Source organism: Pseudorca crassidens, chromosome 13, assembly GCF_039906515.1.
Source record: "Pseudorca crassidens isolate mPseCra1 chromosome 13, mPseCra1.hap1, whole genome shotgun sequence".
In the NCBI taxonomy this organism is placed as follows: Eukaryota; Metazoa; Chordata; class Mammalia; order Artiodactyla; family Delphinidae; genus Pseudorca; species Pseudorca crassidens.
The window spans coordinates 78,758,229-78,862,013 of record NC_090308.1 but is presented as its reverse complement, the minus strand read 5'-3'; the positions used below and the strand labels follow the sequence as shown (position 1 = coordinate 78,862,013).

Below are 103,785 nucleotides of genomic sequence, written 5' to 3'. Positions count from 1 at the left end.
CCCGATTTATTGGCCTGTCTTGTGGGGAGCAGAGCGAGCTTGGACTCAGTAACATTTGTATAACTTACTTAAAAATAAGTATTATGGGGCTTCCCCGGTGGCGCAGTGGTTGGGGGTCCGCCTGCCGATGCAGGGGACACGGGTTCGTGCCCTGGTCCGGGAAGATCCCACACGCCGCGGAGCGGCTGGGCCCGTGAGCCATGGCCGCTGGGCCTGCGCGTCCGGAGCCTGTGCTCCGCGGCGGGAGAGGCCACGGCAGTGAGAGGCCCGCGTACCGCAAAAAAAAAAAGTATTATGTATGTTTAACATATACTACTGCAGCTTCCCTGATTATTTCTGTAAAGAAAATGTCCAGAAAAAAATTAAGGCTCCAAATAAAACCTTTCAGGGAGAAAAGTAAATCGCTAAAAAATAGGGCAGGAACAGCTGAGAGTGACTTGCAGACACAGGAGCGGGTACGCTTGCAGACTAGGAAGCCCTTCTGGAGAAATGATCTGGGGCAGCATAGTAAGGAGATGTATGAATGTTGCTGGGTGTGGGATTTTTAGTTGCGGCATGTGGGATCTAGTTCCCTGACCAGGGACCCAACCCGGGCCGCCTGCATTGAGAGCGCAGAGTCTTAGCCACGACTTAGTTTTTAAATTTTATGTCAGGCAAGATTCCACCATCATTCAGACACTCATAATTTTATGTGTCTGTATGTGTAAGGAGGGGCACCGCCCATTCAGTGCATTACCTTTAGTTGTTATTTGTAAGGAGTTTTCATTAGATTCAAAAAGATTGAAGAATAAAAGGAAATTAAATAATTCTTAAAGAAATCCTCTAAGGATATAAAACATGTTCTGAGGAAGATTAACTAGGGACTGTGTGTTTGTCACAAATAGCCACACACTGCCCTCTGATGGTCACATGAGAAATGGCAGGAGTGCTCAGGGTTTCCTGGTTCTGTGGCAAAAGAAGCCACATCTAAACTCAGACATCTTCACAGGATTGCAGGTAGATAAAACCAAATTTGTAAGATTCAGTGTTTTCGGGGGATCTTCTAGTGGAAGCAATTGTCTTGTTATTTCACACTATGGAAAAATAGGCTTCTTCCCAAGTGCAGTATATCAGGGAGCATTTAGAGAGCCCCTGAGTCAGGCAGTGGGCTCCAGGACAGAAAGTCAATGCCTCTCAGGACCCACAGCGGGTGGGGTTGGAGTGTTGGTAATACCTGGTCTGCATCACAGCTCTGTGTGTCTGGTTGAAAGAAAACAGAATAGCAAACCAAAGTATATTTATGGAATCCTTCCGATTATATTAACACTAAACCATTTTTTAAAATTTGAAAACTGTCACTCAACATATCTATACTTTCATCTAAACTAGATGGGATCATCCTATATTCCTGGTTCCTTTTTCACTTTATATTAGTACTTATCCATGTCATTAAAACTTTTTGAAAATATGATTTTATTTTATTTTATTTTATTTTATTTTTTTTGCGGTACGCTGGCCTCTCACTGCTGTGGCCTCTCCCATTGCAGAGCACAGGCTCCGGATGCACAGGCTCAGCGGCCATGGCTCACGGGCCTAGCTGCTCCGCGGCATGTGGGATCTTCCCAGACCAGGGCACGAACCCGTGTACCCTGCATCGGCAGGCAGACTCTCAACCACTGCGCCACCAGGGAAGCCCTGAAAATATGATTTTAATAGCTGCATAGTATTCCTTAATATCTTATACATAAATGACATGTTTCAGTCTCACCATAGAAATATAGTGCCAAAAAAAGTTTTAAATTTTAACCTAAAGCGTGCCTTTTAAATTTATTTTAATGAGAATTCCTCTGGAGAGCTAACATTCTTATGAAAAGTAAGTTATTTGGAGTCCTTGTTCCTTTCATCTGTTATGCCTTATTACCATTTACTTCTAAGGACTTTCACTTTCTTGATATTTTTGCATTTAACTGTAATTTTTCACTGAGACAACATTTTACATTTGGATTTTAAGAATGTCAAGAAGGACCCTGATGTACATGGATGCAAAAACCCTCAACAGAATATTAGCAAACCAAATTCAAGCATACATTAAAAGAATCATACACCATGATCAAGTGGAATTTATTCTAGGGATGCAAGAATGATTTAATATCTGCAAATCAATCAATGTGATACACCACATGAACAAAATGAAGGATAAAAATCATATGATCATCTCCATAGATGCAGAAAAAACTTTTGACAAAATGCAACATCTATTTATGAAGTCAACTCTCAACAAAGTGGTTATACATGGAATATACTAAAGGCCATATAAGACAAGCCCACAGCTAATATCATACTCAGTGGTGAAAAGCTGAAAGTTCTTCCTGAACAATCAGGACTAAGACAAGGATGCCCACTCTCACCAATTTTATTCAACATAGTATTGGAAGTCCTACCCAGAGTAGTTAGGCAAGAAAAGGAAATAAAAGGCAACCAAATTGGAACAGAAATAAGTAAAACTGTCACTGATTATGACACGATATTATATGAAACCCTAAAAACTCCCCCTCAAAATAACTATTAGAACTAATAAACAAATTCAACAAGGTTGCAGGATATGAACTCAGTATACAAAAATCTGTCACAATTCTCTACACTAATAATAAGCCATTAGAAAGAGAAACAAAGAAAATAATCCCATTTACGACTGCATGAAAAATAATAAAATACCTTGAAATAAATTTAACCGAGGAGCTGAAAGACCTGTGCACTGAGTCATGGAGTCTGAGACATGGATTCCGGGGCCACACAGCCTGGGCTCAGATGCCAGCTCACTCACTGACCTGCTGAGTGACCCTGGGCAAATCACATAATGGCCCTGAGCCTCATCTTTCTTAACTGGAAAATGGGCACAAAACCAGTATCTCCTCACAGGGTTGTGAGGCTCCAAGGAAAGACTTATTTAGACCAGGGGGTGGGAGGGCCTCCAATAGCCTCTCCTGGTGTAAAACTGTCCTGGAACTGGGTCCTGCTGACCCTGTGGGCAGGGGTCAAGGGTGGAGCCTGGGAGCCAGATGAGGCTGGACGAGAAGCAGGGCAGAAAAGCCAGGGGGCTGGACCAAGTGCTCGCTATTGGTTGTGGGTCAGGGAGGGGAAGCCACCTCCTTTCTAGACCTCAGAGTGGGGCCTGTGCCAAGGGCCCAGGGGGATGCATGATCAGAAGCCATAACTCCAAACCCCCATAGCAGGGATGGAGGCTTCCTGGCGAGAACGTGTCTCTCTGGTCCAGGCTCAAGTGTGATGGGGTGCTTCTCTGAGAGCTCTCCATCTCCCTACAAGGCAAGGAGCTGGCAGGAGTGAGGGGGGGGAGTCTGCTAAACCACAGATGCCTTATTGTCAAAATGACACAAGGACTAACACAACATTGAAAATCAACTATATTCAAAAAAATAAAAATAAAGACACAAGGAGAGACAAAGCAGCGAGCACCTCTCAGGCCTTTAGGAAAAATGTGTCCGAAGTGTCTCCACACCAGCTCAGTAGAGCCCACAGGAGGGAAATGAATGGAAAAGCAGACGATGGGGTCTAATCTCTCCACTGCTGGCCCCAGAGACCCAGGTCCCAATCCACCATCCCTATGGTGCACAGCCAGACACCAAGAGGAAGAAACGCAGACCCTGCCTTAGGAAGTCCCAGCCAGACTCCATGTTGGGGTCGCTCAGCACGGTCACATGGTCATTATGGACTGAGCCCCTCGTCCATGCTCACATCCCCTGTCCTCACAGAAGCATCCATGGGCTTTCTGGGGCACTTGTGCCTACCAGGAATTGCAACAGTAAAAAGAGGGGAGAGGGCTTCCCTGGTGGCGCAGTGGTTGAGGGTCCCCCTGCCGATGCAGGGTACACGGGTTCGTGCCCCAGTCCGGGAAGATCCCACATGCCACGGAGCGGCTGGGCCCGTGATCCATGACCGCTGGGCCTGCGCGTCCGGAGCCTGTGCTCCGCAACGGAAGAGGCCACAACAGTGAGAAGCCCGTGTACCGCAAAAAAAAAAAAGAGGGGAGAAGACACAGACAGGAAGCATGACTTCAAGTGCTCTACAAATTACCAAAGACCTGAGGTCCTTAATACTTAGGATTTTTAAAAAGGCTTCTTCATATGTAAATGGAGAAAGGAGGCCCACTTAGCAAATGGTGCCGGGACAATTTGGTATCCATGTGGGAAACACCACCAAGCCAATTACAGACACATTAAGAATCTACGTTTGAAACGGAAAACTTTACAACTTTCAGAACAATTTTCAATGACAGACTATCTTTTTTCTTAAATTGAGGTAGAGTTGATTTACAATGTTGTGTTAGTTTCAGGTGTATAGCAAAGTGATTCAGTGAATCAGTATCCCAGGTGCTTCCTCAGACTAAATTCACTCCCTTTGCGAGGCCCCTGGGCGATGCCCAGTACTCAGAACAGCTAACAGTCCTGAGAACCCACAGCAGCGCGGGGGTGGCGCTCAGTGGATGTTTGTTGACTGAATAAACGACTGTAATCAGACACTAAAAGCCAGCCGTGAGCCTGGGAGGGGTCCCCCATCCTGTCTTCAGAGAGGAGGTCTTGCTCCTTTTTGGTGTGGGTGGGTGAAACGGGGCTTGGGAAGTGAAGAGGTGGGTCCTGAGTTCTTTTGTAAACAGAGGGCGATGCGGTTGTGGGAAGAGGATGTGAGAAGGCACATCCCAAGAAACGAGGCACAGAGGACGCAGCGGCTGGACCCTCACGCCTGCTCTCCGCGACGGTGACCCGCTCACGAGTTTCCTGGAGAGGATGGTCCCATGACTTCCACATGGCCAATCAGCATGTTCCATCCTCCCTGGACACCGTTATTGGCTCAGGGCTGGGCTAGTAGCCAATCAGGACCGAGGGTGGGGCCTCCTGCTGAAATCCTGGGGAAGAGAAGCTCTCAGTTGGGAGTGGAGGGGAAGTGACCTCAGCCTGTGGCCGTTGGTGGCCGCCTTGCTCCCATCAGGGCAGGGCTACCTGCGTGAGGAGGACGCCAGTAAGCGGAGCCCAGAGGTCGGGAGAGATGGACCCTGCTGACGTCCCTGAGCTCCAGGTGCAGCCCTGCCGGAAGCCCGCTGCCTGTGGACTTAGGTACGTAAGTCATTCTCTCCCGTCTTGTTTGTTAGCCTGTTTGAGCCACTTTGGGTTTTCTGTCCAGCTGGCTAAGTGGAGACCCTGGAACTACAACTGTGTGGGTTTTGGCTAGCTTCAGGGAAGAAATTCCAGATAACACCGCGAGACTCTTGTTTAATCTGGAGATCCAAATGGGTTCAAGCGGTATCTCTTAGGGCCAGCTGTTAATTCTGGGATTACCCAAATCAGTCCTCACGGAATTAGTCCTATTAAGGTAGCAATCGATGTCCCCATTTTAGAGGATAAGACTGCGGCTCAGAGAAGGGAGGTGACTGAGCTACGGTGAGGAAGTGTGGAGCCAGACAGAACCCCCAGATCCTGCTGCTTGAACTCTGGGAAGCCACAGGTGTGGCCTGTTCTTGTGACAGGGCTGAAGCACCCAGCACTGCTTGGGCCAAAGTGACTCCACAGGCGTTTTGATGGCTGGAGGCTTCTGGCCATGGTGGGGTGGGGTGAGGTCCCTGAGGCTCTGGAAGCCCACTGTGTGCAGGCTCAGGGTGCACAGAGAAGAGAAGGCAGAGGCCTGCCCCGGAGGCGTTCACAGACCACATATGGGTGGGCCAGACAGGCAGACAGGGCACCTTAGCGCCTGAGCTACTTTCGCGGGTGAAGGGTGTGGGGACAGAGGCAGAGACCCAAGTCTGCTGGGGAACTGGCTAAGGACAGAGAATTTTCAACTGAGACTTGAAGGCTGTATCGGTTAGTTGTGTGTTTGGCTGAAGTGACAGAAATCCCTACCGAGAGTGACTTAAACTACATAGGCGTCTAACATTTAATGTTTAAATACAGTGTGAGAGATGGGACGTCCAGAGATGGGTCTGGTGGCCCAACAGTGTCATCAGATGCCACTCACCCTTCTACTCCACCATCACTGGAATGTTGGCATCATCCCTCGTGGATGCAGCGTGGCTGCCTCCACTCCAGCCATCACCTCTGCATAGTTAACCCTCCACCCACAAGCAAGGGGCACCTTCTTCCCTGCCCATCTCTTTCTTTTCAGGAAGGAAAATCTCTCCCAGAAGCCCCTGTAGACTTCCTCTAGGATCTCACTGGCCAGAACTGGGCCATGAGCCCTTGTCCTGACCAATCACTAGCCGGGAAGTGGTTGCCATTGACAGAGTTGGACCAACCGTGATTCCTCCACACTGAGCATCCACAGGAAGAGGGCTGGGTGGGCTGGGCAAAGGCCCCTGGATGAGCAACCAACGTCGTCCTGCCATAAAGGAGAAATGGACAAGGGAGCTGAGGGCTGAAAGACAGGAAAAGGGGACAGGAGAGCAGAGGAGCAGTACAGCCAGAGGTGCAGGGCACGACCTGGGGGCTCAGATCCCCGGGGGTTCATTGGTGCAGGAACACAGCACAGGTGGGGAGGGTGGGCAGGGCCTCATATGACCTTTTACACCTGGAGCAGGGCAGGCCGTGGGCAACGGAGAGCTGCTGAGAGGCGCTGAGCACGAGAGCGAAGACAGGAACACATGGGAAATCGCGGTGTGTGGAGGCCCCTGTGCTTAGGAGCTGAGCAGAGCCATTCTGTGACGGGCAGTGATGTCGCTAACAGACTCCAGAGGCCTCTGTTCAAACAGACGATTGTAACTGACAAGAGAGTAAACGTGGCCTTAATGAATGGGTTTGTGAGTGGCAGCTGCCTGTTTCTGGATGTCAGAGCACACACACTCAGCCGGTTCTTAGACAGCTCTGTTGTCACACCTGCTGCACCCACACCTCTCCTCTCCTCTCTTCTCCCACCTGCCCCCTGCCCGGCCTCGGGGCCCCTACACCCCAGGACGCCTGAAATACACAGGGTGCCCCCATGTCTGAGGACGAGGGTGACTGGGTTCTGGTTTACAGAGGAGAAAACCGAGGCTAGACGTGAGGGGCTCGCCGGTGAGTTGGGGGGGTGCGTGGGATCCCAACCCATCATCCCCTTTATAACTTCAGAGGGGGGCGCCTCCCCCCGTCCCCCGCCAGGATGCCTGCCAGGAGCCCGAGGGACGGGGATGGAGGGGGACCGGCAGGGCTCTTCTCTACACATGCAATGCTCATCCCTGCAGAGGGTACACAGGTGACCCCACAGACGTGTCATTCCTTCCTTATGACCTGAGCCTCCAGTGCCTGGCATCAGGAGTGCCCTGACCCCTAGGGACCACAGTCCATGGGCGCACATGTGTACAGATGCGCCCATGACTGAGAGGACAGCAGGCCCAGGTAAGGCCCCCCAGTGCCCAGACGATCACGTCCCGGAATCGAGGGGGGCCCAGGGGTCAGGTGGCCAATTCTGGCCTTAAAGGGCAAATTGTTATCATCCAGGGCACTGATTTTTTTTTTTTTTTTTATTAAATTACACATTTGCAATGCAATGGAAAGCACCTTTCTCAGCAGCCTTGTAGCCCTCAGCCTGTCAGCTTTTATTTCTCTCTGGCACCAAGCTCTTAGCTTCACGTTGAGTCCCATTATGGACATAAATAGTGTCTCAGGTTGTGTACCTTCCCCCAGTCCTGCAGAGTCAGTTGGTTGCTGAGATCTTCACTGGCTGCTGAGGTTCATGTACCGTCTGTGGGAGTGTGTGGGGCACCATCTTCGGGGCATTGTTGCTTTGGGGGTGTATATGGTGGTTGCTATGAGCCTCCACCGTTTTCTTTGTTCTTAGCTCTCCCAGACAATCCAGCCATACCCAGAAGCCCCTGCAGACTAACCCTAGGATCTCACTGGCCAGAACTGGGCCACGAGCCCTTGTCCTGACCAGTCACTAGCCAGGAAGTGGTTGCCATGACAGAGCCATACTGACGTCTTCAATGTTGCGGATGCGACGAGATAAGCAGAGCTTTCAGGCATTGCCCCAGAGGGCTGGGCAGCAAGACCCTCCCCTGTTCTCTCTTTATCCTGTGGGAGAAATCGTGGGCTGGGGGATCTCTCTTCATTCTGAGTTTTGTCAGCCTGGGAGAGGGGTGATGACACTGCGTTTTCTACCCTTACAGTATGGCTGATCTTGCATTTTGTGGTCCACTGGGGTGCTCGAACCTCTCAGCTGGACTTCAGAGCCCTCACACAGGTATTTTTGTCTGTAGATGGTTGTCAGACCATCAGTGTTTCTGCGGGGGAATGAGGGCCGGACCCACCTATTCTGCCATCTTACGGTATCACTCCCCCTCTCCACGCACTCTTGTAACACTCAGCCCTTAGAACAAAACCCAAACTTCACTCACAGCCCAGGAGGCCTGAGGGGTCTGGCCCTGCTCACCTCTTCAGCCTCCTCAGCTTCCAGCTTCCTCTGGTATCCTGCTCCAGCCACACACCTTCATTACTTCCCTCTCACAGCCAAGCTCCCCCATCCCAGCATCATGGTAGTTCCTGTTCCCTTTGCCTGCAAAGTCTTTGCTTGGCTGTTCAGTTGGCTGGCTCTGTCTCAACTTTTGGATTTCATTTTAAATGCCAGCTCCTAGAACATGCTTTCCCTGTTTCCCCATCTAAGTAACCTCCCCAACCCACCCATGGTTCTCTATCACATTACCCCTTCTTCCTTCTGTGTACTTGTCACATTTGTCCACTTGCTTATTGTCTGCCTTCCACCATAGAATGTCAACTCCAAGAGGGCAGACACTGGGTCTGTCTTGTTTATCACTATATTCCTTGCCTATTCCCTATAGATTACTTTTAAAACAATATTTCAAGTGGTAACATAACAGTCAATGTGGGTAAGGTGCCATACTTGACTTCATTCTTTTCTGTTTGTGCATATGCAATAGTTTCTGATTATAAATAATACTGCAGTGAACATCTCCGTGCATAACATCCTTTGTCCCTGCCTCTGGTGATTTTGTTCAGTAATGTCTCAGAAGTAGAAATATTGGCTCTATGATAGAGCATGAGTATGTTTAAGGCTTCTTCATAAACACGGCCACATTGCACTCCAGAAAGTGACTGAAGACCTAACATAAGTCCCACCACCCCTGACTGTGAGGGCTATGAGACAAGAGGTGAGACTTTAGATGAGCAGTGCACATGAATCATCTGGGGATCTGATTATAATTCAGATTCTGATACGGGAGGTCTGGAGTGGGGCCTGAGTTGCTGCATTCCTAACAAGCTCCCTGGAGGACTCCCCCAGAGCACCTCATCCTGCCTGCTCTTTCCCCTCGGTGTCTGGGCCCCGTACTGACCCAGCCCCTGGGCACCTGTGTCTCTGGCCAGACCTCAGCCTCCCAGGCAGCATCCCCAGTAGCACAGCCTGGGCTTGTTTCCGCTCTGCTTGTCTCCGGCCCTGTCTCCATCTGGCTGTCAACTCCAGGCTCTGTAACTCCTGATGCATGTGTGGCTCTTGGGGTTTCTGAGTTGGGTTTTCCACTAGGTGTGGGGTGAACTCATCCCTTCAGACCCCAGGATGCTCCACTGCCCTGCATGGGGTAGTGGGTATCTGTGACTACATTTCCTGCCAGCTCTATCTCTCCTCATCGTATGGCAATAGTACCTCCTTTTTCCGTGAAGACCCCCCACCACCACCACCAGCCTTTCCTGGTCCATGTGGTTTGGGGAAGTTAACTCTCTATAATACCAAAATCAAAAGGTGAGCATATAACCTAAATCTGGCCAATCAACAGATTTCATCTCCTTTGTTTCAGTAATCTGTTTGAGGGTGGGCATATGACCTGGTCCCAGGAAACCTGTGCCAGGACTTACCACAGAACTATTGTGAATGAGAAGCTCTCTCCCCTCTGGGGGGCTGCCAGGGCCACTACATGTTGCTAACAGGCCAGAGAGTAAGGCCAGCATGGAAACCAGAGATAAGGTAACTCCTGATGTCATAATTTGATGCCTTGGGTCAAGCTGGACCTGAAGCTGACTTGATTTTGATGGGGGTGGGCCACAGTGGAGCTGGGACCAAAGCCATCACGGCAAGGCACCAGCTTGGGCAGCGAGGCTTATGTGTGTGTCCGTGTGTTCAGCACAAACTAAGGAGGGCAGAGGGCTCCAGAAAGAGAAACCCCAAGAGTGTGCCTGCCCACCCCGGCACACATGCACTCACGGGCACGTGGGCACACACAGTCCAGGCCAGAATAGTGGGGATCATGATGGGGATGGGGGGACTGCAGCCAACAGAGAGGAGGGCTGCTGCCATCAGATGGGAGGTTTTCCCATGTTACTGGTATCTTTGCATGATACACAATGAGCTTTGAAACAAAAATAAGAGACACATTGGGCGGGTAAGAAGTAGCTTAATGCGAGTGTGAGTCACAGCAGCATTTAAATCTGGTATAGCCTCTAGACAGCCTCATGCCTTTCATCTCTCCCTGGAGAGGAAGTCCTCAGTGCTGTCGCTGTCTTGTTCTTACACATGTACAGGGCCTTCAAATGCCCCATCGTTGGGCAGGGTTGGGGGCGGGGGAAAGGCAAGAGAGGAGAGGTGGCCAGGTCAAGGTCATACAGCCCATTGTGTCCAATGCACCATCTGAGGGAGACGTTCCGAGTCAAGGTCACACAGTCTACTGGGGCAGAGCAGACACGCGGGCAGTTTTCTTACCAAATCCCTGGGTTTGACTCATCACCAGAGGCAGGTTTCCTGGGAAGCTGTGGAGGCTGAAACCACAGGGTCCTCACTTGTTCAGCCCCTTCTTTGATCCCAACGTAATTCTGGGTTCTTTCTCTTAAAAAACATCGCTCAAAACTGTATAGTTCTACGTTTTAGGCCCCCCAAGGTGTGGATCAGCCCCAAACCCCAGCTGACCCAAGGCTGTTTCCCACTTCCTTCCCCATCACCTTTCAAGAACCCCAAACTCAAGGGCATTGTCATAAACCTGAAATACGTGCTGAAAGGCCTTTGCTTCTGGGGTACCTCTGCTTGTCCTCAAGTGTAGTTATTTTCCCTAGTTTTGATGATTTAGGCCCTTGTTATGCAAACGACATCTACAGAGGTCCATCCTGTGAAATGCCTACACGCCTCTTTCAATGTCTTCTAATTCATCTTAAACATAAAACCAAATCTTCTCGCTTCTCCCTGGGCCAGTGCTCAGGGGTCTCAGCCTGCAGAAGGGGAGAAGCCAGTGAGAAGCTCCCTGGCCATCCACCCAGTGACTCATGAGAGCAACTGCCACCCCCTGGCCAGTCAGTGCCAGTCAGCTGAGAGTGGACTGTGTTTCATGGGTAAAATAGCTCCACGTCGTCACATGTGCTCCTGTCTGTCGGTGCCCGTCCCTTCACAGGAAGCATCTGCAAAGCCCAGCTTGGTGCGTGGTCCTGGGATGGATGCTGACGAAACTCAGCAGGGAGCCACCTGCTCAGGGCTGGGTGTGCTCGAGGCTCCCGGAGGGGACACAGGTGCAGGCAAATGTCCCAGAGCAAAGGGTCGGGGGGCAACGAGAGGCTTCTGGGAGGAGACCTGGGGGCAGCCACCTCCTGGAGGAGAGCATGAAACGTGTCTGCGCTCGTCCAGAGCCTGTGGAGGGATGCAGGCCCCACCCTACATTAGCTCACGTGCAGGATGCACTTTACAGAAGCAGTGTCTGCAGGTAGGACATATCCTTCCTGTCCAAATCACATTTTGCAAAAAATAAAATGTTTGACACTTTCTTCCCCCTTTCCCCAGCCGAGTCCTCCAAGGACAGTGGGGACCCAGCCTCCAGCCTGCTGACCACTGGTGGACAGGGCTGGGTCTGGGACAACTGACAGTAGTTTTGCTTTTCTATAAAACTTTAGATCTCTCCAGCAAATCTGAAGGAGAGCCTTGCTGGGTAGAGTAAATTTGGTTATAGGATTTTCCCTTTTATCACTTTAAACATACCATGCCATTCCTTCTGGCCTGCAGAGTTTATCCTGAAAAGCCAGGTGATAACCTTATGCAAGCTCCCACGTATGCAACTGACTGCTTTTCCTTTGTGCCTACGAGTCTCGGTGTGGTCCTCTTTGGGTTGATCCTGTTTGGGGCTTACTGTGTTTACTGGACTTGGATGTCTGTTTTCTGAGCTGATGTTTTCAGCTTTTATGCCTTTAAGTATGTTCTCTGCCCCTTTCTCTTTCCCTTTTCCTTCTGGGACCACAAATGTTAGTACGCTTGATGTTGTTTCAGACAAACTGTCCTCATTTCTTTTTATCCTGTTTTTTCTGTTCATCTTCAGTGATTTCCAGTACTCTGTCCTCCAGGTTTCTGATTTGTTCCTCTTATCATTTCATCTGCAGTTGTTTCCTTTTAGTGTATTTTTCACTTCAGTTACTGTATTCCTCATCTCTGTTTGGTTGTCCTTTAAGATCACCTTTTTTATAAATTTATTTACTTTTGGCTGCGTTGCTGCGTGCCGGCTTTCTCTAGTTGCAGCAAGCGGGGCCTACTCTTTGTTGCAGTGCGTGGGCTTCTCATTGTGGTGGCTTCTCTTGCTGCCAAGCATGGGCTCTAGGCGTGCGGGCTTCAGTAGTTGTGGCACACAGGCTCAGTAGTTGTGGCTCGTGGGCTCTAGAGTGCAGGCTCAGTAGTTGTGGCACACGGGCTTAGTTGCTCCGAGGCATGCAGGATCTTCCCGGACCAGGGCTTGAACCCATGTCCCCTGCATTGGCAGGCGGATTCTTTTCATTCATTCATTTATGGCCGCGTTGGGTCTTTGTTGCTGCGTGGGCTTTCTCTAGTTGCGGCGAGCGGGATCTACTCTTCGCTGCGGTGTGCCAGCTTCTCATTGCGGTGGCTTCTCTTGTTGCAGAGCACGGGCTCTAGGCGTGCGGGCTTCAGTAGTTGTGGCACGCAGGCTTCAGTTGTGGCTCATGGGCTCTAGAGCGCAGGCGCAGTAGTTGTGGCGCAATGGGCTTAGTTGTTCCGTGGCATTTGGGATCTTCCCGGGCCAGGGCTCGAACCCGTGTCACCTGCAGCATTGGCAGGTGGATTCTTAACCACTGTACCACCAGGGAAGTCCCGGCAGGCAGATTCTTAACCACTGTGGCACCAGGGAAGCCCCTAGATCACCTTTTTAAAAAACTTCTAAGGGACTTCCCTCATGGTCCAGTGGTTAAGACTTTGCCTTCCAATGCAGGGGGTGCGCATTCAATCCCTGGTCAGGGAGCTAAGATCCCACATGCCTCACGGCCAAAAAACCAAAACACAAAATAGAAGCCATATTGTACCAAATTCAATAAAAGACTTAAAAACCCCACAAACTTCTCACGTCTTGCTCTGGTCGTCCATTTTTCTCCTGAGTTCTCTGATTATCTTTACAGTCATGACCTTGAACTCTTTCTTGAATAGATTGGCTATTTCCACTTCATTTAGATTTTCTTCTTCTGGGTTATGTTGTTCCTTCATTTGGACAGGGTTTCTCTGTCACCTCCTTTTTCTTAACTGTTTTTATTGCTGTGTATCTGGTAGGTTAGTTACATTTCCTGACCTTGGAGAAGTGGCCTTTTGTAGGAGATGTCCTGTGTGTCCCAGCTGCCCACTCTCCCCTGGTCACTAGAACTACGTGCTCTAGGTGTACCCCCTATGTGGGCTGCCTGGGCTCTTCTGCTGCGGCGGGCTGACTACTGTAGGTGGTCTAGTAGGCTTGGCTGCCCCCAGTCTGCTTGTTTGCCAGGCTCTGCCTTGCTTGGAGGCTGTCAGTGCTGCTTGATGGGAGAGAATAATGAGGCAGCTGGCTGGACAACCGTGGGTGACATCGAGACTAGCACTGGCTCGCTTGTGGGTGAAGTTGGGGTCCAGGAGATGCCAGGGCTGGTGCCCAACCACTGGCGTGTAAAGCCAAGTCCCGGGGCTCTCCTGGCCCACAGGCAGGCAGAGCCAGGTCCTGGGTTCTGCTTGCAGGGACCAGGGGAACCAGAGCTGGTATCACACCACTGTTCTGGGCACAGCTGGCTGCGGGGTCCTGGGTGTCCCGAATCTTGTGCCGGCATCCTGATGTGCAGGGTCAGGACCCAGCCGAGTCCATAGTTCGTCCTTGCCTGCTGGTGTTTGGGCTGGGTCCTTGGACTGCTGGGCTGTGCTAGTCCTCGGACTGCTGTCTGTCCACTGGTGGGTGAGGCTGGTGTGCAGCTCGAGCAGGCTCAGTGGTGGTTAGCTCCAGGGCCCAGCCAGTCTTAGGACTTGTTCTGGCCTTCTAGCGAGTGGGCGGGTTCCACAGGCTGTTAGACAGCGGTGTACCTGGGACTGGTGTCTGCCTCTTGGTCTGTGAGGCTGGTCCCAAGGCTAGAGCAGGTTTGCTGTTGAGTAGGGCCAAGCTCCAGCCCATCCCTGGGTGGTGACCACATGCCAATGGGTGAGTCTGTTCCCGAGGCTGGAGCGGTCTCACTTGTGCGAGAGGCCAGGGATTCTGGGGCTGGGGCCTGCCCACTGGTGGGTGGAGCTGGGAACCAGGGTCTCTGGCTGGAGGGTCCTGGGGGCCGTGGATCTAGTTCCTGTGCACTGGTGTGTGGAGCCTGGTCCTGGGGCTTCTGGTGGTTGGGAGCCAAGTCCAGGCGCAGCTGTGGGCTTAGAGGGTCTGAAGGCAGCTGATGTCCGATGGATGGGGCTGTGTCCCTGCTCAGCTTCGTGCTTGGCCTGCGGCATTCTAGTACTTGGACTAAGGGTACCTCTGGGTAGATTTCTAAGGGTGACCCCTCACACAACCCTGAGCCCACCATGCGATTTCCACCAAGCCAGCAGCATCTACCCTAGGCGACGACAAGGCCGCACCTATTCCAGGAGGAACTCAGCCCCTAGGGAATTAGGCCCAGGGAATCTGCACTTCTGGAAGTTGTTACCTGAAACCTTCACGCAGCTCACTGGTGGCAGGTGTGCTATGCCTAATATGCCTATAGAGAATAAAACATAAGTTTCAGGAAATTGGATTAGGTATTCAGTAATATGTTCAATACACCAAAAAGTTAATAACAGATTATACGTTTTAAATGTGATATGATTTGTTCTCATTGTTAAAATGTATAATTCTGGCCAAAGTGGTTAGTTGACACTTGAACACATAATATATTGTAGCAAATTCTGGATTAATAAGATAGCATCTTTTATATATATATATATAAATTTATTATTTTTGTCTGTGTTGGGCCTTCGTTGCTGCGTGCAGGCTTCCTCCAGTTGTGGCGAGCAGGGGCTGCTCTTCATTGCAGTGTGTGGGCTTCTCGTTGCAGTGGCTTCTCTTGTTGTGGAGCACGGGTTCTAGGCGTGCGGGCTTCAGTAGTTGTGGCACAGGGGCTCAGTAGTTGTGGCTCGTGGGCTCTAGAGTGCAGGCTCAGTAGTTGTGGTGCATGGGCTTAGTTGCTCCGCGGCATGTGGGATCTTCCCGGGCCAGGACTTGAACCCATGTCCCCTGCATTACCAGGCGGATTCTTAATCACTGCGCCACCAGGGAAGTTCCCTACCATCTTTTTTTGTATTACCTTTTAAATATATTGAATAAATCTCTCTTATACAACTTTTGAGATTGGGGCATTTTCACTAACCATATTATAATGCCTGATTTATTATTAGCTTAAACTTTTCTAAAAACATTCTGTTGAAAGATGGAACATTCTGCTAAACTAAATAAAAATTTTACTGAAAAAGCATTAGAGGGCGTTTCCTGGCAATCCAGTGGTTAGGATTCAGGGATTTCACTGCTGGGCCCAAGGTTCGGTCCCTGGTCAGGGAATTAAGAGCCCTTAAGCTGCATGGAGAGGCAAAAAAAAAAAAAAAAAGGCATTAGAAATTTATAGAGCGGTCCAACAAAACAATTTTTTTCCATCATCATACCTGACATTTTATTTTATTATTTTTTATACAGCAGATTCTTGTTATCTATTTTATACATATTAGTATATACATGTCAATCCCAATCTCCCAGTTCATCCCACCACCCACCCACCCCGCCTTGGAGTCCATACGTTTGTTCTCTACATCTGTGTCTCTATTTCTGCCCTGCAAACCGGTTCATCTGTACCATTTTTCTAGATTCCACATATATGTGTTAATATACAATATTTGTTTTTCTCTTTCTGACTTACTTCACTCTGTATGACACTCTCTAGATCCATCCACATCTCTACAAATGACCCAATTTTGTTTCTTTTTATGGCTGAGTAACTTTCCACTGTATATCTGTACCACATCTTGTTTATCCATTTGTCTGTTGATGGGCATTTAGGTTGCTTCCATGACCTGGCTATTGTAAATAGTGCTGCAATGAACATTGGGGTGCATGTATCTTTTTGAATTATGGTTTTCTCTCGGTATATGCCCAGTAGAGGACATTGCTGGGTCATATGGTAATTCTATTTTTAGTATTTTAAGGAACCTCCATCCTGTTCTCCATAGTGGCTGTATCAATTTACATTCCCATCAACAGTGCAAGGGGGTCCCCTATCTCCACACCCTCTCCAGCATTTGGTGTTGGTAGATTTTCTGATGATGCCCATTCTAACTGGTGTGAGGTGATACCTCATTGTAGTCTTGATGTGCATTTCTCTAATAATTAGTGATGTTGAGCATCTTTTCATGGGCCTCTTGGCCATCTGTATGTCTTTCTTGGAGAAATGTCTACTTAGGTCTTCTGCCCATGTTTTGATTGGGTTGTTTTTTTATTATTGAGCTGCATGAGCTGTTTATATATTCTGGAGATTAATCCTTTGTCTGTTGAGTTGTTTGCAAATATTTTCTCCCACTCTGAGGGTTGTCTTTTCGTCTTGTTTGTGGTTTCCTTTGCTGTGCAAAAGCTTTCAAGTTTTCATTAGGTCCCATTTGTTTATTTTTGTTTTTATTTCCATTACTCTACAAGGTGGGTCAAAAAAGATCTTGCTGTGATTTATGTCAGAGTGTTCTTCCTATGTTTTCCTCTACAAGTTTTATAGTGTCCGGTCTTACATTTAGGTCTTTAATCCATTTGGAGTTTATTTTTGTGTATGGTATTAGGGAGTGTTCTAATTTCATTCTTTTACATGTAGCTGTCCAGTTTCCCAGCACCACTCACTGAAAAGACTGTCTTTTCTCCATTGTATATTCTTGCCTCCTTTGTCATAGATTAGTTGACCGTAGGTGCTTGGTTTTATCTCTGGGCTTTCTATCCTGTTCCATTGATCTGTATTTCCGTTTTTGTGCCAGTACCATATTGTCTTAATTACTGTAGCCTTGTAGCACAGTCTGAAGTCAGGGAGTCTGATTCCTCTACCTCCCTTTTTTTCTCCTCAAGATTGCTTTGGCTATTCAGGGTCTTTTGTGTCTCTATACAAATTTTAAGATTTTTTGTTCTACTTCTGTAAAAAATGCCGTTGGTAATTTGATAGGGATTGCATTGAATTTGTAGATTGCTCTGGGTAGTATAGTCATTTTCCCAATACTTATTCTCCCTATCCAACAACGTGGTATATCTCTCCAGCTGTTTGTGTCATCTTTGATTTCTTTCATCAGTGTCTTATAGTTTTCTGAGTACAAGTCTTTTACCTCCTTAGGTAAGTTTATTCCTAGGTATTTTATTCTTTTTGTTGCCATGGTGAATGGGATTGTTTCCTTAATTTCTCTTTCTGATCTTTCCTTGTTAGTGTACAGGAATGCAAGAGATTTCTGTGCATTAATTTTTTTTGTTGTGTGTGTTATGTGGGCCTCTCACTGTTGTGGCCTCTCCCGTTGCGGGGCACAGGCTCCAGACACGCAGGCTCAGCGGCCATGGCTCATGGGCCTAGCTGCTCCGCGGCATGTGGGATCTTCCCGGACCGGGGCACGAACCCGCGTCCCCTGCATCGGCAGGCGGACTCTCAACCACTGTGCCACCAGGGAAGCCCTGTGCATTAATTTTGTATCCTGCAAATTTACCAAATTCATTGATTAGCTGTAGTAGTTTTCTGGTGGCATCTTTAGGATTCTCTATGCATAGTGTCATGTCATCTGCAAACAGTGACATTTTTACTTCTTCTTTTCCAATTTGTATTCCTTTTATTTCTTTTTCTTCTCTGATTGCTGTGGCTAGGAAACTATGCTGAATATGTTGAATATGCAACTATGGTGAATAATAGTGGTGAGAGTGGACATCCTTGTCTTCTTCTTGATCTTAGAGGAAATGCTTTCAGTTTTTCACCATTGAGAATAATGTTTGCTGTGGGTTTGTCATATATGGCCTTTATTATGTTGAGGTAGGTTCCCTCTGTGCCCACTCTCTGGACAGTGTTAATCACAAATGGGTGTTGAATTTTTTCAAAAGCTTTTTCTGGATCTACTGAGATGATCATATGGTTTTTCTTCTTCAATTTCTTAATATGGTGTATCACATTGATTGATTTGCATATATTGCAGAATCCTTGCATCCTTGGGATAAATCCCACTTGATCATGGAGTATGATCCTTTTAATGTCTTGCTGGATTCTGTTTGCTAGTATTTTGTTGAGGATTTTTTGTTTTTAAATATTTATTTATTTTTGGCTGGGTTGGGTCTTCGTTTCTGTGCGAGGGCTTTCTCTAGTTGCAGCGAGCAGGGGCCACTCTTCATCGCGGTGCGCGGGCCTCTCACTGTTGTGGCCTCTCTTGTTGCAGAGCACAGGCTCCAGACGCGCAGGCTCAGTAGCTGTGGCTCACGGGCCTAGTTGCTCCGCGGCATGTGGGATCTTCCCAGACCAGGGCTCGAACCCATGTCCCGTGCATTGGCAGGCAGATTCTCAACCACTCCGCGACCAGGGAAACCCCTGTTGAGGATTTTTGCATCTATATTCATCAGTGATATTGGTCTGTAATTTTCTTTTTTTGTAGTATCTTTGTCTGGTTTTGGTATCAGGGTGATGGTAGCCTCATAGAATGAGTTTGGGAGTGTTCCTTCCTCTGCAATTTTTGGGAAGAGTTTGAGAAGGATGGGTGTTAGCTCTTCTCTAAATGTTTGATAGAATTCACCTGTGAAGCCATCTGATCCTGGACTTCTGTTTGTTGGAAGATTTTTAATCACAGTGTCAATTTCATTACTTGTGATTGGTCTGTTCATATTTTCTATTTCTTCCTAGTTCAGTCTTGGAAGCTTATACCTTTCTAAGGATTTGTCCATTTCTTCCAGGTTGTCCATTTTATTGGCATAGAGTTGCTTGTAGTAGTCTCTTAGGATGCTTTGTATTTCTGCAGTGTCTGTTGTAACTTCTCCTTTTTCATTACTATGGAGGTTCCCTAAAAAACTAAAAATAGAACTACCATTTGACCCAGCAATCCCAATACTGGGCATATACCCTGAAAAAACCATAATTTAAAAAGAGTCATGTAACACAATGTTCATTGCAGCTCTATACACAATTGCCAGGACATGGAAGCCACCTAAGTGCACATAGACAGATGAATGGATAAAGATGTAGCACATATATACAATGGAATATTACTCAGCCATAAAAAGAAACGAAATTTTTATTGTAGTGAGGTGGATGGACCTAGAGTCTGTCATACAGAGTGAAGTAAGTCAGAAAGAGAAAAAGAATACCGTATGCTAACACATATATATGGAATCTTAAAAAAAAAAAAAGGTTCTGAAGAACCTAGGGGCAGAACACGAATAAAGATGCAGACATAGAGAATGGCTTGAGGACATGGGGAGGCAGAAGTGTAAGGTGGGACAAAGTGAGAGAGTAGCATGGACATATATACACTACCAAATGTAAAATAGACAGCTAGTGGGAAGCAGCTGCATGGCACAGGGAGATCAGCTCAGTGCTTTGTGTCCACCTAGAGGGGTGGGATAGGGAGGGTGGGAGGCAGACACAAGAGGGAGGAGATATGGGGACATATGTATACGTATAGCTGATTCACTTTGTTATACAGCAGAAACTAACACAACATTGTAAAGCAATTATACTCCAATAAAGATGTTAAAAAAATTTTTTTAATGTAGAATTCAATATTTTATACTTTCATAAAATCAAATATAACCTTGAGTTGAAAATTTTGTATGGATCTTAAGGACTGTAGCATTAAAATTTCACTTTTTACTATCTTTATTTAAAGAAATAAAAATAAATTTTGTCTCCTACAATGTTGCTATATTAAGGTCAGTCTTTAAAGCATTTAAAGCTTGTTCAGATGTTGTCATAGTAGTGAAAAAGATGCTGTTAACACAGTAAATTTGTTTCTATGATAAAAGACAAGCTGATGTGTCTTTCTCAGTAGCCCTTTAAGTTTGTGGTTATCAAATAGTTTTTTACTTGGTACTTTTAAAAATATTTATCTATTTATTTATTTTTGGCTGCATTGGGTCTCAGTTGCGGCCCACGCGATCTTCGTTGCGGCATGCAGGCTCTTGTGGTGAGCAGGCTCTTGTTGTGAGCAGGGTCTTTGTTGTGGTGCACGGGCCTCTCTCTAGTTATGGCGTGGGCTCCAGAGCACGAGGGGTCTTCGTTGCAGTGCGTGGGCTCCAGAGCGCATGGGCTCTGTAGTTTGTGGCATACAGGCTCTCTAGTTGAGGCCCACAGGCTCAGTAGTTGCGGCGTACAGGCTTAGTTGCCCTGTATATGGGACCCCAGTTCCCCAACCAGGGATTGAAGCCGCATCCTGTGCATTGGAAGGCAGATTCTTAACCACCGAACTACCAGGGAAGTCCCTTGTACTTTTCTTATACTTAACCTACTTTGAAATGAAACAGTAAAAGGAATTCATGGGACAAAAATACACGACAGCTGTTTCTTACATTTTAGCGTAGCGCTCCATGCTAAAATAAATCCTAGGTAAACTGATTTCCATGAAAGCTTCTTTGACTAATCATGCTCCCCTACCTCCCCTTATAGTTTTGTGTACAGTTTTCTGTTCCCTATATGATAATTACTCATATTAACATTTATTATTTATATTTGTGTATAATTAGTTATAATTATCACCTAATCCTACGTTATTCATTTATGCACTAATAATTTCCTGGTGTTACTGATAGGAAGACTGATAGGAGAAAAGGAAGGAAGAAAGGTAAAACCAGAAATTAACAATTAGAAAATACAGTGTTCAATGAAAACCAACAGCTGATTCTTTAGTAAGAACACTGTAATGTCAAATATGAATTCACAAGTGTGACTATATTTTCCTAAATTAGTAAAATTAACTCAGGTAGTTAAGCTGAATAGATAAAACAGAAGAAACAGGAAAAGTAATCAAGGGCTTTCAAGAGGGTAAATCTGGCATACCCTCTGGAAATAAAAGATGAAAAGTTGAAAAACTCTTCAACTCATAAAGCTAAGATAACTGATACCAAAACTGAAAAACAGCATTAAATCAAGCCAACCACTGAGCTCCAATAAAAACTGTGAACACTGCAGCTTAGGTGAGCTTCCCTGGTCGGCAGTATTCCATGTGTATTGTTATACATTGATGCCAAGAGATAAAACGTATCCATGGCTCCCCAGGGAAAAAAGAATAGAACGCCTGTGTTTGGTACCCTCATGGACTATGCTTTATGTGCTTTTTCCCTTAGCTAATTTTAACCTATAGCCTTACCCTGTAATAAACTGTAACCATGAGTATACTGGTTTCAGTTGAGTTCTTTCTAGTGAATTATCAAACCTGAGAATGATTTGGAGAATCTCCTGAAACTGCAACTGATGTCAGAAGTGAGAGTAGTCTTGTGGGTAGTGTTTTCCCCCAACTATACAGTTGTTTACACTGACATAACACTCTTAAGTGATTCCCCTCCCCTTGAGCATGGGGGGGACCAATCACTTGCTTCCAACCAACTATATGGTAAAGGTTATGGAATGTACATGATCATGTGTATGTAATTATGTTAAATAAGACTGTTGCACCCTCTTGCTGGAGTCTCTCCCTCTCCCCCAGCTTTGAAGTGCTGCCATGTTATGGGCTGCCAATGCTGGGAGTTCACATGGCAGGGAACTGAAAGCAGTTTCTAGCAGCTGAGGGCAATCTCTGGCCAACAGTAACCGAAGTTCTCAGTCTTAAAACTGTAAGAAACTGAATACTGCCAATAAAAGTGGATCTTTCTCCAGTCAAGCCTCAGATAAGACTGCAGCCCCAACTGACACCTTGACTGAAGCCCTGTGAGACCCTGTGCAGAACCATGCCCGGAATCCTGATCCACAGAAACTGTGAGATAATAAGTGTGTACTGTTTTAAGCCACGAAGTTTGTGGTGAGTTGTTATACAGCAGTAGGAAACGAATATAGTCCAACCCCCTCTACCACCGTCACTCACAAGCACTCAGGCCCTATCCTCTCCATGTAACTATTCATAATCCTGATAAGGTTAATAGTCAATAGTTATAATATTACTTTGAATTCACAAATACTTACAGTTGAGTAATATTCTCAAATTAGACTATGATTAGTTTTCTTGCACACATTCATTTTTTCCTGGAGTTAAAAGTAGCTTGGATTTTTTTGTTTGCCTAAGTTTCTATTTATTTATCATACACTGTCCCCAAAACTCTCCTCCAAATGTCCAACTTTTAGTACGTTCAAACACATTAGCTTGTTGAAGATAACAAAAAATGCACAAGCATAAAGAAGACTGATACATTCAATATTTTAATTTTAAAACCTTTCGCACTAGAAGACACAAAAATTGGTGTAGACAGTCTACACAGAAGTTATTCATGATATGAGAATGACAACAAAATGACAATGAGAAAACAATAAAAAAAAAGCCAGTAAGAAAATGTGCAAAATATCTGAATAGGAAAAAGTTAACAGACAGCAACTGCCTCAAGTTGAATGCTGCCTAAGTGCAGAGGAGAGAGGATGGCATTTTATACCATACCCTTTTCTTTGAGTTTTGTACCATGTGTGTATTGCCTTTTCAGAAATACATATAAAAGTATTACTTAAAAGAAAGTAAGTTATGTTTTATATTTAGCCATGTGTAGAAAAGTATCCTATATTTTTCTATGAAAGATTAAGAATTTCCCAGGACACACAGAACCTATTTTTTCATTTCCTTCTTACCTATCCTAACACATAGGACAGGACATGGCTTCCAAACATATTTGTATGTTAAACAAAACCTACCAGTTCGTGGAGGCAATGACCTTGCCTCCTTCCACACATCTGTGCTAGGTGAGAGGTGGTGTTCAGTCAGTGCTTGATGACTTTAATTGAGGTGATATGTATTTTGTCCTTCTTTTCATGACACTCTGGTAAAGCTTTTATATTTTAAATACTCCTTTGCTTCTTATTCCTTGAATAATCTGTTTCCTAGGATAATCCATCCTTTTATATTGATTAGAGTTTATGAAGAGAAACGGAGAGCTGAATAATCATTTTAGTCAATCATTGCTGTGATGCATTTCAATGATTATAAAGTCACTCTAATTCTTGATTCTTTTTAAAAATATAATTTCAAAATTCACCAAAAACTGGAAATCCATTGTTTCTTTCATATTCAATTTGCTTTGACAGAAATTCTTTACTTAGCTTGTCAATATGGTCTCGAGAGAAGAGATTGACTTCAGGAATGAAATAATGCTCAAGTTGTTCTGTCTTGAGGCACTGAAGAAAGTATGTCACACAGTTATCAAAGCAGAGCTCCAAATCCTTGGAGTGCCACTGACTGTCATCTGGGTCCTGGGTACAGATGTGAAAGAAGGCAGTTTTCACATGATAAGAACAGAACTTATCCAGTTCCTTTCGGTTTCCAAACTTTTTTTTCAGTTGTTCTAAAAGATATTTCATTAGTTTTAAACACTCTTTCCTGTTGAATAAAAAAGAAAACCATTTATTTTTACTTCTTTACAACCTGTTTCATTCCACAAAGAACTTTAGGTATCTTACAAGAAAAACATAAGAGATATAGCAAACAATACAGATATTATAATACATATAGATACAGAAAACAATAAAGATGTTGGGTTGGCCAAAAAGTTCCTTTGGTTTTTAAGTAAAAGACACATTTTTCGTTTTCACCAAGAACTTTATTGAACAACGTATTCACTGTTTTGCTCCACTACCTTCTGCCATTTTTCAGGCAACTTCGTAATTCCATCTTCCCAAAACTTCTTATCTTTTTGAGCAGAGAACTGTTCCAGGTCCCAGAACTGTCACAGTCTTCCAGGGAATCGAAATTTTTTCCATTAAGAGAATTTTGTAAAGACCGAAATAAATGGAAATCCGCAGGTGCAATGTCTGCTGAATACGGCGGATGAATCAGAACTTCCCAGCCAAGCCGTAACAGTTTTCGCCTCAAAGAAATATGAGGTCTTGGGCTTCCCTGGTGGCGCAGTGGTTGAGAGTCCGCCTGCTGATGCAGGGGACACAGGTTCGTGCCCCGGTCCGGGAGGATCCCACGTGCCGCGGAGCAGCTGGGCCCGTGGGCCATGGCCGCTGAGCCTGTGCGTCTGGAGCCTGTGCTCCGCAGCGGGAGAGGCCACAACAGTGAGAGGCCCGCGTACCGCAAAAAAAAAAAAAAAAAAAAAAAGAAAAATGAGGTCTTGCATTATCCTGATGGAAGATTATGCATTTTCTGTTGACTAATTCTGGACGCTTTTCGTCAGTGCTGCTTTCAGTTGGTGTAATTGGGAGCTGTACTGTTGGAATTGTTTGGTTTTCCAGAAGGAGCTCATAATAGGGGACTCTGTTCCAATCCCACCATATACACAACATCACCTTCTTTGGATGAAGACCAGCCTTTGGTGTGGTTGGTGGTGGTTCACTTTGCTTGCCCCACGATCTCCTCCATTCCACATTATTGTACAGTATCCACTTTTCATCACCCGTCACAAATTTGTTTTAAAAACGGAACGTTTTTGTTACATTTCAATAGAGAATCGCATGCGGAAATATGGTCAAGAAGGTTTTTTCACTTAACTTATGTGGAACCCATAAGTTAAACACCAAAGCAGTGAACATAACCAAGCTGGTGCAAATGATTTTCAATGTTTGATTTGGATATTTTGAGCATGTCGGCTATCTCCTGCGTGGTATAACGTTCATTGTTCTCAATTAATGTCTCGATTTGATCGCTATCAACTTCAACTAGTCTACCCAACTGTGGAGCATTGTCCAGCGAGAAATCTCCAGCATGAAACTTCGCAAACCACTACTGACATGTTCGATCAGTCACAGCACCTTCTCCACACACTGCACAAATCTTTTTTTGCGTTTCACAGTTGCGTTTTTACCTTTCTTGAAATAATAAAGCATGATATGCCAAAAATGTTGCTTTTTTCCTTCCATCTTCAATATTAAAATGGATACACAAAAATTCACCGACTTTGATAAGCTTTCTTTTAAATGCACATTGATATGACAGCTGTCAATACAATCTAACAAAATTGTTTCAAATGATGTTAAAGACAACTAAGTGCTACCAGAGCCATCTTACGGAAAAAACTGAACGAACCTTTTGGCCAACCCAATATATATAAATAATATAATTACAGAGTCATTCTAAAACTTAATTATTTTTTCAAATACATGCTTTAAAGTTTCAAGAACCTATTTTTTCCTTTCCTCTTCCCCGTTCCTGGCTTAAATGTTTTATTCTATCAGGATTAATTCAACTGCATGAAACCGGCAGATATTTATATTATCCAGTTATTTAGTACCTAGAAAAATCTTGTTTTAATTTTTATAAAATGATTTTGTCTTATTTTGGTTTACATTAATCATCCAGTTGTTTAGCAGTTGACAAAATTTAACGTTTATAAAATTACTAAGCCTAATCAACAATATATTTTTCTTAATCCTTGCTTCAAAGCCTGCATATGAAGCCTTAAAGAACTTCCTGTGCCTGCACATTGGGCATTCTTGTTTTAACCTTTTAACTTTTGTGATCCTTATTCCAGACAACTTTAGGAACTCAAATGAATGATTCCTTTTCAAGCTCAGTTCTTTATGGTGCCTATGCTACCAAGAAAAATAATTACCCATCTCTCAGTGTTGTTTCAAATTTACCTGGTCAGTCCCTGGCCTTCAACACAGCCAAACCACCTCAAAGCAAGCACCAGCATCCAATAAGAGTGGTCCTTTGGTCTCCTCCCATTATGCAACATTAATATTCATTACCTTGAAGCAACCAGAACACTAAGACAAATCCAATTGTCACAGCTCGTCACGACTAGTGTTCACACCCTTCGCTCTGTCCTACTTTCATACATCTACATCCATATAATCCAGGCTCAGGACTATGCTCCCCAGCACTGCCTTCTCTTTTTTTTTAATTTTAATTATTTATTTGTTTGGCTGTGCTGGGTCTTAGTTGTGGCACGCACGCAGGATCTTCGTTGCCGCGTGCGGGATCCTTTAGTTGTGGCATGCAGGCTCTTAGTTGTGGCATGCAGGATCTAGTTCCCTGACCAGGGATCAAACCCGGGCCCCCTGTGTTGGCAGCTTAGAGTCTTAACCACTGGACCACCAGGGAAGTCCCATCATTGCCTTCTAACAACACTCTTCCTTAGTCCCTTGGACCTGGCTTCCTTGGTTTCATTCTTACACTCTAATACTCCAGGTCAATCCAGCCATGCACTGCCCCCAGGACTCAAGCCAGCAATGATCATCTTCAGGTTTAAACTATGGAGTCAACAAAGAACTAAGCATTCTATTGATAATCTGTCATTTCACAAAATAAGGAGGTTACCTGCAACATTTCACTCCATCAATTTCACAGCATGTTTTAGATTGTCCGTGATTTTTCAAAATTTCCTTTTCAATGTGAGAGAAGGACAGACGCCATGTTTCTTCTTAATTTCCAAAAGAAAAATAGAAAAGCACTTTACCAAAAACAAACAATATAAACAACACAATATTTAAATGATTTCCATCATTAAAATATCATCCTGAAAAATTTCTAGAGGGAGATAGACCAAAAGAAGTGAACAGATAAATAATGTGATTACATATTAAAACAAGTGATTTGAACAAGCAAACAATGTGCCAAGATAGAAAAAAAACTGGGGGGAGAACTCAGGGCTTAATACATTTAGCCATGGTGAGACGTATTACCTTTCATATATTGCTAAATACAGTCTGTTGACGTTTTGTTTCAATAATAATTTGAATTGATTGATTGAAGTTTTTTGTTTATCCTTTTATACCATCCTTGCAAGTTTGGGTATTCACGTAAAATGAACCAGGGAACATTTCCTTTTTTTCTATTTTTTGCGAGTTTATGTAAGAATAGAATGATCTCCCCCTTCTCCCCAAGTTTTAACCATGGATAGCTCTTTTAAGCTCTGACCATCCTATCACTATCTTGTTTTAATCAGAAATTGGTTTATAATTTTAAAAATCAATCAATATAATCTGTCACATTAACAGAATAGGGGAAAAACATATGATCAACTCAACAGAAGCAGAAAGTACAGCTAATAAAATTTAACATTCATTCATCATTAAAAGAAAACACCTCTCAGTAAGTTAAATGTGGATGGAAACCTGATCTAATAACAGGTAGATTATAAAAAAAAAACCATAGCAACATGATAATCTAATGTAAAATGTAGAAGTTTTTTCTTTGAAATCAGGAAGGCAGGCTGTGTGCTATCCCTATTTCTGTTCAACATGCATTGGCTACCCTAGCAAGCACAGTAAGAGAAGGAAAAATGAAAGCTATCATTACTGATAGATGATATAACTGTATATGTAGAAAATACAAAAGAAGCTGGGTGACAGGTATGCATGAGTTCAATATATTCTTCAGTCTACTTTTCTATTGGTTTAAAATTTTTCATAATAAAAAGTTACAATTGTCTATGCGTAAATCTAACAAAAGACATATAAACTTTCTGTGGAGAAAATTCAAAAACTTCACTGATGGGCTTCCCTGGTGGTGCAGTGGTTGAGAGTCCGCCTGCCGATGCAGGGGACACGAGTTCGTGCCCCGGTCCAGGAAGATCCCACATGCCGCGGAGCGGCTGGGCCCGTGAGCCATGGCCGCTGCGCCTGCGCGTCCGGAGCCTGTGCTCCGCAACGGGAGAGGGCACAACAGTGAGAGGCCCGCGTACCACAAAAAAAAACACCACAAAACCCACAAAAAACTTCACTGGAAGGTATTAGAGGAAATCTAAATAAATGGAGATGTGCACCAAAAAAATGGGAGAGAAGAGATAAATCTCCAATGCAGAATATCAAATAATTTGTGTAAATACTCTGCTCTTGAAGAGGTGAGCTTAGGGACTTCCCTGGTGGTACAGTGGTTAAGACTCCACACTCCCAATGCAGGGGGCCTGGGTTTGATCCCTGCTCAGGGAACTAGATCCCACATGCATGCCGCAACTAAGAGTTCGCATGCCGCAACTAAGGAGCACATGAGCCACAACTAAGACCCGGCACAAACGAATAAAAATAAATAATTTAAAAAAAATAAAGAGGTGAGCTTAAGTGTGAGCTGTGCACAGTGACTTCCTTCCAAATAACACAGTATGAAAAGGGGGAAAGAGAGGATATTAACAGTCGAGAAACCTGGCAAACACTCCCTCAGCCAGGTGATCGAGGTCCACACCAGCAGTGCTAAGTCATACTCACGATGTACCCTTGATGTAATAGGATGAGAATGGCATTTCAACTCTGCGGTCCTCCTCCACCAAACTCAGAACTCCAGTCTAACCCACAAGAAAAGCATGAGACACATGCCAAACGAGGGACGTTCCACAGAATATCTGACTGGTACTCCTCAAAACTGTCAAGGTCATCAAATACAAGGCAAGACTGTGAAACTGTCACAGTCAAGAGGAGTCTAAGGAGACGTGACAACTAAATGCAATGTGTTATCCTAGATGGGATCTTGGAACAGAAAAAGGACATTAGGTAAAAATCAAGGAAATCTGAGTAAAGTATGGACTTTAATTAACAAGACTATACCAATATTGGTTCATTAATTATGACAAATGTGTCATATTAATGTAAGATGCTAATAATGGGAAATAGGTATGCGGTATACAGCAACTCTCTATATCATCTTTGTACTTTTTCTGCAAATCTTACACTATTCTAAAATTAAAAGTTTATTTTAAACAACCATGTTGAAGTATCATTTCTCTCTTTTTGGATTATTGGCAAAAATTCCAAAGGGTTTAATGAGTTCTGTTGTTAAAGCTGAGGGTGAAATGGGAACTCTCATACACTTCTGTGGGAATGCAAATTGGTGAATTCTGCACGGAGGTGATTTTGGCAATACCAGCAAAATTAGATATGGATTTACTATTCCTTGACCAGCTGTGAAAACAGACTATAAAAAGGAATGGGTGCTCAAAAAAAACAAAAACACTAATTCGAAAAGATACATGCACCTCAATGTTCACAGCAGCATTATTCACAATTGCCAAGATACAGAAGCAACCTAAGTGTCCATCAACAGATGAATGGATAAAGAAGACGCGGTATATATATACAGTGCAATACTACTCAGCCATAAAAAAGAACGAAAGTTTGCCATTTGCAGCAACATGGATGGACTTGGAGGGCATTATGCTAAGTTAAATAAGTCAGACAGAGAAAGACTAATACTGTATGACGTAATTTACATGTAGAATCTAAAAAATAAAACAAACTAGTGAAGATAACAAAAAAGAAGACGACTCACAGATAGAGAACAAATGAGTGGTAATCAGTGGGGGGGGAGGGGCAGATACAAACTACTGGATATAAGATAGGCTACAAGGGTGTAGTGTACAACACGGGAAGTACAGCTAATATTTTGTAGTAACTGTAAATGGAAAGTAACCTTTAAAAACAGTATAGAATTTTTTTTAAAAAAGGAACGAGTGCTATCTCTACACAGAGCTATGGAGTGATAACCTAGATATCTTATTAAGTGAAAATAGAAAAGTACTTTTTAAAGAGGGGGTGTTGCATATGAATATATATACATATATATATATATATGTATTTACTTGTACTTTTTAAAAATGAAAGGTGAACTGAAAACAATTATAGGGCTTCCAGTCAGAGAAGGAGAGAAGAGTGTAGAGGAAACATAAAGGGAAGCTATGTTTCCCTAAGAATACTTTTTTCTGTAGCTTTGACTTTGGAACCATGTGAATGCTTTATAAATTTATGAAACAAAGCTAAATTAAAATTTAATTCCAATACCTAAAATTAGAAACAATAATGAAAACAATGAATTTAAGCATACTGAGTTGGGTAGCTTAACCACCTGGAGGAATTTTTTCAAGTGGGTTTAAACTTAGTATTTTGAAATCCTTCAAAAATATACAGAAAAAGTTGAAAGAATTTTATAGTAAACATTCACATGCCTACCACCTACATTCTACAATTAATGTTTTGCTATACTTGCTTTATCACATATTTATCTATCCATCCATAAATTCTTTTTTTTTAAGAAAACTGTTATTTTGAAACAAGTTGTGGATGGGGACTTCCCCGGTGGTCCAGTGGTTAAGAATCCACCGTCCAATGCAGCGGATGCGGGTTCGATCCCTGGTCGGGGAGTTAAGATCCCACATGCCGCCAGGCAACTAAGCCCACACACCACAACTACTGAGCCCGTGTGCTCTGGAGCCTGCGCACCACAGCCAAAGATCCTGCATGCCACAACAAAGATTCTGTGAAGACCTGACGCAGCCAAATAAATAAATAAATATTTGTTTAAAAAATTTAAAAAATAAAACAAGTTGTGGAACTAAGTAGAATACTTTACCCATAAACACTTCAGCATGAATATTATGAACTGGAGTTCAATATTTATTTGCGTGTGTGATTTTTTAGGTAAGATTTGCAAACAGTGAAATGCACACACCTTAAATGTAGCATTTGATGAGTTTTGACAAATGACTACACCTGTGTCATTTGTTTTTTGTTTTCTTTCATTTATTTATTTGGTTGTCTTGGGTCTTAGTTGTGGCACGTGGGTTCTTTGCTGCCACACATGTGTTCTTTGTTGCCGCGTGCGGGATCTTCCTTGAGGCAAGCAGGATTTTTAGTTGCGGCGTGTGGGATCTTTTTAAACCCCCATCAAAAAGTTATCATCACCCCAGAAAGTTCTCTCCTGTCCCTTCCTAATCAACCCCCAGCACCTCAGGCAACCTCTGCTCTAATTTTTAAAAAACCATAGATAAATTCTGCTTGTTCTAGAACTTACTATAATTGAGATAATACAGTATGGACCCTTTGTTTCTGTTTTCTTTCACCTGTCTTAATGTTTTTAGTATTCATCCATCCTCTTATCAGTGGTTCATTGTTTTTTGTTGTTGAGTAGTATTCCATTTTACGAATATACTACAGTTTGGTTATCCATTATCTTTTGATGGACTTCTGGGCTATTTCCAGATTTGGGCTAGTACATATATTCTTATATAAATGTGTTATGGACTTAATGCTGGATTAGGGAAGATATATGTTTAACCTTTTAAGAAACTGCCAGACCTTTTCTCAAAGGGATTGTACCGTATTACACTTCCATCAACAGTGTATGAATTATTTTTTTTTAAATAAAGCTTTGCATGTTCATTGATTGGAATGTCAAAATTGAAATTGATGAATAACTTTTTAAAATATTTAAATAAATTTAAAATGCTGGGTAGATAGTTTAGATATCTGGGAATATTGTAGTTTTATTGATTTTTTTTCTATTTTAGCACTTACTGCATCTATGCTTTGACATGAGGTATTGAGAAATATGATGAAATGTGTATACAGTCCCTGCCATGCTCATGAAGTATCATTCTGAAAATGAACTTCAATGCAAAGACATACCTTCTAGGTTTATTTTGTGTGTAACGATACTTGTACTTAGTTGACATTCAATCTCCTATGTTAGATAAAGTAAACTATGGATGATTACAAGTTTGAAGGAATCTGTATATTTTTTAGTGTAATAAAAACATATACAGATGAGCAAACAGGTTTAGCAGGGCTCGATAACTAGCCCCAGATCACACAGCTAGTAAGGGAAGAAGCCTCAGGATGCAGATCCAGGGCAGTCTGACTCCAAGGCCAGTACTTGCTTTTCTTTATTAAAAACAAACAAACAAAAACAACATTCAAACATGGGCTAGTAGACATTTTAAAGCTGAGTACTTGACATTACCATTACAATTATGCCCTTTTCAATTCCATCTATCACCAAACTCCCATCTTGTAGCCTGTTTAGCCTAATGGCTCTTGAAATGCCAATAGCACGAGTTGATCTTTCACTGCCCTAGTATGTAACATTAACGACTCTTTTATATGGACGTCTTTTAAGTTAACCTTCATGGTCAAGATACCTTGAAAACCACTTCCTTCCTTTGCATGCTTGGGTACCAGGTAAAATGGCAGTCGTCTTAAACTGTTCCTGACTTTTGCTCCAAGCCAGTTACTGATGGGCAGGCCTTCCATGGTGCTAGCAGGCCAGCTGCTTTTGGATTCCAAAGCCAGGATTATATCGACAGATATTTCTTTAGGTTTTCTAACCAGAAGTGTTACTGCAGGGCTCCCTCTTCTCTTCCTCTCCACCATGACATCTGTATCTGTTTAAACATATTAATAAAGAAGAAAGGGCTTATCAATCCACTTTTCTCTAAAAACACAGGGAAAATAACATAGCTATAATTGGAGATCCATAAGTACTAAGTGTAAGATGAAAATTAGTTCTAAAGAAGAAAATGACCCCACAAGGCAGTGTTTTACTCATTGAGCCAGTATTTATTGATGATACCCATTATGGGGTATATTATCAAGATTCTGTCTGGTATATAAAACGAGTAGCCCCCAAAGACTTTGGGGTTTGGGAGTGCTGTGATTAAATTTTCATTTAAATTTGTGTATGGGGGTTTGGAGGGAAGCCTACATAAGAGGCCAGATGAGCAGCAGGGAGGAGAGGGGTGATTCAGAAGACCTCAGCGGGAATTCCCTGGCGGTCCAGTGGTTAGGACTCCACGCTTTTGCTGCCGAGGGCACAGGTTCAAGCCCTCGTCGGGGAACTAAGAACCTGCAAGCTGTGTGGCACGGCCAAACTGAAAAAAACAAAACAGCAACAGCCCAGCCCGGAGGGTGGAGGCGTGTCATACAGAGAGGCAGTGAGCACCAGGACCCAGGGAGCAAGCACTGCTCACTGCAGCATTATTCACAACAGCCAAGATGCTTGAGACAACCTAGGTGTCCTCTGATGGATGAATGGGTAAAGAGGTTGTGGCATATATAGACAATGGAATATTATTCAGCCTTAACAAGGAAGGAAATCCTGCCATTTGTGACAATATGGATGAACCGGGAGGTCGTTGTGCTAAGCAAAGTGCATGACCTCATTTATATGGAGAAGCTAAGAAAGTCAAACACAGAGAAGCAGACTGTAGAATGGAGGTTACCAGGGGCGGGGAGGTGGGAGAAGTGGGAAGATGTTCATCAAAGAGTACAGAGTTAGGGCTTCCCTGGTGGCGCAGTGGTTGAGAGTCCGCCTGCCAATGCGGGGGACATGGGTTCGTGTCCCCAACTGCTACCACTTCTCCCAGTTCACTCCCTTCAAAGCATGCATTGCAAAAAAAAAAAAAAAAACAAAAAAACAAAAAAACAAACAAAATGGAGTCAATCAACATTTAGGAAGAATACCAAGAAAATATAGTAGACTAAAATCAAGAGCAAAGAGTTGTTTCTAGGAGGTAGTAGTCAACAGTCTGCTGCAGGGAGATCAAGAAAGATCAGGAGAGGCAATTAGTAGATATGATTAGATCTTTAAGAATCAAAAGTCAAAGATCTTACCTTCAATATTTTTAATTTCTTCCTTAATGATTTTCCTAAACTTGGACAGCATCTTAGAAGCTGATAATATTTCCCCTTCTAAAAACTGACCCAGAGGATTTCCTTTGGGATTTCTTTTGAACTTCACAAAGTAATGAGCACCACTGTTGTAATATTCTTCTAGCTGAATTCGGGGGACCTCCAGTTTGAACATAACGTCAAATTCATTAGGAGCAGAAATCTAAGAAACAGTAAAAATAGCACCAATGTGTTTGCTTGTGAATATTTTCCAACCAACTACAATTTTTTTTCTTAAAATTTCCACTTAAAATCCTACCATGAAAAGCAAGATTTCTAATATTTATACCCTCTGGGAGTGAGACTAGGGGAGCTAGGTGAAGAGTATTGGCTTCAGTTTGTAGGTTCTATACGCATTTTCTTAAAAACAATTAAAAATAATATGCAAGCTTTAAAAATCTGTACCAGTTTTTTCCTGAGATTAAAGCTTGATAAAATTAAAGAAATTTAAGGTGCTACCTTTTAAGTTACAAGCTACACACTGAGCCAGCCCCCTGTCACTGGTCTCAAAAATATGTGTAGTTACCTCCTGGCTAGTTGAGCAAGGGCCCTCTCCTTACAGCTAACAGTCAGCCAAATGAGTATGAGCTCCAAGTCATACACTAACTACATTAATGTCTTTGAACCACAGCATTTTAAGAGCTTCAGGGAATTCCCTGGCGGTCCAGTGGTTAGGACTCCATGCTTTCACTGCCAAGGGCATGGGTTCCATCCCTGGTCAGGGAGCTAAGATCCCACGAGCCGTGCAGCGTGGCCAAAAATAAATAAATAAATAAGAACTTCAAAGAATCTTCTTCATCACCACAATAATAATTACAGCAATTATAATAAATGATTATTTTCCTACATTAAAAATGCACAAGTGTTTTACTCATTAGGAGTATGCTTCAAGTACAGCTATTGGACTGTACTATTCAACACAGTATCTGGTAGCCCTATGTCTTTTTTTAAAAAAATTATTTATTTATTTATTTTTGGCTGCGTTGGGTCTTTGTTGCTGCACGCGGGCTTTCTCTAGTTGCAGTGAGCAGGAGCTACTCTTCGTTGTGGTACGCGGATTTCTCATTGTGGTGGCTTCTCTTGTTGTGGAGCACGGGCTCTAGGCCCGCAGGCTTCAGTAGTTGTGGCTCTCGGGCTCTAGAGCGCAGACTCAGTAGTTGTGGCGCGCGGGTTTAGTTGCTCCGTGGCATGTGGGATCTTCCCAGACCAGGGCTCGAACCCGTGTCCCCTGCATTGCCAGGCGGATTCTTAACCACTGCGCCACCGGGGAAGCCCTGCCCTATGTCTTTTGACCATGTGAACGTGGCTAGTCCAAACTGAGATGTACCGTGCTGTGCAGTGAACCGTGTCCTCTCAAAATTCATATATTGAAGCCCTAACCCCCAACGTAACTGTACCTGGAGACAGGGCTTTTAGGAAATAATGAAGGTTAAATGAGATCATGAGGGTAGGGTCCTAGTTGATAGGACTGGTGGACTTAGATGAAGTGAGATTGGTTGCTATGTCTCTGCACACATGCTCTGAGAAACACAGCGAGGACCCAGGGAGAAGGCGGCTATCTGCAAACCAGGACGACAGCCCTCACCAGAACCTAACCGTTCTGGCACCCTGATCATGGACTTCCAGCCTCCAGAACCATGAGAAAATAAATGTCTGTTGTTTAAGCCACTCAGTCGATGATATTTTACTATGGCAGCCCAAGCTGACTAGGACATACTATGGGGGTGAAACAAACACGTGAAGTGCCATCAGTGGGATGAAGTAAAAGCCTCTGAAAATCCACTTTTCCATAAAAGTAACAAGAACGTGGGCAGAAAAGGTCAAATTCAACTTTTTCAGGTCTTTGTAAATTAACCAAAGGCTTGCAACAATCCGAGGATTTATTCAAGAAAAATGGTCGAGGGCTTCCCTGGTGGCGCAGTGGTTGAGAGTCCACCTGCCGATGCAGCGGACACGGGTTCGTGCCCCAGTCCGGGAAGATCCCACATGCCGCGGAGCGGCTGGGCCCATGAGCCATGGCTGCTGAGCCTGCGCGTCCGGAGCCTGTGCTCCGCAATGGGAGAGGCCACAACAGTGAGAGGCCTGCGTACCGCAAAAAAAAAAAAAAAAAAAAGGTTGAATCCCAGTAAGGACAGTGAGCCTTGAGGGCACCCTAAATTGCCCTTTTCCCATCCCCAGCAGCATTCCCACTCCTGCCCAGAAACCCTCCACCAAGAGCAGCCAGAACTCCGACTTCTAATACCATAGGTTAGGTTTGCCTGTTTGGGAACATCATATAAACTGAATCATATAGTAGGTACCCTTTATACCTGACTTCTTTCATTTAACGCTGTGAGATTCATCTATATCGTTCTGTCTATAGTGGTAGTTTGTTCTTTTTCATTCTGTGTAGTATTCCACTGAATTAATGGAATATACCAAAATAGATTTACTTATTCTGTTGTTGAGTATTTGGGTTGTTTCCAGTTTTTAACTACTACAGATAGTTCTGAGTTTAACTGTTACAAAGTTGTTCTGAGCATTCTTACATATGCCTTTGGGCGGCCATGAGCACCCGTTGCTATTGTATATGTGCCCAGGAGTGGGGCTGTTGGACCACAGGACAGGCAAATCTTGAACTTTAGAAAAAAATGTCAGTTTTCAAGAGGTAGTAACAATTTATCCTCCCAGCATTAATGCAAGGGAGTTTCAGTTGCTCCACATCTCCTCCAAACTTGGAATTGTCAAGTCTTTCAAAATTTTAGCTCAAGAAACAAAAATCAGTCCATGTGGACAAGGGGAAGAGTGACATGAAATGAAGTTGAAGCGGAGGCCGGGGCTCAGATTCTGCGAGGACCTGTAGATCCTGGAAAGGAGTTCAGATTTTATTCCATCATGTTCATTGAGAAGCCAGGTTTTAGCTTTGTATTTTTAAAAATTTACTCTGGCCTCTGTGGAGATATTATAAGAAGGCAAATAAGGAGATTGGAAAGGCAAAATTCAGGTGAAAGATGATGGTGGCTTAGAGGGAGGCGGGGGTGAGCTGCTGGGGATGGACAAAAAGAACATTATAAACTGGAAATCCCACGGGGAATTTCTACAAGAAAACTTCCAGATTTTCACCTAGAATTTGATAATATTACAATAAAATACATGAATGGAAATACATGAATGGATTCAATATGAATCCAAGTAAAAGAGTTAATGAGAAGTGTCTTTTGTCGATCCCTTTACCAATTATAAAGTTTGGAATCCAACTTTGAAATTTAAGTGTATGCATAACAGAAGAAAATACACCAAAATGACGGTGAATAAAACAAACAGGAATAATACTGTTCTTCTATATGCTTTTCTGAAATTTCCAGGGACATCAACACGGAACAGGGGCAAATACGGGAGAGGCTGAGGAAAGAGGTATGGAGCAGGGATACTGTTGTGCTGTGGGAACCTACTGAGAGCAGGCAGTGGGTCAACTCTACAATGAACACGTATATACCTTTTATAACCAGTTTTTTAAAAGCAATACATGTTTTAGATAAAACAAATTTCACTGAATTTCCTTCCATCAGCTTGATTTTCAAAAGGAGAGGGGTACTGCTATATTTAAAGTGGATAACCAACAAGAACCTACTGTATAGCACAGGGAACTCTGCTCAATATAAAGTAACAACCTAAACAGGAAAAGAATTTGAAAAAGAATAGATACATGTATATGTATAACTGAATCACTTTTCTGTACTCCCGAAACTAACACAACATTGTTAATCAACTATACTCCAAAACGAAATAAAAAGTTTTAAAAAATAAATAAATAAAAAGGAGAGTGGTTCTGATGGGAGACCGTTCTCTGTCTTTTCGTTCTCTAGTTCTAACTAATAACTTTCTCTTCCCTTTGGACCCTCCACATAATAGAACTGATCGACATTTATGTAGTAAGAATCATGCTCCAGGCAGATTAGTCTGATGCAAGTTTTGCTCACTTGGCTTTCAAGAAGCTTTAGATGGAATTATATGAGTGGTCTTCAGTGCTAAAAGAGTTTTAAGATCCAAAGACCGATACATACACCATCTTTCTGCGCTAAACAAGTATCACTGAGTCCATAGCAATAAAATGAGCAGCCGTATAAGGGTTCAAAGTTGTGCAAAACGTTCTGTGACAATGGAGCTTGCAATCTATATGGGAAGCCGAAACAAAACAGCTATGTCACAGACCACAAAAGAACACGAGTCTGAGTTACTTCCGAAGGGAAGTGAGGGGCGCGTAGGAGGTGGATATGAGCCGCGGGAACTGCAGCGGAGGCGCGGCGCAGCTCACCTTCACGCGCTCGTAGTAGCTCCCGGTGCCCAGCAGCGCGACGCCTTTGAACTCGGACTCACAGCTCTGCAGTCTCCGCAGCAGGTGGTCCGTGAGCCTGTTCACTACCTCCGCCGCCTCAGAGATTTCCTGGCGGCTCAGCCTCAACTTGTCCAATACCGCCCGGGGCTTCCAGGCGCCGGGCGCCTCCTTCCCGCGCCCGAGACTGGAGACTGGGACCAGCGGGCCGGGGACCTCCGTGGGCCCGGGCTGAGGTCTCCGCTCCCGAGCGGAGTGCGCGGTGCCCTCGCGGCGAGATGCACGCCTGGGAAGGGGCGGCCCCGGGGCCGCGGGAGGCATCACCCCTTCGGTCCGAGCAGGCGGACCTTCCACTCGGTCCTCGGCGCGGGCGGCCCGCGCGCGTACCGGCCGCGCGCGTACCTGCCGCTTCTCCTGGGGTTCCGGGCCGCTCTTCTCCCTCCGGGATCCCGACGGCCTGGCGGGGCCGCACCTCCGCGCGCTGGGCCGGGCGGCCTCAGGGACGGCCGGGGACTCTCTAGGCTCGGTCGGGGCGCCCTTCACACGCGGCGCCGAGACCCTGGGGGCGGCGGCTTCCGCCTCCGAAGCTGCTCCCGTCGCCTTTCTGCGCCGCGGGGCCATTGCTGGCGCTCTCGTCTCCCCAGAGGGAGAAGACTCGGCTTCGGAAAAAGGCCTTGGGAGGAGGAGCCAGCAGTGGCGATTGGAAGTGAAACTTCAACATCTGGCGGGAACTCACCAAACGCTTCGCGGAAGAAGAGCCCAGAGCCAGGTGGCCACGGAGAGCCACGCCCCCGCCGCGGAGGGGCGGGCCCACGGCGCTCCCGCAGTCGCCCACTTTCTCGCCTTCGCGTGGAGCGGTACCGGCGGCTTGGGAACCGCAAAAACCCAACCCAGGGCAGCGCACAACACCTTCGCGAGCTTTGAAAGCCAGACGCATTTGCCGGCGTAGCGCCTACAAAATTTGGGGGAAACTATAACACCTTCTCGCACATTGAAGTTGACAGAGAAACTTTTTCAGTGTAAGTTTAAATAAAGCATTTTTTTTTATTAAAGGGAAATAGAAAATAAAATTTTTACTAGATGGAATGAGATGTGGATTGACTATAATTGGAATAAATATTTCATATTATTTGATTGTGTAAAAGCACGCACAATCTTAAACTGTGAAGTTCCTATTGGTGAGTTTTAGCCACTGGTTCTCAAAAGCCCATCAAAAAATGGCACGTGCATTTTAAATAATCCATACTGCTTTGGCGTTGTGATTCAAGAGTATCTTAATACAGGCTTTCAAGTATCGCTGTCTAAAGCCAAATCGTTTACAGAAATACGTATTTGACAGGAAGCCCCTAGGTTTAACGTGCCTGGTAGTTTTCTTTTTAACCATCCTAACCATTTTTAAGTGTACAGTTCTGTGTGAAACCATCTCCACTATCCATCTCAGAACTCTTCATCTTGAAAAACAGAAACTCTACCCACTAAGCCATAACACCCCATTCCCCCTGCTCTCTCCGGCTTCTGGTAAGAGCCCTTCTATTTTCTGTCTCTGAATTTGACACTCTGGGTACCTCATGTAAGTGGAGTCATACAGTATTTGTCCTTTTGTGATGGGCTTATTCACTTAATATAAAGTCCTCAAGGTTTATCTATGTTGGAGCAGGTGTCAGCCTTCCTTTTTAAGGCTGAATAATTTCATTGTACGTATGTACCACATTTTGTTTTCCATTCATCTGTCAATGGACAAAAATGCCTTGATTACCTTTTCAAAAGTTTTCTTTGAAACCAGTATTTTCCTATGTCCTTCTCTTTGAACTGTGATGTAAGAGATGTTTTTCTTTTGTAAAATGGAAGGAGGACTATTGTGTAATCAGACTTGTTGTCAAGCAGACCAATTTCAGGGAAATGTAAGTTGAAATGTGGAAAGCCGTTTCCTTAAAACTGCAGGTGTACTTGGGCTGTCTTCCAGGATGTGCAGGAGTATGCCTGCTCCAGACTGAAGACCTCTGCTCTACGGGTCTATTTTTGCTCTCCAAGGGCTCCGTGCTTGTCATGGAATCCTGTAAATGCCTCTATAGCTGGCTTAATGCTGTCTTCCAGCTGTTTCCAAAGTCTTCTAAAGTGCACTGGTGTTAGCTTAACCGAAAACGTGCAGGCAGCAATCAACCAGACCAGAATCAAATACCTCTTCTGCTGACCCGTCAAAGGAGGAAAACTTGTTTCTTGCTCAATCTTGCAGCAGCAATCAGTGTCCAAATTATAGCAGGAATGACTTTTTAGTTGAATCTTGATAACGAGTTTGGATTTTATCTAGTAGGGAAAAACAAGAGATGTGGGTATATATTTTAACTAGATGATTTTATATCTTCCCCTTTATATCTCATGTTTGTCTCAGTAATTCACTCAGTCACTCAACAAATATTTGGCACAAATACTATGTGCCAAGCTCAGTTCTAGGCTCTTGGGAGATATTGATAAACAAAGATCCTTGTCTTCCTGGAGCTTGCATTCTGTCAGGGAGAAACAGACAATAAACATAATACATATGTAAATTATCCCATATAGTAAAAAAGGATGAGCTATATTGAAAAAGGAAAAAATAGTGCAGGAATAATCAGGAGTGAGGAATGGTACAATACTAAAATAGTGAGAGAGTGACATTTGAGCAAAGATTTAAAGGAGGGGATACCCAGGGGAAGAGTGTTCCAGAAGAAGGAAAAGTTAATGCAAAGGACGTAAAGTGGGACTATGCCTAGTTGTTCAAACAACAACCAGTGTGGCTGGAGCTTATGAACTTTGAGGTGATGTGTGGGTTATCAACTTACTGCCTCTCAGCTCCAAACAAACCCTTCAATAAATGCTTTCTGATAAACAACAGAATTCCTTTAAGCATTTCTCTTTTAAAGTGCCCACTATGTTAACTTTTCTCAGTAGAAGTTGCTGGAGGAACATTGCAGGAGAAAGAGGTTTCCTGCAATCTCCAACGTAACAGAGGGAGTGGAAGGGGATTGACAGGGTGAAGGTCAGACTTGTGGGTGTGAGAACATCTGGTAAAGCCTGCAAAATGATCCCTCTGGGACCTTGCAGCCTTGGCCTGGCCATAACCTATCTAAAGCATACTAGGCAGGGAAACCAAGATTCCTGCCTGACCTACATACAGCTGCCTGTTATCCACAGGGTCCCATACCAGGCGTTTGATCCTTCTGCAAGACCCCTATGTTATGTAGCCCATGCTCTCTAAAGGCCTCCTGCCCTTGAGATCTGAATCCCTTCTTTTTTTTTTTTTTTTTTGCGGTACTGGGGCCTCTCACTGCTGTGGCCTCTCCCGTTGCGGAGCACAGGCTCTGGAAGCGTAGGCTCAGCGGCCATGACTCACGGTCCCAGCAGCTCCGCGGCATGTGGGATCTTCCCGGACCGGGGCACGAACCCGTGTCCCCTGTATCGGCAGGCGGACTCTCAACCACTGCGCCACCAGGGATGCCCTGAATCCCTTCTTAGTTTATTCTTCCTTGGGTACTCTCCCTCAGCCCTAGGGTACCATCTATAGTTTCCTTATATATATAGTTATTCTTTTATTATAGTTAATTATTATTATATTAAACATCTCCTGTTTAATCTACTGAGTGATTTCTATCTCCTGATAGGACCCAGACTGCTACAGAATTGGAACTGGGAGTGGTCCCAGGAGATAAAACCCTAAAGATGGGATTTGGGGATTGGTTTGGTTGTGCCCTTGGGCTAGAGTGCAGTGCTCAAGGAGGAAGAACCAGCAAAATGAGAAGGAGAGACCAGAAAAATAGGAGGAAAACCAGAAAATATTGATGTCTTAGAAGATAAGAAAGTGAATCAAGAAATGGCTGTGAACAAGACATGGAAGCAACCGAGATGTCCATCAACAGATGAATGGATAAAGAACATGTGGTATATATATACACAATGGAATATCGCTCAGCCATAAAAAAAAGAATGAGGGCTTCCCTGGTGGCACAGTGGTTGAGAGTCCGCCTGCCGATGCAGGGGACACGTGTTCGTGCCCCGGTCCGGGAAGATCCCACGTGCCGCGGAGCGGCTGGGCCCATGAGCCATGGTCGCTGAGCCTGCGTGTCCAGAGCCTGTGCTCCACAACGGGAGAGGCCACAGAAGTGAGAGGCCCGCGTACCGAGAAAAAAAAAAAAAAGACATAAACCTGTATTTGTTAGCATAGAAAAGTGTCCACGATAATCTATTATGTAAAAAGCAGATCACAATACAATGTATATAGGTCATAGATAGTATGATCACATTTTCACTAAAAAATAATGAAAATATATTTAAAATTAAAACTTAAAATCCAGTGCTGGCTACAGTGTGATGAAATGATCTTACACAGTTCGTACAACCTGATACAAAGTTTTTAGAAAGTTAATTTAGCAGTTATCAAAAATTTAAACATTGAAGAGTTGGTACTTCCCTGGTGGCACAGTGGTTAAGAATCCGCCTGGCAATGCAGGGGACACGGGTTCGAGCCCTGGTCTGGGAAGATCCCACATGCAGCGGAGCAACTAAGCCCGTGAGCCACAACTACCGAGCCTGCGCTCTAGAGCCCACGAGCCACAACTACTGAAGCCCGTGCGCCTAGAGACCGTGCCCTGCAGTAAGAGAAACCACCGCAATGAGAAGCCCGCACACCGCAACGAAGAGTAGCCCCCGCTCGCCGCAACTAGGGAAAGCCCGCACACAGCAACGAAGACCCAACGCAGCCAAAAATAAAAATAAATAAAGAGTTCCATAATTTTAAAAAGATATATGTACAAGGATGATCATAATATCAAAAAATTAGAAACGTGAACTAAGAATGCTGCCTGCCATGTTGGTAAACAAAGGATGTTGCAGCCATCAAGCCCACAAGCCCAGACAGTGAGCCCTGAGGGAACTCAGGATGGAAACCAGGAATGCCCATAACCTAGCAATCAACTGCTGCAGCCACCCACCCCCCAACGGTGCACCCTGAGGAGACTCAGGATGAGAGAACACAGGATACTGGCCCCAGATAGCTGAGGTGAATATCTAAGGAATGATTTCAGTGATCCAAGACTTTGCATCTTCCCATACATAGAAAAGTGCTAATTTTAGTAACCTGAGATGTCTGGCTTTCTTTAATTAACAATAATCTTTTGATGTTCCAACTTGTACCTGCCCTTGGTTGCAAAAACTCCTATATATCCTGGCTTCCCCCACGCCCACCTCTATGGAACAGTCTCTCAGAGTTATCTGAGATGCTGTCTCCCAGGCTTGAAGTCCTCAGAATGTCTGCTAAATAAAACATAACTCTCAACTTTTGGATTGTGCGTTTTTTTTCAGTCAACAGAAACAATCCAAATGCTCAGTAATTGGAGTTGATTAAATAAACTATGGTTCACATAAACAACTGACTATAATACTAAAAAGTGAGATAGATTCATATATACTGGCATAGAGATAGTAAAAAAATACATCGTTTAAAAAAGAAGCAAACTGAAAAGCAATATAATCAGTATTATACATGCAAAATAATAGTAGCATTAGTGTAAGTATGAAACACTAGGAGGCATTAGCAACAAAATGCTGACAATTATTATGGAGATGAGGGCCGGAAGGCCTGATGGAAGTTACAGGTTCCTTAACTCTCAAAGTTTTGTATTTCTGGAAGCTTTAAATTGTGCATAAAGAATGATTATTAGTAATGTAATAAGAAAAAAATTATGCATTCGATAGATGTTAATAATCAGAACAATTAAACTGCCACATGGGCTGTTTCACTATCTAACTAGTCAAAAGTTTCCTCTCTAAGAAAGATGTTTGTCTGCTCCCCCATGCCTTCAAGGCCTCTACTTGCCCAGCTTCAAGACCGAAGAAAGAGCCCGGAGTCATCAACAGAGACATCAATGGTTTAATGGATAGGGGGAGCTTACCTGTCTGAATCAAGGTCCTAGAGTGACACCGCACTGTGTACGGCGGAGGGCGGGCAGGACACAGGGCAGTCTTTGCTCCCAGGGGCAGAGGGAGGTTAGCAATTATAGGGGTAAGTAACTACAGGTCGACTCATTACCAGGGAAACCAGCCGAGGGGCACGCCCCCTCGCCAGCCCTTTGCTAAGCTATCACTAGCTAGGGCCTGGGGCAAGTATGTAGGAAGGTCAGTCATGTGAGTCGGGTGTAGGTGAGGCAGGAACCGGTTAAGCAGGGGATGTATAGAGAGCAAGAGAACAGCTACCTCCAGCGGCCTAACCATACAGAAGGTTTTAAAAATACCAACTGCAAAAGGCTGGACATTTAACCTTCAACCCTTCCATTCACCTAATTAGCCATCATGAATCTTTCATCCACAAATACATTTGAAGGCCTTTGAAATCGATTCCTATTCAGACTCTAGTCTTCATAAACAGAAGTCAAGGTGATAGCCGCACCAGAAAGTTCAAAGAATCTGATAAAGCAGTCATTCAAATTCTTGTTTGTAGGTGGCCACCTGGTGATCAGGGCAGCAATTCGCTGAAAAGGGCAAAAGATGACGGAGTAGGAGTCCCCCCAATCCAGAACCATATGGAATCAAACAGCGTGCGCCAACCAAGAAAGGAGGCACACACCTCGCTGGCCACCTGCACAGCTGCCGGGTCTTGTTTCATCAGTAAAGTTTCGCCAAATTGCCAATCAGCGGCGACGCTGGACGTAGACGCGCTACGCTGTGACATCAGAACAAGATGGCTGCTCCCTGAAGACGTTCATCGAAATGTTGCCCCCTCGCTCGTGTCAGGCTCAGAGTTAAAGACTCGGCCTTTCTCCAACCATGTTCTCCTTCCGAGGCTGTGGTCGCTGGGTCGCGGCTTCACTCACCAAACAGCACCATCCGTCTTCCCGGTTCAGCGGTGACAGCGCGGCGCCCTGGACTCCGCACTTCGACGTGGTAGTCATCGGCGGAGGACATGCGGGGACCGAAGCCGCTGCCGCCGCCGCTCGGTGCGGCTCCCGGACTCTGCTGCTCACGCACCGAGTGGACACCATCGGTGAGTAGCGCGGTGTGGGGCTTGCCTAGGACGCAAGAAGCCAGTGTCCTCCTCCGCCCCCTCCCAGTGCCTGGGATGTGGGCAACCTTTTCCCTCCCTTAAGGCTGGTGAGAATCCTGCCGACTGTGGTTGTAGCCTGATTTGTGTTTCGCAGATCAAGCGGGCCCGGGCCAGAGCTCTAAGACTAGGGGCCATTCTGTGGACCGTGGATTGTGCTGCTGCCGAAAAGTAATTAGTGGGGAGGGTGCGGCGGCCTGGGGGTTGGTGAGAGGGGGTGCCTTGAGAAAAGGGCAAACTGTAGGAACACTGGCTGATGCCTTATTTCATTGTTGCCATTTGCCCTTTACTAGCTTGTTGCTTTGGTTAAAGAGTGAATTAGGACTTCCCTGGTGGCGCCGTGGTTAAAAATCTGCCTGCCCACGCAGGGGACACTGTTGGATCCCTGGTCTGGGAAGATCCCACATGCCGCGGAGCAACTAAGCCCGTGAGCCACAACTACTGAGCCCAAGTGCCACTGAGCCTGCGCTCTGGAGCCCGTGAGCCACAACTACTGAAGCCCCCGCGCCTAGAGCCCGTGCTCCGCAACAAGAGAAGCCACCGCAGTGAGAAGCCCGCGCACCGCAACTAGAGAAAGCCCGTCCACGCGCAGCAACCAAGACCCAACGCAGCCAAAAATAAAAATATATAAATAAATAAATTAATTTTTTTTAAGTGAATTAACATTATTAGTACTCGTTTATTAAATGACCATTGTGTTTTTCTCGAGATTTTGTGAATCCCTTTTGAAGAACGAGGGTACTTTTTTATTGCATTCTGTATTCCTACTGAATGTTTATTCCCCAGTTTTGTGCTAGGACGACCCGACAGTGCTTTTTTGCACTTACAGGCTGTGGTTGGACGGCCATAATTTAAACAAGACTCCTCTCTAGCATCATCTTAGATACTAGCTAGGACATTATCCTGTAAATTATGCATGCCTATGTCTTTCCTCTTGCATTTTGCTTAAGAGTGAATAGTAACTGAAATGTTAACTGTGCTTTGTGTAGTGAAATACTTTTTAAAACGACCATTCAGCTCATAACTGTGGAGAAATATGCACTGTTAACAGCGACTCTTTTGGAGCGAGGCTGTATGATTACCCGAGTAAAAACCAGGAATAACAATTTAAAAAATCTAATGAACAAAAAAGTATTGAACTAAGATGATCATTAAATAGTATGAGTAATGTAGTTCTGTCAAGGATAAAGGAATTCCCATCAAAACCCATATTCATTAAGTAGTCATTAATATCCTATAAAAATACCCATTGTATTTATACCAATATAATATGACCAAAAGTTTCTTTTTAAATAAATAGATTTCAGAGATATTTTAATAACTCTTATATTAATAGATGAGCTTAATAAATGACAGTTCTATCTTAAAATCAAAGTCTCATTTTTTTAAGGTAATTGGATGTAGTAGAGTATGAAGTATTTCTGTCCTCAGAAAGATAGCTTTGGCTGAGAAAGTTGAACTTCCGTAAGAATACGGAATGCAGGAATTGTCCTCTTTCAATTCAGTCATATCAGCTGCAAATAATGAAGTCAGAGACAGAAAATCTTTTTTACTAACCTGGAAAATAATGCTTTTCGACAAACTATTTTTTGGCATTCACGACAAAAGAGAAAAGTCTTCTGACACTAAATCAGACACTGGCAAGTAGGATTACCATGATTACTTTAGATCAATAAAGGTTTACCCCTAAACTGAATTTAGGTCATACTCCCCAAACAATGCCTCATAGGGAATAGTGTTTACCTAAGTAAATAGTGATTCTGTGTCAAAGGAAGGAGGGAAATAATCTACTGCAGCTGTCATCCCTGTTTTTAGAGTAGGGACGCTGAGGTGCAGAATATTAGATAACTTGCCAAGATCACATGGAGCTTATGAGTGGTAAATCTAGGAACTGAGCCAGATCTCTTGCTCACTCCTAACCCATGCTCCTAATCACAGCACGATTCAGCCTCCCTCTGGAGACCATGAAAACTTTTGGAGGGCTTGTAGCTGGCCACAGCGGATCAGCAGATTGTTGACATAGTTTTCCCACTCTGTACCTCCCATAAGACTTGGGGGATTTAAGGAGAAGGTATAAAATGTGAATTCTACTTTCAGGAAGCTTATAATTTAATTATTTCTGCAAAATAAGCATAAAGAAAACAGCAGATGGCATTTATGGAAGACATACTTGATTATAACTGTGAACCAGTGCAAAGGGACTTCTTAAAATTATGCTTGATTTTGGAAGGTTTCATGAGGTAAGAATTTCAAGGTCACATTGAAAAGGAAGAAGAAAAGGCAACATAATGAATGTGTACAAGGGAAAGATTCAAAAGAAACTTTCAGCAATGGTTTGTCTTCCAGGATGCCCTGCATAACTTTTTCTCTTTTTAAAATTTTATTTATTTTTGGCTGTGCAATTGGGTCTTTGTTGCTGCGTGCAGGCCTTCTCCAGTTGCAGAGAGCGGGGGATACTCTTCGTTGCGGTGCGCGGGCTTCTCATTGTGGTGGCTTCTCTTGTTGCAGAGCACGGGCTCTAGGCGCGCGGGCTTCAGTAGTTGTGCCTTGCAGGCCCTAGAGCGCAGGCTCAGTAGTTGTGGTGTACGGACTTAGTTGCTCTGCGGCATGTGGGATCTTCCCAGACCAGGGCTCGAATGCAGGGGGATTCTTAACCACTGTGCCACCAGAAAGTCCCACCCTGAATAACTCTTGCATCCTGTTGGAACTCCAGCATTTTTAGTGTTTGCTTCAAGTTCTTTTATTTTATCAAGACTCACTATATGCAGGATACTAATATATTTATTTTGTTTATGTCTGTTCTCTTTAGGTCAGATGTCCTGCAATCCTTCCTTTGGTGGCATTGGAAAGGGGCATTTAATGAGAGAAGTTGATGCCTTGGATGGCCTGTGTTCTCGAATCTGTGACCAGTCTGGTGTACATTACAAAGTATTAAACCGGCGCAAGGGACCAGCTGTTTGGGGTCTGAGAGCTCAAATTGATAGGAAGCTTTATAAACAGAACATGCAGGTAAGAACAGGGCATGAAAACAGGAAAGATTGTAATGATTGTTTAACTGTTATGTTTCAGCTTGCTTTCTGTTTTGACAGAAGGAAATCCTAAATACACCGCTGCTTACTGTTCAGGAGGGAGCGGTAGAAGATCTCATTCTTACAGAACCAGAGCCTGAGCACACTGGGAAATATCGCGTCAGTGGTGTTGTTTTGGGTATGTACTGCCTACAGATGATAATAATAGTATCAAACTCCATGTGAGAAATTGATTTTGAGCAGAGTATGGAGATGTTTTGCTAATTCTAGGAAACTGTGTTTTCTGTTCATACATGAGGAAAACTGTATAAAAAAATCATACTTCTCCTTTCATTTTGACAACGAAGCTCACATTCTGTACCATCTTATTTTGGGACTCTGTAGCCTGCATAATTGTGTATTTTCCTCCTGGTATTTCTTATTTCTGATTTTAAATATTTTTAATTTATATTTTACAGGATTATTGTATGTTTTTTATTTGAGTTTTATATTAATTTTTAAATTAAAATAACACATGCATGTAATTTTTACAAAAATCAAATAGAATTTAAATTTGTATGTAAAAACAATTTCTCTCTATTATCTCCCTCTACAGACTTAACCACTTAAACAGTGATGGGAAGATTTGTGTGTGCACAGTTAATTTTATTGCTTGGGCAACTCTATAGTCTGGTGATTAGGGATTGAACTGGCCTTTTTGTTGGGAACTCCCAAACATCTGTGTCTCTTAGTCCTCAGGCAAAGAATCCATCTTCTGCCAGGGGACTGGACTGTTGGCGCCTGCTAGCATTCTAGGAACAAAATGGTAGGAGGGGCTGTGCTGAAGAATCTCAATCATTTAAAATACAGAGATTAACTTATTTTCCCTATTTTAAAATTAATTTTTATTATATGTTTATTAGTTTTTTTTGAATGGGGAATACATATAATGGTAAACGGTTTAAAGGAGATGAAAGAAGGTAGAATGAAAAGGTGGACTCTCATCTTGTGCCCCAGGCAGCCAGTTTCCTGCCTCGGGAGTGGGAGTATTGCTCGTCTCTGGTGTGATCTTTCTGTGTGTGTGTTTATATTTCCCCCCAACACACATAGCAGTAGCATATTGTACACACTATTCTGTCCTTTTTTTTTTTTTCAACCACTTAATCTGTGTTTGGTTTTCTTTGCTTTAGGGAGCTATGTTTCTTTCTTAAAAGTTCATGTTTTTGTCCTGTATATTACCTTAGTAACTATGATTTTGTATAATATACTTAATCTTCTCTTTCTTCTGTCAGTGTTTACTGACTTCCCTCTGTTGAACAGTTACTAGTTTTATTTTCATTTCCCTTTCTCTCCCCTGCGTCCTTTCCCCTCCAGATTTGATGATTATATTGTTTGATTAGTGTAAGGTAGATCTGTCTGCAGGCAAACCTTCATATGCAGATTTCAACTCTTTTCTCTCATTTTCAGCCCCCTAGCTTCATTCCTACAGTTCTTATATTCAGTCCTCCAGTTTCTGAGCCTTGGCACGGCAAGTTGCTTCATTGTCATCAGTATGTTCTCTTGAGGTTCTTGAGTTAAGGCCTTCTCCCCTCTGCTAAATCAGTTATCACTCTTCCAACCACTTTTTTAAAATTTAATTTTATATTGGAGTATAGTTGATTTACAATATTGTGTTAGTTTTAGGAGTACAGCAAAGTGATTCAGTTATACATATACATATATCCATTTCTTTTTCAGATTCTTTTCCCCTGTAGGTTATTACAGAATATTGAGTAGAGTTCCATGTGCTATACTATACAGTAGGTCCTTGTTGATTATCTAGTTTATATGTAGTGTGAATATGTTAATCCCAAACTCCCTCCCCACTGCAACCACTTACTATCTTCTGAAAATATTTTGAAATTTCTCATCTTTTGACAAATTCTTTCCCATTACTTGTCCTGTGGTTTTATATCTTTTTTGCCCCTTTATTTCATTTTCTTGGAGTTTCAAGAGGAAGAAGAAATCATGTGAGGTGGTCTGTCATATTTAACCAGAAGTCTAAAATTAATTAATTTAAAAAATTAACTGAGAACAACAAAAAGTGCGCGGGAGCTGGGCGGGTGCGCGGACGCCGGGGCCGGGCCCCGCTGCGCCCCGCCGCGCCCCGCTGCTCGGGGGGCATGTCTCACAGCCCGAACTTGACCGCGCACATGCCCGCCACCTCCCTCAGCGCCTCTGGGAGCGTCCACCCGCCCTCCACCAGTATGGCGACGTCTTCCCAGTACCGCCAGCTGCTGAGTGACTACGGGCCGCTATCTCTGGGCTATGCCCAGGAAACTGAGAAGAGCCAGGTGCCCCAGAGCAAATACGCGGAGCTGCTGGCCATCATCGCAGAGCTGGGGAGAGAGGTCAGACCCCTCTCCGCGGGCAGCTGGAGCGCGATGGGGAGCCTGAAACGCGGCATCATCCACGCACGAGGGTTGGTGCGGGAGTGCTTGGCAGAAACGGAACGGAAGGCCGGGTCCTAGCTGCCTAGTGAGCCTGGAAGCTTTTCTGTCTTCTTCCGAGAGGAGAAGTTACAGTAGTTCATCTCTCCTGTTAGGATGAAACTTTGTTTTCAAAATGGTAACAGTTTTGTTTCTCCTCCCCCCCGCCCCTCCCGTGGTTCACCAGGCTCCGAATCTACAGCCTGTAAGATTGAGGAAAGATTTTGTGGTTGATGGGGAGTTACATTTTAACTTTTTTTTTTTTTTTTTTGGTGGTACGCGGGCCGCTCACTGCTGTGGCCTCTCCCGTTGCGGAGCACAGCCTCCGGATGTGCAGACTCAGCGGCCATGGCTCACGGGCCCAGCCGCTCCGCGGCATGTGGGATCTTCCCAGACCGGGGCACGAAGCCGTGTCCCGAACCCGTGTCCCCTGCATCGGCAGGCGACTCTCAACCACGGCACCACCAGGGAAGCCCAATGGGGAGTTACATTTTAAATAGTGAGGAACTACCCAGGTGGTGGTGGTGTTGTTTTTCAAAGCATTGATTCAAAAGAGGCACGTAAAAATTACCTGTCTTACAGCACACTAGTTTGCCTCCAAGATACCAGTGTCTCATTCTCCTCTTTTGAATACATTTATGTTACCCGCATTGTTCTTTGTTCCTTTTCGTAAGCTGATACAACTTGAAGGGGTTTTTTTTGTAGTGCGGACTTGACAGCACACTTAACTAGTAGCTGGTCCCCTCGTTTCCCATACACTATAGATTCTGCTTAATGTAATTTCTTTTTTGCTTAAGCATTTGCATGACTATTAGTGCTTTGAAGTCAATTTTAAAACCCAATTTTAGAACCCAGAACCACCTAAATGGTCTTGTCAAAAGACTGAACCTGAGGGCTTCCCTGGTGGCGCAGTGGTTGAGAGTCCGCCTGCCGATTCTAGGGGACGTGAGTTCGTGCCCCGGTCCGGGAAGATCCCACATGCCGCGGAGCGGCTGGGCCCGTGAGCCATGGCCGCTGAGTCTGCACATCCGGAGGCTGTGCTCCGCAACGGGAGAGGCCACAACAGTGAGAGGCCCGCGTACCAAAAAAAAAAAAAAAAAAAAAAGCACAAGTTATAAATACAGAAGAAAGAGCCACCTCCCAAACCAAACCTAACAAGGATCCCAAAATTTTTTCTGAGACTGTATGTAGATTTCAGTTCTGCCTTTCCTGTAAGTTGATCCAAACATCTGGAAGAAAATGGAACTGTTTGCATCTTTTTATTTATTACTCGATGTAATAAGGCTTATTTTCATTAACAGCTTGTAACAAAAAAAAAGAAAAATCACCTGAGACTATTCAGTGCTGACAAGGTTTTAGGAGCATGTGTGTCGGTGAGAATACATCATGCGCTCCATCCCAGCTTCCTTGGATTCTTGAGATTGATAACATATAGGCTTCTCACTGATTTAGAATCGTTTTCAAGTTTCTAAAGACAAAATTTTTCCGTAGTTTTACTACAAAATAGTCACGTTCCAATTTGATCCATGGTAACAATTAGAACCTGAGTTTTATTTTGTTTCCTATCCTTTAGTGGATGGAAGTACAGTGTATGCGGAGAGTGTGGTTCTAACTACTGGGACGTTTCTGAGAGGCATGATTGTAATTGGATTGGAGATGCATCCAGCAGGACGTTTAGGGGATCAGCCTTCCATAGGGTTGGCTCAGACTCTGGAGAAGTTGGGGTTTGTGGTGGGAAGATTGAAGACTGGGACTCCGCCCCGGATCGCCAAAGAATCCATTAATTTCAGCATTCTAAACAAGCAGACACCAGATAATCCATCCATACCGTTCAGCTTTATCAATGAGACAGTGTGGATCAAGGTGAGATCATTTGTGAAAATCTGGCTTTAAACAGAGGATATAGACTAACCATTTTTTTTTTTTTTTTTTGGTAGCAATTCACTTTTCTTCACTATTAGCGTGCAAAAAAAGGATCTTTAAAAGGATTAGCTGATTTGGCTACTTGGGTATTTCCCCATAAATTCTTAAATTTCATTACTTTGATAACTTTGCCTATTTAAACTTTTTGAAATAGTTTCAGAAAAGTTGTAAGACTGTGAAACTCCTATAAACCATTGAAATTCACCCATTGTTAATATTTTGCCCTCTCTCCATATATAGAGAATAGATACATGTATATATTTAATGTATAAAACAGTAATATACACATTTATTTATTTTAAATTTATTTATTTTTGGTTGCGTTGGGTCTTTGTTGCTGCGCACGGGCTTTCTCTAGTTGCGGCGAGCGGGGGCTACTCTTCGTTGAGGTGTGCGGGTTTCTCATTGTGGTGGCTTCTCGTTGCAGAGCATGGGCTCTAGGGTGCGCGAGCTCAGTAGTTGTGGCGCACGGGCTGAGTTCCTCCGCGGCATGTGGGATCTTCCTGGACCAGGGCTTGAACCCTGTCCCCTGCATTGGCAGGCGGATTCTTAACCACTGCGCCACCAGGGGAGCCCCCCACATTTATTTTTACTCTTTTTTCTTTTCCAGAAACATTTAAAAGTTACAGAGATTATGACCCTTTACCTCGAAATACTTCTGTCTGCATCTCAACTAAGCTCAAAGACATCCTCTTTTTTTTTTTTATAGACATCCTCTTTTATAACCTCAATGCAGTGATGAAATTTGGGGAATTTAACATTGACACAGTGCTGTTATCTAATACAAAATCCATAGATTTTGTTGATTGTCCCAATACTTTTTTTGTCCCAACATTTTTTTTTCCAATCTAGGATCACATATTGCATTTAATTTCATTTCTCTTTAATCTGCAACAGTTCCTCAGTCTTTTTTTTTTTTTAAATAAATTTATTTATTCATTTATTTTTGTCTGCGTTGGGTCTTCGTTGCTGCACACAGGTTTTCTTTAGTTGCGGCGAGCAAGGGCTACTCTTCGTTGCAGTGCACGGGCTTCACATTGTGGTGGCTTCTCTTGTGGAGCACGGGCTCTTGGCATGCAGGCTTCAGTAGTTGTGGCTCGCGGGCTCTAGAGCGCAGGTTCAATAGTGGCGCACGGACTTAGTTGCTCCGCGGCATGTGGGATCTTCCCGGAACAGGGCTCGAACCCATGTCCCCTGCACTGGCAGGCGGATTCTTAACCACTGCGCCGCCAGGGAAGTCCCAGTTCCTCAGTCTTTAATGGCACTGATACTTTTGAAGATACAGGCAACTTCTACCTATCCTTTGAATTTAAAACACAAAAAACTATATTGTGTGTTTAGAATTAAGGGCTAATATTTGATGGTCCTAGTTTCTGGTGAGTGTTACCCTGATGAGTGGCTCCAAGTGTTGTTATTTTGAGCAAGTGACTTTTATATTTTCACTTGGGTAAAATGTAAATCGTGATGATACTTTCCTAGTGTGTATATTTTTAAACTTTTTTTTGTTTGTTTGTTTTTGTTTTTGCATTACGTGGGCCTCTCACTGTTGTGGCCTCTCCCGTTGCGGAGCACAGGCTCCGGACGCGCAGGCTCAGCGGCCATGGCTCACGGGCCTAGCCTAGCTGCTCCGCGGCATGTGGGATCTTCCCGGACCAGGGCACAAACCCGTGTCCCCTGCATCGGCAGGCAGACTCTCAACCACTGCGCCACCAGGGAAGCCCAAACTTTTTGTTTTTTAGTTTTATATTTTATTTTTGGCCACGCCACACAGCTTGTGGGATCTCAGTTCCCTGACCGGGGATTGAACCCGTGCCTCCTGCAGCGGCAGTGTGGAGTCCTAACCACTGGACCACTAAGGAATTCCCTGTTTTGACATTCCTGGTTCACCTTCCTCAATACTTTGTTCTTGCTTAGTTTTAAAGCAACAATCCCAGACATCACATCATTTCACTCAGATACACTTTGGTACATGTCTTTAACAAATAAGGACTTTCTAAAAATCGACACAGTACTATTATCACACATAGCAGAACATAATTTTTTAACATCATCTGATATTCAGTGCTCAATTTTCCCTAGTTTTTATAGTTGTTTTTAAATGTTTATTTAAAATGTTTTTTTTTACAGTTGTTTTATTTGAACGAAGAACCAAATGAGGTCCATACATGACTTTGGACTTTGGATAATATGTCTTATAATAGTTCCCCTTTTTTTTTTACACTTATATGTGGAAGAAACCGAGCCATTTCTTTTCTGAAGTTTCCTACATTCTAGATTTGTCTGATTTCAACCCTCTGGTGCCTTAAACATGTTCCTGCATCCTCTGTATTTCCCGTAAACTGTTGATCTGGAGGCTTGCGTAAATTTAGGTTCATCTTTTGGGTTGTTTTTAACAAGCATACTTCACCATTAGCATTTGGCATTATGCATAGATTTAATATCTATAAAAGTAAGTGCATATCATGTGTGGCATTTATTTGAATAATAGGCAAACTAATAGAGAGGCAAAACAATGTTGTAACTAGTTCCTGTGTTTTAGCCAGAAGATCAGCTGCCATGTTACTTGACTCACACCAACCCTCAAGTGGATGAGATTGTCCTTGAGAACCTTCACCTTAACTGTCACGTTAAGGAAACTACAAAAGGACCCCGGTAAGGACAAAATATCAGTGCTCAATTACTGTAAGGAACAATGTCAACCCTCTTTTGTTTGTTTCATTAAATTTTTAAATTTCAATGTCTTTTTCTAGATACTGTCCCTCCATTGAATCAAAGGTTTTGCGTTTTCCAAACCGTCTGCATCAGGTTTGGTTGGAACCTGAAGGATTGGATTCTGACCTCATCTACCCGCAAGGGTTATCTGTGACACTGCCAGCTGAATTACAAGAGAAAATGATCACATGCATCAGAGGCTTGGAGAAAGCTAAAATGATTCAGCCAGGTAAAGAGAATGCCAGCTGCCCTTCAGTCTGAGCTCAGCACTGCTTAGCAGATGGTGAGGAGATCTTAGCCACAGTCATGATTGCTTAGAGCCTCAGAACACAAAGCCCAACATCTGTGCGTTTAAAATAGTCTTCGCTTTTAAAGAGCATTTAATGATAATCTTTGCATCTCTACCTTGAGGCCAATCCAGCACTGTTTTTATTATTTTTTACCATTTATTCTTTGGCCAGGCTATGGTGTTCAGTATGATTACTTGGACCCCCGTCAGATCACTCCTTCTCTCGAGACTCATTTGGTGCAGCGGCTCTTCTTTGCTGGACAGATAAATGGCACTACTGGTTATGAGGAAGCTGCAGCTCAAGTAAGAAGTTGTTCAGGTGTTACTGAACAGAAAAGGACTATTTAACTGGTGTTCCTCCTCTTGATGTCTGTTATGATAGCTGTATAGAGCTTAGATACAACTCAGAACTACAATAGAAGACTTATTCTGTTTCAGAGTATACAACAGGATTTTAAAACCCCTGTGCCTTTATTACTCTTTTCTGAGCTCCTAGATCCAATGGCATATTTTGATTAGATTTATTATATTGCTTTTGAAATTAAAAAAAAAGAAAATTTAGTTCTTTTAAACTAACTTTTTTGAAAATTACCCTATTATTATTCCTTTTTTTTTTTTGCGGTGCACGGGCCTCTCACTGTTGTGGCTTCTCCCGTTGTGGAGCACAGGCTCTGGACACGCAGGCTCAGCGGCCATGACTCACGGGCCCAGCCGCTCTGCGGCACGTGGGATCTTCCCGGACCGGGGCACGAACCCGTGTGCCCTGCATCGGCAGGCGGACTCTCAACCACTGCACCACCAGGGAAGCCCTATTATTCCTTTTTAAGCAGAAAGTTATGTCATTGTTACTTGTAAGTAGGAAAAGGCTAAAAAAAGTCTTACAAGTGGATTTTTTTAAAAAAAATTAGCCCACCTAGGTTTATTAGGAATATTAGATATTTTTTAAAACAATGAATCATAGCATTCTAAACTGGTACATTACCCATATTCTGTTTCCGAATATGGACCACATTTTCTGTCTTTGTTCTATTCCTGCTGGGCAGGGCCTGCTTTCTCACTTCCTGAGCCATTTCTTCCAGGTAGTATCTGAATAGGATAGCTCTTTGTTCAGTTCATAATGGCCTTTTAAACATTTCAGTCCTCTTGTAGGGTGTGATAGCTGGAATCAATGCAAGTCTTCGGGTCAGACACAAGCCTCCTTTTGTCATTAGCCGAACAGAAGGCTACATAGGAGTCTTGATTGATGACCTCACCACGCTGGGTACCAACGAACCATACCGCATGTTTACCAGCCGAGCTGAGTTCCGCTTGTCACTGCGTCCTGATAACGCCGACAGCAGGCTCACGTTCCGAGGTAACTCTTCACTGAGTCTTGCAACCAGATTTCCTCTCCTTTAAGACCTCTTTCATTATAGTCTCTCCCTCCCTCTTCTAGGGTACAAGGAAGCTGGTTGTGTGTCCCAACAACGATATGAAAGAGCTACTTGGATGAAGTCTTCTTTAGAAGAAGGCATTTCTGTGCTAAAATCCATTGAGTTTCCAAGTTCTAAATGGAAAAACTTAATCCCAGAGGCTTCTATAAGTATTGGTAAAAGTCTACCTCTCAGGTATGCATTTTTAATGTAGACCTTTCTTACTTTTTTTTTTTTTTTTTTTTTTGCGGTACGCGGGCCTCTCAGTGTTGTGGCCTCTCCCGTTGCGGAGCACAGGCTCAGCGGCCATGGCTCACGGGCCCAGCTGCTCCGCGGCATGTGGGATCTTCCCGGACCGGGGCACGAACCCGCGTCCCCTGCATCGGCAGGCGGACTCTCAACCACTGCACCACCAGGGAAGCACCTTTCTTACTTTTTAAAGAAAAATGAAATCATTTCAGAGAGATAGTACCTATAAATTCCCTACCTGCACGTTTTAAATGAATGCAGTGATTACATTTGCTTCTTTTCAGGATCCTTTAGATGTAACTTATCTCTTTATTCATTAATGACAATATATACGATTCTAAATTATTTTCATTTTTTATTTAATTTCTCTGTGGCTCCCACTGAGTTCTTCTGGCTTGCCTAAGATTTAGGGGGTACAAACCAAGAAATAGAGTGATCTGCTTTCTTTTTTAGGCAGGGAGCAATTGGAGTGGTCTCATCTTGCCTGTGAGGTATAGCAGGGAAACTTTGATTAAGCATAGTGTTATAAATTCTTTGGGCTTAATTGAAGAGTCCCTTGCTACATTTTAGGGTTTTGTCCTTGTTTTTACCATTCTGGTTATATGGACTCTAAGTCTAAAGGGCATTAATATAGAGCTTTTTTGCTTCAGAGGTATGTTCCTAAAAACCTTGCATAATTCAAAATCTGCATCTTTCACCACTGCTTTTTCCCATTTAAAAAATGTAAGCTAATCGGGGGTGTGGGATGCTCAGAAGGCATAAATCTACAATCATCGTATCTTAGAAGCACACATGCTGGCTTGATCTTGCAACTGTGTCTCCAGTATGTTCTTCCTTTATAGTTTTCCTTTATTTCCAACCCCTGCTTTCCTTGTGAGGGATTCTGTGGACTTAAAGGTATACCCATTTTAATGCTACTTTTTATTATCTCTAATCTTTCCAAGTGCTCTCCCCTTAACTAACAGCCAGACATAGCATGTCTTTGTTTGGCTTTCATGTCATCACAGTGTTTTATCGTTTACAATTTCTGTTCCCAGATTTTCATTTTCACGGGAATTTCGCAAAGCACTGGCACCATGGTTAGAGGATAGTAAGCAGGTTTTTAGTTATAGTAACAGTAAGTAATAAATAACCTGTATAGTAGTCACCCAAACCAGGGGATCTCATTCACAGGAAAGACAGCCTGGTTCACAAATAAGGGTGCTGGATGTATTTGTTTACCAGCTAAGTGGTACCGGGAGATGGTAGTAGTATAAACATAGTTTTATAATTCGCTCAGCTGTCCAGCTATTTGTTTGTGTAAATTTAAGAGGGTTCACATTATTTCAAACTTTGCAAAAGAATTTATAACATTATGCTTTGTTTAGATCAAATATTGCACAAAATATTTCAAATTTTGTATAATTAGAATTTACATTCAATGTGACTAACGTGGATTGAGGTCATAGTGAGAGCATGGGAAGTGATTTTTTTCAACACAGTTTAAAATGCGAACTGATGAATAAAAATATGAAAAAGGAGGCTGTCAGTTTTATGTTTTTACCTAACTAATCACATGAGTAGCCATTTTGTTAAGGTGATTTCTTTAAAAACCAGTAATTTGGCCAAATGCTTTCCTTGTTTATTCAGGTGTCTTTCATTTCAGAAGGAAGCGGTGACAGTGACCGGGCCTCATTTGATTTCAGCAGAATATTTATAGTCTAGGGTTCAGCCTCCCTAAAAGAACCCACTTTATCAGTTCCTAGATATGTAAAGCTAAAAAGATAGAAACTTGGGCAAAGGACATGTGTTGCGTCTATGGCACACGTGGTGGGCTCTGTGCCGGCCTGAGAAGTTGAACTGGACTTCGAGCTGGCATTTTGACAGAAGAGATCCACAGGTGCATGTGCACACACATCTCCTGTCATGATTACAGGGAAACGCATTGACCTGCCAGGTAGCGCAGAAGCTGTCTCTTGTGTTCTGTGGAAGTGTGCTAGCTTGTCCTTCTGGGCCAGACCTCTGCACTCTGAGGCTTAGGCTTCATTCAAAGCTGGTCTTGAAGTTTGGGCCTGCAAACAGCTCCAAGCCTTATAAACAAATTATTTAAAACCTTTTTAGAAGTTAAATGGTCACAGGCTTTTCTTTGAGGTCACTATCCTGCAAGATTCCATGGTAGCTGTTTTTTTGGTTAGTCGTTAGGAGGTGTGTTCCAGCATGTTCTATCATTTCTGAAAGGACAACCCCTTTCCTTTTGGAGTTTAGGGTTATTTGGTTTCATTCTAGCTTATCTGATGAGGCCTCTGAAATGAGTTGACATAATTCATCTCGTGGAGCACAACAAAGTCGACAGCTCCTTGTGGAGAGAGGGTGTCTAGCCTTTCCTAGGCCGTCTGAGGAAGAGATGAGTCAGGCATCTGTAGAGGGTGGTGACGCATGACCCTGGTGATAGGATGAGCTGTAAAGAAGGCATCTGGGAGGCCTGGAAGAACTTGGGACCCCAGGATGGGCAGAGCTGACTTTCTGTTGCCTAATTAATTGGTTTAATTGGTTTTGGGTGGACAGAGTTGATCAAAAAAGCAATCTATTAAAAGAGGGAAAGATCAACATAAACAAAAATAAAATTAAGGGAAACTGTACAGATCAGTGAGGCCTTGTGAGAACCAAACAAAATGAGAAGGAAACTGCGGATATTTTGTAGTCCTGGAGAGCAAGCCAGGAGATCTTCAGCTGGTTCCAAGCACACGTGCAAACACACTCACAGGACGTGGGCTTAATGTGACTTAGATGTAAATTCTTATGGAGTTCAATCAAACCCTTGTTATCAGAGGATATTCTGTCCTTACAAGAAAGGGAGGACAAGTAGATTATTGCAGTGCTACCAGCAACTTATCCCTCATGATAAAGGAAGGGAGTTGAGGAGAATCACATGCTAATCTTCTTGAGGTCCTACTGTGTTGCAGTTGCTGCTGCGTTTGCTCACTGTACTTGGGAAGAATTAGAAATATATTGATATTATTTATTCTGAGATTTGTATTATTTTCAGGGTATCTTGCTCTTAATCTGCTTGATATAATATGGACCCCTGTGTTAATGAAACTTTTATGTATTTGTAGAGCTCTCGATGTTCTGAAGTATGAGGAAGTTGACATAGAGTTGTTGGCCAAGGCTGTTCCAGAGCCCTTGAGGAAGTACACCAAATGTAGAGAACTAGCCGAAAGACTGAAAATAGAAGGTAGAAAATATTTTTTTACTTAGGATGTCTGTATGTTCTCCTTCCCTTTCGTGCAAATTGTGAATGGATGGCAGATCCACAAAGAGCTCTCTGTCAAGAGGAGCCATTATTACCATAGGACCAGCATCATCTTAGGCTCTAACCACTCAGAGTGGGGTTCCCAGATAGCATTGCAACATGTGGCATGCTAGGGAGGCAAAATCTCAGGCTCCACCCCAGACCCACTGAGTGAGCATCTGCTTTTTAACAAGATCCCTACATGATTTGTGTGTATATTTCATGTTTGGGAAGTGCTACTGTAGAGCTCTCCTTTAAAAAAAACAACAAAACCCCCCCTTTTTTTTTCTTTTCAACTTTTTTTTAACATTCCCCCCACCCTTTTTCTTTAGATTTTTTTTTTCCCTCCTCCACCCTGCTGCTAAATTATAAGATCTAATGCAAACATGATCAAGGTGTGTTCCAGACTTGTAAACTTGCCTGTTGTAAGAAAGTAATCTTTATTATTTTTTTATATTTATTAATTAATTTATTATTAATTCACTTACTTTGGCTGCACCAGGTCTTAGTTGTGGCATGCGGGATCTCTAGTTGCAGCATGTGGAATTCTTTAGTTGCAGCATGCTAACTCTAAGTTGCGGCATGCATGCGGGATCTAGTTCCCCAACCAGGGATCGAACCTGGGCCCCCTGCATTGGGAGTGCAGTGTCTTACCCACTGGACCACCAGGGTAGTCCCTACATTTTCCCCATTTTAATGTTCTAATAATGAGAAAAATAGTGCTATCTTTGGCTTTGACAATATATTGAAATACTCTTCCAGTAACAAATACTTACTTTGTATCAGGCAAAGAAATCCACAGTCTGCCCTTGTACATTATTATAACATTTGGTGTGCTCTCATACTCTTCGTCGATATATTGACCATCAAGGTCACATGTGACTTTTGGAGTTGCACTGAATTCTTTTAAAGTTTTTCTTTATTTAAAAAAATTTCAAAGATAAATACTGAGAATAACATTAGCTTCTGCATTGTGATAGATTTTTTTCCTCCAGTGGAAAATTATGTGGAGAAAAAGGCAGGGAACAGAATGAGATGGGGGAGAAGGGTAGGAAAAGCAGGATAATGATGGATTGTTCAAACAGGAAAGGACTTTAAGCTCCTTGGGGACCAGCGAAGGTGGTAAGAATGCTGCATTCCTTCTAGCAGTGATAATTTTCTTTCAGTTCCAGAGAGGTCACCTTGCTATACTTTGGCTGCATATATAGGATAACCCAAGTGCTACCTATCATTCTTCCAAATGACCAGACCCTAGTCATTTGCTAATGTGTAAGAAATATTGTTAACCTTTTATCTCAACACCATGACCTTTCTATTGAGTAAAAATTACTTTATTGAACATTTAGGCTGTTAGCATCTAGCTGTTATACTTTAAACTTGGTTTGCAGTTTTGTTTTGTCCAATAAATTATCCAGAATAATTATCTTTAACTTGTTTATAGGAAACCCTGACTTCAGCCACGGAGTAGCTACTGTTTTGCCTTGTTCTTTAAAGACTCTGGCATATATAAAGACTCTAATTTCTATCCATGGCTTAAAAGAAACTACACTAAGTTAAAAAGTAACACATATCAGTGGTTTTCAAATCACTGCCTGGATCCTCCACTAGACAAGTTTCTTCAAGAAACTGCGAGGCAGAAATTAGTTTCAGATTCTTTTTTATAGTTATCTCTCATGTTTTGCTGTATACATATTTGAAAGATTAAATATATCTTTAACATATACATTACCTCTTCATTTATATTCTGTGATCCTATAAAGAGTCTATTCATGAGTCATAAAATTTCATTCCAATTTGTTGTACTCATTTGTTATATATTGTATTAATCACATGCATTATTTCATTTGATACTTGAAAGTGTCCTATGAAGGACAGCTATTAGCATTATGTCTTAATTTTAGAGATAAGTAAGTGATAACTTGCCCAGCAGCACACAATTGGTGAGTGGCAGAGCTGGGATTTGAACCTAGCATGTCTGACTATGAGGCCTGTGCACCTCGCAACTATCCTTTGTTGTCATAAAGACCATCATAAGTCCTCCGGGTCATCCCTTAACATTTCTAGATAAAGCAGCTGAGGCCCAGAAGGATAATGATGTGTCCATAGTTAGAGGGTAGTTTACTGGCAGAGCCAGGCTCAGAGCTGAGATTTTCTGGCTGCCAGTCGAGTGATGGAAGCAGATACTGCCAGAACCTTTAGGGAAGACTTGCTTTCTTAAACAGGACAGAATGACCACCTCAATTTAGGTTTTAAAACAGGTTTTGGATTTACTTTTCTAAGAACAGAATGCTTTAATTACAAAATAATTGCTGAATTATCTTCCTGACTTCTGAATAACACCTTAAATTATTTAAATTACGTTATCACCTAAGAAGATCTACTTTTTTAAATTATAGCTTTATATGGACATAATTTAGAAAACCATCTTCTTGGAGAAACATCTTTTTAAAAAATATTTATTTATTTATTTATGGCTGTGTTGGGTCTTTGTTGCTGCGTGCGGGCTTTCTCTAGTTGTGGCGAGCGGGGGCTACTCTTAGTTGCGGTGCGCGGGCTTCTCATTGCGGTGGCTCCTCTCGTTGCGGAGCACGGACTGTAGGCGCATGGGCTTCAGTAGTTGTGGCTCGCGGGCTCTAGAGCGCAGGCTCAGTAGTTGTGGCTCATGGGCTTAGTTGCTCCACGACATGTGGGATCTTCCCGGACCAGGGCTCGAACCCATGTCCCCTGCATTGGCAGGCGGATTCGTAACCACTGCGCCACCAGGGAAGCCCTTGGAGAAGCATCTTTAGGACTTAAAATTCAAACCTACGGCCTATTGAAGGAAACGTTCCACCAAAATTTGTACTGAGAAGGAAAGCAATTTCTTTTTTTACTTTTAATTTTCTAGATTTTTGAAATGAAAAGGACATGGAATAAACTACCATACAGAATGTTGTAGTTAATATGCAAGATACGCCCTCTCTTTATTTTAGCCTCAGTGTCCTCATCTATGAAAGGGAACACCTACCCCACCTGTCTCATGGTACTGAGATCATGTATGCAAAAGCTCTCTGTAAATTGTAAAAAACTAAAAATGTAAGTTGTTAATGTAATCTGCATATCATAATTAATTTTGTTCACCAGCCACATATGAATCAGTATTGTTCCATCAGCAACAAGAAATAAAGGAAGTTCAGCGAGATGAAGCTCTCCAACTGCCAAAAGACCTAGATTATTTGACTCTCAGGGATGTGTCTTTGTCCCATGAAGTTCGAGAGAAGCTACATTTCAGTCGCCCACAGACGGTAAGAAAACAGGCAGTGGATAGGAACGGTTTATAAAGAGCCAGAGCTCTAATTTTTAAAACCTGGATTTACAGTGGCCACATAACTAATTTTTATTTCATCATAAAAAGCTTAATCTCTTATTTTCATATTCTCTTTGTATGACAGATGTCAGTATGTTTTTATGAGATGAAAAAGCTTAGTCTAAATAAGTAACTGGAAGTCAAGAATTGGCTTGATTATAATTATCCTCTAGTCCCAACCTTGCGCTAAACTGTCAGTGCAAACTTGTATATGTGCATGACTTAAAAGAAACTACTTTAGGTTAAAATAGAATATATATCAGTAGTTTTCAAATCACTACTTGGATCCCCGCCCTAGGGATTCCATAGTGGTGTGTTGGGAGCCACTAGGAGGAATAAGGGGGCCAAAGAGGCCCCCCACCCCATGCTCCTGCTTGTGTGCGTGTGTGTGTCTATGTGTGTTTTGCATTTGCGTGAGTACACGTGCACCCAGCTGTAAACATCTGGTAAAAACTTTATAGTATATAATATTGGACTTGTAATAACAAATATTTAGACTGGTAGGCTGTATTTATTGATTCTGAGACACATGTTAACATCTCTGAAACTGGGTTGTATCTTAAAAATTGATGATGTATCATAGTTTAATGGGAAGTGGGTTGTGTTTGTTTTGGTTTTGGTTTTGGTAATGGTTCATAAAAATAAAGGGGCACTTAACAAAACCATAGTCTGCAAAAAATTTTTAAAAAAATAGTTTTTAAAGGGAGGAGTGATTTCATGGTGTTCATGAACTTAACATGGTGTTCTTTGTAAAAGTCATTGTGGAAAGTGGGCAGAGAGGCTCTAAGTTTTATAACTGTATCCTATTCATATTGGGTTATGTTTCTGTGGATACTCACGGGCTGCACTGCCCAGTATGATAGCCGTTAGCCAAATGCGACCATTGACATTAATTAAAATTAAATTAAAAATTCAACTCTTCAGTCATACTAGCCACATTTCAAGTGCTCAGTAGCTACAGTAGGCTATTGGCTACCATATTGGACAGTGCATTTTTACTGTGCAAATGTTATAGAAAATTTACATTATCACAGAAAATTGGATTGCACAGAACTGGTCATTGGAGTTCACCTCTTATCCAAAATTCTAAAATACAAAAAGCTCTGACAAATGCCTGCTACAGACTCATTTGGTGGCAAAACAGACCTGAACTGATATGAGGTCTTTATACCACTTGGAGTGAATAATTCATACATTTCACTGTAAAAATATACCACAGAAATATTACTGAGATTAATTATAGAGTGCTGCCCAACACACTGCTAGTGACGTTAGATTAGTTTAATGAAGAGAAAAGGTTAGGTACTCTAACATCTGTTAGTTACAAGATCTTGGACAACTCATTTTAATGTCTGTGAGCCTCAGTTTCCCGTTTGTAAAATGAAGATATTAATAATAACCACATTTCTTTTATCTACTTTCTGAGTTATTTTGAAGATACATTAAGATAATAGTTTTAAAAATATTTCATAAACTGTAACATACAGATTGTTAGCAGGAGGAAAATAGATTTGCTTATAATTGACATAGCTTATTTATGTTTCTCTCGTGGTTTTTAATTCCTAGATTGGGGCTGCCAGTCGTATACCTGGAGTGACACCTGCTGCCATCATCAATCTGCTCAGATTTGTGAAGACCACTCAGCAAAGACAGGCAGCTATGGACAGATTGCCCAAAACTGATCAACATTTATGTAACACAGACAAACTTGAAGATAGGCAGTTATAGCTTTCTATTCATAGAAGACTTTTAATCAATACAAGAGTATAGATAGGAGATAAGATGTATTTTTTTTTAGCTTACTATTAGTAACAAAGTTTATTTAGCTAATTAAATCCAATCTAATCTTAATCGCTCCTGACAATGTACAAAATTCTTTTCTCAAAGTTTCCTTTTTTCACAAACGTTTTATCACTTTTTATATCCATATGATTTGTCCCTTAGTTTGCCCCATCCAGAAACAAACAGCTCTAGGACAAAATTATTACCATCATTTTTCCTCAACAAAAATATCTCCATTCTTGGGCTTCCTTGGTGGCGCAGTGGCTAAGAATCCGCCTGCCAATGCAGGGGACACAGGTTCAAGCCCTGGTCTGGGAAGATCCCACATGCCGCGGAGCAACTAAGCCCGTACGCCACAACTACTGAGCCTGCGCTCTAGAGCCCACGAGCCACAACTACTGAGCCCGTGTGCCACAACTACTGAAGCCCGTGTACCTAGAGCCCGTGCTCTGCAACAAGAGAAACCACCACAATGAGAAGCCCGCACACTGCAACCAAGGGTAGCCCCCGCTCGCGGCAACTAGAGAAAGCCCATGCACAGTAAGAAAGACACAATGCAGCCAAAAATAAAAATAAGTAAAATAAATAAATTAAAAAAAAAAAAAAACCTCCATTCTTTTTTTTTTTTTTTTTTTGCGGTACGTGGGTCTCTCACTGTTGTAGCCTCTCCCGTTGCAGAGCACAGGCTCTGGACGCACAGGCTCAGCGGCCATGGCTCATGGGCCCAGCCGCTCCACGGCATGTGGGATCCTCCCAGACCGGGGCACGAACCCGTGTCCCCTGCATCGGCAGGCAGACTCTCAACCACTGCGCCACCGGGGAAGCCCCAACTCCATTCTTTATACCTTCCCTTGCCGACGACACATATCTTACTTGCTTTACACAGTGAAATGCTTCCCTTATCATTTTTAGTAGCTTTAATTACATATTACAATTTTTAACCCTTAAAAGCCTTAACAAAATAAAGAAACAAGTAATTGAACTGTTATACCAGCATTTACTGACTGGCAAACTTATGAACATATTCCATAACCTCTAAAAACTTAACATCTTTCTCATAGCATAATTTCTCTTTAATGTGGTACAAGATACGTGTTCAATAAACCCAAACATCTTCTGAAGTTCCACTAATTAACCCAAGGCTGAAGTCTCAGGCAAAGTGGGCTTTGTATTTTCAGGACATGGTAAGAGTTAACTTCAAGCTTTCTCCTAGGCATATTTTTGTTCTCTCAGGGTCAGAATTCTGAAAACAGTTATTTCATCAAGCTAGCTTCCTCTAAGTGCACTTCCCAACACAAACGGTCCTCAATGTCAGACACATGTCAGAACCAATTGGCAAAATGCCCAAATAGCACTTCACGCTCAAAAAAGTAGTTTGCTGGGCGCACACCGGTGGACTCGGTCTTGGAGCTCGTCAGCTCGTTTGGAGGCATCTTTCCGTTCCACCAAGGAAAAGCGTACATTGGCAGCCAGTGCCGAGCAGGGGACAAACAGGGAGGAGCCCCGAAACAAATGGTTTCGACAGCTGCTAGGAACGTCCCCCCAAATCCCCCTCCAGGGGCCACCGAGCCACGAGCAGCGGGGTCCTCGCAGCCATCCCAGCACGTCGTCAAGGCAGCGGCTCTGCTCCAAGATGTATTTCTATTTAGCACCTGTTAATCTTATTAGGTTATTATAGCTTTGTCATTAATTTATGAATAGGAGAGAGATTATAACTGCTTTTTGTGGATCTGAAAAAATAGTTATAAACTCTTGATTTATACTCTTTCAGGTGCTCTAATACTATTAATGTACGTTTGGGCAGTGTTCATCAAAGAGAGATATGGTGGAACTAAAACTAAACCTGAGAAAAAAATCTCAGCCTGCAGCTAAGGACTCTGTCGGGAATTCCCTGGCGGTCCCGCGGTTGGGACTCTGCACTTCCACTGCAGTGGGCCTGGGTTGGATCTCTGGTCAGGGAACTAAGATCCCGCAAGCCGCGCAGTGCAGCCAACTGAATTAAATTATTTAAAAAATAAGGACTATACAAAATTATCTCACTTGAAGGAATATTTCAAAACAGCCTACCTCCTGGTGCTGCCAGCCAGAAGCACTACAGACTATGACACCCTAGGAAAAATCAGCTAAAAATGTAACCTTACTCAGTACAGTTACTTCATAGAAATCCCCCAACAATGATAATAGCCTCCAACAGCGGTTGGCCTTGTGATTTCCAACACCCACCACAGACCACATTGCCTGGTAGTTTGAAAAGCTGGGCATATACTAAAGTTCATTTCAACAGGAACACAAAAATTAAAAAGAGGAAATGACAAACACTAAGCATCTGTCAAATCATTGATTGAGGGGGGAGGGAGGGAAGATGAAGATAGAGACCTATGCTAAATTAAACCATCACGGCCTTGAATTATGAAGTTACCTAATAGCCAACCAAGAGTTTTAATTTTATTACTGATTGTTTTCAAATATTTTGTCAGGGACTTCCCTAACGGTCCAGTTGTTAACACTTCACCTTCCAATGCAGGGGGTGCGGGTTTGATGCCTGGTCGGGGAGCTAAGATCCCACATGCCTTGAGGCCAAAAAAACATAAAACAGAAGCAATATTGTAACAAAGACTTTTAAAATGATCCACATCAAAAAAAAAAAAAAAAAACTTTAAAATAAAAAAATAAAACAGGGCTTCCCTGGTGGTGCAGTGGTTGAGAGTCCGCCTGCCGATGCAGGGGACACGGGTTCGTGCCCCGGTCTGGGAAGATCCCACATGCCGCAGAGTGGCTGGGCCCGTGAGCCATGGCCGCCGAGCCTGCGCGTCCGGAGCCTGTGCTCCGCAACGGGAGAGGCCACAGCAGTGAGAGGCCTGCGTACCGCAAAATATATATATATATATATATATATATATATATAGTCATTTTTGAATTTCAGCCTCGATTGGAATAGCCATGGCTTTTCCCCTTCAGAGATTTCAACTCCTAGGACTTCCCTGGTGGCACAGTGGTTAAGAATCTGCCTGCCAATGCACGGGACACGGGTTCAAGCCCTGGTCCAGGAAGATCCCACGTGCTGCGGAGCAACGAAGCCCTTGCACCACAACTACTGAGCCCGTGCTTTGGAGCTCGTGAGCCACAGCTACTGAGCCCACGTGCCACAACTACTGAAGCCCACGTGCCTAGAGCCCGTGCTCCGCAACAAGAGAAGCCACCGCAATGAGAAGCCCGTATACCACAATGAAGAGTAGCCCCCACTCGCCGCAACTAGAGAAAGCCCGCATGCAGCAACAAAGACCCAACGCAGCCATAAATTAATTAATTTTTTTAAAAAAAGAGAGAGAAATTTCAACTCCTAGAAGAATACCCCGTTCAGGAGAAGTGGTCAGAGTTCATTCAGAGCTGGCAGAGCCGTGTGCTGGAAGGCACACAGTGACAACAAACTTTCCCAGGCTCCCTCTTCACAATCTTCTGTTGCTCCACCTTAGTTTTTAGTATCTGTCTTACCTTAACCTCTTATCACCATATAAACCTCTTCAATGCAGGCAACACCAAAGTTACAGACACTCAGGACATAACTTTTTTGAATGACTGAATGAATATTACTAAAGGCAAGAGATGGCAAAGCTAAAACTTAACTGAATAATTAAATGGGATAAAAAGATTCGATCCGTGGTCGGGGAACTAAGATCCCACATTGCTGCAGGGCAACTAAGCCTGCGTGCCACAACTACTGAGCTCATGCGCCTCAACAAGAGAGCCCGTGTGCTACAAGCTACAGAGCCCAAGCACTCTGGAGCCCACGCACCACAACCAGAGAGAGAAAAAAACCCACACACCACAACTAGAGAGAAGCCCGTGCACTGCAACAAAAGATCCTGCGTGCTGCAACTAAGACCCCGACGCAGGGCTTCCCTGGTGGCGCAGTGGTTAAGAATCCGCCTGCCAATGCAGGGGACACGGGTTCAAGCCCTGGTCCAGGAAGATCCCACATGCCACAGAGCAACTAAGCCCATGCGCCACAGCTACTGAGCCTGTGCTCTAGAGCCCGCAAGCCACAACTACTGAAGCCCACATGCCTAGAGCCCGTGCTCCGCAACAAGAGAAGCCACTGCAATGAGAAGCCCGTGTACCACAACGAAGAGTAGCCCCTGCTCGCTGCAACTAGAGAAAGCCCGCGTGCAGCAACAAAGACCCAACACAGCCAAAAAATAAATAAATTAATTAATTAAAAAGAAGACCCAACACAGCCAAAAAAATAAATATATATAAAAAAGATTTGACACAAACTAAGAAATGCATACTTTTGTGTTTGCAATTCTGTCTCCCTCACTCTTCTTTCTTCACATTCTCTTCAGCTTCATTTCCTCTCTTTCTGTACCGTTATTCCTGCTTTTCACTGCTCCTAATATGATATTAAAGCTTATTTTTTACATTCATTTTATTTATTAAGCAGAAATTTAGTATTTCCTACTTTAAAAGCCAGATTAAAGACACAATCGAGGGAATTCCCTGACAGTCCAGTGGTTAGGGCTCAGCGCTTTCGTTGCCAGGGCCTGGGTTCGATCCCTGGTCCTGAAAGCCACTGGATGTAGAAAAAAAATAATGACAATTTAAAAGTAAAATGGGCAAAAGACTTGAATAGACATTGCTCCAAAGAAGATATGCAAATGGCCAGTAACCACGTGAAAAGGTGCTCAACATCAGTAGTCATTAGGAAATTGCAAATCAAAACCACAATGAGGGACTTCCCTGGCAGTCCAGTGGTTAGGGCACCATGCTTCCACTGCAGGGGGCACGAGTTCAGTCCCTGGTCGGGGAACTAAGATCTCACATGCGGCACAGTGTGGCCAAAAAACGAAACAAAACAAAAAACACAATGAGATACCATCTCACACCTGTTAGGATGGCTGTTAACAAATGATCAGAAAATAGCAAATGTTGAGAGCGCTGTGGAAAAATTAGAACACTTAGAACTGCTGGTGGAAACGTAAAATAGTGTAGCCACTTTGGAAAACAGCATGACAGTTCCCCCCAAAATAAAAAGTAGAGTTACCATATGATCCAGAAATTCCACGCCTAGGTATATATTCAAAAGAACTGAAAGCAGGGTTGAAGACAAGTTCAAGGGTCATGTTCACAGTAGCATTATTCACAACAGCCAAAGGTGGAAGCAACCTAAGTGTCCATCAACAGATGTATGGATAAACAATGTACATAAATACAATGGAATATTTTTCAGCCTTTAAAAGGAAGCAAATTCTGACACACTCCAACTTGGACGAACTTTGAGGACATTATGCTAAGTGTATGATTCCACTCTACTACTGGTCAAATTTACAGAGACAAACTAGAAAGGAAGTTGCCAGAAGTTGGGGGGACGTAGGAATGGGGAGTTATTGTTTGATAGGCAGTTTCAGTTTTGCAAAATGAAACACAGTTCTGGAGGAGGATGGTGTTAATGGTTGCACAACAATGTGAGTGTATTTAATGCCACTTTACACTTAAAAATGGTTAAGATGTTAAATTTTATAACAATTTATTATTTATTTTTGGCTGCGTTGGGTCTTCATTGCTGCATTCCGGCTTTCTCTAGTTGCGGCGAGCGGGGGCTACTCTTTGTTGCGGTGCACAGGCTTCTCATTGCAGTGGCTTCTCTTGTTGTGGAGCACAGGCTCTAGGTGCGTGAGCTTCCGTAGTTGTGGCACATGGGCTCAGTAGTTGTGGCGCACGGGCTTAGTTGCTCCGCGGAATGTGGATCTTCCCGGACCAGGGCTTGAACCCATACCCTCTGCATTAGCAGGTAGATTTTTTTTTTTTTAATTTATTTTATTTATTTATTTTTGGCTACGTTGGGTCTTCATTGCTGCGCTCGGGCTTTCTCTAGTTGCGTCGAGTGGGGGCTACTCTTCATGGTGGTGCGCGGGCTTCTCATTGTGGTGGCTTCTTTTGTTGCGGAGCACAGGCTCTAGGCGCGCGGGCTTCAGCAGTTGTGGCTCGCGGGCTCTAGAGCGCAGGCTCAGTAGCTGTGGCGCACGGGCTTAGTTGCTCCGCGGCATGTGGGATCTTTCTGGACCAGGGCTCGAACCCTTGTCCCCTGCATTGGCAGGCGGATTCTTAACCACTGCGCCACCAGGGAAGCCCGGCAGGTGGATTCTTAACCATTGCACCACCAGGGAAGTCCCTGAACAATGATTCTTAAACCTAGTTGGACATCAGAATTCCCAGTAGAGCTTGTAAAAGCCAAGCTTTATGACAAGCAATTCTGATTCAGTTGCCCTGGAAATGTCTTGGCATCTATGTTTAACAAGCTCTGTAGGTTATTCTGATGCTCAGCCAGCTGAGCTTGCCTTGCCTTCATAAATATCCTTCATAAATATCCATTGTCTCAGTGGCTTGTGGCAGAAACAAAGCTGTAATTAATTTTACAGTGTGTGCTGGCTCAGGAACCTAGAACACAAAAAATTTGTATTGTTGAAGATTGAAGTACTAGAGCAGTTCAGTTGTGCAGAAAAGTGAACTCATTCTGTTACGGAAATTCAAGTCTAAAAGCGATTCCAACTTCCAATGAGAGGTGAACTATGACGATTCGTGGGCAAGACCAAATGCTTTTCAAATGTAAACTTTGGGCCTACGTGAATGCCTGTGACAAGTATATAGATTGAGATCCTATACTTTTATGCCATAGAGAAAGAATGCAACTCTTGGGGCTTCCCTGGTGGTGCAGTGGTTAAGAATCCGCCTGCCAATGCAGGGGACACGGGTTCAAGCCCTGGTCCGGGAAGATCCCACATGCCACAGAACAACTAAGCCTGTGCGCCACAACTACTGAGCCTGCGCTCTAGAGCCTGCGAGCCACAACGACTGAGCCCGTGTGCCACAACTACTGAAGGCTGCGCACCTAGAGCCCGTGCTCCGCAACAAGAGAAGCCACCGCAATGAGTAGCCCGGGCACCGCAACAAAGAGTAGCCCCTGCTTGCCACAGCTAGAGAAAGCCCGCGTGCAGCAACGAAGACCCAATGCAGCCAAAAAATAAATAAATTTATTTAAAAAAAGAAAAGAATGCAACTCTTTTGATCTAGAACATCGCTTTTTTTGGCCGTGCCACGCAGCATGCAGGATCTTCCTTGACCAGGGTTCGAACCCGTGCCTCCTGAGCTGGGAGTGCGGAGTCTTAACCACTGAACCACCACCAGGGAAGTCCTAGAACCTCACTTTTGACTGTTTCTGACCTAGATCAACATTTTTCAAACTGCTGGTTGCAATTCATTATCAGGTCATGAAATTAATTTTTTGTCATACATAGTACTATTCTCTGAAACTTTTGTTTCAGTAATTCATATACACATTATATTTCATCAATTTTAAGATGTATATTTTTTCTATATTTATCATCTCTAAATTGGTGTGTCCTATAATCAATAATATCTTACAGTCATAATTGGCAGCATTTGTGACTTCCAATTTAAAACATCTTAGGTGCAATGAAATGCGATGTGTGTTTGTACTGTATTACAACAGAAAATATATTTCTTACTGTGGATCCTAACCAAAAAAGTTTGGAAAAGACCAATCTGTTTGAATAGCACTACTCCCTGATGGGAAAGCCTCCAATACTTTAGGATTCTTTTACATCTGTGTATTCCTCAAAGTAAATTTTCTAAAAAGCTTTTAAAAACAAGTCTTATTGGTCTCTTCCTATGCTGTAACTTAAGTGATGTGATTAAAATGTAATTCCAAGTTGCTGTTCAGCATGGATCTCAGGTATTCTGACTTCCCAATGCCTTTCTGTCAAGTGGGTTTTTTCCTCCTAAGGAAAGGTCCTCCTTTCCTTACCCAGAGGTCCTACACGGGATAAAAAGTGTCTCCATCCCTTCTAAACAATGTTTCTTTTGGCTTAACCTTCAGTTCCCACTCCCACCCTTTGTTGACCATTTCATGCTAAGCATTTATGGAGTTGCTATGCTTTTCAAGTGTTTGCTAGACTAAACAACTCTTTTTTAAAATCCAGTGCCTCATAATTAATTCATTTTTAGTCTTTTGTTGGTTGCTCTTTGAATTCTCTTTTAGAGTTGGTCTGTACCCTGTTAATACATGGCCAATTGAAATTTTAAAATGCATAAATATACATAAAAAACACACTGCCTAACTTTAAAAGGAAACATTTCTAGATTATACTGTATTTAATACAAGATCAGACTGTGTGCGTGTGTGCAGGCATGCAGTGTTTCAAACAATGAAAAGAAACTTACAGATGTTATTTCCAATTTCACACAGAACCACCTCAAGCGGGGGGGGGGGGCAGTTTAACACACTTCAGAGACAGTTATCAGAGCTTTGAAGAACACCCATAAGGAGTTATATAAAATATGAGAAACTGAGTTCCAAGAGATGCATTCCCTAACCTCAACATAAAGACAGTATGAGAAAATGTTTTCTACACCCAACCATGACTGAATAAAAACTACATCATTTATCATTAGACGTTATACTGAGTTGCCAGTTTCTACACAGAATCCTGTAGGAGGCTAAACAGAGAAGTCCAAAGGGTCAATCAGGAAGGTAGGACAATAGCTAAAGTGAGGGGCTACAGGTCAAGTCTGGGTCAGGCCCTTGCTTTGTTGCCATGACATAGCTGCACCCCTTACATCTAAATGGTTACAACCTAGGCCTCATAAAATGTTGCAGATGCCCTCACCAGCGGGCTGAGAGGACCACATCCTCAGCTTGGGTGGCTCCAGACAGCACTGACTGGAACTCAAACTCAGACTGCTTATGTGGTAACCCTACTAGTGCAACACCAACTAGGGTATTCTCGCAACCACAGGATTTTATTGAAAATTTAACCAAGTGGATTTTTTTTTTTTAAGTAGCCATCCATTGCTTAACCTATGGAAACCACAGTTGCAGGATCATACTACGCTTGTAGTATGAAAAGCCTTGTCTTGGCTTTTGCTACCAGTTACTCTCACTAGAATAAACAAAACTACCTACTTTTGACAAAGTCTATTTTAAAATCTATTTGGCTTTACACAAGCAATAACCTACACTTTACACAATGTCTCAAAAGAGACTGTGCCAAAGGCAGTATCCAAACTGTGTATGTTGTAAAGTCTGACAAAAAGCCAAAAGTACCTGAACTCTCTTAGGGAAACGATGATTGGTTAAAATAGAAAATGTAAATTCCTTACACAAAGACTTCACGCCCACCGTGACTTTATTAAGTGGCAGAGCAAATTTTTTGTGTGTGCTCAAAAAGGGTAAGTAAATTTAAAGCTATCACCTACTTCACCTTGCTTTAACCAAGCATTTGTAACAATTTTCATTATGACTACCTTGTGATTAAAACGGTAAAGGATGGCATAGGTTATAGCATTAATTAAGTGAATGTGCAATTGGCGAGACCATCAAAATTAAACAGCAGTTCTCTAGTGCAATACCACAGTCCCCTGTTTTGGGACCTGGTTTGTTTAGTACGTATCAATAATTTAAGTAAAACTACAGAAACATAAAATATTAGATGTGTAAATGACAAAGTCCACACTTTTATTTAACATGCTAGGTAGCAGCCTCCAAATTCAGAATTATCTCAACAAAATGATGAAGTATACCAGAGATGTAAATATAAACTCCCAACAACTGAGTGTTTAAAATTAATCACACAGCGGTGTCTTGGATTGGGTCCTGGGACAGAAGAAAGGCCATTAGTAGAAAAAACTGGCGAAATCTGAATAAAGTCTGGAGATTAACCGTAACAACCAATGTTGGCTTCTTAGTTTTGATAAATGTTCTGTGGTAATGCAGGATGATAACATCAGGGGAAACAAACTAGGTGAGGCATAGATGGGAAATCTTACCTATCTTCACAACTTTTCTATAAATCTAAAGTTATTCCAAAATAAAGATTTGTAAAAAAAGAAAAAATAACGATGCAATACAGTTTAAAGGAGATCTTCCTAAAATATATTTTATATTAAAAAAATCAGGTAATGACTCAGTTCTCATGGCTGGTCAGTGAGAGTGAGGGCAGGGGTGTCCCACCGCTGTGCCCAGGCATGGAGGGCTGAGGATGGAGCCTAGTAACAGTGACTCTGGCTGTCACTCCTGTTTTCTGCCATTTTATATATTCACATATATATGTACATATATATACACGTTTTCTTTTTCATGATATAATTTACCCTTTTAATATGTACAATTCAGTGGTTTTTAGTAAATTCACAAGGTTGCACAACTATCATCACTATTTAATTCTGGAACATTATCATCACTGCCCCCTCCAAAAAAAGCCCATACCCCTTAATTAAAGGTTACTCCCTATTCCCCCCTCTGCCAGCCTCTGGCAAATACCAATCAACTTTGTCTCTATGGATCTGCCTATTCTAGACATATCATATAAATGGAATCATACCAAAAATATGTATATATATTTATCAGGTAATGCTTGTTTACCATAATCCACAAGTACAATGCAGTTGCTGAAAGTAACTGTGATCTTCCAAACAACTGTAATAATAAAAGTTCCCTTTTGGGACTTCCCAAAGTGATGCAGTGGATAAGAATCTGCCTGCCAAAGCAGAGGACATGGCTTGGAGCCCTGCTCCTGGAATATCCCACATGCCATGGAGCAACTAAGCCTGTGCACCACAACTACTGAGCCTGTGCTCTAGAGCCCGTGAACCACAACTACTGAGCCCCCGTGCCACAACTGCGGAAGCACACGTGCCTAGAGCCTGTGTTCTGCAACGAGAAGCCACCCCAACGAGAAGCCTGTGCACACTGCAATGAAGAGTAGCCCCCGCTCACCGCAACTAGAGAAAGACTGTACACGGCAACGAAGACCCAATGCAGCCAAAAATAAATACATTAAAAATAATAAATAATTTTAAAATTACCTTTTATTGGCTACTTACAGTAGGCCAATCCACTAACTCGCTGCATCCTCACAACAATCTTACGAGATAGATAGTATCGTGCCCACTGGCTAGATGAAGAAAGGGACATTTGCCCATTTGCAGCACTCTGATCATCTAGTCCAAATGTATCAATTAAGGAAACTAGGAAATTTAGGAAACAAGGTGACTTTATCTCTTGGGTCACATTAATAAAGGTACACTCTAGGTTAAGAAACCAGTCTTTTACGCATCCGCAGCCATAATATGTTTAATTTTGGTGAAAACACTTTAAAGCTATAAACTGTGAGGGAGAACGGCATGGGAAGAATCTACGTCAAGAAACAGCTGTAGCCTACGACCAGTCCCTCCCATCAGGAAACCTGCACAAGCCTCTTAGAAAGCTTCATCCACCAGAGGACAGACAGCAGAAGCAAGAAGAACTACAATCCTGCAGCCTGTGGAACAAAAACCACATTCACAGAAAGACAGACAAGATGAAAAGGCAGAGGGCTATGTACCAGATGAAGGAACAAGATAAAACCCCAGAAAAACAACTAAATGAAGTGGAGACAGACAAACTTCCAGAAAAAGAATTCAGAATAATGATAGTGAAGATGATCCAGGACCTCAGAAAAAAACGGAGGCAAAGATCAAGAAGATGCAAGAAATGTTTAACAAAGACGTAGAAGAATTAAAGAACAAACAAACACAGATGAACAATACAATAACTGAAAGGAAAACTACACTAGAAGAAATCAATAGCAGAATAACTGAGGCAGAAGAACGGATAAGTGACCTGGAAGACAGAATGGTGGAATTCACTGCTGCAGAACAGAATAAAGAAAAAAGAATGAAAAGAAATGAAGACAGCCTAAGAGACCTCTGGGACAACATTAAATGCAACAACATTCACATTATAGGGGTCCCAGAAGGAGAAGAGAGAGAGAAAGGACCAGAGAAAATATTTGAAGAGATTATAGTCGAAAACTTCCCTAACATGGGAAAGGAAATAGCTACCCAAGTCCAGGAAGCACAGCGAGTCCCATACCGGATAGTTTCCAAGGAGAAACACGCCGAGACACATAGTAATCAAACTGGCAAAAATTAAAGACAAAGAAAAATTATTGAAAGCAGCAAGGGAAAAATGACAAATAACATACAAGGGAACTCCCATAAGGTTAACAGCTGATTTCTCAGCAGAAACTCTACAAGCCAGAAGGGAGTCGCATGATACACTTTAAGTGATGGACGGGAAGAACCCACAACCAAGATTCCTCTACCCGGCAAGGATCTCATTCAGATTCGATGGAGAGATCAAAAGCTTTACAGACAAGCAAAAGCTACAAGAATTCAGCACCAACAAACCAGCTCTACAACAAATGCTAAAGGAACTTCTCTAAGTGGGAAACACAAGAGAAGGAAAGGACCTACAAAAGCAAACCCAAAACAATTAAGAAAATGGTCACAGGAACATACATATCGATAACTACCTTCAACGTGAATGGATTCAGTGCTCCAATCAAAAGACACAGGCTTACTGAATGGATACAAAAGAAGACCCATATATAAGCTGTCTACAAGAGACCCACCTCAGACCTAGGGACTGAAAGTGAGGGGATGGAAAAAGATATTCCATGCAAATGGAAATCAAAAGAAAGCTGGAGTAGCAATACTCAGATAAAATAGCCTTCAAAATAAAGAATGTTACAAGAGACAAGGAAGGACACTACATAATGATCAAGGGATCAATCCAAGAGGAAGATATAACAATTATAAATATATATGCACCCAACATAGGAACACCTCAATACGTAAGGCAACTGCTAACAGCTGTAAAAGAGGAAATCGACAGTAACACAATAGTGGTGGACTTGAACACCTCACTTACACCAATGGACAGATCATCCAAAATGAAAATAAATAAGGAAACAGAAGCTTTAAATGACACAACAGACCAGACAGACTTGATATTTGTAGGACATTCCATCCAAAAACAGCAGATTACACCTTCTCCTCAAGTGCGCATGGAACATTCTCCAGGATAGATCACATCTTGGGTCACAAATCAAGGCTCAGTAAATTTAAGAAAATTGAAATCATATCAAGCATCTTTTCTGACCACAATGCTATGAGATTAGAAATGAATTACAGGGGAAAAAAAACGTAAAAAACACAAACATGTGGAGGCTAAACAATACGTTACTAAATAAACAAGAGATCACTGAAGAAATCAAAGAGGAAATCAAAAAATACCTAGAGACAAATGACAATGAAAACAGGATGATTCAAAACCTATGGGATGCAGCAAAAGCAGTTCTAAGAGGGAAGTTTATAGCTATACAAGACTACCTCAAGAAACAAGAAAAATCTCAAATAAACAATCTAACCTTACACCTAAAGGAACTAGAGAAAGAAAAACAAAACCCAAAGTTAGCAGAAGGAAAGAAATCATAAAGATCAGAGCAGAAATAAATGAAATAGAAACAAAGAAAACAATAGCAAGGATCAATAAAACTAAAAGCTGGTTCTTTGAGAAGATAAACAAAATTGATAAACCATTAGCCAGACTCATCAAGTAAAAGAGGGAGAAGACTCAAATCAATAAAATCAGAAACGAAAAAGGAGACGTTACAACAGACACTGCAGAAATACAAAGCATCCTAAGAGACTACTACAAGCAACTCTATGCCAATAAATTGGACAACCTGGAAGAAATGGACAAATTCTTAGAAAGGTATAACCTTCCAAGACTGAGCCAGGAAGAAAGAGAAAATATGAACAGACCAATCACATGTAATGAAATTGAAACTGTGATTAAAAATCTTCCAACAAACAAAAGTCCAGGACCAGATGGCTTCACAGGTGAATTCTATCAAACATTTAGAGAAGAGCTAACACCCATCCTTCTCAAACTCTTCCCAAAAATTGCAGAGGAAGGAACACTCCCAAACTCATTCTATGAAGCCACCATCACCCTGATACCAAAACCACACAAAGATACTACAAAAAAAGAAAATTACAGACCAATATCACTCATGAATATAGATGCAAAAATCCTCAACAAAATACTAGCAAACAGAATCCAACAACACATTAAAAGCATCATACACCATGATCAAGTGGGATTTATCCCAGGGATGCAAGGATTCTTCAATATATGCAAATCAATGTGATACACCATATTAACAAGTTGAAGAATAAAAACCATATGATCATCTCAATAGATGCAGAAAAAGCTTTTGACAAAATTCAACACCCATTTACGATTAAAACTCTCCAGAAAGTGGGCATAGAGAGTACCTACCTCAACATAATAAAGGCCATATATGACAAACCCACAGCAAACATTATTCTTAATGGTGAAAAACTGAAAGCATTTCCTCTAAGATCAGGAGCAAGACAAGGATGTCCACTCTCACCACTATTATTCAACATAGCTGAATATTCAACCTATTCAACATAGTTTCCTAACCACAGCAATCAGAGAAAAAAATAAAAGGAATACAAACTGGAAAAGAAGTAATGCTGTCTCTGTTTGCAGATGACATGATCCTCTACATAGAGAATCCTAAAGATGCCACCAGAAAACTACTAAAGCTCATCAAATTTGGTAAAGTTCAAGGATACAAAATTAATGCACAGAAATCTCTTGCATTCCTATACACTAATGATGAAAAATCTGAAAGAGAAATTAAGGAAACACTCCCATTTACCACTGCAACAAAAAGAATAAAATACCTAGGTATAAACCCACCTAGGGAGACAAAAGACCTGTATGCAGAAAACTAAGACACTGATGAAAGAAATTAAAGATGATACCAACAGATGGAGAGATATACCACGTTCTTGGATTGGAAGAATCAATATTGTGAAAATGACTGTACTACCCAAAGCAATGTACAGATTCAATGCAATCCCTATCAAATTACCAATGGCATTTTTTACAGAACTAGAACAAAAAAATCTTAAAATTTGTATGGAGACACAAATGACCTCGAATAGCCAAAGCAGTCTTGAGGGAACAAAACGGAGCTGGAGGAATCAGACTCCCTGACTCCAGGTTATACTACAAAGCTACAGTAATCAAGATAATATGGTAGTGGCACAAAAACAGAAACATAGATCAATGGAACAACATAGAAAGCCCAGAGATAAACCCACGCACCTATGGTCAACTAATCTACGACAAAGGAGGCAAGGACATACAATGGAGAAAAGACAGTCTCTTCAATAAGTGGTGCTGGGAAAACTGGACAGCTACATGTAAAAGAATGAAATTAGGGTGTTACACTCCCTAACACCATACACAAAAATCAACTCAAAATGGGTTCGAGACCTAAATGTAAGACCGGACACTATAAAACTCTTAGAGGGAAACATAGGAAGAACACTCTTTGACATAAATCACAGCAAGATCTTTTTTGATCCACCTCCTAGAGTAATGGAAATGTAAACAAACAAATGGGACCTAATGAAACTTAAAAGCTTTTGCACAGCAAAGGAAACCATAAACAAGACGAAAAGACAACCCTCAGAATCGGAGAAAATATTTGCAAACGAATCAACGGACAAAGGATTAATCTCCAAAATATATAAACAGCTCATGCAGCTCAATATTAAAGAAACAACCCAATCCAAAAATGGGCAGCAGACCTAAATAGACATTTCTCCAAAGAAGACATACAGATGGCCAAGAGGCACATGAAAAGCTGCTCAACATCACTAATTATTAGAGAAATGCAAATCAAAACTACAATGAGGTGTCACCTCACACCAGTTAGAATGGGCATCATCAGAAAATCTACAAACAACAAATGCTGGAGAGGGTGTGGAGAAAAGGGAACACTCTTGCACTGTTGGTGGGAATGTAAATTGATACAGCCACTATGGAGAACAGTATGGAGGTTCCTCAAAAAACTAAAAAGAGAGCTGTCATATGACCCAGCAATCCCACTACTGCGCATATATCTGGAGGAAACTATAATTCAAAAAGATATATGCACCCCTATGTTCGTAACAGCACTACTTACAACAGTCAAGACATGGAAGCAACCTAAATGTCCTTCAGCAGATGACTGGAGAAAGAAGATAATGGTATATATACACAATGGACTACTACTCAGACATTAAAAAAAAACAAACCTATTTGCAGCAACATGGATGGACCTAGAGATTACCATATAAGTCAGTCAAAGACAAGTATCATGATATCCCTCATATGTGGAATCTAAAAAAAAAATGATACCAATGAACCTATGTACAAAACAGAAATAAGACCCACAGATAGAAAACAAGCGTATGGTTCACAGGGGTAGGAGGTAGGGGGATAAGTTAGGAGTTTGGTGTTAACATACACACACTTTTACATAAAAAATAGGGTATTTTCCAAACATGGTCACCATAACATCTCCCCTCCCACATGCTCTTACTACAACATGATGGTGACACTCCTCTTACCTAGAGTTGGGGGTCTACGGCATGAGCCAGTGACTACAGCAGAAGTGACGTTATATGAATTCCAAGGCCGAGTCCTATAAATGGTAATAAGGCTACTACCTGGTTCCCTTGGGATACTCACTCTTGGAACCTAGCCGCCATGCTACAAAGAAGCCCAGGCCACATGGAACGGTCAGGGGTAGGTATTCCAGCTGACAGTTCCAGCTGAGGTCCCAGCCAGCATCGATTGCCAGACAAATGTGTGAGAAAGCCTTCTAGATAGCTCCAGGCCCTATCATGGTTGGACTGCAACTGAGAAATCCTGAGGAAGAACTGGTCTAGCTGAGCCCAGGGGACGCCCCCCGAACCATGAGAGGATAATTCTTGGGGTGATTAAGAGGCATTTAGCATAGAAAGCTGGGACACCTTCCATCCTGTCCCTGCTCACGCACACCTGAAGCCAGCCAGGGCCTGGTACACAGGTGATGCTACTCCACGTCACTTTTGTTCACAAGCCATATTCCCACACACACAACCGCACTCCCCCACCGGTATCAGCCTATTCAGGGGAACTGAGGCCTCCCAACTGCACAGAGAGGTCTCTATCACGGCCAGGAAAGACGTCAACATTTGTAGCAACAGCCTTGTATAGTGTGTTGATCAAAGACAAGACAGCAAAATCAACCCACGATGGACACTTGCCCACAGGACACAGGGCTCTCCTGATCCCTAACATTTTTAAAAGTTCTTTTTGAGATATAATTCATATACTATAACATTCACCTCTTTTAAAAAAAAATTTTTTTTTGGCTGCATTGGGTCTTCGTCGCTGCACACGGGCTTTCTCTAGTTGCGGCAAGCGGGGGCTACTCTTTGTTGCGGTGTGCGGGCTTCTCATTATGGTGGCGTCTCTTGTTGTAGAGCACAGGCTCCAGGCACATGGGCTCAGTAGTTGTGGCTCATGGGCTCAGTAGTTGTGGTGCACAGGCTTAGCTGCTCCGCAGCATGTGGGATCTCTGGCTCGAACCCGTGTCCCCTGCATTGGCAGGCAGATTCTTAACCACTGTGCCACTATGGAAGCCCAACATTCATTCACCTCTTTAAAGTATACAAGTCAATGTTTTTGAGTACATCCACAGTTGTGTAACCATCACTAAATTTTAGAACATTTTTAATCATTGCTTTCTCTATGGCTCTGTTTAGTCTAGACATTTCATATAAATGGGATCATACAAAAAAAGAAAAATAGATACCCAGGGACTCCCCTGGTAGTCCAGTGGTTAAGACTCCGCGCTTCCACCGCAGGGGGCGTGCAGGTTCAATCCCTCGTCAGGGAATTAAGATCCCGCATGCTGCGTGGTGAGGCCAAAAACAAAAAGAAACAAAAAAACAGATAACCAACAAGGACCTACTGTATAGCACAGGGAACTAACCTCAATATTTTTAACAACCTATAAGGAAAAAGAGTCTAAAAAAGAATAGCTATAACTGAATCACTTTGCTGTACACCTGAAACTAACACAACAGTTGTAAATCAACTACAATTAAAAAAAAGAAACAGCTGTAGGAACTGCAAATGTTTAGCTCAGAGGTGACTAAGTATTCATTGGTGTCCTCAAGTAAATTAGTGGTTCTTACAGAAAAGGGAATGACATTGTCTATTATTCCAAAAGAATAGCCTAGGTATGATTTTTTTTGGCTGCTTCGGGTCTTATAGGTATGATTTTTAATTACCAGCAGTCAAGTTTAAGTAAATATCAAGAAAAAATGTCATCCAGCAATGGGATGATTTAGGAGCCTCTCCATCCCTCAGTCTGTCATCTGTAATAAGAGTATAGTATCTGCCCCTACAAAGAATGTTGTGAGGATTCAATGAGATGTCTCTGCCCTCCAATATGACCACCACACACACTGATGAAGTAATCAAGCAAAAATTTCAATGAATATATTCAAAGTTGATCCGAGTAGTTTACATTAAAAGGCTTTTAGGTTTTCTTAGACTTTTCTGATTCTATGTAATTGTTACGAGGCCAAGGTAAGCCTCATATATGGAGATGTCTAAGAAGTAATGCAATGTTTTCACATCCTCTAATTCAGTAACTTCTACTTATCCTTCAGATCTCAGCTATTTCTGACAAATACCGTCTCTAGCCAACCTAAATTATGTCCCTTTCACTCTCCTCCCTCATAGTATCCTCTTTCCCTTCAGAGCATCACCAGAACTCAAAATTATCTACTTATTCAGTTAGTACCCAGCTCCCCCAGTATATTATATAAACTCAAAGGGCAAGAACTGTGTCCATTTTGTTCACAACACTAGGCACAAATGTCAGTGTAACACTCACTTAGTCAAATTAACTTTCTTCCTTGAAAAATTAGTATCAAAATAAAATTTAGGGGCTTCCCTGGTGGCACAATGGTTGAGAATCTGCCTGCCAATGCACGGGACACAGGTTCGAGCCCTGGTCTGGGAAGATCCCACATGCCGTGGAGCAACTAGGCCCGTGAGATACAATTAGTGAGCCTGCGCGTCTGGAGCCTGTGCTCCACAACAAGAGAGGCCGCGACAGTGAGAGGCCCGTGCACCGCGATGAAGAGTGGCCCCCGCTTGCCGCAACTGGAGAAAGCCCTCGCACAGAAACGAAGACCCAACACAGCCAAAAATTTTAAAAAATAAAATTAAATAGTAAAAAAATAAAATTTCACTTAATCTATTACTAACAGTTCATCCACTTCGCAAAACAGTTCAGCAGTTTCTTAACAAAGGTAAGGTATATATGCTTGCCAACAACTAAGCAATCCCACTCCTAAGTATTTAAACAAGTAAAATGAAAACCTACAGTCACACACAAACCTGTATGTGCATATTTATAGCAGTTTATTCGTAATTAATCCCAAACTGGAAACAACCAACATCCCTCAGCTGTAAACAAATTTACAGTCATTAAAAAGGAACAGATTACTGATATATATGCCAAACAGATTAATCTCAAATGCATCATGCTAAATGAAAGAAACCACTCAAAAGGCTACATACTGTATGAATCCAGGTATGTGACATGGCTGCAAAACAAAATTATAGGCACAGAATATATGTCAGTGGTTACCAAGGGTTAGAGGAAGAGAAGAGGGGCTGACTACAAAGGGGCACAGAGGAATTTCGGGGAAGGGGAGGGGTGATGGAAGTACTCTATATACCTTGATTGTGAACTGCATTTATCAAAACTTGCAGAACTACATACTTTAAAAGGGTGAATTTTAGTGTTGTTACCTCAATTAAAAATGGGGAAAACTTCTTAAATCTCTTGCTTACTAAGTTTCCTAATAACTCTTTGCTTACTTGTAATTATTGTGACATTAACAGTTTTCTAATACTCTTGCTTACTTGTTATTGTAACATTAATTTAACAGTATCTTTGTTGTCATGTTTTTCCCACGGAGACCACAAACTGAGCTCTAAATGCTTAAGAGATACACGGGCCTGCTGAGGGCTGTCCAAGGTAAATGATAATTTCACTACTTATTTCACTCATTTCTGATGACTGCAGGACTACAGCATAACCTTCTATTTAGAAAAGGACAAAGCCATATGACCTTTTCAAGGTTTCCACTGGATCAGAGGTCAGTGATCTTTCAGGAGCCATGTAGCAATTTCCTAACAAAGTTTTCTTTTTTCTACATCACTATCAACTGAGCAAGCAATGTCAAACTTCAATTGTAGTCTTAACTAGTCATGGAAGTTCCCAGAGGCTGGCAAGTAACAGAGGACTCCGATGAAGTGAAAAAAGAACACAAGTCATGAAATGTAAAACCAGATCAGGAAAAGAAAATTTCAGGAAGGTTAAAAAAAAAAAAAAGAAAATACATCTTATTCTTCCCTGTCTCATGAAAGTGCATGTTCTCCCCCAATCACAGGATTGAGCACTCATGCTGTTCACTCCCTTCAAGACACAGTTCCTAACTGTAATGTAACTTTAATTCTCTACTATACTTATTTCTGCAGCATTTCACAATGACAAGCATCATCTATCAATGAATAACATGAAAGTGCATCTTGACACACAAGAAATTAGTTGTCACCCCTTTTCTACAGTTGCCCATTTCAGGAACTGTGAATATACAGCCAGGAACAGCTTCTTCTTGAGCTCAGTGCTCAACTCAGCGGAAAAGTTAACTAAGGTAAATACATTTTAATAAAAAGAAAACCCATAGTCCTGTCCTGATAATATTCAAGATTTTTACACCACATTCTGCAAATTACTGAAAATCAAGAACTCTTCACCACTTAGGCAGTTAGCCTTTGTTGGGCACATCAGACAGAACTCAAATAACCAGATGAATTGCTCTTGCTCTTGAAAAAGCTGCATCTTCAGAAACTGCATCTAACATCAGACCTCAAAGTCACTCTCCTAATTTGGCAATTTATTATTGACACTTTCCAACAAGATTTGTAAGGCGTAGTCAATTTACACTTTTGTCTAAAAAAGAACATTTAAAACAAATATTCAAAAAACTAAGGTGATTTCAGTTGTTTTGAGGGCCACGGGAATATTTACACATCAGTCTCCAGTTAAAACATTTTGAAATTACCACACTGAAACAGATTAATTAGTTCAGAGTAAGTTGTGTCATCCAGATAGCTGAGCTCTTGATGCATCTGAGATTTGAGATAAATTATCAATAATTAACTGTAGGAGAATTATAAGCATAAAATTATTGAGTTCTGATCTAGCCAAAACTCACTTATTCTAGACTATTCTGGGAATAAAGGGTGAGTATTCACAATACTTTTTTGAAAATGAGATACACATTACTGGCAATCTGTTAAACTCCTGAACCAAAATGCCTTTCTCACTTTTCATATTCTGAAATCACACCAGAATTCCTGGCAACAAATTTCAACAAGATTCCATCTGAGAGTCCTTACACTGTTATTTCAACAGCTGGCCAATGTAGAATGTGGTTTAGGGACTTCTCTGGTGGTCCAGTGGTTGAGACTCATGCGCTCCCAGCGTAGGGGGCGCAACATGCCACAACCAAAGGTCCTGCATGCAGCAACTGAAGATCCTACATGCCCCAACTAAGACCCAGAGCAGCCAAATATTTAAAAAAATAAAATGTGGTTTAAGGTCAAGCACCAGTTTGTTTTATAAATCTGCTGGTTAATCAGCTCATATACATGGAAAGGCAATTAGTGGAAAAAATTCAAGTGAGCAAAACACTCCTTCATCCAGAACCTAGAAATCCCAAGTTTCAAACTGTAGTTACCAGTAGGTGGTGCTCAAAGAAATTACATACAGACTAGAATCCATGTAGTATGCAAACTGCCCTACTCTCCCATTTAATGAAAAGCAATTTTCTGCAGTGAAACCTTCACTGTGGGGAAGTCAAATCCCTTGGTAAATCCTACAGCTGTGAGATATGCGTCTATCAGCTACCATTTATACTAGCCAGCAATGCTTAAAAATCCTATTCTTGCCTCTGATCTTCATAGTAAACACTATTACTTGTCAAAACATTAAGGGGCAAGCTGGGGACAAAATCTTTTAATCATTTAGAGCCCTTACCAAGGGCCTCATGTAGAAGTGAGAAAGCATTTTACCCAGGAAAATTCAAAAAGAAAAAAATGCTCCAATTGCAGTTAATTCACCTGTGTACACCCTACAGGATGCTTTCTATTAGCCAAAAAAGCCTGTAGGATTAGGTATCTGGTGATTTCACCAGTTCCAGCTACCTTAATTTCTCTTTCATATCCTAAAAGCAAAGATATCAAACACAGAATTAGACTGTTTCCTCAAATGCACAAGTGTTCAGATTTACCAAATATCAAAACCAGGTATTTACATCAGACAGTTGTCAGTTATACCCTAGATCAATTACTATTAACTGCGACCACCTAGTTTTTCCCCTTTGTGACCAGTCCCTTGCAATTTACAGGTTACCAAATTATTATAGTTAAGAGCTGTTTTCACCCTGCCCAAATGTCAAATTTCAGCAACTTTCAAATTATAATCTTCCAATGTTCCTTTCCAGTAAGTACTTTTTAAAATGGAACTTCATAAAACATTTTCAAACTAGAATTTAAGCTTCGCCTACACTCAGTCCCAAACAGACCTTAGTATTTACGATCATACCTCTTTAAACTGTTTTAATCTCCTGGGTGGCAATGTTCTTCTCTCTACCCAACCTTGCTCATTAGATGAAAATTCCTATAGAAAGTGAATTTCTATTTAAGTGACAGGAAACACACTTAGCTTCCAACATCTTTTATTTTTTCCTAGAATCTGGATACAATAACTCTAGCAGGGCAGTGCTCAATACTAGTTAGGCTTCCCATTTTAGGTTAATTACTTGAATATTGTAAATGTGAATGCACTTTCCCATAACTGGGAACTTAAGTTTGATGTAACTCATTTACTCAATAGTTATGTAACCATACAAAATTTTATATGCAACATGAGCTTTCATATTATAGAATTTGACCTTACAAACTAGCTTATGTAACAGTTACTTTGCTTATCCTGTGTTGTACCAACGCGTTTCTATGACTTACTTCAACAGGTGAATTCTCCTTACACAAGGGTAAGAAACCTGAAGCTCCAACCCATAAATACAAAATTCATTTTTTCAGCAGACTTAATACCAGAAATAGATTATGGACAACTCTTACCTAAGTAGTTAGTACTATAGGAAGTTACAGTGTTGACCAAAAGAAAACACAGGCTTCTCATTAAACTTTTTTAATGGGTCTCAAATTCTGTGACAGATTTTTGGTCAAGTTGTTTCCATTAAAAAGTACTGATTTTAAAAACTAATAACTTAAAACTGCCACACACAAAACAAATGGTCCACAACACATTCTCCTTTCCTTCTGAAGGTTTTACGATGCATTGTTATCATTAACCAGTCTTTTGCTATTAAACTTAAATGGCCAATTGAGACAAACAGTTCTGAGACCGTTCTTCCACCACTGATTAAGACTGGGGTGGCAGGTATTGGGGATAATATTCATTTAGCCCTCTGAGCTTTCTGGGCAGACTTGGTGACCTTGCCAGCTCCAGCTGCCTTCTTGTCCACTGCTTTGATGACACCCACAGCAACCGTCTGTCTCATGTCACGAACAGCAAAGCGGCCTATTAAAACAAATATTACCATTAGAAACACTTTTTCCCCCCCAAACCTTTAGAAAACTTTTTAATTACACCAAAAAAGCATCCTTACCCAGAGGAGGATAGTCAGAGAAGCTCTCAACACACATGGGTTTGCCAGGAACCATATCAACGATGGCTGCATCACCAGATTTCAAGAATTTGGGGCCATCTTCCAGCTTTTTCCCAGAACGACGATCAATCTTCTCCTTTAGCTCAGCAAACTTGCAGGCAATGTGAGCCGTGTGACAATCCAGCACAGGTGCATAGCCAGCACTGATTTGGCCTGGATGGTTCAAGATAATCACCTGGAGAGAAGACTTGCATTTAATGAGTCTCAAAGACACTTAAAGACTTACAGCAGTAAATAAAAACCTGTCACTTCAGTGTTACCTGAGCTGTGAAGCCAGCTGCTTCCATCGGTGGGTCATTTTTGCTGTCACCAGCTACATTGCCACGACGAACATCTTTGACAGACACGTTCTTGACATTGAAGCCCACATTGTCCCCAGGAAGGGCTTCACTCAAAGCTTCATGATGCATTTCAACAGACTTCACTTCAGTTGTCACATTGACTGGAGCAAAGGTGACCACCATGCCAGGTTTGAGAACACCAGTCTCCACTCGACCCACAGGGACAGTGCCAATACCTAAAATGTTTACAAATAATAATAAATACCTCGTATGAAGAGACGTCATAGCAACCCAAACAGGTTCTAATCGTAACGTTCAACTTACCACCAATTTTGTAGACGTCCTGAAGGGGCAAACGCAAGGGTTTGTCAGTTGGGCGAGTTGGTGGCAGGATGCAATCCAGAGCTTCAAGCAGTGTGGTTCCACTGGCATTGCCATCTTTACGAGTGACTTTCCATCCCTTGAACCACGGCATCTAAAACACAAGACAGTCAGTGCTACCATCAAACGCGCCTTTCTGGGACAATCCTAAAACTCTTGAAAATCACTTACGTTAGCACTTGGCTCCAGCATGTTGTCGCCATTCCAGCCAGAAATTGGCACAAATGCTACCGTGTCTGGGTTGTAGCCAATTTTCTTAATGTAGGTGCTGACTTCCTTTACAATTTCCTCATATCTCTTCTGGCTGTATGGTGGCTCGGTGGAATCCATTTTGTTAACTCCAACAATTAGTTGTTTCACACCCAGAGTGTAGGCCAGAAGGGCATGCTCACGGGTCTGCCCATTCTTGGAAATACCTGCTTCAAATTCACCAACACCAGCAGCAACAATCAGGACAGCACAGTCAGCCTTTGAAAGAAAACAAGGCCACATCCTGTTAAACAAAAGCTCTTCAAATGGAGAAACTCATGGCTTTGCCAATGCAGAAGACAGGCCCAATTATTTTCAGAAGTTTTTAATCCTACAAACCTGGGATGTGCCTGTAATCATGTTTTTGATGAAGTCTCTGTGTCCTGGGGCATCAATGATGGTCACATAGTACTTGCTGGTCTCGAATTTCCATAGGGATATATCAATGGTGATACCACGCTCACGTTCAGCTTTCAGTTTGTCCAAGACCCAGGCATACTTAAAGGAGCCCTTCCCCATCTGAAAGGATTAAGGATGGTTACTTGGTAACTAAAACACGACCAAACTCCAGCATGAAATCCCTTCCCCCCACTTATTCCGAAGAAATGCTGCATTCCACTTAATATCGCTAAACTTGGGCGCATCCGCGTTTTTCTTGGAAGTTCGCGTTCCATGACTTGACCGCAAACTCCGCGACGTACCTTAACTAGTGCAAGTCGGATCTAGACCAGGGGCCAGTTTCTGGAAAATTACCACATAACGTACTTGCAGACAAGCTCCTTACACCATCCTGTTTCACCTACCTCGGCAGCCTCCTTCTCGAACTTTTCAATAGTTCTCTTGTCGATCCCACCACATTTGTAGATCAGATGGCCAGTAGTGGTGGACTTCCCCGAATCTACGTGTCCAATGACAACGATGTTGATGTGCGTCTTCTCCTTTCCCATTTTTGCTTAGGTTTAATGGTGGTTTTCACGACACCTAAATGGCGGGGGGGCGAACCCTTCAGATCACTGTCCCGGAGGCTCGGGGAAAAGCCACGATGCCAACTGCAAGCAGGATTATAACCGGCGCCCAGCTGACCCAACTCTGGTCAACCATCGAACGTGGCGGGAACACTCCCCCATCGCGAGAAAGGGCGCCCCTGGAGCCGCGAGGAACCGAGGTGCCAGGACAGCGCCCGTCCGCCGCGATTTCACAGGAAGCAGCGCCGGGCAGGCATCGGCCCGATGCCTTTGTGTGGTGACTCACCCGCCGCTCCCTCCCGGGCCGCCGCGTCCTCCATTTTGAGGCCGTGCAGCGGGGCCGGGGAGCGGCCATCTTTCCGCGCACGCAACTGGTGCCGGGCGGGGCGGCGCTCGGCTCGCCCTGCCGCCGCGGCTCGCGGGCCCCGCCTCGCCCCAACGAGGCTGCGCCGGCATGTGCGCCGGCCAGGCGGGCCCGCTGCCCTCCGCGCCTCGCGGCGCCCCCCCCCCCCGAAACCGACGAGCGCCGAAAAGCCTGTCCTGTCAGACCCCGGCCGGCCTCGGCTGAACCGCCCAGAACGGAAAAAATCCGCGGCCGCTTGAGTTAAATAGCGGGGGCGGACGAGGCGGGCGAGAAGGCGCGGCGGGATCCCCACACAGCGGCCACAACGTCCCTGCCAGGCCTCCACCGAAGCACGAGGCCAAGGGGTTTCGAAAAACCGCCAAGGCCTCGAACTCTACCCGCACCCAAAATTCGGCTTCAAGAACATGGGGAGGGGGCCCAAGGGCCCGGTGGGAGAAAAAGGCACGCAAAGGCCGCGGCCGCCCGCCGAGGCCAGGCCCACGGAAGCCATACCCGGAACTCACCTGTATCCTGGCGGCAAACCCGTTGCGAAAAAGAACGTTCACGAGGCCTACGGCACTTATATATGGTCCTCCCCCACCCTCGGGAAAAGGGCGGAGCCAGCACACGACACCACTTTCCCAGTTTACCCTGCGCCACCTCCACCAGGCACCCATTCGATCGCCGTCCCCTCCCCCCATTTCTCGGGGACCGTGGGCGATGTGCGCTCAGCCCACTGACGAGCACACGGTGTCTCGCGCATGCTCCTCTTGACCCAGAGGATGACGAGAGTGTGTGGGAGGGGGGCGGGGACGAGCGCTCCCTCGGCTCCAGGTTCGTGGGAGTTTATCGACGGTCCCTGGGATTCCCCCGGGCAGAGGCGAGTCCTCCTTTTGTATGAATTACTCTCAGCACAGCTGGAGGGGGGGGGGGGGTGGAGCGGCTAGGAGGCACCCCGGCGGGCACGTCCAGAATCTTCCCTGTACCGTTCCTGGTTTAACTGGAAAGGCGGACCGAGGTTGGAGTATTCCTTCACCCCGCAGTTCATCTCTAGTCCTCAGACTTGCCGTCTCACAGGTCCGGGGCCAGCCCCTCGAGCCGCTTCCTCTGCCGGGGCTGGCTTCTCCCCCGCCCCTGCCCTCCGCGCCCCTTTCGGCTGGAGAGGAGTTCAAGGCCCGTCTTTGGCCCGGGAATCCGCGAGTGGTTCAGTTCCGAGACCAAGAGCCCGCCGAGTATGCTCCTGGGCTGTTCTCTTGGCTTTCTCCGTCCAAAGATTTTATTCGAAGTTCGTATCACACATTCATACCATATGGTACATCAGACGTCCAATTTTTCAGTTTACAATAGACTTCACTGCTACAGTTTGCTTTACTTCTAACTCTAGTGTTATTATATTAACGAGACCCTGAGTGTGTGTCTACTCTCCTGGTGTATTTTTTCCAGTGTACACTCATTTGATTGCAAGCATGAAAAACCTGAAAAGAATTTCTCAAATTCAGTCTTTCCACGTGATCTCATGTAGAGACAAAGATCCACAAGCATCAGCAAGCTTATCCAGCCAGTTTACTATCCCCAACACTTGCTGTGAATCACTGCTTCTCAAAAATGGCCTACCCCATTCAAATAAATAGCTTCATTTTCCATCATCCTATTGATTATAACTGCATTTTAGGCATAAATCTAGGGTGAGACTGGATAAGGCCTTTTCGCTTTGGCAATCAGGGCAGACAGACTCAGAAATACTCCTGAGGGAAGAAGAACCTTTATTTTTAATGAGCTTAATTACTAGATAATTATGTCTCTTCTTCCACGTGTAGAACATCACGGCAACTTTTTGAGCCAATCTGTTAACAAATATTTGAGAACTTACTATGTGTCCAGGGCTAAGTGAAGAACCGTGGCTTGTGCAAAAGAAATACCACCTTTTGGACAGGAACCCACAATCAAACTGGAAGAGGAAAACTAATATATAAAAGAGTGGGAAGCAGTTAAATGCAAATTTGTATGGTGCTTACTTTCTATTTTATTGTAGAATATACTTCTTCCAGTCCTAGCTTTCAGTCACTTCTCACAGCCCAAATGCCCTTTTTTCTTTTTAAAAGAAATTCTTTTGTTATAGCCTTCCTATATCTTGTTTTACCATCCTTTGTAGATACAAACGTCTAAAATTAAGTTTTTCTTTCTTCATTAGGAGTTTGTAGCCTTGTTTTTTTTTTTTTTTTGTAGCCTTGTTTTGAGATAGTTTTCATGAAAGAAACTAGGCTATATAAAGTTTCCATAGAAATACATATAACTAATCTTTTTCTAGCAACAAAAGCCTTTTCTTTTTAAATTTATTTTTGGCTGTGTTGGGTCTTCGTTGCTGCACGCGGCTTTCTCTAGTTGCGGCGAGCGAGGGCTACTCTTCGTTGCGGTGCGCAGGCTTCTCACTGCGGTGGCTTCTCTTGTTGCGGAGCACGGGCTTCAGTAGTTGTGGCTCACGGGCTCTAGAGCGCAGGCTCAGTAGTTGTGGTGCATGGGCTTAGTTGCTTCACGGCATGTGGAATCTTCCCAGACCGGGGCTCGAACCCGTGTCTCCCGCACTGGCAGGCAGATTCTCAACCACTGCGCCACCAGGGAAGTCCAAGCCTTTTTTATAAGGTCTATATTTCTAGCTTGTCTCCTTTCACAAATTCTTTTTTCACAATGCATTTTCCTAGTGCCCTTACCCAGTCGTACACATGTGGAATGAGATTATCTTGATATGCAAGTCCATGTTTGTAATAAGATAAAGATGTAAGAAGTACCAGTGAAAATCAATCACTAGCAATAGAACAATGCAAATTACCTCATCTCTTATTAACTTTGAAATATTAATTAGTGGCTAATCTCTTGGAACTAGATTCCCACAATCAGCCAAATCTGTATATCACAGTAATATTAACTGCATAGGGTGCCACACTAGTTTTATTATTTTCCATGCTTCTTTACCATGCTTTCTTTCCATACACCTCAAATGGTTTAGGTTTGTACATTATTGGAGATAATACTAACAGGACTGACAACATTTTGAAAACTGAACCAGTTATTTAGTGACAGGAGGGAAAGAAGCAAAACCCAAAGAAACCAAGAGTTGACTATTTCAAAGTTCGACATGAAATCCAGAATTGTAGTTAACACCTACCCTAAGAAAGAAAAAGTCAAAATGAAAACGGATGTTGGTAAGAGGAAAGCATCCCATGTTTAGAAGAAAGTGAGAGAAGTGATCTCTGTAAAATACACACAATTCATTGAACGTTGTCCCCAAGGCCCTCTGCCTGCAGATAAGCGTATACACTTAAAATACCTTATGGAGAATCCTTTTTCCAAACAGCACCTACGGAAGAGCAAAATTCTACATCACTCCTTGATTCGTACGTAAGTAACCTCCTGAGCACCACTGACGGGGTGCTCTTACTCATGTTGCGATAACGGCCGAGACTCTTGGGGACTGGAGGGATCTCGAGCCATACAGTGCGTTAGGGTCAGCCGGTGGCCACAAGCCTTTTCCCCGAGCAATGTTCACATTTGTGCTCTCGGTGGGACGGGAGCGCGGCGGGAACGCGCGTCGCAGGGAAGCCCGGCGCGGCTCGGGGCGCACTCGCGTGGCGAGGAAAGACGGCAGCGGAGGAGCCTGCACTGCGGGCAGAGCCCGCGCCGTCCTTCCCCCGCGCCCGCGCCCGTGCCGTCCTTCCTCCGCGCGCGCTCGGACACCTGTGGGCCTGCCGGGCTGGCGGCGGCGGCGGCGGCGGCGGCGGCGGCGGCGGCGGCGGCGGCGGCGGCGGCGGCGGCGGCGGCGGCGGCGGCGGCGGCGGCGGCGGCGGCGGCGGCGGCGGCGGCGGCGGCGGCGGCGGCGGCGGGGGGCTCAGCTCACTGGGGGCCGAAGTCGCCCCGCCCCCGGCCACGCCCCGTCCTTGAGGTCACTCTCTTTGGTCCTCCGACTGCGGAAGGAAGCGCCCGAGAGGAGGCCGAAAACCCCACGTGGCTTGGGGTGGGGGATGGTTTTCGTCACCGTGGCGTGGCCTCTAAAAGGTTTCCCAGACCCTATGTTTGGAACGTAATCCTAGAGCATTTTTTTCCCATGACGTTACAGCAGTTACAGTGTGCTTTTTACTAACTTAGACGTTAAACCGGTAACAGTAACATTGTTGAGACTTGTAAATGTGTTTTGGGATCGTAATCTAAGGTCGTATTTTGTTTAAGATTTTCCTTAAAGTTGCTTGTGCCATTTAGAGTAGCAAACTGTTAAAACACATTGTAGTAAACATCTTCGCGACCCCTTTTAGGGGAAGAAAAAAAAAGATCTTGGTAATAACCAAATAAATTTACTTAGTAAAAGGGTGAACAGTGCTTTGGTATCTGTACAGTAATTGTGATTCACCGAGCATCTTTCAGCATTGGCTGATCTCTCTGCTTTGGGCCTAATTTAGAGCTGCTTTAAGTAATTAACATTTTGCTGTGGCTTGCCACATTTTCATCTTGCCTTTGCCAGTTGAAGATGATTTTTAAAAGGGTATTTTAGAACATGATTTTGCCAGGGAATTATTTGGATTGAGAATCCAAGTAAAATGGTACTTAAGTGTGCCAGTGTTCTAATATTTGCAATAGTTAATGTAATCCCGGCACCCACATTTTACAGATGGAGAGCCCGTAGGCAACTGATAGTTTGTGTAATAAGCAAATGCAGACATAAATTCTTTTTTAAAGTTTCACTCTTTTTCCCACAAAAGTGGTGAAATACACCTTGCTTTTTTTCACTGAATACATATTGGAGATCTTTTATGTGAGAACACTGGGGCCCGGCAGAGCAGCGTTGAAACCCACATGGTCCGACAGGAGAGCTAGTCCAAACTTTTACCAGCAGGTCTAGGCAGCCCAGTCTAATGAAAATAGCAGTGGTAATTAGGTCGAGGGACTCAGTCCTCGATCTGCTGCTTACAGATCTGTGATAGGCAGCATTCTTGGCTTTTCAAGGCATCTGTTACAGTGGTCTGCTCATTACTCTTACTTAGTACCTACCTCACAACTCTGTTCACCTAATATGAAATGACGTGAAACGGTATCGCCACAGGCATTCAATTATCGCATTTCTACAGGCTTTTTGGAGAACACCTTCCCTCAGTTGGTATGCCTTGTGACACTAACTTGATTCAGTAGAGAAAAACTCATTGGTATCTTTTTATTTGTAAAAATTTTGAAATAGGTACATAGTAAAAAATTGTACAGAAGTTATATAGTGAAATGTTACTCTTTTTTTTTTTGCGGTGCACGGGCCTCTCACTGCTGTGGCCTCTCCCGTTGAGGAGCACAGGCTCCGGACGCGCAGGCTCAGTGGCTATGGCTCACGGGCTCAGCCGCTCCGCGGCATGTGGGATCTTCCCGGACCGGGGCACGAACCCGTGTCCCCTGAATCGGCAGGCGGACTCTCAACCACTGCGCCACCAGGGAAGCCCTGTTACTCTCTTTCTAGCGCTTTAGAGAAAGTGTAAAAAATATTCCAGGAAAATTAAGGAAACTAAGGATATTTCTGCTACTGCTCTCATGATTCCAAATACAATGCCTACCAGGATATATGCTTTCTCATTTGGTGTGAAAGAAAGGATAAATAATCTTCCCTCACTACTTTTTGTGAATCCACATTTTATAGGCAATATTCGTTTTTAGTATTTCTATGTCTTCATAGATAACATGGAAAGAACACTGGATTAAGAGAAGAGCTGGAGCCTGTTCCCAGCAATTTTATTTATTAGCTGTGTAATCTTGGAAAGAATCACCCTTGAGCTCATTATCCTACTGTAAAATATCTAATAACACCTATTTTACAGAACTGATCATACGATTAAATGAGATAATGTACCTGAAGATGCAGACCATTTCTACAAACGTTAGTGCTCTTTATACTTAGAAAATAATTGTTAGCTCTTTCAAAAAGCAAGAAAAATCTGTTCAAAACATAGAGAAATTTACTCTACCAATTGTCATTATTCATCCTAATAATGAGTACTTTAATCCATTTCTTGTAAGTATTAGAACTATAGATTCACCAATACATGTGACTGTGTGACTGTGCTTGTGCGTGTGCGTGTGTGTGTGTGTGTGTGTGTGTTCCATAAATGGCAGAGACTTTCAAATTATGGCATTCAGTATGATATACTAATTGTATAGGACCTCAGAGGTCAGTATTTATTCATCCATCCATCAGACATTAATTGAGGGAATTCTCTGGCAGTCCAGTACTTGGCACTCGGCACTTTCACTGCTGTGGCCCACGTTCGATCCCTCATCGGAGAACTAAAATCCCGCAAGCTCTGCACAGCCACAAACAAACAAACAAACAAAAAACATTAATTGAGCATCTACTGTGTGCCAGATGCTTAGCTAGACACTGAGGAGACAAAAAACAATCACTGTTACATGGTGTCTGTGGCAGAGCCCTGGAGAGGTAGGGAGAAGGGACACAAACAGTAAGCAGATGCCTCCAGGGGGGCGTGAGTGCTGGAATCAGGTAAGCCTAGGGTTCTTTTGAGCAGTCAGGAGGGACCCAGACTGGGGGAGTGGATAAGGACAGCAGACCAGAGAGCTGCTCAGAGTAGAGAGGGTCTCACCTGGTTGGGTAAGAACTGTGGGAGTCGACCAGTGGAAGGAGACCATGGTGGGTGGGTGTTTTCGATGATTGCCCTAGAAAAGAAAGTGAGGAGAGTTTGCTCCTCCACAGATAGGAACAGAAAGCAAGATCTATCTGGGGTATTCACTGAGCCCCCCAAAGAACCTGTGAAGAACACCGGGGCTTCAGAAACAAACGGACCTGGGTCCAAGTCTCGCATCTATCACTTACCGGATGTGTGTCTCTGGGCAAGTTTTTTGGCCTCTAAGCTTCAGCTCCCTCCTCTATAAAAAGAGGATGCTAGTACCTACCGCATAAGGTTGCTATAGGAATTAGATAAGAATCTCTCAAGTCCTGAGTGTGGTTTTTTGCACCAAGTTAGAACAATAATTGGCAGGGAATTTTTTTTTTCCTTTTTGTTTTTACCTGGTGTGTGTATTGTATAGCCCTTTTAAAGTGAGGCAGCTCTGCTGTCAGAAAGCCTTCACTCAAATCCCTGTTGGTGCCACCACAGCTAGCGATGGGATGTTAGGCAAGCGATTTAACCTATGTTAGACAAGGGATTTAACCTTTCTAAGCCTCAGTTTTCACATCTATAAAGTGCAGATAATAAATAATCTCTACCCTGGAGGATTGTGGTGAAGATTAAAGACAGTGAATGTAAAGTACTTAACCCAATGCCTGGCACCTGGTAAGCATCAACAAATGTAAATTGTTGTTTGTTACTCTGTTTTTTGTTATTTGAGAGTCCTCGTTAGCTGGAATCTTGGCACAGAATGAAGTTTCTTTACTAAGAAGATGCCACAGTGACCTTGCTTTGAGCTCTGTGTTTAACATCCTGCATTTTAGATTTGGTTATTAATTTCCCTATCAGATCCATTTTCAGAATCTTGAAGATGCTATGTTTTAAATATTGTGAAGTTAGAAATGTCAAAGAAAAGTTTTTTTTTAACTAGGATTTTTAAAAATTAAAGGCAGCTTAAACAGTCACCCCTAATTCTAAAGTCCTGTCACATCCTTGTACTTTCTAAGATTAAGTGCCCTGTATCTTTTTTAAAAAGTATTTTAGGGCTTCTCTGGTGGCGCCTGCCGATGCAGGGGACACGGGTTCATGCCCGGGTCCGGGAAGATCCCACATGCCGCGGAGCGGCTGGGCCTGTGAGCCGTGGCCGCTGAGCCTGCGCATCCGAAGCCTGTGCTCCGCAACGGGAGAGGCCACAACAGCGAGAGGCCCGCGTACCACAAAAAAAAAAAAAAAAAAGTATTTTAATATAGTATCTTTTGAATTGCTGCTATGTCATCTCCTCTGTTTTTCCAGTACTTTCCATATATCTACTGGCAAGCTGTTTTTGCTGCAAAAAGAACTTTAGAGCCTTATTTTTTAAAAACACCCAACAATCTTACATGTAATGATTGTTTGGGAAACAGCATGTTACACAGTCATCACTGAAAAGGGAAAACCAAGTCTCAATAACTGGGGAACCACTATGGTAAGCTATTAGATCATCGGTTTTTTTAGAACACACTCATTCAAAATGAAAAAAGAATCTGAAAGCCATCGTGTGAATAGAGCTGTTAACAATCTCTCCATGAATTTGTTTTAATTAATTAATTTTTGGCTGCGTTGGATCTTCGTTGCTGCACGTGGGCTTTCTCTAGTTGCAGCGCGCGGGCTTCTCACTGCGGTGGCTTCTCTTGTTTCAGAGCATGGGCTCTAGGTGTGTGGGCTTCAGTAGTTGTGGCACCAGGGCTTAGTTGATCCACGGCACGTGAGATCTTCCTGGACCAGGGATCAAACCCATGTCCCCTGCATTGGCAGGCGGATTCCTAACCACTGCGCCACCAGGGAAGTCCCTCTCCATGAATCTATATATCTGCCACCTGTGGGTCCACAGCAGCATGACTACTACTGTCCTTTTTTGTATAGTACTGTGTTGTTTCCTCACTTGATTTCATTAATTCCGGCTAAGCTGTACTGGCCTTTGCTATCAAGGTCTACAATAATAAACTCTCCAAGCTGGAAGAGAGTTTCTCTTTTTTTTTCTTTTTTTTTTTTTTGGCCACGCTGCACAGCCTGTGGGATTTTAGTGCCCCGACTAGGGGTTGAACATGGGCCCCTCAGCAGTGAGAGTGCAGAGCCCTAACCACTGGGCCACCAGGGAATTCCCAAGTGTTTACTCCTGATTTGCCTTGTGCTCAGGAGGCTAAAGATAACGGCTGCCCATCTTTATGGCCTCCATTTTTTGCCTTCAGGGGTAAAGTGGCAGGGATTTAAAGGGCACATCCCAGAGCCAGACTAGTTAGGTTCAAAGTCCAGCTCGGATATTTATTTAGCTGTGTGACCTTTGACCTATTACTCAACCTCTTTAAGTCTGTTTCTTCATCTGTAAAATGGGGATAATGATGTTACTTATAGACTTGTTATGAGAATTAAATAAGTTAATGCTTTTTGTTCACTTGTTTTATTTGTTTGCTTGCTTGCTTGCTTGTCAAGCTGCACGGCTGGTCGGGTCAACCAGGGATCGAACCCAGGCCCCCAGCAGTGAAAGCACTGGACCACCAGGGAGTTCCCAGTTAATGTATATTTTTAATGTTCCTTACATTCTCTAAGTGTTAACTATTATCATTTTGTCTGTTTTTTAAATTATTCTATCCTCAGCACCTAAAACAGTACCTACTCAATAATTGTGTATTAACTGAGTCAGTGAATGGATAAAGGATGAGCTTTATCCCCATGCCATCATTGACTAACTTACTCTAAAAAGGTTTCTGTAAAAGATCTTTTTAGTTATAGGAAGTATGTAAAAGCTATAGGTAGAACTACTTAAAAATTTTTTTTTGGTCTACATTAATTAATATGATATGCAACAATAATGGCTGTACACTTTCCAAATTTGGTAAAGGACAGAGTCAATCTGTTCAGTGAAACACAAGGAAAACAATAAGACCCCTCTTAGGTACATCATAGTCAAACTGCTGAAAACCAAAGATAAAGGTAAAAACTGAATGTGCTCAGAGAAAAACAGGGGAGCACATATAGGGGAGCAACGATTGAAACGGCTGTGGACAAATCATGAGAAACATGGAGGCAAAGAGATAGATGAAATGTTGTTCATCTTAAAGTGCTGAGAAAAAAGAAATCAAACCTGTTAACCCAGAATTCTATATCTTGTGAAAATATCCTTCCTGAATGACGGTGATAAAATCACAATGAGATATTATCACACACCCACTAAAATGGCTAAAATTAAAAAGACTGACAGTACCAATTTTTTGGTGCTCTCACATAGCTGGTGAAAATGTAAAATGGTATAATCTTTTAGGGAAAATGTTTAGCAATTTCTTAAAAAGTTAAACTTGTACTACCATATGACTCCTTCTAGGTTTTTACTCAAGAGAAATGAAAGCATGTATCCAAAGACTGGAGGCCAAGTTTTCGTAGCAGGTTTAATTGTAATCACCCAAAACTGAAAATAACTCAAATGTCCATCAACAGGTGACTGGATAAACTGATGATGGTATACCCATACAACAGAAAACTATTCAGCAATAAGAAGGAATAAACTATTGATAGATGCAACAACATGAATGACATTCAAAATGATTGTGCTGATTAAGGAAACTATACAAAAAAGAATACATATTGAATAATTCTTCATTGGTATAAAATTCTAGAAAATGAAAATTAATCTGTAGTGATAGCACACTAATGGTTGCTAGGGAATAGGGAGGGAGGTGGGGAGGAGAGAGAAGAGGGAATTACAAAGAGGTGTGAGGAAGCTTTTGCAAGTGATGAACATGTTCATTATTTTGATTGTGGTGATAGTTTCATGAGTGTATACATATATGAAAACTTATCAGATTGTATACTTTAAAGGTACGCAGTTTATCATATGACAATCATACCTGAATAAAATTAGGAAAAATAGAGAAAACAAAAAAAAAATGAAAACAAAACAGATACATTTTTGGATGGAAGAAAACTAAGAGAATTTGTTGCCTGCGGACTTGCACTATAAGAAATGCTGCGAGTTACTCTCCGAGCTGAAAAGAAACAATACCAAATTGAAACTCAAATCTTCAGAATGGAGTAAACTAGAAATGATAAATATCTAGGTAAATATAAAAGGCTCACCTTTCTCCTAATTTCTTTAAATTTATGACTTTTTAAAGCAAAAATTGTCACATTGTCTTATAGGGTTCGTAATATATGTGGAGTGAATGCATATAACAATTATAGCTTAAAGGACAGGTGTGGAAGGTGAATGGGCCAATTGAGTTGCAAGGCTTCTATGTTGTACAAAAAGCCGATATCAGTTCTAAGTATTGATAGATTGTGAAAAGTTAAGGATGTATATTGTAAACCTTAGGGCAAACACTAAAAACATAAGGCAAAGAGATACAGCTAAAAAGCCATTAGATAAAATGGAATTCTAAAGAATGTCTAAACAATCCAAAAGAAGAGGAACAAAAAGCAGAAGGGACAAAAAAAAAAAAAAAAAACGAATAGTAAAACGGTAGACCTAAATCCAACTATTTCAATAATTACAATAGATGTTAATGGGGGAATTCCCTGGCAGTCCAGTGGTTAGGCCTCTGCGCTTCCACTGCAGGGGGTGCAGGTTCGATCCCTGGTGGGGAACTGAGATCCCACAAGCCGAGTGGCGCGACCAAAGGAAAAGACTTAACTGATTATAATGGACTTGGCAAATACTGTTTGGTGGAATTATCATTTCCTTATAACAATTACTTAATATGTACTTTACTCCAGTCATTCCATTGTTTCTTTCTGAACAGGCTCATCAATGTTTAATGTAAGCATTATCCCATTTACTAATATTACCCTACTTAATGATATATCGTTACCAATCAGCATGTTGAAATCTTAGTTTCAGAACCAAATATCCGTGAATTATTCTTTCCTCTGACATTTACGGTGTGTCCTTAGGCAAGTTTCTTAACTTTATTTATTGAGCTTCAGTTCCTTCACCTGCAACAGGAGTATAATACTTAATGGATTAAATAAAATAACATAATGTGAAATGCTTAGCACAGAGCCTGGCACACAGTGAAGGTCAAATAGATGGTAGTTATCATCATCATCATCATTAATGATGACAAAGGTTAATTCATATATCTTCTTAAAAATATCATATAGCGGTCTTCCCTGGTGGCACAGTGGTTGAGAGTCCGCCTGCCGGTGCAGGGGACATGGGTTTGTGCCCCGGTCCGGGAGGATCCCACATGCCGCGGAGTGGCTGGGCCCGTGAGCCATGGCTGCTGAGCCTGCATGTCCGGAGCCTGTGCTCCGCGACGGGAGAGGCCACAGCAGTGAGAGGCCCGCGTACCGCAAAAAAAAAAAAAAAAAAAACATATAACAACTAACTGATGAGAAAAGACTTTTAAAAATTTTACATTTCTGTTGGTACTAACAACAAATTCATAATTATCATTATATTTTAAGGAAATAAATGGGGAAAAAATCTGCAACAACCCAAAGGAAGCAAAAAATGCTCCCCTAAATAATTCTCTAAATAAACAACAAAGAAAAAAAAGTAGCATCTTCTACAAAATTAAGTTGGTCTCTAGTAAAGTCTTCCTATGTTCGAAAACATTTACTCTGATACTAAACTTTAACAATAAACGAAGCAAATGAGAGCCAGATGGCAGAAGGAACCTATTATTAGATTCTTAACTTGAAGCAAAAGTTGCCTAGAGAAACCCTCTTCAGATGTGGGCACATCCATTATGTGACAGGAAGGTGGGAGAACATAAAA

The 103,785-nt window shown here is 42.9% G+C and overlaps 3 protein-coding genes and 1 pseudogene across 3 annotated transcripts; 2 read left to right on the top strand and 2 right to left on the bottom strand.

Annotated features, from left to right (window-relative positions):
* Positions 1-22,555: 22,555 nt before the first annotated feature.
* Positions 22,556-40,553, bottom strand: CGAS (cyclic GMP-AMP synthase). The gene is made up of 5 exons (XM_067702775.1): positions 38,023-40,553; positions 33,672-33,891; positions 32,201-32,443; positions 26,614-26,716; positions 22,556-23,730 (listed from the first exon to the last, which is right to left on the bottom strand). The coding sequence occupies exons 1-5, from the start codon at positions 38,659-38,661 to the stop codon at positions 23,379-23,381; spliced, it is 1,557 nt and encodes a 518-aa protein (XP_067558876.1). The 5' UTR covers positions 38,662-40,553; the 3' UTR covers positions 22,556-23,378.
* Positions 40,554-44,720: 4,167 nt separating this feature from the next.
* MTO1 (mitochondrial tRNA translation optimization 1) lies at positions 44,721-66,557 on the top strand. Its single transcript, XM_067702773.1, has 12 exons — positions 44,721-45,052; positions 47,919-48,118; positions 48,199-48,316; positions 52,159-52,448; positions 55,048-55,160; positions 55,259-55,449; positions 55,682-55,812; positions 56,659-56,863; positions 56,945-57,116; positions 60,266-60,384; positions 63,565-63,725; positions 65,354-66,557. Exons 1-12 carry the CDS (start codon positions 44,836-44,838, stop codon positions 65,513-65,515), a joined length of 2,079 nt encoding a protein of 692 aa, XP_067558874.1. The 5' UTR covers positions 44,721-44,835; the 3' UTR covers positions 65,516-66,557.
* Positions 48,323-51,704, top strand: LOC137204833 (cyclin-dependent kinase 2-associated protein 1 pseudogene; annotated as a pseudogene).
* A 22,053-nt stretch (positions 66,558-88,610) lies between the features above and the next one.
* On the bottom strand, positions 88,611-92,068 carry EEF1A1 (eukaryotic translation elongation factor 1 alpha 1). The gene is made up of 8 exons (XM_067702774.1): positions 91,911-92,068; positions 90,882-91,059; positions 90,418-90,597; positions 90,001-90,297; positions 89,773-89,923; positions 89,428-89,684; positions 89,108-89,342; positions 88,611-89,019 (listed from the first exon to the last, which is right to left on the bottom strand). The coding sequence occupies exons 2-8, from the start codon at positions 91,023-91,025 to the stop codon at positions 88,895-88,897; spliced, it is 1,389 nt and encodes a 462-aa protein (XP_067558875.1). The 5' UTR covers positions 91,026-91,059; positions 91,911-92,068; the 3' UTR covers positions 88,611-88,894.
* Between the last annotated feature and the right edge of the window lie 11,717 nt (positions 92,069-103,785).

Bases quoted from the DNA above. Each gene is read 5' to 3' on its own strand.
- CGAS (XM_067702775.1), bottom strand. From the start codon at position 38,661: ATGGCCCCGCGGCGCAGAAAGGCGACGGGAGCAGCTTCGGAGGCGGAA. The intron at 33,892-38,022 runs GTGAGCTGCGCC...ACTGTTTCTTAG, and splicing joins GCTACTACGAGCGCGTGAAG to ATTTCTGCTCCTAATGAATT. The intron at 26,717-32,200 runs GTATCTTGACCA...TTGGAAATTAAG, and splicing joins GGAAGGAAGTGGTTTTCAAG to AAGAAACATGGCGTCTGTCC.
- MTO1 (XM_067702773.1), top strand. From the start codon at position 44,836: ATGTTCTCCTTCCGAGGCTGTGGTCGCTGGGTCGCGGCTTCACTCACC. The intron at 52,449-55,047 runs GTGAGATCATTT...CCTGTGTTTTAG, and splicing joins ATGAGACAGTGTGGATCAAG to CCAGAAGATCAGCTGCCATG. The intron at 56,864-56,944 runs GTAACTCTTCAC...TCCCTCTTCTAG, and splicing joins CAGCAGGCTCACGTTCCGAG to GGTACAAGGAAGCTGGTTGT.
- EEF1A1 (XM_067702774.1), bottom strand. From the start codon at position 91,025: ATGGGAAAGGAGAAGACGCACATCAACATCGTTGTCATTGGACACGTA. The intron at 89,685-89,772 runs GTAAGTTGAACG...TAAACATTTTAG, and splicing joins GGACGTCTACAAAATTGGTG to GTATTGGCACTGTCCCTGTG. The intron at 89,020-89,107 runs GTAAGGATGCTT...TTGTTTTAATAG, and splicing joins CTCTGACTATCCTCCTCTGG to GCCGCTTTGCTGTTCGTGAC.